General features: G+C 53.0%; 1 protein-coding gene across 1 annotated transcript; it reads left to right on the top strand.

The window, feature by feature from the left end:
* The first annotated feature begins 27,514 nt into the window (after positions 1-27,514).
* LOC139240809 (inhibin beta B chain-like) lies at positions 27,515-65,398 on the top strand. The gene is made up of 3 exons (XM_070869287.1): positions 27,515-27,550; positions 30,066-30,588; positions 64,617-65,398. Exons 1-3 carry the CDS (start codon positions 27,515-27,517, stop codon positions 65,396-65,398), a joined length of 1,341 nt encoding a protein of 446 aa, XP_070725388.1.
* Positions 65,399-144,179: the final 78,781 nt, after the last annotated feature.

The raw sequence follows: 144,179 nt of genomic DNA, 5'->3' as shown, positions 1-144,179 counted from the left end.
CACTGAGATGGTCACTTGTTATCTTCACTGAAATGGTCACTTGTTATCGTCACTGAAATGATCACTTGTTATCATCACTGAGATGGTCACTTGTTATCATCACTGAAATGATCACTTGTTATCATCACTGAAATGGTCACTTGTTATCATCACTGAGATGGTCACTTGTTATCATCACTGAAATGGTCACTTGTTATCATCACTGAAATGGTCACTTGTTATCGTCACTGAAATGATCACTTGTTATCGTCACTGAAATGATCACTTGTTATCATCACTGAGATGGTCACTTGTTATCATCACTGAGATGGTCACTTGTTATCATCACTGAGATGGTCACTTGTTATCGTCACTGAAATGATCACTTGTTATCGTCACTGAGATGGTCACTTGTTATCATCACTGAAATGGTCACTTGTTATCATCACTGAAATGGTCACTTGTTATCATCACTGAAATGATCACTTGTTATCTTCACTGCAATGGTCACTTGTTATCATCACTGAAATAGTCACTTGTTATCGTCACTGAAATGATCACTTGTTATCATCACTGAGATGGTCACTTGTTATCATCGCTGAAATGGTCACTTGTTTTCTTCACTGAAATGGTCACTTGTTATCGTCACTGAAATGATCACTTGTTATCTTCACTGAAATGGTCACTTGTTATCATCACTGAAATGATCACTTGTTATCATCACTGAAATGGTCACTTGTTATCATCACTGAAATGATCACTTGTTATCATCACTGAAATGGTCACTTGTTATCATCACTGAGATGGTCACTTGTTGTCATCACTGAGATGGTCACTTGTTATCATCACTGAAATGGTCACTTGTTATCATCACTGAGATGGTCACTTGTTATCGTCACTGAGATGGTCACTTGTTATCATCACTGAGATGGTCACTTGTTATCATCACTGAGATGGGCCTTGTTAGTGTCACTTGTTATCATCACTGAGATGGTCACTTTTATATATCACTGAGATGGTCACTTGTTATCATCACTGAGATGGTCACTTGTTATCATCACTGAAATGGTCACTTGTTATCGTCACTGAAATGATCACTTGTTATCATCACTGAGATGGTCACTTGTTATCTTCACTGAAATGGTCACTTGTTATCGTCACTGAAATGATCACTTGTTATCATCACTGAGATGGTCACTTGTTATCATCACTGAAATGATCACTTGTTATCATCACTGAGATGGTCACTTGTTATCATCACTGAGATGGTCACTTGTTATCGTCACTGAAATGATCACTTGTTATCATCACTGAAATGGTCACTTGTTATCATCACTGAGATGGTCACTTGTTATCGTCACTGAAATGATCACTTGTTATCGTCACTGAGATGATCACTTGTTATCATCACTGAGATGGTCACTTGTTATCATCACTGAGATGGTCACTTGTTATCATCACTGAGATGGGCCTTGTTAGGGTCACTTGTTATCATCACTGATATGGTCACTTTTATATATCACTGAGATGGTCACTTGTTATCATCACTGAGATGGTTACTTGTTATCATCACTGAAATGGTCACTTGTTATCATCACTGAAATGGTCACTTGTTACCATCACTGAAATGGTCACTTGTTATCATCAGTGAGATGGTCACTTGTTATCGTCACTGAAATGGTCACTTGTTATCATCACTGAAATGGTCACTTGTTAACATCACTGAAATGGTCACTTGTTATCATCACTGAAATGGTCACTTGTTATCATCACTGAAATGATCACTTGTTATCTTCACTGAAATGGTCACTTGTTATCATCACTGAGATGGTCACTTGTTATCTTCACTGCAATGGTCACTTGTTATCATCACTGAAATGGTCACTTGTTATCGTCACTGAAATGATCACTTGTTATCATCACTGAAATGGTCACTTGTTATCATCACTGAAATGATCACTTGTTATCATCACTGAAATGATCACTTGTTATCTTCACTGCAATGGTCACTTGTTATCATCACTGAAATGGTCACTTGTTATCATCACTGAAATGATCACTTGTTATCATCACTGAAATGATCACTTGTTATCTTCACTGCAATGGTCACTTGTTATCATCACTGAAATGATCACTTGTTATCATCACTGAAATGATCACTTGTTATCTTCACTGCAATGGTCACTTGTTATCATCACTGAAATAATCACTTGTTATCGTCATTGAAATGATCACTTGTTATCATCACTGAGATGGTCACTTGTTATCATCACTGAAATGATCACTTGTTATCATCACTGAAATGGTCACTTGTTATCTTCGCTGAAATGGTCACTTGTTATCGTCACTGAAATGATCACTTGTTATCATCACTGAGATGGTCACTTGTTATCTTCACTGAAATGGTCACTTGTTATCGTCACTGAAATGATCACTTGTTATCATCACTGAGATGGTCACTTGTTATCATCACTGAAATGATCACTTGTTATCATCACTGAAATGGTCACTTGTTATCATCACTGAGATGGTCACTTGTTATCATCACTGAGATGGTCACTTGTTATCGTCACTGAAATGATCACTTGTTATCATCACTGAAATGGTCACTTGTTATCATCACTGAGATGGTCACTTGTTATCGTCACTGAAATGATCACTTGTTATCGTCACTGAGATGATCACTTGTTATCATCACTGAGATGGTCACTTGTTATCATCACTGAGATGGTCACTTTTATATATCACTGAGATGGTCACTTGTTATCATCACTGAGATGGTCACTTGTTATCGTCACTGAAATGATCACTTGTTATCGTCACTGAGATGATCACTTGTTATCATCACTGAGATGGTCACTTGTTATCATCACTGAGATGGTCACTTGTTATCATCACTGAGATGGGCCTTGTTAGGGTCACTTGTTATCATCACTGAGATGGTCACTTTTATATATCACTGAGATGGTCACTTGTTATCATCACTGAAATGATCACTTGTTATCGTCACTGAAATGATCACTTGTTATCATCACTGAGATGGTCACTTGTTATCATCACTGAAATGGTCACTTGTTATCATCACTGAAATGATCACTTGTTATCTTCACTGAAATGGTCACTTGTTATCATCACTGAAATGATCACTTGTTATCATCACTGAAATGATCACTTGTTATCATCACTGAAATGGTCATTTGTTATCGTCACTGAAATGATCACTTGTTATCATCACTGAGATGGTCACTTGTTATCATCACTGAAATGATCACTTGTTATCATCACTGAAATGGTCACTTGTTATCATCACTGAAATGATCACTTGTTATCATCACTGAAATGATCACTTGTTATCTTCACTGCAATGGTCACTTGTTATCATCACTGAAATGGTCACTTGTTATCGTCACTGAAATGATCACTTGTTATCATCACTGAGATGGTCACTTGTTATCATCACTGAAATGATCACTTGTTATCATCACTGAAATGGTCACTTGTTATCTTCACTGAAATGGTCACTTGTTATCATCACTGAAATGATCACTTGTTATCATCACTGAGATGGTCACTTGTTATCTTCACTGAAATGGTCACTTGTTATCGTCACTGAAATGATCACTTGTTATCATCACTGAGATGGTCACTTGTTATCATCACTGAAATGATCACTTGTTATCATCACTGAAATGGTCACTTGTTATCATCACTGAGATGGTCACTTGTTATCATCACTGAAATGGTCACTTGTTATCATCACTGAGATGGTCACTTGTTATCGTCACTGAAATGGTCACTTGTTATCATCACTGAGATGGTCACTTGTTATCATCACTGAGATGGTCACTTGTTATCGTCACTGAAATGATCACTTGTTATCGTCACTGAGATGGTCACTTGTTATCATCACTGAAATGGTCACTTGTTATCATCACTGAGATGGTCACTTGTTATCATCACTGAGATGGTCACTTGTTATCGTCACTGAAATGATCACTTGTTATCGTCACTGAGATGGTCACTTGTTATCATCACTGAAATGGTCACTTGTTATCATCACTGAAATGGTCACTTGTTATCATCACTGAAATGATCACTTGTTATCTTCACTGCAATGGTCACTTGTTATCATCACTGAAATAGTCACTTGTTATCGTCACTGAAATGATCACTTGTTATCATCACTGAGATGGTCACTTGTTATCATCGCTGAAATGGTCACTTGTTTTCTTCACTGAAATGGTCACTTGTTATCGTCACTGAAATGATCACTTGTTATCTTCACTGAAATGGTCACTTGTTATCATCACTGAAATGATCACTTGTTATCATCACTGAAATGGTCACTTGTTATCATCACTGAAATGATCACTTGTTATCATCACTGAAATGGTCACTTGTTATCATCACTGAGATGGTCACTTGTTGTCATCACTGAGATGGTCACTTGTTATCATCACTGAAATGGTCACTTGTTATCATCACTGAGATGGTCACTTGTTATCGTCACTGAGATGGTCACTTGTTATCATCACTGAGATGGTCACTTGTTATCATCACTGAGATGGGCCTTGTTAGTGTCACTTGTTATCATCACTGAGATGGTCACTTTTATATATCACTGAGATGGTCACTTGTTATCATCACTGAGATGGTCACTTGTTATCATCACTGAAATGGTCACTTGTTATCGTCACTGAAATGATCACTTGTTATCATCACTGAGATGGTCACTTGTTATCTTCACTGAAATGGTCACTTGTTATCGTCACTGAAATGATCACTTGTTATCATCACTGAAATGGTCACTTGTTATCGTCACTGAAATGATCACTTGTTATCGTCACTGAGATGATCACTTGTTATCATCACTGAGATGGTCACTTGTTATCATCACTGAGATGGTCACTTGTTATCATCACTGAGATGGGCCTTGTTAGGGTCACTTGTTATCATCACTGATATGGTCACTTTTATATATCACTGAGATGGTCACTTGTTATCATCACTGAGATGGTTACTTGTTATCATCACTGAAATGGTCACTTGTTATCATCACTGAAATGGTCACTTGTTACCATCACTGAAATGGTCACTTGTTATCATCAGTGAGATGGTCACTTGTTATCGTCACTGAAATGATCACTTGTTATCGTCACTGAAATGGTCACTTGTTATCATCACTGAAATGGTCACTTGTTAACATCACTGAAATGGTCACTTGTTATCATCACTGAAATGGTCACTTGTTATCATCACTGAAATGATCACTTGTTATCTTCACTGAAATGGTCACTTGTTATCATCACTGAAATGGTCACTTGTTATCTTCACTGCAATGGTCACTTGTTATCATCACTGAAATGGTCACTTGTTATCGTCACTGAAATGATCACTTGTTATCATCACTGAAATGGTCACTTGTTATCATCACTGAAATGATCACTTGTTATCATCACTGAAATGATCACTTGTTATCTTCACTGCAATGGTCACTTGTTATCATCACTGAAATGGTCACTTGTTATCATCACTGAAATGATCACTTGTTATCATCACTGAAATGATCACTTGTTATCTTCACTGCAATGGTCACTTGTTATCATCACTGAAATGATCACTTGTTATCATCACTGAAATGATCACTTGTTATCTTCACTGCAATGGTCACTTGTTATCATCACTGAAATAATCACTTGTTATCGTCATTGAAATGATCACTTGTTATCATCACTGAGATGGTCACTTGTTATCATCACTGAAATGATCACTTGTTATCATCACTGAAATGGTCACTTGTTATCTTCGCTGAAATGGTCACTTGTTATCGTCACTGAAATGATCACTTGTTATCATCACTGAGATGGTCACTTGTTATCTTCACTGAAATGGTCACTTGTTATCGTCACTGAAATGATCACTTGTTATCATCACTGAGATGGTCACTTGTTATCATCACTGAAATGATCACTTGTTATCATCACTGAAATGGTCACTTGTTATCATCACTGAGATGGTCACTTGTTATCGTCACTGAAATGATCACTTGTTATCATCACTGAAATGGTCACTTGTTATCATCACTGAGATGGTCACTTGTTATCGTCACTGAAATGGTCACTTGTTATCATCACTGAGATGGTCACTTTTATATATCACTGAGATGGTCACTTGTTATCATCACTGAAATGGTCACTTGTTATCATCACTGAAATGGTCACTTGTTATCATCACTGAAATGGTCACTTGTTATCATCACTGAGATGGTCACTTGTTATCGTCACTGAAATGGTCACTTGTTATCATCACTGAGATGGTCACTTTTATATATCACTGAGATGGTCACTTGTTATCATCACTGAAATGGTCACTTGTTATCGTCACTGAAATGGTCACTTGTTATCATCACTGAGATGGTCACTTTTATATATCACTGAGATGGTCACTTGTTATCATCACTGAAATGGTCACTTGTTATCGTCACTGAGATGATCACTTGTTATCATCACTGAGATGGTCACTTGTTATCATCACTGAGATGGTCACTTTTATATATCACTGAGATGGTCACTTGTTATCATCACTGAAATGATCACTTGTTATCATCACTGAAATGGTCACTTGTTATCATCACTGAAATGGTCACTTGTTATCATCACTGAGATGGTCACTTGTTATCATCACTGAGATGATCACTTGTTATCATCACTGAAATGGTCACTTGTTATCTTCACTGAAATGGTCACTTGTTATCATCACTGAAATGGTCACTTGTTATCTTCACTGAAATGCTCACTTGTTATCGTCACTGAAATGATCACTTGTTATCATCACTGAAATGATCACTTGTTATCATCACTGATATGGTCACTTGTTATCGTCACTGAAATGGTCACTTGTTATCTTCACTGAAATGCTCACTTGTTATCGTCACTGAAATGATCACTTGTTATCATCACTGAAATGGTCACTTGTTATCATCACTGAAATTGAAATGGTCACTTGTTATCATCACTGAAATGGTCACTTGTTTTCATCACTGAAATGGTCACTTGTTATCATCACTGAAATTGAAATGGTCACTTGTTATCATCACTGAAATGATCACTTGTTATCATCACTGAAATGGTCACTTGTTATCATCACTGAGATGGTCACTTGTTATCGTCACTGAAATGGTCACTTGTTATCATCACTGAAATGATCACTTGTTATCATCACTGAGATGGTCACTTGTTATCGTCACTGAAATGGTCACTTGTTATCGTCACTGAAATGATCACTTGTTATCATCACTGAGATGGTCACTTGTTATCGTCACTGAAATGGTCACTTGTTATCATCACTGAGATGGTCACTTGTTATCATCACTGAGATGATCACTTGTTATCATCACTGAAATGGTCACTTGTTATCTTCACTGAAATGGTCACTTGTTATCATCACTGAAATGGTCACTTGTTATCTTCACTGAAATGCTCACTTGTTATCGTCACTGAAATGATCACTTGTTATCATCACTGAAATGATCACTTGTTATCATCACTGATATGGTCACTTGTTATCGTCACTGAAATGGTCACTTGTTATCATCACTGAAATGATCACTTGTTATCATCACTGAAATGGTCACTTGTTATCATCACTGAGATGGTCACTTGTTATCGTCACTGAAATGATCACTTGTTATCATCACTGAGATGGTCACTTGTTATCACCACTGAAATGATCACTTGTTATCTTCACTGAAATGCTCACTTGTTATCGTCACTGAAATGATCACTTGTTATCATCACTGAAATGATCACTTGTTATCATCACTGAAATGGTCACTTGTTATCATCACTGAAATGATCACTTGTTATCGTCACTGTGATGATCACTTGTTATCATCACTGAAATGGTCACTTGTTATCATCACTGAGATGGTCACTTGTTATCATCACTGAGATGATCACTTGTTATCTTCACTGAAATGCTCACTTGTTATCGTCACTGAAATGATCACTTGTTATCGTCACTGAGATGATCACTTGTTATCATCACTGAAATGGTCACTTGTTATCATCACTGAGATGGTCACTTGTTATCATCACTGAGATGATCACTTGTTATCATCACTGAAATGGTCACTTGTTATCTTCACTGAAATGGTCACTTGTTATCATCACTGAAATGGTCACTTGTTATCTTCACTGAAATGCTCACTTGTTATCGTCACTGAAATGATCACTTGTTATCATCACTGAAATGGTCACTTGTTATCATCACTGAAATGGTCACTTGTTATCATCACTGAGATGGTCACTTGTTATCATCACTGAGATGGTCACTTGTTATCGTCACTGAAATGATCACTTGTTATCATCACTGAAATGGTCACTTGTTATCGTCACTGAAATGGTCACTTGTTATCATCACTGAAATGGTCACTTGTTATCATCACTGAGATGGTCACTTGTTATCATCACTGAAATGGTCACTTGTTATCATCACTGAGATGGTCACTTGTTATCATCACTGAGATGGTCACTTGTTATCGTCACTGAGATGATCACTTGTTATCGTCACTGAGATGGTCACTTGTTATCATCACTGAGATGGTCACTTGTTATCATCACTGAGATGGGCCTTGTTAGGGTCACTTGTTATCATCACTGAGATGGTCACTTTTATATATCACTGAGATGGTCACTTGTTATCATCACTGAAATGGTCACTTGTTATCATCACTGAGATGGTCACTTGTTATCATCACTGAAATGGTCACTTGTTATCATCACTGAGATGGTCACTTGTTATCATCACTGAGATGGTCACTTGTTATCGTCACTGAGATGATCACTTGTTATCGTCACTGAGATGGTCACTTGTTATCATCACTGAGATGGTCACTTGTTATCATCACTGAGATGGTCACTTGTTATCATCACTGAAATGGTCACTTGTTATCATCACTGAGATGGTCACTTGTTATCATCACTGAAATGGTCACTTGTTATCATCACTGAAATGATCACTTGTTATCATCACTGAGATGGTCACTTGTTATCATCACTGAGATGGTCACTTTTATATATCACTGAGATGGTCACTTGTTATCATCACTGAGATGGTCACTTGTTATCATCACTGAAATGGTCACTTGTTATCATCACTGAGATGGTCACTTGTTATCATCACTGAAATGATCACTTGTTATCATCAGTGAGATGGTCACTTGTTATCGTCACTGAAATGATCACTTGTTATCGTCACTGAAATGATCACTTGTTATCATCACTGAAATGGTCACTTGTTATCATCACTGAAATGGTCACTTGTTATCGTCACTGAAATGGTCACTTGTTATCGTCACTGAGATGGTCACTTGTTCTTTAAAACTTAAATGTTCAATTTCTTCTTCTTCTCATGTTTTGGGGATTTTGAGAGAAGGATGGGTTGGTGCGGGGCGTGGGGGGTTGGAAGGAGGGTGTTGTTCATTAGTTCTTTAAAAAAAATTTGTTTCTTAATAAAAAAAAATGTTTCTACAACTTTTGTAAATTCTCTCTTAAGTTACATAAATTTTACAATGCACAGTTTTTCATGCATATTTGTTTGTTTATTCTTTTTCCACACGGAATTGAAACTTTTGATTAACCGTAACTGTAATTGAACGTTTGAATATCAACAATAATAGTTCATGCGAAGCGTTCATTAATGAGCTGCTGACGCAAAAGCTTAGCGGCCGTGTAACTGCCCCTGGCTAACAGTCTTCGGGAAAGGTGAGGTGGTACCGGTGCTAGATCACCATGCTAAGTAAGCTCCCCTATGTCCTCTCCCGTGTCCTCTCCCGCCTGTTCCTCCTCTTCATCTTCGCCGGCTGCCTCTTCTCTCTCATCTCCTTCTGGAGGTGGACCTGCAGCATGATCTGGCATTACTTGCCCTCTCCTTATAGCTCGGTTATGCAGCATGCAAAACACCACAATAAACTCTGCGACCTGGTCAGGGTGGTACTGTAGGCTGCCATCAGAATGGTCCAGGCATCTGAAGCGCTGCTTTAGGACTCCAATTGTCTTTTCAACGATGTTGCGAGTCGCTATGTGACTTTCATTACACCGTCTCTGTGCTTCATTGACAGGATTACGCAGAGGGGTCATGAGCCAACTGGCAAGGCCATACTCTTTATCCCCCAGCATCCAACCGTGACCTTCTGGCTGATTGACAAACAGGTCAGGGATAGCACTTTCATGTAAGATGTGCGCATCATGGATGCTGCCAGGAAATGTAGCATTTACTGTCAGAATTGTTTGATTGTGGTCGACAACAAGCTGCACATTAAGTGAGTGGAACCCCTTTCTGTTACGAAACACCTCTGCGTTCTTTAAGGGTGCTTTCAGGGCAATGTGCGCGCAGTCTATTGCTCCCTGCACCTTGGAGAAATCTGCTATTCTCGAGAAACCCAAAGCCCTCTCGGTCTGTGCCTCCCTGGGAAGCTTATGAAGTCCATCCTGCAAGCGTAAAGGGCTTCAGTCACCTGTCGAATGTAGCAGTATGTAGCGTGCTGAGAGATATGGCAGAGGTCACCAGCTGAAGCCTGAAAAGATCCCGATGCGTAGAAGGCTAGGACAGCAGTAACCTTCACCTCAACGGACAGTGCGGTTCTGATGGTGCTGGAAGGCTGCAGATCATCCTTGACGAGTTGACATATCTCATCGATGACCTCCTTCCGGAATCGCAGCCTCCTAAGACAAACATTTTCAGACAAGTTCAGCTAAGATTGCTTCTCCAAGTACCTTCGTTGGCTGTATGGTCTCCTCCTCTGTCTTCGTCTCCGTCTACGCATTTCTCTGCTTCCTCTTCGATTGATCCTTTCAGTAACCAGTCTGTGAGCAGTCGCAATTAAAGGCAGGGAAAGCATAGGCCTCATCACTATCGATAATTACTTTCACTAATTTCAATCATCTCTGTACTCTATACTCTCTAATCACTGTACTCTGCACGCTCTGTACTCTCTACGCTGTATACCAGTCAGTTTGAAAGGCCCCAACAATATCATTAAATAACTTCACTATGTAAAAGCTATTTACTAAATAATTCCAATATATGAGATCTATTTAGCATAAATAAGTTGATAGTACCTATTTATATTCCCTGTCCCAAATTACTGAGTACAATTTTCTTCAATTTTACTTTCTAAATGACTCACAACTAATTTTCCACCCTTCCTCTGAAGTTAAAAACGGTGTCCGTAGTGCCCATTTCCTTCTCTTAGGCCCTGAAAAAGCAACTATTTTTCAGCACTCTTTTGGGCCTTGCATCGGCCCAGCGAAGTGCATGCTAGGTGCTGAAACTTGGGATGTGCCTTGTGTGGGCGATCATTTGGGCAATCATCTCGGCGATCAAAGTGGAAACTTGGGGGCCTATCTTTCCGGTGATGTTTTGGGCCTAGTTTCCACTTTTTGCTCAAAATGGGCGATAGCGGTCCATTTTGGGCGATAGATGGGCCATAGATGGGTGATGTGAAGTGGAAAGTCTAGCCCTTAGAATTCAGCAGAGGAGGACAAAGGGTTTAATTAAGAGGGGGAAAATAGAGTATGAGAGGAAGCTTGCCGGGAACATAAAAACTGACTGCAAAAACTTCTATAGATATGTGTAGAGAAAAAGATTAGTGAAGACAAACGTAGGTCCCTTGCAGTCAGATTCAGGTGAATTTATAATGGCGAACAAAGAAATGGCAGACCAGTTAAACAAATACTTTGGTTCTGTCTTCACGAAGGAAGACACTAATAACCTTCCGGAAGTACGAGGGGACCGAGGTTCTAGTGAGAAGGAGGAACTGAAGGATATCCTTATTAGGTGGGAAATTGTGTTCGGGAAATTGATGGGATTGAAGGCCGATAAATCCCCGGGGCCTGATAATCTGCATCCCAGAGTACTTAAGGAAGTGACCCGAGAAATAGTGGATGCATTGGTGATCATTTTCCAACAGTCTATCGACTCGGGATCAGTTCCTATGGACTGGAGGGTAGCTAATGTAACACCACTTTTTTTTTAAAAAGGGAGTAGGAAACCGGGTAATTATAGACTGGTTAGCCTGACATCAGTAGTGGGGAAAATGTTAGAATCAATTATTAAGGATGAAATAGCAGCGCATTTGAAAAGCAGTGACAGGATCGGTCCAAGTCAGCATGGATTTATGAAGGGGAAATCATGCTTGACAAATTTTTTGAGGATGTAACTAGTAGAGTGGACAAGGGAGAACCAGTGGGTGTGGTGTATTTGGACTTTCAAAAGGCTTTTGACAAGGTCCCACACAAGAGATTGGTGTGCAAAATCAAATTGGGGGTAATATACTGACATGGATAGAGAACTGGTTGGCAGACAGGAAGCAGAGAGTCGGGATAAACGGGTCCTTTTCAGAATGGCAGGCAGTGACTAGTGGAGTGCCGCAGGGCTCAGTGCTGGGCTATTTACAATATACATCAATGATTTAGATGAAGAAATTGAGTGTAATATCTCCAAGTTAGCAGATGACACTAAACTGGGTGGTGGTGTGAACTGTGAGGGGGATGCTAAGAGGCTGCAGGGTGACTTGGACAGGTTAGGTGAGTGGGCAAATGCATGGCAGATGCAGTATAATGTGGATAAATGTGAGGTTATCCACTTTGGGGGCAAAAATGCGAAGACAGAATATTATCTGTGTAGTGTCCTTACACCTTACTATAGAATCACACGAGGCATGTACTGCAGACAAGGTCACTACGTGACCTGTACCTTTATTCCCAGGACCAACAAGTGCTGACCCTGCGTGGGACCTTTATATACCTGGATAACCAGGTGAAGAGTGTCTCCCACAAGTTCACCCCCTGTGGTCAAGTTGTGCATTACTCAGGTGTATACAATGTACAGTGTTGTTACATGAAGGTTACAGTTATGTGAAGGTTACAAACATGACATCACCTCCCCCCAACGTCTTTGGGTCAAAGATTGAGTCTTTCAGGCGGTCGACGCTCTCTCGTGGAGTGCCGCAGTTGGGGCTCTGGTTGTTGAGCCTTGGCATGCGTCTTTGTCGCCTGAGGTGATTCCGGCTCGTCCGGGCTGACCGCAGGGACTGTGCATGCTGCTGAATGTTCTTGTTGCTCGTTCACTGGCAGTGGTGTGGGTGACATCTCATGATCTTCCTCAGGTTCCTCAGTGTCCATGCTGAACCTTTTCTTTACTTGGTCCAAGTGTTTGTGGCATATCTGCCCATTGTTAAGTCTGACCACTATGACCCTATTCCCATCTTTGTCTATTACAGTACCCTCAAACCACTTGGGTCCCAAAGCATGATTGAGAACAAATACAAGGTCATCAATTTCTATACATCTCCCCTTTGAGTTACGGTCATGACACTCATTTTGGGACTGGCGCTTGCCCTCAACAATGTCTGACAGGACTGGATGAATGAGGGACAGCCGAGTTTTTAGTGTACGTTTCATGAGTAGTTCCGTGGGTGGGACTCCCGTGAGCGAATATACGGTCGGGACCTATAGGCCAGCAGGAGGCGCGATAGGTGGCATTGAAGGGAGAGTCCTTGAATCCGGAGCATGCCCTGTTTTATGATTTGGACCGTACATTCCACCTGGCCATTGGAAGCCGGCTTGAACGGTGCTGTCCTGACATGGTTAATGCCATTACCTGACATAAACTCCTGAAATTCATAGCTAGTGAAACACGGGCCATTATCACTAACCAGGATGTCCGGCAAGCCGTGGGTCGCAAAGACCGTACGCAGACTTTACACGGTGGTGGATGTCGTGCACGAATTCAATATGATGCACTCGATCCATTTCGAGTATACACCGACAACAATCAAGAACATTTTTCCCATGAACGGGCCCGCGTAGTCTACGTGAATATGTGACCATGGCCTGAGTGGGGCCTCCCTGGGGGCATTTCCCAGCTGAGAACACGTCGTGCACCTGCGAACCCAGTGTTCCAGGTCTGAGTCAATTCCCGCCCATCATACATGTGACCGGGCAATGGCCTTCATTAGCACGATGCCTGGGTGTTCGCTGTGGAGTTCCCTGATGAATGCTTCCCTTCCCTTCTGGGGCATGACTACCCGGCTGCACCATAGCAGGCAGTCGGTTTGGATGGAGAGCTCATCCATCCGTCTCTGAAATGATCTGACCTCCTCGGGGCATGCTCCCCAGTCAGGACACATTTCTTTAACAGGGATAGGAAGGGATCGCTGTTGGTCCAGATTTCGATCTGGCGGGCTGTGATGGGGGAGCCTGCGGTGTCGAAAGCCTCAACGGCCATAACCATCTCCGCGCTTTGTTCCGACGCCCCCTCAGTGGTGGCCAGTGGGAGCCTGCTGAGTGCGTCAGCGCAATCTTTAGTGCCTGGCCAGTGCCGTGTGGTGTAGTCATACGCAGCCAGCGTGAGAGCCCACCGCTGTATGTGAGCTGACGCATTGGTATTGACAGCCTTGCTATCAGACAACAGGGATGTTAACGGCTTGTGGTCCGTTTCTAACTCGAACCTTCTGCCGAAAAGGTACTGGTGCATTTTTTTCACCCCGTAGACACATGCGAGTGCTTCCTTTTCAACCATCCCATATCCCCTTTCTGCCTGGGAGAGCGACCTGGAGGCATAAACCACAGGTTGGAGTTGGCCCTCATCATTACTCTGCTGCAACACGCACCCAACCCCATAGGATGATGCATCACACGTTAAAACCAGTTTCTTACTGGGGTTGTACAAGGTCAACAGCTTGTTAGAACAAAGCAGGTTCCGCGCCCGATTGAAAGCCCGTTCTTGACAGTCCCCCCAAAACCATTCACAACCCTTACGCAGGAGCACATGTAGTGGCTCCAACAATGTGCTTAAGACCGGCAGAAAGTTCCCGAAGTAGTTCAAGAGTCCCAGAAATGAACGCAACTCCGATGTGTTGCCGGGCCTGGGCGCACGACGAATCGCCTCCGTTTTGGATTTGGTAGGCCGGATCCTGTCTGCGGCAACCCTCCTGCCCAAAAACTCGACCTCGGGAGCCAAAAACACACACTTGGACTTCTTTAGTCGCAAGCCTACCCGGTCCAGTCGGCACAGCACCTCCTCCAGGTTGTGGAGGTGTTCCTCGGTGTCTCGACCCATGATAAGGATGTCAACTTGGAATACGATTGTTCCAAGGATGGATTTAAGCAAGCTTTCCATGTTCCTCTGGAAGCTAGCGGCCGCTGAACAAATGCCAAACGGACACCTGTTGTAAACAAATAGCCCCTTGTGCGTGGTGATGGTGGTCAGTAGCTTGGATTCTTCAGCCAGTTCCTGGGTCATGTAGGCTGAAGTGAGGTCCAACTTGGTGAACAGCTTGCCACCTGCCAGCGTGGCAAAAAGATCCTCCGCTCTCGGAAGCGGGTATTGGTCTTGTAGTGACACTCGGTTGATAGTGATCTTGTAGTCGCCACAGATCCTGACTGAGCCATCCGTTTTTAGAACAGGGACGATGGGGCTTGCCCAGTCATTGAATTTAACAGGCGATATTATGCCCTCTCCTAGCAGCCTGTCCAACTCACTCTCAATTCTGTCATGCATCACATACGGCACGGCTCTGGCTTTGTGGTGTACTGGTCTGGCATCCGGGGTGATGTGTATCACAACTTTGGTGCCCTTAAAGGTCCTGACACCTGGTTGAAAAAGTGGCTCGAATTTCTGTAGGACTTGTGAGCATGAACTTCGCTCCACAGATGAAATGGCGTGCACATCCCTCCATTTCCAGTTCATCTCGGCTAGCCAGCTGCTCCCCAAGAGCGCGGGACCATTCCCTGGGACAATCCAGAGTGGCAGCCGGTTCTCCGAACCATTGTGTGTGACAACCAAGTTTGCACTGCCTAGTACTGGGATGATCTCTCTGGTGTACGTCCGTAGCTGCATGTCAATGCGTTCCAGTTTGGACCTGTTAGCTTTGAGTGGCCATAGTTTTTCAAATTGTTGGGCACTCATAAGTGACTGGCTGGCTCGTGTCCAGCACTATGCATACTGGGATGCCATTTAATAGGACTTTCATCATCATAGGTGGCATTTTGGTGTACGAGCTGTGGACGTCTGCCACATGAATCCACTGGACTTCAGCGTCCATAGCTTTGCCCCAAGCATCAACCTGCCTTGCAGACCCCTCGCCTGGTTCCTCTGCCTCGTAAACTAGCCTCGCCACGGGCTTTCTGCACATTCTGGCCAGATGTCCACTGAAGTTACAGTTTCTACAGATAAATTGTTGAAACCTACAGGTTTTCGCATATGTCTGCCACCGCACATTCAGCATGAGCTGAGATTTGTTGTGAACAAAGGAACTGTTACCAGGCATTCCTCTCCGATTGTCTCTTTGATTACACTTGAGCACTCTGTTGCTGAGTGTCAATGGTCCCATCCCGGGACGCATTGTCCCTTGTGATAGCGTGAATTGCCGATCCCCCTGCCATTGTCTCTGTTGCTGGCCCACTCTAGAGTCTATTGCTGCCTGGGCGGTGTTGAATTGCCCTTGCCTGCCTGCAGGGTTCTGTGTCTCATTTACAATGTTAACTCCCTGGTCCATCGCCATGTTGGAACCAGGGCTGTGTGCGTAAATTATCTTGGTCTCCTCTTCCCCTGCCATGAAGGTCTGAGCTATCAGCGTTTCCCTTTCCAAAGTCAAGTCCTTGGTCTCAATAAGCTTCCTGAAAATCCCGGCATGACCAATGCCCTCAATGAAGAAATCTCTTAACATCCCCCCCCTGCAGGCATCTGTGAACTTACAGAGACTGGCCAAACGCCGAAGGTCCACAATGAAGTCCGATATGCTTTGTCCCTCCCGACGCTGGTGTGTATAGAACCGGTACCGGGCCATGTGTATACTGCTCGCCGGTTTGAGGTGCTCAATGATCAGAGTGTTGAGCTCTTCAAAGGACTTGTCCGCCGACTTCTCGGGTGCGAGCAGGTCTTTCATCAGCGCATACGTCTTGGATCCATAGCTGGTCAGTAGATGCGCCCTCCGTTTGCCAGCCGCTTCCTCTCCCAGCCAGTCCTTCGTGACAAAGCTCTGCTGGAGCCTCTCAACAAAATCGTCCCAGTCCTCACCAACACAGTACCGTTCCTCTGTGCTACCGGTGGCCATCCTCGTGGGTCGTTGATTCCCGTTTCTCGTTGCCAAATGTAGTGTCCTTACACCTTACTATAGAATCACATGAGCCATGTACTGCAGACAAGGTCACTACGTGACCTGAACCTTTATTCCCAGGACCAAGAAGTGCTGACTCTGCGTGGGACCTCCCTTTATATATCTGGATGACCAGGTGAAGAGTGTCTCCCACAAGTTCACCCCCTGTGGTCAAGGTGTGCATTACTCAGGTATATACAGTGTACAGTGTTGTTACATAAAGGTTACAGTTATGTGAAGGTTACAAGCATGACAATCTGAATGGCGGAAGATTAGGAAAAGGGGAGGTGCAACGAGATCTGGGTGTCATGGTTCATCAGTCATTGAAAGTTGGCATACAGGTACAGCAGGCGGTGAAGAAGGCAAATGGTATATTGGCCTTCATAGCTAGGGGATTTGAGTATAGGAGCAGGGAGGTCTTATTGCAGTTGTACAGGGCCTTGGTGAGGCCTCACCTGAAATATTGTGTTCAGTTTTGGTCTCCTAATCTGAGGAAGGATGTTTTTGCTATTGAGGGAGTGCAGTGAAGGTTCACCAGACTGATTTCCGGGTTGGCTGGACTGACATATGAGGAGAGACTGGATCAACTGGGCCTTTATACTTGGAGTTTAGAAGGATGAGAGGGGATCGCATCGAAACATATAAGATTCTGACGGGACTGGACAGGTTAGATGCAGGAAGAATGTTCTCGATGATGGGGAAGTCCAGAACCAGGGGACACAGTCTCAGGATAAGGGGTAGGCCATTTAGGACTGAGACGAGGAGAAACTTCTTCACTCAGAGAGTTGTTAACCTGTGGAATTCCCTGCAGCAGAGAGTTGTTGATGCCAGTTCATTGGATATATTCAAGAGGGAGTTAGATGTGGCCCTTACGGCTAAAGGGATCAAGGGGTATGGAGAGAAAGCAGGAAAGGGGTACTGAGGGAATGATCATCCATGATCTTATTGAATGGTGGTGCAGGCTCGAAGGGCCGAAGGGCCCGCTCCTGCACCTATTTTGATTCTGTGGGGCCAAGTTTCGACCTGAGTTGCTCCTGTTTTTTTGGAGCAACTGGTTTAGAGTGGAATATCTTAGAAATTTGAATTCTCGGCATTTAGTTTGCTCCAGTTCTAGTCAGTTAGAACAGTTTCACTTTGGAACAGAATTTTTTTTTCAAAAGGGGGCGTGTCCGGCCACTTATGCCTGTTTTCAAAGTTTAGGCAGTGAAAACTTACTCCAAACTAACTTAGAATGGAGTAAGTGAAGATTTTTGTACGTTCGAAAAAACCTTGTCTACACTTTAGAAAATCAGGCGTAGGTTACAAATCAGGCGTAGGGAATGGGGGGGGGGGTTTAAAGGGAAGTTTACAAACATTAAGCACTTCAGTTTTACAAATAAAGAGCCATCATCAATAATAAATGATAAATACATCAATAAATCAACCAATAAATCAATTTTAAAAAATTAATAAAAAAGAAAAACATTTAAAAAAATCAATAAATAAAACATTTTCTACTTACCGACTGCAGCACCGGGAGCCCTCCAACAGCGTGCTGGGATACCCCCCCCCCCCCCCCCCCCCAGTGTGTCTGTCAGTGTCTCTATCTCTCTGTCTGTGTGTGTGTCTCTCATTCTCTGTCTGTCAGTGTCTGTGTTTCTGACAGCGAGGGGAGGGGGAGAAGCGGGGTGGAGGGGGAAGGGGGAGAAGGGGGAGAAGGGGTGTTGGGGGGAAGGGGAGAAGGGGGGTGGGGGGGAAGGGGAGAAGGGGGTGGGGAGGGGGAGGGGGGGAGAAGGGGCGTGGGGAGGTGGAGGAGAGCGGGGGTCGGGTCGGGTCCGGTCGGATGGGAGGTGAGCCTGATTCACGCAGCCCCAGTGAGGCCATTCGACAAGGGCTAGGGGCGGCGTGCTTCGGGCCCCTCCCACAGTTTTGGGCGCCTGGAGCTACTGCACATGCGCGCCCACTGTAGCGTGCATGTGCAGAGGTCCCGGCACTGTTTTCAGCGCTGGGACCTGGCTCCGCCCCCTACAGCTCGTGCGGCGCTGCGCCCAGCTCCAGAAAACCTGCTGGGAGCCGGAGAATAGGTAAGTTTTTTTTAGGCGCACTTTGTGGCGCGAAAAATGGGCGTCCAGGTCCGGGCTGTGCCGCTTTAGGCGCGGCCCGAAACTTGGGCCCATTGTTTCTATGTTTCTATGTTTTCGGCGTGGAAGCAAGTCATCCTCGTTTCGAGGGACTGCTTATGATGATGATGGCTGATCTGATCATGGACTCAGCTCCACTTCCCTGCCCGCTCCCCATAACCCTCATCGCTCAAAAATCTGTCCACCTCCGCCTTAAATATATTCAATGACCCAGCCTCCACAGCTCTCTGGGGCAGAGAATTCCATAGATTTACAACCCTCAGAGAAGAAATTCCTCCTCATCTCAGTTTTAAAAAGGCGGCCACTTATTCTAAGACTATGTCCCCTACTTTCAGTTTCCCCTATGAGTGGCTGACTAAACTCCTTAATTGTGGGAATGATATGCCAAGTGGACAGGGGGAAACTATGTGACCTGGGGTACTTAGATCTCCAAAAAGTCTTTGATAAAGCTCTTCCCAAAACATTATGATTGAAACCGGAAGTAGAGTCAATTCAAGATAAAACCTGGGTGCGGAGAAGGAACTGGCTGAAGGAAAGAATGAAATAATGATAGGGATGTTGGGTTGGTAGGGGGAAGTACTTCATGGAGTGACCCAGGAATTATAGCTGGGCTTGTACATTAACAATTTGGATTCAGAAACCCAATGAAAACTGGTCAAATACTACATCTTGATGGGTCAGGGTTGGGGGCTGGGGGTTGGTGGTGGGGAGCAGTGGAGCAAGCCTGGGACCCACAAAAGCAGGTGGGTAAAAACTGTAAATAGGCAGACAGTGACAGATGAAGCTTGCGGCAGATAAGTGTAAAGGAATTTGATACAGACTTGCTAAGCGTTCAGACAGTTGCAGCACTCAGTCAGTCATTTCCAGGTTATAATGATCAGCTCTGTGTGCAATTGTGCACTGTAACCACTGGAGGGCAGATGCAGTTCCCAAAACAGAAAAAACCCACCGAAGAGCATGGCGGGGGGGGGGGGGGCGGGCGGAGGGAGGAATTGGATAATCCCTGAAAACGGGTGTGGGAATCATGGTGTGCGATTAACCCGCACCCGTTCCTTGCGCTGCAGGCAGCACATTAAATTTGTGCTGCCTGCTCTCGTAAGTGATTTCCGCATGCAGCCAGCACTCCCCGCACTGTTCATTGGCTGGACGTATCAGCAGGGGGCCCGATATCGCGAGGGGCTAACGTTACTTAAAGGTAGCCTGCACCTCTTAAAGGGGAGGTGCATTGTAAGTGCAAAAAGTGTTTTTTTTTACAGGAATCAACGGCACAATAATAGAAATTATTGGTCTAAGGTCTGTTGTGGGGAAGTTATTCGAATCTGTTTGGGACAGAGTGACAAATATGACAAAGGTGAGCTGATCAGAGAGAGCCAGCATGGATTTGTAAAGGGCAAGTCATGTCTAACTAACCTAGTTGAATTGTTTGAGGATATAACAAACGTGGTAAATAAGGGAATGTCTATGGATGTTATTTATATGGACAACCATAAGGCATTCGAGAAGGTTCAACATAAGAGGCTGTGAACCAAAATGAAAGCACATGGAATTGGAGACAACCTGTTGATGTGGGTGGGGAATTGGTTTGGAGGTGGGAGACAGAGATGGAGGGGTAATGGTTATGTGCTCTAATTGGTAGGATGCGACCAGTGGTGCTCCACAGGTATCAGTACCGGAGACTCAACTTTTCACTGTATTTATCAATGACTTGGATAAAGGAATAGAGAGCTGTATATCTGTTAGATCTCTTAATTTCCAATGAAATACGAACTCTGGTTGTAGTTTTAATGTAATTTTATTCTGGCAGCAGCAACAAGCTCTTGGCTTTAAGCCAGGCCTTTGTCCTTCTGAGACCACATGGCCAAAATGGCTGTACTTATACCTGGTTCAATTTACAGAAAAGAACTCGCCTTCTTTGACCTTATTGGCTCAATTGATAGTCTTTTAACCTTTAATTGGCTCGCTTCCCAAGGTCCTAAAATGTCAAGTTGATTGATGACTTAATGCAATGTGGCCTGTGTTTTCTCAAAACTGCAGCCAGCTGCAGAGCTTGAATTCTCTATCAATATCCAAGTTTGTTGATGACACTGTTAGGTGGCACAGTAAGTAGTGGAAATGGGAGCTGAAAGTTGCAAAGGAACACTGATAGATTAAGTGAGTGGGCAAAGCTGTGGCAGATGGCGTTCAATATGGGAATGTGTGAGGTCCTTTAATTTGGACCGAAGAAAAATAGATCAGAGTATTTTCTAAATGGTGAGAAGCTAGGAACTGCGGAGGAGCAGAGAGATTTAGGATCCAAGGACAGAAATCACTAAAAGCTAGGGGACAGGTACAAAAAATAATTAAACAGGCTAATGAAATAGTGACCTTTATCTCAAGAGGGCTGGAATACAAAGAGATGGAAGTTATGTTACAGTTGTACAGAGCTTTGATCAGACCCCATCTGGAGTACTGGGTTCACTTCTGGGCACTGCCCCTCAGGAAGGATTGGCCTTGGTAGGGTGCAGCACAGATTCACCAGAATGATACCCGTCTAAAAGGGTTCATTTATGAGGACAGGTTGCATAGGCTAGGCTTGTAGTCCCTTGAGTGTAGAAGATTAAGGGGTGATCTAATTGATGGGAGAGAAATTCATGTGGTTTGCGCCACACGTTAATGCCAGGAGATGGTGCTAAAGTGCCGTTCACAGCTGTAACAACAGCTGAGGTCGGTTCCAGTGCCGCACGCCATATCGGTGTTGCCGGTAGCGCTGCCGGTAACCTCGATCGCCAGGGAGCTCGCCATCGTGGAGATCATGACGTCAGTGAGCGTGCAACGCTCACTGGACGCCCGATCTCCCAACTTCGTTTTAGGCAATGTACTTACCAGCTGGAGAAAGCAGCGGCAGGTTGAAGTGGCGTGCAGCAGCAGGAAGCCGGCTCCAGCAACGCTATTTAAAGGGATCATCACCAATCACTCGCACCTGACAGGGTTTTGCAGTTTGAGTAGCTGTGTGCTACTTTCTGCAACTGCAAGAGTTTTCTTTAGTCATTTCAAAGTTCTTTGGTACCAGGGAGTGTTCTGGCATGTACAAAACTGCCTCATTAGTTTTGAAAGTACAACGCTTGCTAAAACTCATGGGGACTGTACTGGCAGTCAACCTCGCCCTTCAGGATCTATGGTGGAGGGAGCGAAGGCAGCAACAAAGATGGGAACATGTGCACAGAGGGAGGCGAAGGGCCATCAGGGATCTCAACAGGAGGCCTCACCCACCTAGAGTCTTCCGACATCACTTCTCCTACATTCAATTAAGCAAGGAGCAGTGCATTGGGAGGCTTGCTTCACCAAGGAGGTGGTCACAGAACTCTGCCACCTCCGCCAACCAGACCTGCAGCCTCAGACCAGGGCGGCCACAGCTCTCCCTGGGGCAGTCAATGTCACTGTGGCCCTCGATTTCCTCACCACCGGATCCTTCCAGTCTGCATCTCACAGTCTGCCATCCATTGCTGCATCTGGGATGTCACAGAGGCTCTCTACACCAGGAGAAGGGACGACATTGGCTTCCCGATCAGCAGAACATATGGTTTTCACCACACGTTAATGCCAGGAGATGGCGCTAAAATGCCATTCACAGCTGTAATGACAGCTGATGCTGGTTCCAGCGCCGCATGCCATATCAGTGTTGCCGGTAGCGCTGCCGGTGCAGGATGAGCGTGCATGTGGCTTTGCCAGGATAACGGGCTTCCCCGTGGTGCAGGGCGCCATCGGCTGCACCCACGTGGCTTTGCGGGCGCCGCATAACAATCCTGAGATCTTCTGTAACCGCAAAGCTCCGGGCTCTCTCCCTGGGGCGGCGATCTGCCATCAGCATCTGTAAATAAGTGCACCTTCTCTTTCACCTTCCTATGGTTGTTGAGGCAGCTGCTCACCCAACAATGCTGAGAATGAGGAGCTACAGAATCAATGTACCTCCCTTTTAAGCAGTGAGAAAAGCCAGTGACAATCATTACTTGTGTTTAGAATGCCCCTGATATTGGTCCATTTTGTCAGTGTATTGCCAATGAGCTTGAGTTGTTAGACTAGAATCATGACTGCAATCATTTTACTGAGAAGTGAGGATGAATTCTGCGTGCAGTCTAGACGATTTCCACCTGGTGCTAATTCACCATTTTTAGTCTAAACACAGCCCATTCCTTGGGTATAATGAATGAGGTGTTTAAGATGATAGGGTAGATCGAGAGAAGCTATTTCCTCTGGTGGAGGGAGTCCAGTTAAAATTAGAGCCAGGCCATTCAGGGGCGATATCAGGAAACACTTCTTCACACAAAGGGCAGTGCACATCTGGAACTCTCTCCTCCAAAAAGCTATTGAGGCTGGGGGGGTCAATTGAAATTTTCAAAATTAAAATTGCTAGATTTTTGATCGGCAAGGGTATTCAGTGTTATGGAACCAAGGCGGGTCGATGGAATTAAGATACAGGCCAGCCATGATCTCATTGAATGGTGGAACAGGCTCGAGGGGCTGAATGGCCTCCTCCTGTTCCTGTGTTCCCTCCAAAAAGAAAACATAGAACAACTATCAAGCAATTTGGCCAATCATGACCTTATATAATTTGTACATATTCTACCCAACCATCCCAGTGAAACCTCCAAGACTTTAAGGTTTTCCCCTGACCCCAAAAGTAAATGAGTGGATCTGCAGGTTATCAATTCCAATGCACAGCTCACACTTTGCCCACCTCCACATTACTCATCCAATGACCCAGCAGCTTGTGAAATACTGTGTTCAGCACAATATATTTGATTATCTATGTTTATCCTCATCACTTTCAATTACATTCTTAAAATGGCAATTACCCAACTCCTTTTCAAAAAGAGTTCGTTGTCAAAGTATTGACTGCTTGTAATGTCAGGCTATTTCACATATGCACTGCATTGTGGGAAAAAGATAGCTTTGTTAATCCGGAATTAAAGTATAGATTAAAGCGGCGATTCTTTCAATAATTGCCTATCTGTGTACAAATGATTCATTTGTTCATATGATCAATGTCTTCTGTAAGAGTTAAGCATTCGTGTGTTGATATAAAAATATTCAAGGATACAGTTTAGTTTTATCTCTATCTTTAGTTTAACGCAAGTGTTATGCCATTTAAATAATCAAATCGATGCCACCATCAAAATAGCAGAGAAAGAGATCTCATACGAATTGTTATCCTGACATCACGCAGCGTGATTTTACCACAAATAGATTTTTTGTTCCACTCCACAACTGAATGCACGAGGTCATGCTGGAATATGGCGCCACAGCTCCTATGTGGCACCTTATGCCATGGCCATTCTTCATGTACATGGTGAGTGTCAGTAGGTATTTACCTAGCTTGATCCTGTGTTCACCTAATGTCCCCACATACACACTTTCCACCAGGGGTCACTGGATAACACCAAAAAAAGACTTGCAAAAGACTTGTGGTGTGATCTGTGAGGAGGACACTAAGAGGCTGCACGGTGACTTGGACAGGTTAGGCGAGTGGGCAAATACATGGCAGATGCAGTATAATGTGGATAAATGTGAGGTTATCCACTTTGGGGGCAAAAACACGAAGGCAGAATATTATCTGAAGATTAGGAAAAGGGGAGGTGCAGCGAGACCTGGGTGTCATGGTTCATCAGTCATTGAAAGTTGGCATGCAGGTACAGCAGGCGGTGAAGAAGGCAAATGGTATGTTGGCCTTCATAGCGAGGGGATTTGAGTATAGGAGCAGGGAGGTCTTACTGCAGTTGTACAGGGCCTTGGTGAGGCCCCACCTGGAATATTGTGTTCAGTTTTGGTCTCCTAATCTGAGGAAGGACGTTCTTGCTATTGAGGGACTGCAGCAAAGGTTCACCAGACTGATTCCAGGCATGGCTGTGCTGTCATATGAGGAGAGACTGGATCAACTGGGCCTTTATTCACTGGAGTTTAGAAGGATGAGAGGGGATCTCATAGAAACATATAAGATTCTGACGTGACTGGACAGGTTAGATGCGGGAAGAATGTTCCCGATGTTGGGGAAGTCCAGAACCAGGGGATATAGCCTTAGGATAAGGGGCAGACCGTTTAGGACTGAGATGAGGAGAAACTTCTTCACTCAGAGAGTTGTTAACCTATGGAATTCCCTACCGCAGAGAGTTGTTGATGCCAGTTCATTGGATATATTCAAGAGGGAGTTAGATATGGCCCTTACGGTTAAGGGGATCAAGGGGTATGGAGAGAAAGCAAGAAAGGGGTACTGAAGGAATGATCAGCCATGATCTTATTGAATGGCGGTGCAGGCTCGAAGGGCCGAATGGCCTACTCCTGTGTCCCAAGGATGTCCCAAAGTCACTTGAACAATCAAGACCTTATACAATTTGCACAATGATTGAATCTCCAGGGTACGGCCCACACTGCTGACCTCTGCCCACCTACAGTCCACATGAGTCATCCAAGGTCCAAACAGTTTATGAAACATTGTGTTCCACACAACACATTTGATCATCTATGTTTATCCTTATCACCTTCAATTATGCCAATGAAGTACTTTTAAAGTGTCGTCACTGTATTACTGCAGGAAATGCAGCATCTAATTTACGCACAGCAAGCTCCCACAAACAGCAATGAGATTACTTTTTTTTTTCGTTTTTCAGGTGAAACAGTGATTTACTTGTACATCTTTTAATTTAGCATTCTGTATTCGCTGCTCACAAAGCGGTCTCCTTTACATTGGGGGAACCAAACACAGATTGGCCAGGCCATTCTGCTCTTCTTCGAAATAGTGCCATGGGATCTTTTACAGCCACCCGAGAGAGCAGATGGAGCCTTAGTTTAATGTCACATCTGAAAGACGGCACCTCCGACAGTGCAGCACTCCCTCAACACTGCACTGGAGTGGAGTGTCAGCCCAGATTATGTGCTCTAAAGTGGGACTTGAACCCACGACCTTCTGAGTCAGAGGCGAGGGTGCTACCCACTGAGCCACGGCTAACAACTACATTTCAAGGCTTCTGTCCAAGTTTTTCTGATCATTCCTCAAAACTCAGTTGTCTAACCCAAGGTAAGCAGCCTCATGGGCCTTCTTTGCACTGCTTCAGAGTGTTTTGCTTGAACCTTGGTGACCAGAACTGCAGAAGGTGTTCAATGTGCACCATGAAGAGATCAGACTAAACTGGACTAATTTGGCTATACAGCTCAGCATTCTGTTTGATTTGTTGATTGCTCCACCTCTGCCTCAGCTCTTCTGCTGCTGAAACCCTCATCCATGCCTTTGTTACCTCTAGACTTGACTATTCCAACACACTCCTGGCTGGCCTCCCATCTTCCACCCTCCATAAACTTAAACTCATCCAAAACTCACTGACCTACATTGGCTCCCGGCTAAGCAATGACTCGATTTTAAAATGTTCATTCTTGTTTTCAAATCCCTCCATGGCCTCACCCCCCTCTATGTCTGTAACCTCCTCCAACCGCTCCCCCCGCCCGAGATGTCTGCGCTCCTCTAATTCTGCCCTCATGAGCATCCCTGATTATAATCGCTCAGCAATTGATGGCCGTGTCTTCAGCTGCCTGGGCCCCAAGCTCTGGAATTCCTTCCCTAAACCTCTCCACCTCTCTACCTCTCTTTCCTCCTTCAGGACGCTCCTTAAAACCTACCTCTTTTTGGTCACCTGCGCTAATTTCTCCTTGTGTGGCTCGGTGTCAAATTGTGTTGGATAACATTCCCGTGAAGCGCCTTGAGACGTTTTACTACGTTAAAGGCGCTATATAAATGCAGGTTGTTGTTGTTGATGCTGCACTTTAATGGTTCCCAGATCCCTTTCAGCCTCAATCCGAGCTGGTTTGACAATGGTCGTTAAGTATGTCCCTCATTTTTCTTCCAATGTGTCAGACCTCGTGCTTGCCTGTACTGAGTTTCATCTGCCATGGTTCTTCCTAGTTGCAAATATTGTCTGGATTCTTTTATAGTTTCTTGACCACTTCATTACCCTCGACTGTCCCCCTAGTTTAGTGTCATTCAGAGATTTGAACAACTTAATTTGGATTTCTGATTCCAGGTCATTTATGTGAATCAGAAACTTGAAAGGCCCCGGCATCAATCTCTAGACCACTCCACTCAGCGCACCATCCCCAACTGATGTCTCTCCCATCAGGACTGGCAAACCTGTTTGACTTCTCCTTTCCCCTAGTCCAGGGGTGCTGAGTCTAATTCGAGAACCCCTGCCAATGCAACAGCAGAGATCAATTAACCGAGCACAGATCACCGATGGACCTTGAGATCTTCCGAGACTGCACGGCCACAGTGGGTGGCGCATTTGCCCACTGAGACAGAGGAGGAGCTTCCAGATTATCAACAGAAGCACAGCATACAAAAACAAGGCAATTTATCACTGGTTAGGCCTCAGTTCAAGCCAATTCTGGGCACCACACTTTAGGAACATAAGAACATAAGAAATAGGAGCAGGAGTAGGCCACATGGCCCCTTGAGCCTGCTCCGCCATTTAATACGATCATGGCTGATCCGATCATGGACTCAGCTCCACTTCCCCGCCCGCTCCCAATAACCTCTTATCCCCTTATCGTTTAAGAAACTGTCTATCTCTGTCTTAAAGTTATTCAATGTCCCAGCTTCCACAGCTCTCTGAGCCAGCGAATTCCACAGATCCATTTGTACTCCATTGCCTTCATTGCGAGAGGGATGGAGTACATAAGCCTGATGAAATGCATTCCAGGGTATTAAAAGAGATGGCGGAAGTTATAGCAGATGCATTCGTTATAATCTACCAAAATTCTCTGGATGAGGGGTGATCTTATAGACACATTTAAAATAATGAAGGGGATAGACAAGATAGAGGCAGAGAGGTTGTTTCCACTGGTCGGGGAGACTAGAACTAGGGGGCACAGCCTCAAAATACTGGGGAGCCAATTTAAAACCGAGTTGAGAGGGAATTTCTTCTCCCAGAGGGTTGTGAATCTGTGGAATTCTCTGCCCAATGAAGCAGTTGAGGCTAGCTCATTGAATGTATTCAAGTCACAGATAGATAGATTTTTAACCAATAAGGGAATTAAGGGTTATGGGGAGCGGGCGGGTAAGTGGAGCTGAGTCCACGGCCAGATCAGCCATGATCTTGTTGAATGGCGGAGCAGGCTCGAGGGGCTAGATGGCCCACTCCTGTTCCTAATTCTTATGTTCTTATGTTCACAACCCTCTGAGAGAAGAAATTCCTCCTCATCTCAGTTTTAAATGGGCGGCCCCTTATTCTAAGATTATGCCCCCTAGGATGTCAAAGCCTCAGAGAGGGTGCAGAGGAGATGTACTAGAATGGTACCACAGACGAGGGACTTCAATTATGTGGCGAGATTAGAGAAGCTAGGATTGTTTTCCTTGGAACAGAAACGGTTAAGGGGAGATTTAATAGAGCTGTTCAAAATCATGAATGGTTTTGATAGAGTAAATAGGGAGAAGCTGTTTCCAGTGGCAGAAGGGTCGGTAACCAGAGGACACAAGTTTAAGGTGATTGGCAAAAGAACCAGAGGCGAGATGAGAAGAAAATAATGTTTTTTTTTAATGCAGCGAGTTGTGGTCTGGAACGCGCTCTGCCTGAATGGTAACTTTCAAAAGGGAATTGAATAAATACTTGGGGAAGGGGAGAAAATTGCAGGGCTATGGGACTAATTGGACAGCTCTTTGAAAGAGCTAGCACAGGCACGACGGACCATGTCATGTCGGTCGACCATGTATATATAGTCACATAAGGTGTGCCACCAGAGGGCACTGCGGTGGGAGACCTGAGGGTCACCTGCATAGGTGTGCAGGACCCAGTACAAAAGGCTGCCCACCATGCTTGTGGCTCACCCTGGAGTTACAATAAATGGGACTAAGGTCACAACAGCTCAAGTACAATACTCGTGGAGTCATTCATGAGAGTATTGCAGACAAAACAGGCTGAAAGGCCTCCTTCTGTACTGTGAGATGCTATGATCTTCAAGGAGGCTTTTGCTGCTGGAGGTGCAGCACTCGGGTTATTTTCTCATGAATTCGGTCGGGGCTGTGACGGAACCGGTGCCCAGTCCGCTGACAAACCTGGCAAAGTGCGTCGCGCTGCAGCCAACGATGTGCGTGCACGGGAAAAGAAAAATGAACCGCACTTCAAATCTTAACAACGGCAAACAATATCGTCAGGCAGGGGTCGGTGGGTGTCGAGTCCTTAACTCTTAAACATAATCTCACGAGGCATGTACTGCAGACACAGTCACTCTGTGACCTTCACCTTTATTACCGGGACCAAGGAGTGCTGGCCCTGTGAGGGACCTCCCCTTATATACCTGAGTCTCCAGGTGAGGAGTGTCTCCCACAAGTACGCCTCCCTGTGGTCAAGGTGTGCATTTCTAGTAAGTATGTACAGTATGTAGTGGTTACCTGAGGGTTACAATTGTATAAGGGTTGCAGTAGTATGTTGGTTACATACATGACAGTGGGGGGGGGGGGGGGCGGGGGGCTAGTTCTCGTTTCAAGCCCCATTTTGTCACGTGTTAACCCAGAGTGTAAATAATCAAAATCAAACTTAAATGCCAACATTTTGCAGAGCAGAGATAGCAAAGGTTGTGTCATGCCCAAGTTCCAGTAATGTTTGGCTTTTGCCCTGAATTACCACTGTCTGCTGACTCAATTAACAAACAAGATCACCATGCAATCACTCCGGCCTCCCTCTGACCCCCCAGCTCCCCCCGTGAGATGATGTAATGGTTTGGCGCACACGATATTTTGCTGATCTTCCTGCACATGTCAATCTGAAATGATCTGAGATCTGTGGCAGCCCCGGCTCCCTTTTACCTGGGCAAGGATATGTGCCAAGTGGGACCGGCGGAAGACTTGCTATAAAGGGGCCTGCGCGGATTATGTCTTAGAACCTGCAGCTGGTTTCCCCACCTGCCGGGTTCAGCAGGCGTTTCTGGAAAGTGAAGATCTCAGCAGGATGAACAACAGGGTGATTTTGAGCCTCTGCGGTTTCCTTTACTTGTGGATAAGGACTCTGACTCTGCCATTGTCGGCGGACGCAGCCTGCAGTTTCTGTGGCTCCTCCAGTTTTGAGGTAGGGACGGACGACAAAGTCCTCCAGTTGATAAAGAGCTACATCCTGAAACAAATGCACATGAAGGCAAGACCGAAAACCACCAATGCAACCCTCAGGAAAACTCAAGTGTCCGTCCTGAGAAAATTTCACACAGACAACTCGATGAAGGCCAGCGCTCCAGACAGCCCAAGAACCTTTCAGACGTTGGGGCACAGCCAGGGACTGGAAGATAAGAGCTATGAAATCATCACCTTTGCACAATCAGGTTTGTCGTAGTAAATAACGTGTTACCTATTTTGTCCCACGTTGCAACAGTGACTACATCCCAAAAGGACTTCATTGACTGTAAAAGTGCTTTGAGACATCCGGTGGTCGTGAAAGGCGCTATATAAATGCAAGTCTTTCTTTTCTTTCTTTCTAGTCAGAGGGGGCGTAAATGGCCTCCTTTGCGCCTCTCGTTAGCGCCTGCAGGGGGCGATAATGTGCCGTAAAGGGGTTACCGACCGGGCGCAGTGAAATTACCGATGCCTGCGAACTTCCCTGGCGGTTTTGCGCGGGCGCTAACACTTACCGCCTCGATCTCCTGTGCTCCGGAGATCATGACATCATCCGGTGCGCAGCGCCCCGTTACCGCCCCAGACGTGATATTCGCTCCCGCCCCCTGCAGCATCGCCGGACATCAACAACGGCAGCTGCAGGAGGCGTTGTGACCTCGGTTGGCCGCTTGGGGAGCGCTAATTAAAGGCAGTGGGGGTCAGGTAGGCCAACATTTAATAATGTTCCCAGTGTGCTGTATTTTGATTTCCCAGCCCCGTGATTGATCAGCCCTGCTCCCTCTCTGAGCGCTCGGGGCTGCTCTGCGCGTATCGCATGTCGATGACCATTCCCGGCCTTAGCCTCCAATGACCCCAGCCCTGGCCCTTCCCTTTAAATGAGGGAAGGAGCCTGTGAAACCGGCGGCACTGCACAGAACATTGGTCAGCGCTCTGCCGATACCGTCCCTCTCGCTCCCTTTAGCGCCCGAAGGGAAGTGGTAGCACCTGATTTAGTGCTCCACCTCCCTCTTGGAGCGCTAAACCGCAAGTTCCCGGCGGGATCAATTGTGTAGCACCCGGCGAGACTTTGGTGCTCCTGCAAAAGTTATCGCCCCAAACGGGGCGCCACGCAATTTCCAGTCAAAGTGTTTTACTACAAACCAGAGTGAAAATGAGGTGGGTTAGAACAGCGAGCAGATCCGTTACGTCTCCTTTGCTGCCCCTGCTGAAGCTGAATTTCACCCCCACAGTTTCTTCATGTCCCTTACAAATCTAAACAACGGATTCCGTCGCTTATCTTTGAGAGCTCCACCTTTAGTCATTCTTCATGTATCAGCACTTCTGGCCGCACTGTCTCTTCTGATCTCGAAACAAAATCTTCATGTTTCCTCCAGTAACTAAAGCTGCCTCAAAAAAACTCAGATTTCTCTTCCGTCTCAAAGACTTGTTTTGCATTTAACAACACTTCATTGAATGTAAAAGATATCATCTCACTATTCATGTGATTTATAGCCAAAGTAACAGGTACCCATGAGTGAGTTACAGGCTGGAATCTAATCGAGGGGTTCGGGGGGGTTTATATATGGAATAACAGGTACCCGGGAGTGAGTTACAGGCTGGAATCTAATCGAGGGGTTCGGGGGGGTTTATATATGGAATAACAGATACCCGGGAGTGAGTTACAGGCTGGAATCTAATCGAGGGGTTCGGGGGGTTTATATATAGAATAACAGATACCCGGGAGTGAGTTACAGGCTGGAATCTAATCGAGGGGTTCGGGGGGGTTTATATATGGAATAACAGATACCCGGGAGTGAGTTCCAGGCTGGAATCTAATCGAGGGGTTCGGGGGTTTATATATAGAATAACAGATACCCGGGAGTGAGTTACAGACTGGAATCTAATCGAGCGGTTCAGGGGGTTTATATATAGAATAACAGATACCCGGGAATGAGTTGAAGGCCGGAATCTAATCAAGGGGTTCGGGGGTTTATATATAGAATAACAGATACCCGGGAGTGAGTTCCAGGCTGGAATCTAATTGAGGGGTTTGGGTGGGTTTAGATATAGAATAACAGATACCCGGGAGTGAGTTACAGGCTGGAATCTAATCGAGGGGATCGGGGGGGGGTTTATACAGAGAATAACAGATACCCGGGAGTGAGTTACAGGCTGGAATCGAATCGAGGAGTTCGGGGGGGGGGCTTTGGATATAGAATAACAGATAGCCGGGAGTGAATTACAGGCTGAAATCTAATCGAGGGGTTCGGGGTGTTTATAAATAGAATAACAGATACCTGGGAGTGAGTTACAGGCTGGAATCTATTCAAGGGGTTCGGGGGGTTTATATATAGATAACAGATAACCGGGAGTGAGTTACAGGCTGGACTGTAATCGAGGGGTTCGGGGGGTTTATATATAGAATAACAGATACCCGGGAGTGAGTTACAGGCTGGAATCTAATCGAGGGGTTCGGGGGTTTATATATAGAATAACAGATACCCGGGAGTGAGTTACAGGCTGGAATCTAATCGAGGGATTCGGAGGGGTTTATATATAGAATAACAGATAGCCGGGAGTGAATTACAGGCTGAAATCTAATCGAGGGGTTCGGGGTGTTTATAAATAGAATAACAGATACCTGGGAGTGAGTTACAGGCTGGAATCTATTCAAGGGGTTCGGGGGGTTTATATATAGATAACAGATAACCGGGAGTGAGTTACAGGCTGGACTGTAATCGAGGGGTTCGGGGGGTTTATATATAGAATAACAGATACCCGGGAGTGAGTTACAGGCTGGAATCTAATCGAAGGGTTCGGGGGTTTATAAATAGAATAACAGATACCCGGGAGTGAGTTACATGCTGGAATCTAATCGAGCGGTTCAGGGGGTTTATATATAGAATAACAGATACCCGGGAATGAGTTAAAGGCCGGAATCTAATCAAGGAGTTCGGGGGTTTATATATAGAATAACAGATACCCAGGAGTGAGTTACAGGCTGGAATCTAATCGAGGGGATCGGGGGGGGGGTTTATATAGAGAATAACAGATACCCGGGAGTGAGTTACATGCTGGAATCTAATCGAAGGGTTCGGGGGTTTATAAATAGAATAACAGATACCCGGGAGTGAGTTACATGCTTGAATCTAATCGAGCGGTTCAGGGGGTTTATATATAGAATAACAGATACCCGGGAATGAGTTAAAGGCCGGAATCTAATCAAGGAGTTCGGGGGTTTAGATATAGAATAACAGATACCCAGGAGTGAGTTACAGGCTGGAATCTAATCGAGGGGATCGGGGGGGGGGGTTTATATAGAGAATAACAGATACCCGGGAGTGAGTTACATGCTGGAATCTAATCGAGCGGTTCAGGGGGTTTATATATAGAATAACAGATACCCGGGAATGAGTTAAAGGCCGGAATCTAATCAAGGAGTTCGGGGGTTTAGATATAGAATAACAGATACCCGGGAGTGAGTTACAGGCTGGAATCTAATCGAGAGGTTCGGAGGGGGGGTTATATATAGAATAACGGCTACCAGGGAGTGAGTTATAGGCTGGAATCTAATCGAGGGGTTCGGGGTGTTTATAAATAGAATAACAGATACCTGGGAGTGAGTTACAGGCTGGAATCTATTCAAGGGGTTCGGGGGGTTTATATATCGATAACAGATAACCGGGAGTGAGTTACAGGCTGGACTGTAATCGAGGGGTTCGGGGGGTTTATATATAGAATAACAGATACCCGGGAGTGAGTTACAGGCTGGAATCTAATTGAGGGGTTCGGGGGTTTATATATAGAATAACAGATACCCGGGATTGAATTACAGGCTGGAATCTAATTGAGGGGTTTATATATAGAATAACAGACACCAGGGAGTGAGTTACAGGCTGGAATCTAATCGAGGGGTTTGGAGGGTTTTATATCTGGAACATATACCCGGGAGTGAGTTAAAGACTGGAATCTAATTGAGGGGTTCGGGGGGTTTATATATCGATTAACAGATAACCGGGAGTGAGTTACAGGCTGGACTGTAATCGAGGGATTCGGGGGGTTTATACATAGAATAACAGATACCCAGGAGTGAGTTACAGGCTGGAATCTAATCGATGGGTTTGGGGGTTTATATATGGAATAACAGATAACCGGGAGTGAATTACAGGCTGGAATCTAATCGAGGGATTCGGGGGGGGTTTATATATAGAATAACAGATAGCCGGGAGTGAGTTACAGACTGGAATCTAATCGAGGGGTTCGGGGGTTTATATATAGAATAACAGATAGCCGGGAGTGAGTTACAGGCTGGAATCTAATCGAGGGGTTCGGGGAATTTATATATAGAATAACAGATGGCCGGGAATGATTTACAGGCTGGAATCTAATCGAGGGATTCGGGGGGTTTATATATAGAATAACAGATACCCGGGATTGAGTTACAGACTGGAATCTAATCGAGGGGTTCGGGGGTTTATATATAGAATAACAGATACCCGGGAGTGAATTACAGACTGGAATCTAATCGAGGGGTTCGGGGAGTTCATATCTGGAATAACAGATACCCAGGAGTGAGCTACAGGCTGGAATCTAATCGAGAGGTTTGGGGGGGGGGGTTATATACAGAATAACGGCTACCAGGGAGTGAGTTACAGGCTGGAATCTAATCGAGGGGTTTGGGGGGGCTTATATATAGAACAGATACCCGGGAGTGAGTTACAGGCTGGAATCTAATCGAGGGGTTCGGGGGGGGGGTTTATATACAGAATAACAGATACCCGGGAGTGAGTTACAGACTGGAATCTAATCGAGGGGTTCGGGGAGTTTATATATAGAATAACAGATAACCGGGAGTGAGTTACAGGCTGGAATCTAATCGAGGAGTTCGGGGGGTTATATAGAGAATAACAGATACCCGGGAGTGAGTTACAGGCTGGAATCGAATCGAGGGGTTCGGGGGGTTATATAGAGAATAACAGATACCCGGGAGTGAGTTACAGGCTGGAATCTAATCGAGAGGTTCGGGGGGTTTATATATAGAATAACAGATAGCCAGGAGTGAATTACAGGCTGAAATCTAATCGAGGGGTTCGGGGTGTTTATAAATAGAATAACAGATACCTGGGAATGAGTTACAGGCTGGAATCTATTCAAGGGGTTCGGGGGGTTTATATATAGATAACAGATAACCGGGAGTGAGTTACAGGCTGGACTGTAATCGAGGGGTTCGGGGGGTTTATATATAGAATAACAGATACCTGGGAGTGAGTTACAGGCTGGAATCTATTCAAGGAGTTCGGGGGGTTTATATATAGATAACAGATAACCGGGAGTGAGTTACAGGCTGGAATCTAATCGAGGGATTCGGAGGGGTTTATATATAGAATAACAGATACCCGGGAGTGAGTTACAGGCTGGAATCTAATCGAGCGGTTCGGGGGGTTTATTAATAGAATAACAGATAGCCGGGAGTGAATTTCAGGCTGGAATCTAATCGAGGGGTTCGGGGGGTTTATATATAGAATAACAAATACCCGGGAGTGAGTTACATGCTGGAATCTAATCGAGGGATTCGGGGGGTTTATATAGAGAATAACAGATACCCGGGATTGAGTTACAGACTGGAATCTAATCGAGGGGTTCGGGGGTTTATATATAGAATAACAGATACCCGGGAGTGAGTTACAGGCTGGAATCTATTCAAGGGGTTCGGGGGGTTTATATATAGATAACAGATAACCGGGAGTGAGTTACAGGCTGGACTGTAATCGAGGGGTTCGGGGGTTTATATATAGAATAACAGATAGCCGGGAGTGAGTTACAGGCTGGAATCTAATCGAGGGGTTCGGGGGGTTTATATATAGAATAACAGATACCCGGGAGTGAGTTACAGGCTGGAATCTAATCGAGGGGTTCGGGGGGGTTTATATATGGAATAACAGATACCCGGGAGTGAGTTCCAGGCTGGAATCTAATCGAGGGGTTCGGGGGTTTATATATAGAATAACAGATACCCGGGAGTGAGTTACAGACTGGAATCTAATCGAGCGGTTCAGGGGGTTTATATATAGAATAACAGATACCCGGGAATGAGTTGAAGGCCGGAATCTAATCAAGGGGTTCGGGGGTTTATATATAGAATAACAGATACCCGGGAGTGAGTTCCAGGCTGGAATCTAATTGAGGGGTTTGGGTGGGTTTAGATATAGAATAACAGATACCCGGGAGTGAGTTACATGCTGGAATCTAATCGAGGGATTCGGGGGGTTTATATAGAGAATAACAGATACCCGGGATTGAGTTACAGACTGGAATCTAATCGAGGGGTTCGGGGGTTTATATATAGAATAACAGATACCCGGGAGTGAGTTACAGGCTGGAATCTATTCAAGGGGTTCGGGGGGTTTATATATAGATAACAGATAACCGGGAGTGAGTTACAGGCTGGACTGTAATCGAGGGGTTCGGGGGTTTATATATAGAATAACAGATAGCCGGGAGTGAGTTACAGGCTGGAATCTAATCGAGGGGTTCGGGGGGTTTATATATAGAATAACAGATACCCGGGAGTGAGTTACAGGCTGGAATCTAATCGAGGGGTTCGGGGGGGTTTATATATGGAATAACAGATACCCGGGAGTGAGTTCCAGGCTGGAATCTAATCGAGGGGTTCGGGGGTTTATATATAGAATAACAGATACCCGGGAGTGAGTTACAGACTGGAATCTAATCGAGCGGTTCAGGGGGTTTATATATAGAATAACAGATACCCGGGAATGAGTTGAAGGCCGGAATCTAATCAAGGGGTTCGGGGGTTTATATATAGAATAACAGATACCCGGGAGTGAGTTCCAGGCTGGAATCTAATTGAGGGGTTTGGGTGGGTTTAGATATAGAATAACAGATACCCGGGAGTGAGTTACAGGCTGGAATCTAATCGAGGGGATCGGGGGGGGGTTTATACAGAGAATAACAGATACCCGGGAGTGAGTTACAGGCTGGAATCGAATCGAGGAGTTCGGGGGGGGGGCTTTGGATATAGAATAACAGATAGCCGGGAGTGAATTACAGGCTGAAATCTAATCGAGGGGTTCGGGGTGTTTATAAATAGAATAACAGATACCTGGGAGTGAGTTACAGGCTGGAATCTATTCAAGGGGTTCGGGGGGTTTATATATAGATAACAGATAACCGGGAGTGAGTTACAGGCTGGACTGTAATCGAGGGGTTCGGGGGGTTTATATATAGAATAACAGATACCCGGGAGTGAGTTACAGGCTGGAATCTAATCGAGGGGTTCGGGGGTTTATATATAGAATAACAGATACCCGGGAGTGAGTTACAGGCTGGAATCTAATCGAGGGATTCGGAGGGGTTTATATATAGAATAACAGATAGCCGGGAGTGAATTACAGGCTGAAATCTAATCGAGGGGTTCGGGGTGTTTATAAATAGAATAACAGATACCTGGGAGTGAGTTACAGGCTGGAATCTATTCAAGGGGTTCGGGGGGTTTATATATAGATAACAGATAACCGGGAGTGAGTTACAGGCTGGACTGTAATCGAGGGGTTCGGGGGGTTTATATATAGAATAACAGATACCCGGGAGTGAGTTACAGGCTGGAATCTAATCGAAGGGTTCGGGGGTTTATAAATAGAATAACAGATACCCGGGAGTGAGTTACATGCTGGAATCTAATCGAGCGGTTCAGGGGGTTTATATATAGAATAACAGATACCCGGGAATGAGTTAAAGGCCGGAATCTAATCAAGGAGTTCGGGGGTTTATATATAGAATAACAGATACCCAGGAGTGAGTTACAGGCTGGAATCTAATCGAGGGGATCGGGGGGGGGGTTTATATAGAGAATAACAGATACCCGGGAGTGAGTTACATGCTGGAATCTAATCGAAGGGTTCGGGGGTTTATAAATAGAATAACAGATACCCGGGAGTGAGTTACATGCTTGAATCTAATCGAGCGGTTCAGGGGGTTTATATATAGAATAACAGATACCCGGGAATGAGTTAAAGGCCGGAATCTAATCAAGGAGTTCGGGGGTTTAGATATAGAATAACAGATACCCAGGAGTGAGTTACAGGCTGGAATCTAATCGAGGGGATCGGGGGGGGGGGTTTATATAGAGAATAACAGATACCCGGGAGTGAGTTACATGCTGGAATCTAATCGAGCGGTTCAGGGGGTTTATATATAGAATAACAGATACCCGGGAATGAGTTAAAGGCCGGAATCTAATCAAGGAGTTCGGGGGTTTAGATATAGAATAACAGATACCCGGGAGTGAGTTACAGGCTGGAATCTAATCGAGAGGTTCGGAGGGGGGGTTATATATAGAATAACGGCTACCAGGGAGTGAGTTATAGGCTGGAATCTAATCGAGGGGTTCGGGGTGTTTATAAATAGAATAACAGATACCTGGGAGTGAGTTACAGGCTGGAATCTATTCAAGGGGTTCGGGGGGTTTATATATCGATAACAGATAACCGGGAGTGAGTTACAGGCTGGACTGTAATCGAGGGGTTCGGGGGGTTTATATATAGAATAACAGATACCCGGGAGTGAGTTACAGGCTGGAATCTAATTGAGGGGTTCGGGGGTTTATATATAGAATAACAGATACCCGGGATTGAATTACAGGCTGGAATCTAATTGAGGGGTTTATATATAGAATAACAGACACCAGGGAGTGAGTTACAGGCTGGAATCTAATCGAGGGGTTTGGAGGGTTTTATATCTGGAACATATACCCGGGAGTGAGTTAAAGACTGGAATCTAATTGAGGGGTTCGGGGGGTTTATATATCGATTAACAGATAACCGGGAGTGAGTTACAGGCTGGACTGTAATCGAGGGATTCGGGGGGTTTATACATAGAATAACAGATACCCAGGAGTGAGTTACAGGCTGGAATCTAATCGATGGGTTTGGGGGTTTATATATGGAATAACAGATAACCGGGAGTGAATTACAGGCTGGAATCTAATCGAGGGATTCGGGGGGGGTTTATATATAGAATAACAGATAGCCGGGAGTGAGTTACAGACTGGAATCTAATCGAGGGGTTCGGGGGTTTATATATAGAATAACAGATAGCCGGGAGTGAGTTACAGGCTGGAATCTAATCGAGGGGTTCGGGGAATTTATATATAGAATAACAGATGGCCGGGAATGATTTACAGGCTGGAATCTAATCGAGGGATTCGGGGGGTTTATATATAGAATAACAGATACCCGGGATTGAGTTACAGACTGGAATCTAATCGAGGGGTTCGGGGGTTTATATATAGAATAACAGATACCCGGGAGTGAATTACAGACTGGAATCTAATCGAGGGGTTCGGGGAGTTCATATCTGGAATAACAGATACCCAGGAGTGAGCTACAGGCTGGAATCTAATCGAGAGGTTTGGGGGGGGGGGTTATATACAGAATAACGGCTACCAGGGAGTGAGTTACAGGCTGGAATCTAATCGAGGGGTTTGGGGGGGCTTATATATAGAACAGATACCCGGGAGTGAGTTACAGGCTGGAATCTAATCGAGGGGTTCGGGGGGGGGGTTTATATACAGAATAACAGATACCCGGGAGTGAGTTACAGACTGGAATCTAATCGAGGGGTTCGGGGAGTTTATATATAGAATAACAGATAACCGGGAGTGAGTTACAGGCTGGAATCTAATCGAGGAGTTCGGGGGGTTATATAGAGAATAACAGATACCCGGGAGTGAGTTACAGGCTGGAATCGAATCGAGGGGTTCGGGGGGTTATATAGAGAATAACAGATACCCGGGAGTGAGTTACAGGCTGGAATCTAATCGAGAGGTTCGGGGGGTTTATATATAGAATAACAGATAGCCAGGAGTGAATTACAGGCTGAAATCTAATCGAGGGGTTCGGGGTGTTTATAAATAGAATAACAGATACCTGGGAATGAGTTACAGGCTGGAATCTATTCAAGGGGTTCGGGGGGTTTATATATAGATAACAGATAACCGGGAGTGAGTTACAGGCTGGACTGTAATCGAGGGGTTCGGGGGGTTTATATATAGAATAACAGATACCTGGGAGTGAGTTACAGGCTGGAATCTATTCAAGGAGTTCGGGGGGTTTATATATAGATAACAGATAACCGGGAGTGAGTTACAGGCTGGAATCTAATCGAGGGATTCGGAGGGGTTTATATATAGAATAACAGATACCCGGGAGTGAGTTACAGGCTGGAATCTAATCGAGCGGTTCGGGGGGTTTATTAATAGAATAACAGATAGCCGGGAGTGAATTTCAGGCTGGAATCTAATCGAGGGGTTCGGGGGGTTTATATATAGAATAACAAATACCCGGGAGTGAGTTACATGCTGGAATCTAATCGAGGGATTCGGGGGGTTTATATAGAGAATAACAGATACCCGGGATTGAGTTACAGACTGGAATCTAATCGAGGGGTTCGGGGGTTTATATATAGAATAACAGATACCCGGGAGTGAGTTACAGGCTGGAATCTAATCGAGAGGTTCGGAGGGGGGGTTATATATAGAATAACAGATAGCCGGGAGTGAGTTACAGACTGGAATCTAATCGAGGGGTTCGGGGGTTTATATATAGAATAACAGATAGCCGGGAGTGAGTTACAGGCTGGAATCTAATCGAGGGGTTCGGGGGATTTATATATAGAATAACAGATGGCCGGGAATGATTTACAGGCTGGAATCTAATCGAGGGATTCGGGGGGTTTATATATAGAATAACAGATACCCGGGATTGAGTTACAGACTGGAATCTAATCGAGGGGTTCGGGGGTTTATATATAGAATAACAGATACCCGGGAGTGAATTACAGACTGGAATCTAATCGAGGGGTTCGGGGAGTTCATATCTGGAATAACAGATACCCAGGAGTGAGCTACAGGCTGGAATCTAATCGAGAGGTTCGGGGGGGGGGGGTTATATACAGAATAACGGCTACCAGGGAGTGAGTTACAGGCTGGAATCTAATCGAGGGGTTTGGGGGCCTTATATATAGAACAGATACCCGGGAGTGAGTTACAGGCTGGAATCTAATCGAGGGGTTCGGGGGGGGTTTATATACAGAATAACAGATACCCGGGAGTGAGTTACAGACTGGAATCTAATCGAGGGGTTCGGGGTGTTTATAAATAGAATAACAGATACCTGGGAGTGAGTTACAGGCTGGAATCTATTCAAGGGGTTCGGGGGGTTTATATATCGATAACAGATAACCGGGAGTGAGTTACAGGCTGGACTGTAATCGAGGGGTTCGGGGGGTTTATATATAGAATAACAGATACCCGGGAGTGAGTTACAGGCTGGAATCTAATTGAGGGGTTCTGGGGTTTATATATAGAATAACAGATACCCGGGATTGAGTTACAGGCTGGAATCTAATTGAGGGGTTTATATATAGAATAACAGACACCAGGGAGTGAGTTACAGGCTGGAATCTAATCGAGGGGTTTGGGGGGTTTTATATCTGGAACATATACCCGGGAGTGAGTTAAAGACTGGAATCTAATTGAGGGGTTCGGGGGGTTTATATATCGATTAACAGATAACCGGGAGTGAGTTACAGGCTGGACTGTAATCGAGGGATTCGGGGGGTTTATATATAGAATAACAGATACCCAGGAGTGAGTTACAGGCTGGAATCTAATCGATGGGTTTGGGGGTTTATATATGGAATAACAGATAACCGGGAGTGAATTACAGGCTGGAATCTAATCGAGGGATTCGGGGGGGGTTTATATATAGAATAACAGATAGCCGGGAGTGAGTTACAGACTGGAATCTAATCGAGGGGTTCGGGGGTTTATATATAGAATAACAGATAGCCGGGAGTGAGTTACAGGCTGGAATCTAATCGAGGGGTTCGGGGGATTTATATATAGAATAACAGATGGCCGGGAATGATTTACAGGCTGGAATCTAATCGAGGGATTCGGGGGGTTTATATATAGAATAACAGATACCCGGGATTGAGTTACAGACTGGAATCTAATCGAGGGGTTCGGGGGTTTATATATAGAATAACAGATAATGGGAGTGAATTACAGACTGGAATCTAATCGAGGGGTTCGGGGAGTTCATATCTGGAATAACAGATACCCAGGAGTGAGCTACAGGCTGGAATCTAATCGAGAGGTTCGGGGGGGGGGGGGTTATATACAGAATAACGGCTACCAGGGAGTGAGTTACAGGCTGGAATCTAATCGAGGGGTTTGGGCGGGCTTATATATAGAACAGATACCCGGGAGTGAGTTACAGGCTGGAATCTAATCGAGGGGTTCGGGGGGGGGTTTATATACAGAATAACAGATACCCGGGAGTGAGTTACAGACTGGAATCTAATCGAGGGGTTCGGGGAGTTTATATATAGAATAACAGATAACCGGGAGTGAGTTACAGGCTGGAATCTAATCGAGGAGTTCGGGGGGTTATATAGAGAATAACAGATACCCGGGAGTGAGTTACAGGCTGGAATTGAATCGAGGGGTTCGGGGGGTTATATAGAGAATAACAGATACCCGGGAGTGAGTTACAGGCTGGAATCTAATCGAGAGGTTCGGGGGGTTTATATATAGAATAACAGATAGCCGGGAGTGAATTACAGGCTGAAATCTAATCGAGGGGTTCGGGGTGTTTATAAATAGAATAACAGATACCTGGGAATGAGTTACAGGCTGGAATCTATTCAAGGGGTTCGGGGGGTTTATATATAGATAACAGATAACCGGGAGTGAGTTACAGGCTGGACTGTAATCGAGGGGTTCGGGGGGTTTATATATAGAATAACAGATACCCGGGAGTGAGTTACAGGCTGGAATCTAATCGAGGGGTTCGGGGGTTTATATATAGAATAACAGATACCCGGGAGTGAGTTACAGGCTGGAATCTAATCGAGGGATTCGGAGGGGTTTATATATAGAATAACAGATAGCCGGGAGTGAATTACAGGCTGAAATCTAATCGAGGGGTTCGGGGTGTTTATAAATAGAATAACAGATACCTGGGAGTGAGTTACAGGCTGGAATCTATTCAAGGGGTTCGGGGGGTTTATATATAGATAACAGATAACCGGGAGTGAGTTACAGGCTGGACTGTAATCGAGGGGTTCGGGGGGTTTATATATAGAATAACAGATATCCGGGAGTGAGTTACAGGCTGGAATCTAATCGAGGGGTTCGGGGGTTTATATATAGAATAACAGATACCCGGGAGTGAGTTACAGGCTGGAATCTAATCGAGGGATTCGGAGGGGTTTATATATAGAATAACAGATACCCGGGAGTGAGTTACAGGCTGGAATCTAATCGAGTGGTTCGGGGGGTTTATTAATAGAATAACAGATAGCCGGGAGTGAATTTCAGGCTGGAATCTAATCGAGGGGTTCGGGGGGTTTATATATAGAATAACAAATACCCGGGAGTGAGTTACATGCTGGACTGTAATCGAGGGATTCGGGGGGTTTATACATAGAATAACAGATACCCGGGAGTGAGTTACAGGCTGGAATCTAATCGAGGGGATCGGCGGGGGGTTTATATCGAGAATAACAGATACCCCGGGAGTGAGTTACATGCTGGAATCTAATCGAGCGGTTCAGGGGTTTATATATAGAATAACAGATACCCGGGAATGAGTTACTGGCCGGAATCTAATCAAGGGGTTCGGGAGTTTATATATAGAATAACAGATACCCGGGAGTGAGTTCCAGGCTGGAATCTAATCGAGCGGTTCGGGGGGTTTATTAATAGAATAACAGATAGCCGGGAGTGAATTTCAGGCTGGAATCTAATCGAGGGGTTCGGGGGGTTTATATATAGAATAACAGATACCCGGGAGTGAGTTACAGGCTAGAATCTAATCGAGGGGTTCGGGGGATTTATATATAGAATAACAGATACCCGGGAGTGAGTTACATGCTGGAATCTAATCGAGGGGTTCGGGGGTTTATATATAGAATAACAGATACCCGGGAGTGAATTACAGACTGGAATCTAATCGAGGGGTTCGGGGAGTTTATATCTGGAATAACAGATACCCAGGAGTGAGTTACAGGCTGGAATCTAATCGAGAGGTTCGGAGGGGGGGTTATATATAGAATAACGGCTACCAGGGAGTGAGTTACAGGCTGGAATCTAATCGAGGGGTTTGGGGGGGCTTATATATAGAACAGATACCCGGGAGTTAGTTACAGGCTGGAATCTAATCGAGAGGTTCGGGGGTTTATATATAGAATAACAGATACCCGGGAGTGAATTACAGACTGGAATCTAATCGAGGGGTTCGGGGAGTTTATATCTGGAATAACAGATACCCAGGAGTGAGTTACAGGCTGGAATCTAATCGAGAGGTTCGGGGGGGGGTTTATATATAGAATAACAGATAACCGGGAGTGAGTTACAGGCTGGAATCTAATCGAGGAGTTCGGGGGTGGGGGGCTTTAGATATAGAATAACAGATAACCGGGAGTGAATTACAGGCTGAAATCTAATCGAGGGGTTCGGGGTGTTTATAAATAGAATAACAGATACCTGGGAGTGAGTTACAGGCTGGAATCTATTCAAGGAGTTCGGGGGGTTTATATATAGATAACAGATAACCGGGAGTGAGTTACAGGCTGGAATCTAATCGAGCGGTTCAGGGGGTTTATATATAGAATAACAGATACCCGGGAGTGAGTTACAGGCTGGAATCTAATCGAGCGGTTCGGGGGGTTTATTAATAGAATAACAGATAGCCGGGAGTGAATTTCAGGCTGGAATCTAATCGAGGGGTTCGGGGGGTTTATATATAGAATAACAAATACCCGGGAGTGAGTTACATGCTGGAATCTAATCGAGGGATTCGGGGGGTTTATATAGAGAATAACAGATACCCGGGATTGAGTTACAGACTGGAATCTAATCGAGGGGTTCGGGGGTTTATATATAGAATAACAGATACCCGGGAGTGAATTACAGACTGGAATCTAATCGAGGGGTTCGGGGAGTTCATATCTGGAATAACAGATACCCAGGAGTGAGCTACAGGCTGGAATCTAATCGAGAGGTTCGGGGGGGGGGGTTATATACAGAATAACGGCTACCAGGGAGTGAGTTACAGGCTGGAATCTAATCGAGGGGTTTGGGGGGGCTTATATATAGAACAGATACCCGGGAGTGAGTTACAGGCTGGAATCTAATCGAGGGGTTCGGGGGGGGGTTTATATACAGAATAACAGATACCCGGGAGTGAGTTACAGACTGGAATCTAATCGAGGGGTTCGGGGAGTTTATATATAGAATAACAGATAACCGGGAGTGAGTTACAGGCTGGAATCTAATCGAGGAGTTCGGGGGGTTATATAGAGAATAACAGATACCCGGGAGTGAGTTACAGGCTGGAATCGAATCGAGGGGTTCGGGGGGTTATATAGAGAATAACAGATACCCGGGAGTGAGTTACAGGCTGGAATCTAATCGAGAGGTTCGGGGGGTTTATATATAGAATAACAGATAGCCAGGAGTGAATTACAGGCTGAAATCTAATCGAGGGGTTCGGGGTGTTTATAAATAGAATAACAGATACCTGGGAATGAGTTACAGGCTGGAATCTATTCAAGGGGTTCGGGGGGTTTATATATAGATAACAGATAACCGGGAGTGAGTTACAGGCTGGACTGTAATCGAGGGGTTCTGGGGGTTTATATGTAGAATAACAGATACCCGGGAGTGAGTTACAGGCTGGAATCTAATCGAGGGGTTCGGGGGTTTATATATAGAATAACAGATACCCGGGAGTGAGTTACAGGCTGGAATCTAATCGAGGGATTCGGAGGGGTTTATATATAGAATAACAGATAGCCGGGAGTGAATTACAGGCTGAAATCTAATCGAGGGGTTCGGGGTGTTTATAAATAGAATAACAGATACCTGGGAGTGAGTTACAGGCTGGAATCTATTCAAGGAGTTCGGGGGGTTTATATATAGATAACAGATAACCGGGAGTGAGTTACAGGCTGGAATCTAATCGAGCGGTTCAGGGGGTTTATATATAGAATAACAGATACCCGGGAGTGAGTTACAGGCTGGAATCTAATCGAGCGGTTCGGGGGGTTTATTAATAGAATAACAGATAGCCGGGAGTGAATTTCAGGCTGGAATCTAATCGAGGGGTTCGGGGGGTTTATATATAGAATAACAAATACCCGGGAGTGAGTTACATGCTGGAATCTAATCGAGGGATTCGGGGGGTTTATATAGAGAATAACAGATACCCGGGATTGAGTTACAGACTGGAATCTAATCGAGGGGTTCGGGGGTTTATATATAGAATAACAGATACCCGGGAGTGAGTTACAGGCTGGAATCTAATCGAGAGGTTCGGAGGGGGGGTTATATATAGAATAACAGATAGCCGGGAGTGAGTTACAGACTGGAATCTAATCGAGGGGTTCGGGGGTTTATATATAGAATAACAGATAGCCGGGAGTGAGTTACAGGCTGGAATCTAATCGAGGGGTTCGGGGGTTTATATATAGAATAACAGATGGCCGGGAATGATTTACAGGCTGGAATCTAATCGAGGGATTCGGGGGGTTTATATATAGAATAACAGATACCCGGGATTGAGTTACAGACTGGAATCTAATCGAGGGGTTCGGGGGTTTATATATAGAATAACAGATACCCGGGAGTGAATTACAGACTGGAATCTAATCGAGGGGTTCGGGGAGTTCATATCTGGAATAACAGATACCCAGGAGTGAGCTACAGGCTGGAATCTAATCGAGAGGTTCGGGGGGGGGGGGGTTATATCCAGAATAACGGCTACCAGGGAGTGAGTTACAGGCTGGAATCTAATTGAGGGGTTTGGGGGGGCTTATATATAGAACAGATACCCGGGAGTGAGTTACAGGCTGGAATCTAATCGAGGGGTTCGGGGGGGGGTTTATATACAGAATAACAGATACCCGGGAGTGAGTTACAGACTGGAATCTAATCGAGGGGTTCGGGGTGTTTATAAATAGAATAACAGATACCTGGGAGTGAGTTACAGGCTGGAATCTATTCAAGGGGTTCGGGGGGTTTATATATCGATAGCAGATAACCGGGAGTGAGTTACAGGCTGGACTGTAATCGAGGGGTTCGGGGGGTTTATATATAGAATAACAGATACCCGGGAGTGAGTTACAGGCTGGAATCTAATTGAGGGGTTCGGGGGTTTATATATAGAATAACAGATACCCGGGATTGAGTTACAGGCTGGAATCTAATTGAGGGGTTTATATATAGAATAACAGACACCAGGGAGTGAGTTACAGGCTGGAATCTAATCGAGGGGTTTGGGGGGTTTTATATCTGGAACATATACCCGGGAGTGAGTTAAAAACTGGAATCTAATTGAGGGGTTCGGGGGGTTTATATATCGATTAACAGATAACCGGGAGTGAGTTACAGGCTGGACTGTAATCGAGGGATTCGGGGGGTTTATATATAGAATAACAGATACCCAGGAGTGAGTTACAGGCTGGAATCTAATCGATGGGTTTGGGGGTTTATATATGGAATAACAGATAACCGGGAGTGAATTACAGGCTGGAATCTAATCGAGGGATTCGGGGGGGGTTTATATATAGAATAACAGATAGCCGGGAGTGAGTTACAGACTGGAATCTAATCGAGGGGTTCGGGGGTTTATATATAGAATAACAGATAACCGGGAGTGAGTTACAGGCTGGAATCTAATCGAGGAGTTCGGGGGGTTATATAGAGAATAACAGATACCCGGGAGTGAGTTACAGGCTGGAATTGAATCGAGGGGTTCGGGGGGTTATATAGAGAATAACAGATACCCGGGAGTGAGTTACAGGCTGGAATCTAATCGAGAGGTTCGGGGGGTTTATATATAGAATAACAGATAGCCGGGAGTGAATTACAGGCTGAAATCTAATCGAGGGGTTCGGGGTGTTTATAAATAGAATAACAGATACCTGGGAATGAGTTACAGGCTGGAATCTATTCAAGGGGTTCGGGGGGTTTATATATAGATAACAGATAACCGGGAGTGAGTTACAGGCTGGACTGTAATCGAGGGGTTCGGGGGGTTTATATATAGAATAACAGATACCCGGGAGTGAGTTACAGGCTGGAATCTAATCGAGGGGTTCGGGGGTTTATATATAGAATAACAGATACCCGGGAGTGAGTTACAGGCTGGAATCTAATCGAGGGATTCGGAGGGGTTTATATATAGAATAACAGATAGCCGGGAGTGAATTACAGGCTGAAATCTAATCGAGGGGTTCGGGGTGTTTATAAATAGAATAACAGATACCTGGGAGTGAGTTACAGGCTGGAATCTATTCAAGGGGTTCGGGGGGTTTATATATAGATAACAGATAACCGGGAGTGAGTTACAGGCTGGACTGTAATCGAGGGGTTCGGGGGGTTTATATATAGAATAACAGATACCCGGGAGTGAGTTACAGGCTGGAATCTAATCGAGGGGTTCGGGGGTTTATATATAGAATAACAGATACCCGGGAGTGAGTTACAGGCTGGAATCTAATCGAGGGATTCGGAGGGGTTTATATATAGAATAACAGATAGCCGGGAGTGAATTACAGGCTGAAATCTAATCGAGGGGTTCGGGGTGTTTATAAATAGAATAACAGATACCTGGGAGTGAGTTACAGGCTGGAATCTATTCAAGGAGTTCGGGTGGTTTATATATAGATAACAGATAACCGGGAGTGAGTTACAGGCTGGAATCTAATCGAGCGGTTCAGGGGGTTTATATATAGAATAACAGATACCCGGGAGTGAGTTACAGGCTGGAATCTAATCGAGCGGTTCGGGGGGTTTATTAATAGAATAACAGATAGCCGGGAGTGAATTTCAGGCTGGAATCTAATCGAGGGGTTCGGGGGGTTTATATATAGAATAACAAATACCCGGGAGTGAGTTACATGCTGGACTGTAATCGAGGGATTCGGGGGGTTTATACATAGAATAACAGATACCCAGGAGTGAGTTACAGGCTGGAATCTAATCGAGGGGATCGGCGGGGGGTTTATAGCGAGAATAACAGATACCCCGGGAGTGAGTTACATGCTGGAATCTAATCGAGCGGTTCAGGGGTTTATATATAGAATAACAGATACCCGGGAATGAGTTACTGGCCGGAATCTAATCAAGGGGTTCGGGGGTTTATATATAGAATAACAGATACCCGGGAGTGAGTTCCAGGCTGGAATCTAATCGAGCGGTTCGGGGGGTTTATTAATAGAATAACAGATAGCCGGGAGTGAATTTCAGGCTGGAATCTAATCGAGGGGTTCGGGGGGTTTATATATAGAATAACAGATACCCGGGAGTGAGTTACAGGCTAGAATCTAATCGAGGGGTTCGGGGGATTTATATATAGAATAACAGATACCCGGGAGTGAGTTACATGCTGGAATCTAATCGAGGGGTTCGGGGGTTTATATATAGAATAACAGATACCCGGGAGTGAATTACAGACTGGAATCTAATCGAGGGGTTCGGGGAGTTTATATCTGGAATAACAGATACCCAGGAGTGAGTTACAGGCTGGAATCTAATCGAGAGGTTCGGAGGGGGGGTTATATATAGAATAACGGCTATCAGGGAGTGAGTTACAGGCTGGAATCTAATCGAGGGGTTTGGGGGGGCTTATATATAGAACAGATACCCGGGAGTTAGTTACAGGCTGGAATCTAATCGAGAGGTTCGGGGGGGGGTTTATATATAGAATAACAGATAACCGGGAGTGAGTTACAGGCTGGAATCTAATCGAGGAGTTCGGGGGGGGGGGGCTTTAGATATAGAATAACAGATACCCGGGAGTGAGTTACAGGCTGGAATGGAATCGAGGGGTTCGGGGGGTTATATATACAATAACAGATACCCGGGAGTGAGTTACAGGCTGGAATCTAATCGAGAGGTTCGGGGGGTTTATATATAGAATAACAGATAGCCGGGAGTGAATTACAGGCTGAAATCTAATCGAGGGGTTCGGGGTGTTTATAAATAGAATAACAGATACCTGGGAGTGAGTTACAGGCTGGAATCTATTCAAGGGGTTCGGGGGGTTTATATATAGATAACAGATAACCGGGAGTGAGTTACAGGCTGGACTGTAATCGAGGGGTTCGGGGGGTTTATATATAGAATAACAGATACCCGGGAGTGAGTTGCAGGCTGGAATCTAATTGTGGGTTCGGGGGTTTATATATAGAATAACAGATACCCGGGATTGAGTTACAGGCTGGAATCTAATTGAGGGATTTATATATAGAATAACAGATACCCGGGATTGAGTTACAGACTGGAATCTAATCGAGGGGTTCGGGGGGTTTATATATTGAATAACAGACACCAGGGAGTGAGTTACAGGCTGGAATCTAATCGAGGGGTTTGGGGGGGTTTATATGTGGAACATATACCCGGGAGTGAGTTAAAGACTGGAATCTAATAGAGGGGTTCGGGGGTTTATATATCGATTAACAGATAACCGGGAGTGAGTTACAGGCTGGACTGTAATCGAGGGATTCGGGGGGTTTATACATAGAATAACAGATACCCAGGAGTGAGTTACAGGCTGGAATCTAATCGATGGGTTTGGGGGTTTATATATGGAATAACAGATAACCGGGAGTGAATTACAGACTGGAATCTAATCGAGGGGTTCGGGGGTTTATATATAGAATAACAGATAGCCGGGAGTGAGTTACAGGCTGGAATCTAATCGAGGGGTTCGGGGGATTTATATATAGAATAACAGATGGCCGGGAATGATTTACAGGCTGGAATCTAATCGAGGGATTCGGGGGGTTTATATATAGAATAACAGATACCCGGGATTGAGTTGCAGACTGGAATCTAATCGAGGGGTTCGGGGGTTTATATATAGAATAACAGATACCCGGGAGTGAATTACAGACTGGAATCTAATCGAGGGGTTCGGGGAGTTTATATCTGGAATAACAGATACCCAGGAGTGAGCTACAGGCTGGAATCTAATCGAGAGGTTCGGGGGCGGGGGGTTATATGTAGAATAACGGCTACCAGGGAGTGAGTTACAGGCTGGAATCTAATCGAGGGGTTTGGGGGGGCTTACATATAGAACAGATACCCGTGAGTGAGTTACAGGCTGGAATCTAATCGAGGGGTTCGGGGGGGGGTTTATATACAGAATAACAGATAGCCGGGAGTGAGTTACAGACTGGAATCTAATCGAGGGGTTCGGGGAGTTTATATATAGAATAACAGATAACCGGGAGTGAGTTACAGGCTGGAATTTAATCGAGGAGTTCGGGGGGTTTATATATAGAATAACAGATACCCGGGAGTGAGTTACAGGCTGGAATCGAATCGAGGGGTTCGGGGGGGTTATATAGAGAATAACAGATACCCGGGAGTGAGTTACAGGCTGGAATCTAATCGAGAGGTTCGGGGGGTTTATATATAGAATAACAGATAGCCGGGAGTGAATTACAGGCTGAAATCTAATCGAGGGGTTCGGGGTGTTTATAAATAGAATAACAGATACCTGGGAGTGAGTTACAGGCTGGAATCTATTCAAAAGGTTCGGGGGGTTTATATATAGATAACAGATAACTGGGAGTGAGTTACAGGCTGGACTGTAATCGAGGGGTTCGGGGGGTTTATATATAGAATAACAGATACCCGGGAGTGAGTTACAGGCTGGAATCTAATCGAGGGGTTCGGGGGTTTATATATAGAATAACAGATACCCGGGAGTGAGTTACAGGCTGGAATCTAATCGAGGGATTCGGAGGGGTTTATATATAGAATAACAGATAGCCGGGAGTGAATTACAGGTTAAAATCTAATCGAGGGGTTCGGGGTGTTTATAAATAGAATAACAGATACCTGGGAGTGAGTTACAGGCTGGAATCTATTCAAGGGGTTCGGGGGGTTTATATCGAGAATAACTGATACCCGGGAGTGAGTTACAGGCTGGAATCTAATCGAAGGGTTCGGGGGTTTATATATAGAATAACAGATACCCGGGAGTGAGTTACAGGCTGGAATCTAATCGAGGGGTTTGGGGGGGTTTATATATAGAACAGATACCCGGGAGTGAGTTACAGGCTGAAATCTAATTAAGTGGTTCGGGTTGTTTATATATAGAATAACAGATACCCGGGAGTGAGTTTCAGAACGGAATCTAATCGAGGGGTTCGGGGGGTTTATATATAGAATAACAGATAACCAGGAGTGAGTTACAGGCTGGACTGTAATCGAGGGTATAGGGGGTTTATATATAGAATAACAGATACCCGGGATTGAGTTACAGGCTGGAATCTAACTGAGGGGTTTGGGGGCGTTTATATATAGAATAACAGATACCCAGGAGTGAGTTACAGGCTGGAATCTAATCGAGGGGTTCGGGGGGTTTATATACAGAATAACAGACACCAGGGAGTGAGTTACAGGCTGGAATCTAATCGAGGGGCTTGGGGGGGTTTATATATAGAATAACAGATACCCGGGAGTGAGTTAAAGACTGGAATCTAATCGAGGGTTTCGGGGGGTTTATATATCGATTAACAGATAACCGGGAGTGAGTTACAGGCTGGATTGTAATCGAGGGATTCGAGGGGTTTATATGTAGAATAACAGATACCCGGGAGTGAGTTACAGGCTGGAATCTAATCGAGGGGTTGGGGGGGGTTTGTATATAGAATAACAGATACCCAGGAGTGAGTTACAGGCTGGAATCTAATCGATGGGTTCGGGGGTTTATATGTAGAATAACAGATACCCGGGAGTGAGTTCCAGGCTTGAATCTAATTGAGGGGTTTGAGGGGGTTTATATATAGAATAACAGATACCCGGGAATGAGTTACAGGCTGGAATCTAATCGAGCGGTTCGGGGGGTTTATATATGGAAGAACAGATAACCGGGAGTGAATTACAGGCTGGAATCTAATCGAGGGATTCGGGGGGAGTTTATATATAGAATAACAGATGGCCGGGAGTGATTTACAGGCTGGAATCTAATCGAAGGGTTCGGGGGTTTATATATAGAATAACAGATACCCGGGAGTGAGTTACAGGCTGGAATCTAATCGAGGGATTCGGAGGGGTTTATATATAGAATAACAGATAGCCGGGCGTGAATTACAGGCTGAAATCTGATCGAGGCGTTCAGGGGATTTATATATCGTATAACAGATACCAGGGAGTGACTTACAGGCTGGAATCTAATCGAGGGGTTTGGGGGGGTTTATATATAGAACAGATACCCGGGAGTGAGTTACAGGCTGAAATCTAATCAAGTGGTTCGGGTTGTTTATATATAGAATAACAGATACCCGGGAGTGAGTTTCAGAACGGAATCTAATCGAGGGGTTCGGGGGGTTTATATATAGAATAACAGATAACCAGGAGTGAGTTATAGGCTGGAATCTAACTGAGGGGTTTGGGGGCGTTTATATATAGAATAACAGATACCCAGGAGTGAGTTACAGGCTGGAATCTAATCGAGGGGTTCGGGGGGTTTATATATAGAATAACAGACACCAGGGAGTGAGTTACAGGCTGGAATCTAATCAAGGGGTTCTGGGGATTTATATATAGAATAACAGATACCTGGGAGTGAGTTACAGGCTGGAATCTAATCGAGGGGTTCGGGGGGTTTATATATAGAATAACAGATAACCGGGAGTGAGTTACAGGCTGGACTGTAATCGAGGGGTTCGGGGGGTTTATATATAGAATAACAGATACCCGGGAGTGAGTTACAGGCTGGAATCTAATCGAGGGGTTCGGGGGTGTTTATATATAGAATAACAGACACCCGGGAGTGAGTTCCAGGCTGGAATCTAATTGAGGGCTTTGGGTGGTTTTATCTTTTGAATAACAGATAGCCGGGAGTGAGTTACAGGCTGGAATATAATCGAGCGGTTCGGGGGGATTTATATATAGAATAACAGATAGCCGGGAGTGATTTACAGGCTGATATCTAATCGAGGCGTTCAGGGGATTTATATATAGAATAACAGATACCTGGGAGTGAGTTACAGGCTTGTATCTAATCGAGGGGTTCGGGGGAGTTTATATATAGAATAACAGATACCCGGGAGTGAATTACAGACTGGAATCTAATCGAGGGGTTCGGGGGGTTTATATATAGAATAACAGATACCCGGGAGTGACTTACAGACTGGAATCTTATCGAGGGGTTCAGGAGATTTATATATCGAATAACAGATACCTGGGAGTGAGTTACCGGCTGGAATCTAATCGAGCGGTTCGGGGGGTTTATATATAGAATAACAGATACCCGGGAGTGAATTACAGACTGGAATCTAATCGAGGGATTCGGGGGGGGTTATATATAGAATAACAGATAGCCGGGAGTGAATTACAGGCTGAAATCTAATCGAGGCGTTCAGGGGATTTATATATAGAATAACAGATACCTGGGAGTGAGTTACAGGCTGGAATCTAATCGAGGGGTTCGGGGGTTTATATCTCGAATATCAGATACCTGGGATTGAGTTACAGACTGGAATCTAATCGAGGGGTTCGGGGGTTTATATATAGAATAACAGATACCCGGGAGTGAATTACAGACTGGAATCTAATCGAGGGGTTCGGGGAGTTTATATCTGGAATAACAGATACCCAGGAGTGAGTTACAGGCTGGAATCTAATCGAGAGGTTCGGAGGGGGGGTTATATATAGAATAACGGCTACCAGGGAGTGAGTTACAGGCTGGAATCTAATCGAGGGGTTTGGGGGGGCTTATATATAGAACAGATACCCGGGAGTTAGTTACAGGCTGGAATCTAATCGAGGGGTTCGGGGGGGGGTTTATATATAGAATAACAGATAACCGGGAGTGAGTTACAGGCTGGAATCTAATCGAGGAGTTCGGGGGGGGGGGGGGCTTTAGATATAGAATAACAGATACCCGGGAGTGAGTTACAGGCTGGAATGTAATCGAGGGGTTCGGGGGGTTATATATAGAATAACAGATACCCGGGAGTGAATTACAGGCTGGAATCTAATCGAGGGGTTCGGGGGTTTATATATAGAATAACATATACCCGGGATTGAGTTACAGGCTGGAATCTAATTGATGGGTTCGGGGGGTTTATATATTGAATAACAGACACCAGGGAGTGAGTTACAGGCTGGAATCTAATCGAGGGGTTTGGGGGGGTTTATATGTGGAACATATACCCGGGAGTGAGTTAAAGACTGGAATCTAATTGAGGGGTTCGGGGGGTTTATATATCGATTAACAGATAACCGGGAGTGAGTTACAGGCTGGACTGTAATCGAGGGATTCGGGGGGTTTATACATAGAATAACAGATACCCAGGAGTGAGTTACAGGCTGGAATCTAATCGATGGGTTTGGGTGTTTATATATGGAATAACAGATAGCCGGGAGTGAATTACAGGCTGGAATCTAATCGAGGGATTCGGGGGGGGTTTATATATAGAATAACAGATGCCTGGGAGTGAGTTACAGGCTGGAATCTAATCAAGGGGTTCGGGGGATTTATATATAGAATAACAGATACCCGGGAGTGAGTTACAGGCTGGAATCTAATCGAGCGATTTGGGGGGTTTATAAATGGAATAACAGATAGCCGGGAGTGAATTTCAGGCTGGAATCTAATCGAGGGGTTCGGGGGGTTTATATATAGAATAACAGATACCCGGGAGTGAGTTACAGGCTGGAATCTAATCGAGGGGTTCGGGGGATTTATATATAGAATAACAGATACCCGGGAGTGAGTTACATGCTGGAATCTAATCGAGGGATTCGGGGGGTTTATATATAGAATAACAGATACCCGGGATTGAGTTACAGACTGGAATCTAATCGAGGGGTTCGGGGGTTTATATATAGAATAACAGATACCCGGGAGTGAATTACAGACTGGAATCTAATCGAGGGGTTCGGGGAGTTTATATCTGGAATAACAGATACCCAGGAGTGAGCTACAGGCTGGAATCTAATCGAGAGGTTCGGAGGGGGGGTTATATATAGAATAACGGCTACCAGGGAGTGAGTTACAGGCTGGAATCTAATTGAGGGGTTTGGGGGGGCTTATATATAGAACAGATACCCGGGAGTGATTTACAGGCTGGAATCTAATCGAGGGGTTCGGGGGGGGGTTTATATATAGAATAACAGATACCCGGGAGTGAGTTACAGACTGGAATCTAATCGAGGGGTTCGGGGGTTTATATATAGAATAACAGATACCCGGGAGTGAGTTACAGGCTGGAATCTAATCGAGGGATTCGGAGGGGTTTATATATAGAATAACAGATAGCCGGCAGTGAATTACAGGCTGAAATCTAATCGAGGGGTTCGGGGTGTTTATAAATAGAATAACAGATACCTGGGAGTGAGTTACAGGCTGGAATCTATTCAAGGGGTTCGGGGGGTTTATATATAGATAACAGATAACCGGGAGTGAGTTACAGGCTGGACTGTAATCGAGGGGTTCGGGGGGTTTATATATAGAATAACAGATACCCGGGAGTGAGTTACAGGCTGGAATCTAATCGAAGGGTTCGGGGGTTTATATATAGAATAACAGATACCCGGGAGTGAGTTACAGGCTGGAATCTAATCGAGGGATTCGGAGGGGTTTATATATAGAATAACAGATAGCCGGGCGTGAATTACAGGCTGAAATCTGATCGAGGCGTTCAGGGGATTTATATATCGTATAACAGATACCAGGGAGTGACTTACAGGCTGGAATCTAATCGAGGGGTTTGGGGGGGTTTATATATAGAACAGATACCCGGGAGTGAGTTACAGGCTGGAATCTAATCAAGTGGTTCGGGTTGTTTATATATCGAATAACAGATACCCGGGAGTGAGTTACAGAACGGAATCTAATCGAGGGGTTCGGGGGGTTTATATATAGAATAACAGATAACCAGGAGTGAGTTACAGGCTGGACTGTAATCGAGGGTATAGGGGGTTTATATATAGAATAACAGACACCCGGGAGTGAGTTACAGGCTGGAATCTAATCGAGGGGTTGGGGCAGTTTATATATAGAATAACAGATACCCGGGATTGAGTTACAGGCTGGAATCTAACTGAGGGGTTTGGGGGCATTTATATATAGAATAACAGATACCCAGGAGTGAATTACAGGCTGAAATCTAATCGAGGCGTTCAGGGGATTTATATATAGAATAACAGATACCTGGGATTGAGTTACAGGCTGAAATCTAATCGAGGGGTTCGGGGGGTTTATATATAGAATAACAGACACCAGGGAGTGAGTTACAGGCTGGAATCTAATCGAGGGGCTTGGGGGGGTTTATATATAGAATAACAGATACCCGGGAGTGAGTTAAAGACTGGAATTTAATCGAGGGGTTCGGGGGGTTTATATATCGATTAACAGATAACCGGGAGTGAGTTACAGGCTGGATTGTAATCGAGGGATTCGAGGGGTTTATATGTAGAATAACAGATACCCGGGAGTGAGTTACAGGCTGGAATCGAATCGAGGGGTTGGGGGGGGGTTTATATATAGAATAACAGATACCCAGGAGTGAGTTACAGGCTGGAATCTAATCGATGGGTTCGGGGGTTTATATATAGAATAACAGATACCCGGGAGTGAGTTCCAGGCTTGAATCTAATTGAGGGGTTTGAGGGGGTTTATATATAGAATAACAGATACCCGGGAGTGAGTTACAGGCTGGAATCTAATCGAGCGGTTCGGGGGGTTTATATATGGAATAACAGATAACCGGGAGTGAATTACAGGCTGGAATCTAATCGAGGGATTCGGGGGGAGTTTATATATAGAATAACAGATGGCCGGGAGTGATTTACAGGCTGGAATCTAATCAAGGGGTTCGGGGGATTTATATATAGAATAACAGATACCTGGGAGTGAGTTACAGGCTGGAATCTAATCGAGGGGTTCGGGGGGTTTATATATAGAATAACAGATAACCGGGAGTGAGTTACAGGCTGGACTGTAATCGAGGGGTTTGGGGGGTTTATATATAGAACAACAGATACCCGGGAGTGAGTTACAGGCTGGAATCTAATCGAGAGGTTCGGGGGTGTTTATATATAGAATAACAGACACCCGGGAGTGAGTTCCAGGCTGGAATCTAATTGAGGGGTTTGGGTGGTTTTATCTTTTGAATAACAGATACCCGGGAGTGAGTTCCAGGCTGGAATCTAATTGAGGGATTCGGGGGGGGTTTATATCTAGAATAACAGATAGCCGGGAGTGATTTACAGGCTGATATCTAATCGAGGCGTTCAGGGGATTTATATATAGAATAACAGATAGCTGGGAGTGAGTTACAGGCTGGAATTTAATCAAGGGGTTCGGGTGATTTATATCTAGAATAACAGATACCTGGGAGTGAGTTACAGGCTTGTATCTAATCGAGGGGTTCGGGGGAGTTTATATATAGAATAACAGATACCCGGGAGTGAATTACAGACTGGAATCTAATCGAGGGGTTCAGGGGGTTTATATATAGAATAACAGATACCCGGGAGTGACTTGCAGACTGGAATCTTATCGAGGGGTTCAGGGGATTTATATATCGAATCACAGATACCTGGGAGTGAGTTACCGGCTGGAATCTAATCGAGCGGTTCGGGGGGTTTATATATAGAATAACAGATACCCGGGAGTGAATTACAGACTGGAATCTAATCGAGGGATTCGGGGGGGGTTATATATAGAATAACAGATAGCCGGGAGTGAATTACAGGCTGAAATCTAATCGAGGCGTTCAGGGGATTTATATATAGAATAACAGATACCTGGGAGTGAGTTACAGGCTGGAATCTAATCGAGGGGTTCGGGGGTTTATATCTCGAATATCAGATACCTGGGAGTGAGTTACAGACTGGAATCTAATCGAGGGGTTCAGGGGGTTTATATATGGAATAACAGATATCCGGGAGTGAGTTACAGGCTGGAATCTAATCGAGGGTTCTGGGGGTTTACACATAGAATAACAGATACCTGCACAGCAATTGAGATGCACACACTTGACTCATGACTGCTCTGAGAAACGCACAGTCAGCGGCCGGTCTGCAGTACCATCAGGTCCGTGCGTCATCTCGGACCCTCATTGAGCAGACATTGGGGTCCTTGAGCAACAATTCTGATGCCGGGACTTGGTCTGGTGGCTTCCTGCAATACTGCCCACAAAGCGTGCTCCATGTGATAGTGGTTTGCTCTATGCTATATTACTTTACCCTGCAATGAAAAGAAGAATGACTTGCATTTATGTAGCACCTTTCATGACCACCGGACGTCTCTCAGCGCTTGACAACCACTGAAGTAGTTTTGGAGTGAAGTCACTGTTGTGACGTGGAAAACACGGCAGCCAATCTGCGCACAGCGAGCTCGCACAAACAGCAATGCAAAAATGACCCACATCATCTGTTTTTGTTCTATTCATTGAGGGATAAATATTGGCCAGGACACCGAAATAATGCTGCGGCATTTTTTATGTCCAGCTGAGAGAGTAGACAGTGCAGCGCTCCCTCGGCACTGCACGGGGAGTGTCAGCCTAAATTTAGGTGTTAAAGTTTCTGGAGTGGGACTTGAACCCACAACCTTCTTGACCCAGAGGCAAGAGTGCTACCCACTGAGCCACAGCTGGCACTGAAGTCAATGTATTGGAAGAGGCCCTTCAGCATCATGAGGAAGAGGACACTGATGATATATAGGATGGTGAGGAAATTGAGGGGTTCCAACAGAAAGCTGTTTGGCAGCAGCTCATTGAAGAGCGCCTCGGCTGAACAATCCTTGCTCCCCTGCATTAACAGATATGTCCAACATCTCTGCCAATCCTTCTACCCTCGAATAAACTGCATGTGCTGAAAGAGCAGCACTGATATTCACGTCAGCCCATTGCAGGGTCACATGGGAACACTCTCTGCGCACAAAGCTTTCAAAAAGGTTTGGCGTTTTACTGGCTTACGGAAATAGCTACGCACTAATTATCACCCTAGTCTGAGCCCCGAGTGTCTGTCTTAAGTGTTCTCTTACTTAATCTAGCCATGGTTGCTTTCCACCTCCCATGCTGGGGAGCAGACTGATCTGATTAAGCCTTTATCCATTCTGTCTCCCAGCCTGTCCAAGGTGGAGAAAGGACCTGCAGAATTGGAGATGGCCAGACTGTCACTAGCAGCCAATTCCATTGGTGTCAGTGTCTGTGGAGTGACAGGACCTTCTCCTGTGCTGGTTGTCTCCCTTCTGCCATGTGGCCAGCTTCTCCTGCAGGAACGTGGAAGTGGGTTAATATGTGCCTCGTTCAAGGGCTTTCAACATTTACGAGGCTGCTTGGCATCGTGTGTGTAATGTATGCACCGGTGAGCATGCTCACAGGGTTGGTAGAGCTGTTGAGTTGGGAATGGCTTAACTAGTAACGTGATGTTCACCAGACTCAATAAAACCACAGCCATTTGAGGAAAACAGTTTAACGCCTGTACAAAAATAGTGCACAGGTGAGCGCGTCAACAGCTCATAAGTGAATTTTGCCAATCGGAACTTCTACTCTTATAGAAAAGAAAGACTTGGATTTATATCGCGCCTTTCACGACCTCAGAACATCCCAAAGCGCTTTACAGCCAATGAAGTACTTTTGAAGTGTAGTTCACTGTTGTAATGTGGGAAACGCGGCAGCCAATTTGCGCACAGCAAGCTTCCACAAACAGCAATGTGATAATGACCAGATAATCTGTTTTTCTGATGTTGATTGAGGGATAAATATTGGCCAGGACACCGGGGATAACTCCCCTGCTCTTCGAATAGTGCCATGGGATCTTTTCCATCCACCTGAGAGAGCAGACGGGGCCTCGGTTTAACGTCTCATCCGAAAGACGGCACCTCCGACAGTGCGGCACTCCCTCAGCGCTGCACTGGGGAGTGTCAGCCTAGATTGATGTCCCTGGAGTAGGACCTGAACCCATGACCTTCTGACCCAAAGTCACTTTTATATTCCTTTCTAAATGGCTCAGAGATTTAATCTTGACCAAAACACCGCCTTGAGCCTGTGGACTGATTTCCTTGTGTCACCGTGTGTCGTGATATTATAAACAAGAGCGAGAGCATTTATTCTGCTCATTACTTTTAGAGATATTGTGAACTCAGAAAGAAAAGAAACAAGGGGAAGTCATCCCGCATTTGTTTACAATATCATTATGGCTCCTTCATCCTATCAGTATAGATGCAGAGAGTCAGGATAAATGGGTCATTTTCGGGTTGGCAAACATGGGGTGCCACAGGGATCAGTGCTGGGGCCTCAACTATTTACAATCTATATTAATGACTTGGATGAAGGAACCGAGTGTAATGTAGCCAAGTTTGCTGATGATACAAAGATGGATGGGAAAGCAAATTGTGTGGACACAAAGAGGCTGAAATTACCCCGTTCCTTAAGGCCGATTACCACCACAAATCTGCGGCCACGCTGCGGAGTGGAGAGGCCGCTGACGTTTGGTGGAATGGCCGCTGATAGCCCAATTGCCCTCCCGAGGTTTCCTGGCGGTGCCCCGATCCTCCCCTTACCGCTCCGCTGCTGCTGATCCGTGGTAAGCGCATCATCACCGTGCACACCGCCGATCTAACCCCCGACGGTGACATTCCCCTCGGAAAATCTTTGGCGCGCCCGGCGGTGCCAAAACCTGTTTTTTCCCGGTGGTCCAGTGAGGCTGTGGCCTTCTGCAACGGCGGTGCGGCTTCCCTTAAAGGGGAGGGCGCACTGTCGCTGCCGCCATGTTTTTTTTTGTCGGCCAATTGCCATGTCGGACCGACAATTATGCCCCCGGGTTTGGCCGGACTGCCACTGGCCTGGCGAAACCCCTCCCTGGTGGCCCAGTGGGCCGAAGTTTACAAATAACGAAGTCTCTCCCCTTTAAGTGAAGGGGAGAGCCGTGGTGACGTGGCGCCGTGATGATGTCATCGCGGCGGTTACTCCGCACCGCCCCCAACTCCCGCCCCTCATTTGCTGCCACCGCCGCGTATCCGGCCCTCTCCTGTAGTCACCGCCCCCATTAAGAGCGACTTCCGGATCCAAGCGCAAAAATACCAAAGGGATGGATTTTCAGCTTTGCCGTTTTGGGGGCGAAAACGGAGAAGGGGCGGCGGGAAATTTACCGCCCGGTTAACGTTTGCGCTTTATGGAGCAACTTGTGTCATTTGGCCCTTGTGCCAGGGGGTGCAGCACAAAGGGAGGCATTGTCCGACTTTTACGGTGCAAAAACGGGATCCTCCGTAACTTTAGTGCGGGGCCGGGAGCGCTCCGAGAGAGGCCTCAGGAGGGGGAAAAAAAACTCAAAGAAAATTCACAAATACATTCAAACAACATTGCCCGCACCCTTACCTCACAAATCGCTGCAAAAGTATAAAAGAATGAACAGTGGAACTGACCTTTCTGCAGTGTATCCACCTCACTGCCGTCGGCAGGCCATGCCTGTGTTTTCCCGGGTGGTCCTCACGGGGCGCGCTTCGGGGCGCACGGGTCGGGTGATTGTCCAAACTTCTGCCGGTGTCGCAAGGCGAGCCGTCACACACCGGGGCACAGCTCTCCCTGGCGCTGCTTCTAACCCTAACCCTGAATGGTGGAGCAGGCTCGAGGGGCCAAATGGCCTACTCCTGCTCCTATTTCTTATGTTCTTATGTTCTTACACCAAGTAATGACCTACCCGATGATCGCCCCCAGGACGCAAAACAGCTCACCGCCCTATTTTTCGCCGCAGAGAGTCAAAACCCGGCGACAACCCGTTCGCAAACGACCCGAAAATCCAGCCCAAAGAGCGGAATTTCGCACAAGAGGCAACCTCAACCACCGCGGCGGTAAAACACACACAAAAAAGGGTGCACCCCGTTTCGGGCGGGGGACAATTTCGGTCCCAAAGAGTCTGCAAAGGGATATAGACAAGGGATGTGAGTGACCAAAAAATTGGCAGATGGAGTATAATGTGGGAAAGTGTAAGTTTATCCACTTTGGTAGGAAGAATAGAAAAGCAAATTATTATTTAAATGGAGAGAGACTATAGAATGCTGCAGTACGGAAGGATCTGGGTGACCTCGTACATGAAACACAAAAAGTTAGTATGCAGGTACAGCAAGTAATCAGGAAGGCCAATGGAATGTTGGCCTTTATTGCAAGGGGGGATAGAGTATAAAAGCAGGGAGGTCCTGCTACAACTGTACAGGGTATTGGTGAGGCCACACCTGGAGTACTGCGTACAGTTTTGGTCTCCGTATTTAAGGAAGGATATACTTGCATTGGAGGCTGTTTAGAAAAGGTTCACTCGGTTGATTCCGGAGATGAGGGGGTTGACTTAGAAGATAGGTTGAGTAGGTTGGGCCTATACTTATTGGAGTTCAGAAGAATGAGAGGTGATCTTATTGAAATATGTAAGATAATGAGGTGGCTCGACAAGGTAGATGCAGAGAGGATGTTTCCCCTCATGGGGGAATCTAGAACTAAGGGGCATAGTTTCAGAATAAGGGGTTGCCCATTTAAAACAGAGGTGAGGAGGAATTTCTTCTCTCAGAGAGTTGTAAATCTGTGGAATTCTCTGCCCCAAAGAGCTGTGGAGGCTGGGTCCATGAATATATTTAAGGTGGAGATCGACAGATTTTTGAACGTTAAGGGAGTCAAGGGTTATGGGGAGCGGGCAGGGAAGTGGAGCTGAGTCCATGATCAGATCAGCCATGATCTTATTGAATGGCGGATCGAGGGGCCAAATGGCCTACTCCCGCTCCTATTTCGTATGTTCTTATGCCAAGTAATGACCATCTCAAACAAGAGAAAGCAAAACCACCTGCCCTTAACCTTCAACCTCACACCATTGCCAAGTCCCCCACCATCGAAACCCTGAGGGTTGCCGCTGAGCAGCCATATTGATACCGTGGCTATAAGCGCAGGGCAGAGGCTAGGTACTCTGAGAGGAGTGACTCATCACTTGACCTCTCAAAGCCTCTCCATCATCTACAAAGCTCAAGTCAGGGCTGTGATAGGCTCGCCTAGATGGGTGGAAGTGCAAGAGCACTCGAGGAACTTCAGTGTGTTGAATTGCTTCCAACTCATTTCAATGGAAACATTAAAAAAATATACATTGTAGTTTTCGTTAGGTTGCTTTTTGCTTCTCCTTTTCCTGACCACTAAATAGATTGTCTCTTTTCTTTCATAGTCCACTCAAACTCTTCCAAAATCAGGCTAAACTTTCTCCTTTGGGATGAGCCAGCCCAGAGCACTCTTACTTTCATTCAACAAGCAAACCTGTGGCTGTACCTCAAGTTATTTCCTTCCCCCTCTAACAGGAGGAGGCAAAAGGTAACTTTGAAAATACTTCTTAAAGGTCCAGGGGGTGTCAACCACACACTGATCAGCAACCAGCAGTTCAATATTAAGCGGAGCAGCTGGCATACGTTCCCGGTGACGCATGCCATCCAGAGTTTCTCCGACCGAGAAGATAAGCAGTTTCATTTTGAGCTGGAGTGCAGTGGCTGCACTGATGCCATGGGAGAATCGATGCTTCTTGATGTCAGTAGCAAGGGCCAGAAGGCCTTTCTGGTCTCTCAGATCAGGGTCTCATCGGAAAGCCCCCACGTCCGCAAGCGGGGGATAGAATGCATGGAGAAGTTGAACTTTTGCTGCCGGAAAACGTACTTTGTGGATTTCCGTGACATTGGCTGGGACGACTGGATCATAATGCCTCATGGTTACTATGCAAACTACTGCCTGGGTAACTGTGCTCCCCACATGGCCGGAGCACCTGATTTTGCATCATCCTTTCACAGTATTGTGACCAACCTGCACAAACTGAATGGCTACCATCCCGCACTGGCCATGAACTCGTGCTGCATTCCGACCAGGAAGAGCCTGCTCTCCATGTTGTACTTTGAAGAAAAGGGTCGCATAATCAAAAAGGACATCCCAGACATGACTGTTGAGGAATGTGGCTGCACTTAGCTCAGTTCCCCCTATGCTAAAGGGTGCCGTTCCCAGCAGCCTTTTCATCTGCTTGACCATAACAGCGAAAACGATCCAATATTATTTGGAACACGCAATTCAAGGCGCAAAAACAAGGCCCATCCTGCTCATGCCCTGCTACGGATCAGTGCGACAGCCAATTGTTTCCTCCGCGGTCTGCTATGTGCATTTTTGCCTTTCAATAGACGCTAATGCTAATAAAGTAGTTTCAAATGTGTCTTTGGCTTGTTGCTGCAGTAGCATTCTTTTCAGCAGACCTCTTGCAGGGCGCAGATACGGGGGTTCGCTTGACGAGTCCGAGCTGCTGGCGGATAAGATGTTCTGGTGCACGCGATGTACAACATCGTCGGCAAAGGCTCTCGGCCAGCAGTGTGGGAATGCCGAGTTATCATGGCGGCCTTGGACTACAGAGCGTCCAGTCTATTGAAGCTGGGGGCCAGATACAGGTGTCAAAAAGCAATGGGCTGGATATTAACTCGGAGATGGGGAGGGAGTGCAGGAGCTGCTTTCAGATCGGGAAACCCGGAGATCGTAGGGTCGGGGGGAGAGATCGGAAGGGACGGGGGTCGAAGGGGGGAAATTAGAAGGGTCGGGGGAGATCGTAAGGGCCGGGAGGAGATCATAAGGGCTGGGGGGGAGGGACCGTAAGGGTTGGGGTGGGGGGGGAGATCGGAAGGATCTGGGGGAGATCGGAAGGATCAGGGGGGAGATCGGAAGGGTCGTGGGGGAGATCGGAAGGATCGGCGGGGAGATCGGGAGGGTCGGGGGGGAGATCGGAAGGGTCGGGGGGAGATCGGAAGGGTCGGGGGGAGATCGGGAGGGTCGGGGGGGAGATCGGAAGGGTCGGGGTAGATTGGAAGGGTCAGGGGGTAGATCGGAAGGGTTGGGGGAGATCGGAAGGGTCGGGCGGAGATCGGAAGGGTCTGGGGGAGATCGGAAGGGTCGGGGGGCAGATCGGAAGGGTAGGGGTGTAGATCGGAAGGGTTGGGGCAGATCGGAAGGATCGGGAGGAGATCGGAAGGGTCGGGGGTAGATCGGAAGGGTCGGGGGAGAGCGGAAGGGTCGGGGGAGATCGGAAGGGTCGGGGTAGATCGGAAGGGTCGGGGGAGATCGGAAGGGTTGGGGGGAGATCGGAAGGGTCAGGGGGAGATCGGAAGGGTCGGGGGTAGATCGGAAGGGTCGGGGGAGATCGGAAGGGTCGGGAGGAGATCGGAAGGGTCGGGGGTAGATCGGAAGGGTCGGGGGAGAGCGGAAGGGTCGGGGGAGATCGGAAGGGTCGGGGTAGATCGGAAGGGTCGGGGGAGATCGGAAGGGTTGGGGGGAGATCGGAAGGGTCAGGGGGAGATCGGAAGGGTCGGGTAGATTGGAAGGGTCGGGGGAGATCGGAAGGGTCGGGGGGAGATCGGAAGGGTCGGGGGAAGATCGGAAGGGTCGGGGGGGAGATCGGAAGGGTCGGGGTAGATCGGAAGGGTCGGGGTGTGGATCGGAATGGTCGGGGGCAGATCGGAAGGGTCGGAGTGAGATCGGAAGGGTCGGGTGGAGATCGGAAGGGTCGGGGGGGTAGATCAGAATGGTCGGGGGAGATCGGAAGGGTTGGGGGTAGATCGGAAGGGTTGGGGGGAGATCGGAAGGGTCGGGGGGGAGATCGGAAGGGTCGCGGGGGAGATCGGAAGGATCGGGGGGGAGATCGGAAGGGTCGGGGGGTAGATCGGAAGGGTAGGGGGAGATCGGAAGGATCGGGGGGGAGATCGGAAGGGTCGGGGGGTAGATCGGAAGGGTAGGGGGAGATCGGAAGGGTCGGGCGGAGATCGGAAGGGTCTGGGGGAGATCGGAAGGATCGGGGGGGAGATCAGAAGGGTCGTGGGGGAGATCGGAAGGATCGGGGGGGAGATCGGAAGGGTAGGGGGAGAGATCGGAAGGGTCGGGGGAGATCGAAAGGGTCGGGGGGAGATCGGAAGGGTCGGGGGGAGATCGGAAGGGTCGGGGGAGAGATCGGAAGGGTCGGGGGGAGATCGGAAGGGTCGGGGGGAGATCGGAAGGGTCGGGGGGAGATCAGAAGGGTCGGGGGGAGATCGGAAGGGTCGGGGGAGATCGGAAGGGTCGGGGGAGAGATCGGAAGGGTCGGGGGGAGATCGGAAGGGTCGGGGGAGAGATCGGAAGGGTCGGGGGGAGATCGGAAGGGTCGGGGAGAGCGGAAGGGTCGGGGGGAGATTGGAAGGGTCGGGGGAGAGATCGGAAGGGTCGGGGGGAGATCGGAATGGTCGGGGGAGAGATCGGAAGGGTCGGGGGGAGATCGGAAGGGTCGGGGGGAGATCGGAAGGGTCGGGGGGAGATCGGAAGGGTCGGGGGAGAGCGGAAGGGTCGGGGGGAGATCGGAAGGGTCGGGGGGAGATCGGAAGGGTCGGGGGGAGATCGGAAGGTCGGGGGAGAGCGGAAGGGTCGGGGGAGATCGGAAGGGTCGGGAGAGAGCGGAAAGGTCGGGGGAGAGCGGAAGGGTCGGGGTAGATTGGAAGGGTCGGAGTAGATCGGAAGTGTCGGGGGGGAGATCGGAAGGGTCGGGGGGAGATCGGAAGGGTCGGGGGAGAGCGGAAGGGTCGGAGTAGATCGGAAGGGTTGGGCGGAGATCGGAAGGGTCGGGGGGAGATCGGAAGGGTTGGGCGGAGATCGGAAGGGTCGGGGGAGAGCGGAAGGGTCGGAGTAGATCGGAATGGTTGGGCGGAGATCGGAAGGGTTGGGCGGAGATCGGAAGGGTCGGGGGAGATCGGAAGGGTTGGGCGGAGATCGGAAGGGTCGGAGTAGATCGGAAGGGTCGGGGGAGAGCGGAAGGGTCGGAGTAGATCGGAATGGTTGGGCGGAGATCGGAAGGGTTGGGCGGAGATCGGAAGGGTCGGGGGAGATCGGAAGGGTCGGAGTAGATCGGAAGGGTCGGGGGAGAGCGGAAGGGTTGGGCGGAGATCGGAAGGGTTGGGCGGAGATCGGAAGGGTTGGGCGGAGATCGGAAGGGTTGGGCGGAGATCGGAAGGGTCGGGGGAGATCGGAAGGGTTGGGCGGAGATCGGAAGGGTTGGGCGGAGATCGGAAGGGTCGGGGGAGATCGGAAGGGTTGGGCGGAGATCGGAAGGGTCGGGGCGTAGATCGGAATGGTCGGGGTAGATGGGAAGGTTCGGGGGGTGGATCGGAAGGGTTGGGGGGAGATCGGAAGGGTTGGGGGGAGATCGGAAGGGTCGGGGGGGTAGATCAGAATGGTCGGGGTAGATGGGAAGGGTCGGGGGGTGGATCGGAAGGGTTGGGGGGAGATCGGAAGGGTTGGCGGGAGATCGGAATGGTCGGGGGTAGATCAAAAAGGTTGGGGGTAGATCGGAAGGGTCGGGTGGAGATCGGAAGGGTTGGGGGGAGATCGGAATGGTTGGGGGGAGATCGTAAGGGTCGGAGTAGATCGGAAGGGTCGGGGGAGAGCGGAAGGGTCGGAGTAGATCGGAAGGGTCGGGGGAGAGCGGAAGGGTCGGAGGAGATCGGAAGGGTTGGGCGGAGATCGGAAGGGTCGGGGCGTAGATCGGAATGGTCGGGGTAGATGGGAAGGTTCGGGGGGTGGATCGGAAGGGTTGGGGGGAGATCGGAAGGGTCGGGGGAGATCGAAAGGGTCGGGGGGAGATCGGAAGGGTCGGGGGGAGATCGGAAGGGTCGGGGGGAGATCGGAAGGGTCGGGGGAGATCGGAAGGGTCGGGGGAGAGATCGGAAGGGTCGGGGGGAGATCGGAAGGGTCGGGGGAGAGATCGGAAGGGTCGGGGGGAGATCGGAAGGGTCGGGGAGAGCGGAAGGGTCGGGGGGAGATTGGAAGGGTCGGGGGAGAGATCGGAAGGGTCGGGGGGAGATCGGAAGGGTCGGGGGGAGATCGGAAGGGTCGGGGGGAGATCGGAAGGGTCGGGGGGAGATCGGAAGGGTCGGGGGAGAGCGGAAGGGTCGGGGGGAGATCGGAAGGGTCGGGGGGAGATCGGAAGGGTCGGGGGGAGATCGGAAGGGTCGGGGGGAGATCGGAAGGTCGGGGGAGAGCGGAAGGGTCGGGGGAGATCGGAAGGGTCGGGAGAGAGCGGAAAGGTCGGGGGAGAGCGGAAGGGTCGGGGTAGATTGGAAGGGTCGGAGTAGATCGGAAGTGTCGGGGGGGAGATCGGAAGGGTCGCGGTAGATCGGAAGGGTCGGGGGAGAGCGGAAGGGTCGGAGTAGATCGGAAGTGTCGGGGGGGAGATCGGAAGGGTCGCGGTAGATCGGAAGGGTCGGGGGAGAGCGGAAGGGTCGGAGTAGATCGGAAGGGTTGGGCGGAGATCGGAAGGGTCGGGGGGAGATCGGAAGGGTCGGGGGAGAGCGGAAGGGTCGGAGTAGATCGGAAGGGTTGGGCGGAGATCGGAAGGGTCAGGGGGAGATCGGAAGGGTTGGGCGGAGATCGGAAGGGTCGGAGTAGATCGGAAGGGTCGGGGGAGAGCGGAAGGGTCGGAGTAGATCGGAATGGTTGGGCGGAGATCGGAAGGGTTGGGCGGAGATCGGAAGGGTCGGGGGAGAGCGGAAGGGTTGGGCGGAGATCGGAAGGGTCGGGGGAGAGCGGAAGGGTTGGGCGGAGATCGGAAGGGTTGGGCGGAGATCGGAAGGGTCGGGGGAGATCGGAAGGGTTGGGCGGAGATCGGAAGGGTCGGGGCGTAGATCGAAATGGTCGGGGTAGATGGGAAGGTTCGGGGGGTGGATCGGAAGGGTTGGGGGGAGATCGGAAGGGTTGGGGGGAGATCGGAAGGGTCGGGGGGGTAGATCAGAATGGTCGGGGTAGATGGGAAGGGTCGGGGGGTGGATCGGAAGGGTTGGGGGGAGATCGGAAGGGTTGGCGGGAGATCGGAATGGTCGGGGGTAGATCAAAAAGGTTGGGGGTAGATCGGAAGGGTCGGGTGGAGATCGGAAGGGTTGGGGGGAGATCGGAATGGTTGGGGGGAGATCGTAAGGGTCGGAGTAGATCGGAAGGGTCGGGGGAGAGCGGAAGGGTCGGAGTAGATCGGAAGGGTCGGGGGAGAGCGGAAGGGTCGGAGGAGATCGGAAGGGTTGGGCGGAGATCGGAAGGGTCGGGGCGTAGATCGGAATGGTCGGGGTAGATGGGAAGGTTCGGGGGGTGGATCGGAAGGGTTGGGGGGAGATCGGAAGGGTTGGGGGGAGATCGGAAGGGTCGGTGGGGTAGATCAGAATGGTCGGGGGTAGATCAAAAAGGTTGGGGGTAGATCGGAAGGGTCGGGTGGAGATCGGAAGGGTTGGGGGGAGATCGGAATGGTTGGGGGGAGATCGTAAGGGTCGGGGGTAGATCAAAAAGGTTGGGGGTAGATCGGAAGGGGCGGGGGGTAGATCGGAAGGATCTGGGGGAGATCGGAAGGATCCGGGGGGAGATCGGAAGGGTCGGGGGAGAGATCGGAAGGATCCGGGGGAGATCGGAAGGATCCGGGGGGAGATCGGAAGGGTCGGGGGGGAGATCGGAAGGGTAGGGGGGTAGATCGGAAGGGTAGGGGGGTAGATCGGAAGGGTTGGGGGGAGATCGGAAGGGTCGGGGGAGATCGGAAGGGTCGGGGGGGAGATCGGAAGGGTCGGGGGTAGATCGGAAGGGTAGGGGGGTAGATCGGAAGGGTTGGGGGGAGATCGGAAGGGTCGGGGGAGATCGGAAGGGTCGGGGGGGAGATTGGAAAGGTTGGGTTAGAGCGGAAGGGTCGGGGGAGATCGGAAGGGTCGGGGGAGATCGGAAGGGTCGGGGGTAGATCGGAAGGGTCGGGGGGGAGATTGGAAGGGTCGGGGGGGAAGATCGGAAAGGTTGGGTTGGAGCGGAAGGGTCGGGGGAGATCGGAAGGGTCGGGGGAGATCGGACGTGTCGGGGGAGATCGGAAGGGTCGGGGGAGATCGGAAGGGTCGGGGGAGATCGGAAGGGTCGGGGGAGATCGGAAGGGTCGGGGGGGAGATCGGAAGGGTCGGGGGGGAGATCGGAAGGGTCGGGGTAGATCGGAAAGGTTGGGTTAGAGCGGAAGGGTCGGGGGTAGATCGGAAGGGTTGGGGGAGATCGGAAGGGTCGGGGGTAGATCGGAAGGGTCGGGGGGGAGATCGGAAGGGTCGGGGGAGATCGGAAGGGTCGGGGGAGATCGGAAGGGTCGGGGGAGATCGGAAGGGTCGGGGGGAGATCGGAAGGGTCGGGGGAGATCGGAAGGGTCGGGGGAGTGCGGAAGGGTCGGGGATAGATCGGAAGGGTCGGGGGAGATCGGAAGGGTCGGGGCGGAGATCGGAAGGGTCAGGGGAGATCGGAAAGGTCGGGGCGGAGATCGGAAGGGTCGGGGTAGATCGTAAGGGTCGGAGGAGATCGGAAGGGTCGGTGGGGAGATCGGAAGGGTCGGGAGAGAGCGGAAAGGTCGGGGGAGAGCGGAAGGGTCGGGGGAGAGCGGAAGGGTCGGGGGTAGATCGGAAGGGTTGGGGGTAGATCGGAAGGGTCGGGGGTAGATCGGAAGGGTCGGGGGTAGATCGGAAGGGTCGGGGGAGATCGGAAGGGTTGGGGGGAGATCGGAAGGGTCGGGGGGAGATCGGAAGGGTCGGGGTAGATCGGAAGGGTCGGGGGAGATCGGAAGGGTCGGAGTAGATCGGAAGGGTTGGGCGGAGATCGGAAGGGTCGGGGGGTAGATCGGAAGGGTCGGGGTAGATCGGAACGGTCGGGTGGTGGATCGGAATGGTCGGGGGGAGATCAGAAGGATTGGGGGGAGATCGGAAGGGGCGGGGGGGAGATCGGAAGGGTTGGGGGGAGATCGGAAGGGTTGGGGGGAGATCGGAAGGGTCGGGGGTAGATCCAAAGGGTTGGGGGTAGATCGGAAGGGGCGGGGGGGAGATCGGAAGGATCGAGGGGGAGATCGGAAGGGTCGGGCGGAGATCGGAAGGGTCGGGGGGTAGATCGGAAGGGTTGGGGGAGATCGGAAGGGTTGTGGGGGAGATCGGAAGGATCGAGGGGGAGATCGGAAGGATCGGGGGGGAGATCGGAAGGGTCGGGGGGGAGATCGGAAGGGTCGGGGGGAGATCGGAAGGGTCGGGGGAGATCGGAAGGGTCGGGGGAGATCAGAAGGGTCGGGCGGAGATCGGAAGGGTCGGGGGGTAGATCGGAAGGGTTGGGGGAGATCGGAAGGGTCGGGGGGGAGATCGGAAGGATCGGGGGGGAGATCGGAAGGGTCGGGGGGGAGATCGGAAGGGTCGGGGGAGATCGGAAGGGTCTGGGGGGGATCGGAAGGGTCAGGGGGGAGATCGGAAGGGTCGGGGGAAGATCGGAAGGGTCGGGAGGAGATCGGAAGGGTCTGGGGGGGATCGGAAGGGTCAGGGGGGAGATCGGAAGGGTCGGGGACGAGCGGAAAGGTCGGGGGGAGATCGGATGGGTCGGGGGTAGATCGGAAGGGGCGGGGGGGGAGATCGGAAGGGTCGGGGGAAGATCGGAAGGGTCGGGAGGAGATCGGAAGGGTCGGGGGAGATCGGAAGGGTCGGGGGGTAGATCGGAAGGGTCTGAGGGAGATCAGAAGGATCGGGGGGGAGATCGGAATGGTCGGGGGGCAGATCGGAAGGGTCGGGGGGAGATCGGAAGGGTCGGGCGGAGATCGGAAGGGTCTGAGGGAGATCAGAAGGATCGGGGGGGAGATCGGAATGGTCGGGGGGCAGATCGGAAGGGTCGGGGGGAGATCGGAAGGGTCGGGGGGTAGATCGGAAGGGTTGGGGGAGATCGGAAGGGTCGGGCGGAGATCGGAAGGGTCTGAGGGAGATCAGAAGGATCGGGGGGGAGATCGGAATGGTCGGGCGGAGATCGGAAGGGTCGGGGGAGATCGGAAGCGTCGGGGAAGATCGGAAGGGTCGGGGGAGATCGGAAGGGTCGGGGGAGAGCGGAAGGGTCGGGGGAGATCGGAAGGGTCGGGGGAGATCGGAAGGGTCGGGGGAGATCGGAAGCGTCGGGGAAGATCGGAAGGGTCGGGGGAGATCGGAAGGGTCGGGGGAGATCGGAAGGGTCAGAGGGGGATCGGAAGGGTCAGGTGGGAGATCGGAAGGGTCGGGGGTAGATCGGAAGGGTCGGGGGAGATCGGAAGGGTCGGGGGGAGATCGGAAGGGTCGGGGGGAGATCGGAAGGGTCGGGGGAGATCGGAAGGGTCGTGGTGGAGATCGGAAGGATCGGGGGGGAGATCGGAAGGGTCGGGGGAAGATCGGAAGGGTCGGGGGAGATCGGAAGGGTCGGGAGGAGATCGGAAGGGTCGGGGGGAGATCGGAAGGGTCGGGGGGAGATCGGAAGGGTCGTGGTGGAGATCGGAAGGGTCGGGGGGAGATCGGAAGGGTCGGGGGAGATCGGAAGGGTCGTGGTGGAGATCGGAAGGGTCGGGGGGAGATCGGAAGGGTCGGGGGGAGATCGGAAGGGTCGGGGGAGATCGGAAGGGTCGGGGGAGATCGGAAGGGTAGTGGGGCAGATCGGAAGGGTCCGGCGGAGATCGGAAGGGTCGGGGGAGATCGGAAGGGTCGGGGGAGATCGGAAGGGTCGGGCGGAGATCGGAAGGGTCGGGCGGAGATCGGAAGGGTCGGGGGGGAGATCGGAAGGGTCGGGCGGAGATCGGAAGGGTCGGGCGGAGATCGGAAGGGTCGGGGGAGATCGGAAGGGTCGGGGGAGATCGGAAGGGTCGGGCGGAGATCGGAAGGGTCGGGGGGGAGATCGGAAGGGTCGGGGGAGATCGGAAGGGTCGGGCGGAGATCGGAAGGGTCGGGGGAGATCGGAAGGGTCAGGGGAGATCGGAAGGGTCGGGCGGAGATCGGAAGGGTCGGGGGAGATCGGAAGGGTCGGGCGGAGATCGGAAGGGTCGGGGGAGATCGGAAGGGTCGGGCGGAGATCGGAAGGGTCGGGGGAGATCGGAAGGGTCAGGGGAAGATCGGAAGGGTCGGGGGAGATCGGAAGGGTCAGGGGAGATCGGAAGGGTCGGGCGGAGATCGGAAGGGTCGGGGGAGATCGGAAGGGTCGGGCGGAGATCGGAAGGGTCGGGGGAGATCGGAAGGGTCGGGCGGAGATCGGAAGGGTCGGGGGAGATCGGAAGGGTCAGGGGAAGATCGGAAGGGTCGGGGGAGATCGGAAGGGTCGGGGGAGGGGGTGAGATCGGAAGCGTCGGTTGGGGGGGGTGGAGATCGGAAGGGTCGGGGGTAGATCGGAAGGATCGGGGGGGAGATCGGAAGGGTTGGGGCAGATCGGAAGGGTCGGGGGACAGATCGGAAGGGTTGGGGCAGATCGGAACGGTCGGGGGACAGATCGGAAGGGTTGGGGCAGATCGGAAGGGTCGGGGGAGATCGGAAGAGTCGGGGTAGATCGGAAGGGTCGGGGGACAGATCGGAAGGGTTGGGGCAGATCGGAAGGGTCGGGGGAGATCGGAAGGGTCGGGGGAGATCGGAAGGGTCGGGGGAGATCGGAAGGGTCGGGGGAGATCGAAAGGGTCGGGGGGGAGATCGGAAGGGTCGGGGGGGAGATCGGAAGGGTCGGGGGGGAGATCGGAAGGGTCGGGGCGGTGATCGGAAGGGTCGGGAGAGAGCGGAAAGGTCGGGGGAGAGTGGAAGGGTCGGGGTAGATCGGAAGGGTCGGGGGAGATCGGAAGGGTCGGGGGGAGATCGGAAGGGTCGGGGGGAGATCGGAAGGGTCGGGGGACAGATCGGAAGGGTTGGGGGGAGATCGGAAGGGTCGGGGGAGATCGGAAGGGTCGGGGTAGATCGGAAGGGTCGGGGGAGATCGGAAGGGTCGGGGGGAGATCGGAAGGGTCGGGGGGGATCGGAAGGGTCGGGGGGAGATCGGAAGCGTCGGGGACGAGCGGAAAGGTCGGGGGAGAGATCGGAAGGGTCGGGGGAGATCGGAAGGGTCGGGGGAGATCGGAAGGGTCGGGGGAAGATCGGAAGGGTCGGGGGAGATCGGAAGGGTCTGGGGGGGATCGGAAGGGTCTGGGGGGGATCGGAAGGGTCGGGAGGAGATCGGAAGGGTCGGGGGAGATCGGAAGGGTCGTGGTGGAGATCGGAAGGGTCGGGGGAGATCGGAAGGGTTGGGCGGAGATCGGAAGGGTCGGGGGAGATCGGAAGGGTCTGGGGGGGATCGGAAGGGTCGGGGGTAGATCGGAAGGGTCGGGGGAGATCGGAAGGGTCGGGAGGAGATCGGAAGGGTCGGGGGGAGATCGGAAGGGTCGTGGTGGAGATCGGAAGGATCGGGGGGGAGATCGGAAGGATCGGGGGGGAGATCGGAAGGGTCGGGGGAGATCGGAAGGGTCGGGGGAGATCGGAAGGGTTGGGGGAGATCGGAAGCGTCGGGGAAGATCGGAAGGGTTGGGCGGAGATCGGAAGGGTCGGGGGGAGATCGGAAGGGTCGGGGGAGATCGGAAGGGTCGGGGGAGAGCGGAAGGGTCGGGGGTAGATCGGAAGGGTCGGGGGAGATCGGAAGGGTCGGGAGGAGATCGGAAGGGTCAGGTGGGAGATCGGAAGGGTCGGGGGTAGATCGGAAGGGTCGGGGGGAGATCGGAAGGGTCGGGGGGAGATCGGAAGGGTCGGGGGAGATCGGAAGGGTCGGGGGGAGATCGGAAGGGTCCGGCGGAGATCGGAAGGGTCGGGGGGAGATCGGAAGGGTCGGGGGGAGATCGGAAGGGTCGGGGGAGATCGGAAGGGTAGTGGGGCAGATCGGAAGGGTCGGGGGGAGATCGGAAGGGTCGGGGGAGATCGGAAGGGTCGGGGGGAGATCGGAAGGGTCCGGCGGAGATCGGAAGGGTCGGGGGGAGATCGGAAGGGTCGGGGGGAGATCGGAAGGGTCGGGGGAGATCGGAAGGGTAGTGGGGCAGATCGGAAGGGTCGGGGGGAGATCGGAAGGGTCGGGGGAGATCGGAAGGGTCGGGGGGAGATCGGAAGGGTCCGGCGGAGATCGGAAGGGTCGGGGGGAGATCGGAAGGGTCGGGGGAGATCGGAAGGGTCGGGGGGAGATCGGAAGGGTCGGGGGGGAGATCGGAAGGGTCGGGGGGAGATCGGAAGGGTCGGGGGAGATCGGAAGGGTCGGGGGAGATCGGAAGGGTCGGGGGGAGATCGGAAGGGTCGGGGGGGAGATCGGAAGGGTCGGGGGGAGATCGGAAGGGTCGGGGGGAGATCGGAATGGTCGGGGGGAGATCGGAAGGGTCGGGTTAGATCGGAAGGATCGGGCGGAGATCGGAAGGGTCGGGGGAGATCGGAAGCGTCGGGGACGAGCGGAAAGGTCGGGGGGAGATCGGAAGGGGCGGGGGGGAGATCGGAAGGGGCGGGGACGAGCGGAAAGGTCGGGGGAAGATCGGAAGGGTCGAGCGGAGATCGGAAGGGTCTGGGGGGGATCGGAAGGGTCTGGGGGGGATCGGAAGGGTCGGGGACGAGCGGAAAGGTCGGGGGAGAGATCGGAAGGGTCGGGAGGAGATCGGAAGGGTCGGGGGAGATCGGAAGGGTCGGGGGAGATCGGAAGGGTCGGGGGAGATCGGAAGGGTCGGGAGGAGATCGGAAGGGTCGGGGGAGATCGGAAGGGTCGGGAGGAGATCGGAAGGGTCGGGGGAGATCGGAAGGGTCGGGGGGAGATCGGAAGGGTCGGGGGGAGATCGGAAGGGTCGGGGGAGATCGGAAGGGTCGGGGGTAGATCGGAAGGGTCAGGTGGGAGATCGGAAGGGTCGGGGGTAGATCGGAAGGGTCGGGGGTAGATCGGAAGGGTCGGGGGAGAGTGGAAGGGTCGGGGGAAGATCGGAAGGGTCGGGGGAGATCGGAAGGGTCGGGAGGAGATCGGAAGGGTCGGGGGGAGATCGGAAGGGTCGGGGGGAGATCGGAAGGGTCGGGAGGAGATCGGAAGGGTCGGGGGGAGATCGGAAGGGTCGTGGTGGAGATCGGAAGGATCGGGGGGGAGATCGGAAGGGTCGGGGGAGATCGGAAGGGTTGGGGGAGATCGGAAGGGTCGGGGGAGATCGGAAGGGTCGGGGGGAGATCGGAAGGGTCGGGGGAGATCGGAAGGGTCGGGGGAGAGCGGAAGGGTCGGGGGTAGATCGGAAGGGTCGGGGGAGATCGGAAGGGTCGGGAGGAGATCGGAAGGGTCGGGGGGAGATCGGAAGGGTCGGGGGGAGATCGGAAGGGTCGGGGGGAGATCGGAAGGGTCGGGGGAGATCGGAAGGGTCGGGGGAGAGCGGAAGGGTCGGGGGTAGATCGGAAGGGTCGGGGGAGATCGGAAGGGTCGGGAGGAGATCGGAAGGGTCGGGGGGAGATCGGAAGGGTCGTGGTGGAGATCGGAAGGATCGGGGGGGAGATCGGAAGGGTCGGGGGAGATCGGAAGGGTCGGGAGGAGATCGGAAGGGTCGGGGGGAGATCGGAAGGGTCGGGGGGAGATCGGAAGGGTCGGGGGGAGATCGGAAGGGTCGGGGGGAGATCGGAAGGGTCGGGGGAGATCGGAAGGGTCGGGGGAGATCGGAAGGGTCGGGGGGAGATCGGAAGGGTCGGGGGAGATCGGAAGGGTCGGGGGAGATCGGAAGGGTCGGGGGGAGATCGGAAGGGTCGGGGGGAGATCGGAAGGGTCGGGGGGAGATCGGAAGGGTCGGGGGAGATCGGAAGGGTCGGGGGAGATCGGAAGGGTCGGGGGAGATCGGAATGGTCGGGGGGAGATCGGAAGGGTCGGGGGGAGATCGGAAGGGTCGGGGGAGATCGGAAGGGTCGGGGGAGATCGGAAGGGTAGTGGGGCAGATCGGAAGGGTCCGGCGGAGATCGGAAGGGTCGGGGGGAGATCGGAAGGGTCGGGGGGAGATCGGAAGGGTCGGGGGGAGATCGGAAGGGTCGGGGGAGATCGGAAGGGTCGGGGGAGATCGGAAGGGTAGTGGGGCAGATCGGAAGGGTCCGGCGGAGATCGGAAGGGTCGGGGGAGATCGGAAGGGTCGGGGGAGATCGGAAGGGTCGGGGGAGATCGGAAGGGTCGGGGGAGATCGGAAGGGTCGGGGGGAGATCGGAAGGGTAGTGGGGCAGATCGGAAGGGTCCGGCGGAGATCGGAAGGGTCGGGGGGCAGATCGGAAGGGTCGGGGGGAGATCGGAAGGGTCGTGGTGGAGATCGGAAGGATCGGGGGGGAGATCGGAAGGGTCGGTGGAGATCGGAAGGATCGAGGGGGAGATCGGAAGGGTCGGGGAAGATCGGAAGGGTCGGGGGAGATCGGAAGGGTCGGGCGGAGATCGGAAGGGTCGGGGGAGATCGGAAGGGTCGGGGGAGATCGGAAGGGTCGGGCGGAGATCGGAAGGGTCGGGGGAGATCGGAAGCGTCGGGGAAGATCGGAAGGGTCGGGCGGAGATCGGAAGGGTCGGGCGGAGATCGGAAGGGTCGGGGGAGATCGGAAGGGTCGTGGTGGAGATCGGAAGGATCGGGGGGGAGATCGGAAGGGTCGGGGGAGATCGGAAGGGTCGGGGGAGATCGGAAGGGTCGGGGGAGAGCGGAAGGGTCGGGGGTAGATCAAAAGGGTTGGGGGAGATCGGAAGGGTCGGGGGAAGATCGGAAGGGTCGGGGGAGATCGGAAGGGTCGGGGGGAGATCGGAAGGGTCGTGGTGGAGATCGGAAGGATCGGGGGGGAGATCGGAAGGGTCGGGGGGAGATCGGAAGGGTCGGGGGAGATCGGAAGGGTCGGGGGGAGATCGGAAGGGTCGGGGGGAGATCGGAAGGGTCGGGGGGAGATCGGAAGGGTCGGGGGGAGATCGGAAGGGTCGGGGGAGATCGGAAGGGTCGGGAGGAGATCGGAAGGGTCGGGGGGAGATCGGAAGTGTCGGGGGGAGATCGGAAGGGTCGGGGGGAGATCGGAAGGGTCGGGGGAGATCGGAAGGGTCGGGAGGAGATCGGAAGGGTCGGGGGGAGATCGGAAGGGTCGGGGGGAGATCGGAAGGGTCGGGGGGAGATCGGAAGGGTCGGGGGAGATCGGAAGGGTCGGGGGAGATCGGAAGGGTCGGGGGAGATCGGAAGGGTCGGGGGGAGATCGGAAGGGTCGGGGGAGATCGGAAGGGTCGGGCGGAGATCGGAAGGGTCGGGGGAGATCGGAAGGGTCGGGGGGAGATCGGAAGGGTCGTGGTGGAGATCGGAAGGATCGGGGGGGAGATCGGAAGGGTCGGGGGAAGATCGGAAGGGTCGGGGGAGATCGGAAGGGTCGGGAGGAGATCGGAAGGGTCGGGGGAGATCGGAAGGGTCGGGGGGAGATCGGAAGGGTCGGGGGAGATCGGAAGGGTCGGGGGAGATCGGAAGGGTCGGGGGGAGATCGGAAGGGTCGGGGGGAGATCGGAAGGGTCGGGGGGAGATCGGAAGGGTAGTGGGGCAGATCGGAAGGGTCCGGCGGAGATCGGAAGGGTCGGGGGAGATCGGAAGGGTCGGGAGGAGATCGGAAGGGTCGGGGGGGAGATCGGAAGGGTCGGGGGAGATCGGAAGGGTCGGGCGGAGATCGGAAGGGTCGGGGGAGATCGGAAGGGTCGGGGGGAGATCGGAAGGGTCGGGGGAGATCGGAAGGGTCGGGGGGAGATCGGAAGGGTCGGGGGAGATCGGAAGGGTCGGGGGAGATCGGAAGGGTCAGGGGAGATCGGAAGGGTCGGGGGAGATCGGAAGGGTCGGGGGAGATCGGAAGGGTCGGGCGGAGATCGGAAGGGTCGGGCGGAGATCGGAAGGGTCGGGGCGGAGATCGGAAGGGTCGGGGGGGAGATCGGAAGGGTCGGGGGAGGGGGTGAGATCGGAAGCGTCGGTTGGGGGGGGTGGAGATCGGAAGGGTCGGGGGAGGGGGAGATCGGAAGGGTCGGGGGTAGATCGGAAGGGTCGGGGGGAGATCGGAAGGGTCGGGGGAGATCGGAAGGGTCGGGGGAGATCGGAAGGGTCGGGGGAGATCGGAAGGGTCGGGGGAGATCGGAAGGGTCGGGCGGAGATCGGAAGGGTCGGGGGGGAGATCGGAAGGGTTGGGGGAGGGGGAGATCGGAAGTGTCGGGCGGAGATCGGAAGGGTCGGGGGTAGATCGGAAGGATCGGGGGGGAGATCGGAACGGTCGGGGGACAGATCGGAAGGGTTGGGGGGAGATCGGAAGGGTCGGGGGAGATCGGAAGCGTCGGGGAAGATCGGAAGGGTCGGGGGAGATCGGAAGAGTCGGGGGAGATCGGAAGGGTCGGGGGGGAAATTGGAACGGTCGGGGGGGAGATCGGAAGGGTCGGGGGGAGATCGGAAGGGTCGGGGCGGTGATCGGAAGGGTTGGGGGGGAGATCGGAAGGGTCGGGGGAGATCAGAAGATTCGGGGTAGATCGGAAGGGTCGGGGGAGATCGGAAGGGTCGGGGGAGATCGGAAGGGTCGGGGGGGTGATCGGAAGGGTCGGGGGGGAGATCGGAAGGGTCGGGGGAGATCGGAAGGGTCGTGGGGCAGATCGGAAGGGTCCGGCGGAGATCGGAAGGGTCGGGGGAGATCGGAAGGGTCGGGGGAGATCGGAAGGGTCGGGGGGGAGATCGGAAGGGTCGGGGCGGTGATCGGAAGGGTCGGGGGAGATCGGAAGAGTCGGGGTAGATCGGAAGGGTCGGGGGAGATCGAAAGGGTCGGGGGGGAGATCGGAAGGGTCGGGGGAGATCGAAAGGGTCGGGGGGGAGATCGGAAGGGTCGGGGCGGTGATCGGAAGGGTCGGGGGGGAGATCGGAAGGGTCGGGGGGGAGATCGGAAGGGTCGGGGCGGTGATCGGAAGGGTCGGGGTAGATCGTAAGGGTCGGGGGAGATCAGAAGGGTCGGTGGGGAGATCGGAATGGTCGGGGGGAGATCGGAAGGGTAGGGAGAGAGCGGAAAGGTCGGGGGAGAGTGGAAGGGTCGGGGGAGATCGGAAGGGTCGGGGGAGATCGGAAGGGTCAGGTGGGAGATCGGAAGGGTCGGGGGGAGATCGGAAGGGTCGGGGGAGATCGGAAGGGTCGGGCGGAGATCGGAAGGGTCGGGCGGAGATCGGAAGGGTCGGGCGGAGATCGGAAGGGTCGGGGGGAGATCGGAAGGGTCGGGGGAGATCGGAAGGGTCAGGGGGAGATCGGAAGGGTCGGGGGAGATCGGAAGGGTCGGGCGGAGATCGGAAGGGTCGGGGGAGATCGGAAGGGTCGGGGACGAGCGGAAAGGTCGGGGGGAGATCGGAAGGGGCGGGGGGGAGATCGGAAGGGTCGGGGGAAGATCGGAAGGGTCAGGGGAAGATCGGAAGGGTCGGGGGAGATCGGAAGGGTCGGGGGAGGGGGTGAGATCGGAAGCGTCGGTTGGGGGGCGTGGAGATCGGAAGGGTTGGGGGAGGGGGAGATCGGAAGTGTCGGGCGGAGATCGGAAGGGTCGGGGGTAGATCGGAAGGGTCGGGGGACAGATCGGAAGGGTTGGGGGGAGATCGGAAGGGTCGGGGGAGATCGGAAGGGTCGGGGGAGATCGGAAGGGTCGGGGGGGAAATTGGAACGGTCGGGGGGGAGATCGGAAGGGTCGGGGGACAGATCGGAAGGGTTGGGGGGAGATCGGAAGGGTCGGGGGAGATCGGAAGCGTCGGGGGAGATCGGAAGGGTCGGGGGAGATCGGAAGGGTCGGGGGAGATCGGAAGGGTCGGGGGGGAGATCGGAAGGGTCGGGGGAGATCGGAAGGGTCGGGGGGGAGATCGGAAGGGTCGGGGGGGAGATCGGAAGGGTCGGGGCGGTGATCGGAAGGGTCGGGGGGAGATCGGAAGGGTCGGGGGAGATCGGAAGGGTCGTGGGGCAGATCGGAAGGGTCCGGCGGAGATCGGAAGGGTCGGGGGAGATCGGAAGGGTCGGGGGAGATAGGAAGGGTCGGGGGGAGATCGGAAGGGTCGGGGGAGATCGGAAGGGTCGGGGACGAGCGGAAAGGTCGGGGGGGAGATCGGATGGGTCGGGGGTAGATCGGAAGGGTCGGGGGAGATCGGAAGGGTCGGGGGAGATCGGAAGGGTAGTGGGGCAGATCGGAAGGGTCGGGGGGGAGATCGGAAGGGTCGGGCGGAGATCGGAAGGGTCGGGGGGGAGATCGGAAGGGTCGGGCGGAGATCGGAAGGGTCGGGGGGGAGATCGGAAGGGTCGGGCGGAGATCGGAAGGGTCGGGGGGGAGATCGGAAGGGTCGGGGGAGGGGGTGAGATCGGAAGCGTCGGGGGAGGGGGTGGAGATCGGAAGGGTCGGGCGGAGATCGGAAGGGTCGGGGGGAGATCGGAAGGGTCGGGGGAGATCGGAAGGGTCGGGGGGGAGATCGGAAGGGTCGGGGGAGATCGGAAGGGTCGGGGGGAGATCGGAAGGGTCGGGGGAGATCGGAAGGGTCGGGGGGGAAATTGGAACGGTCGGGGGGGAGATCGGAAGGGTCGGGCGGAGATCGGAAGGGTCGGGGGGTAGATCGGAAGGATCGGGGGGGAGATCGGAAGGGTCGGGGGAGGGGGTGAGATCGGAAGGGTCGGGGGGTAGATCGGAAGGATCGGGGGGGAGATCGGAACGGTCGGGGGACAGATCGGAAGGGTTGGGGGGAGATCGGAAGGGTCGGGGGAGATCGGAAGATTCGGGGTAGATCGGAAGGGTCGGGGGAGATCGGAAGGGTCGGGGGGGAGATCGGAAGGGTCGGGGGGGAGATCGGAAGGGTCGGGGCGGTGATCGGAAGGATCGGGGGGGAGATCGGAAGGGTCGGGGGGAGATCGGAAGGGTCGGGGGGGAGATCGGAAGGGTCGGGGGGGAGATCGGAAGGGTCGGGGGGGAGATCGGAAGGGTCGGGGGGGAAATTGGAACGGTCGGGGGGGAGATCGGAAGGGTCGGGGGAGATCAGAAGATTCGGGGTAGATCGCAAGGGTCGGGGGGGAGATCGGAAGGGTCGGGGGAGATCGGAAGGGTCGGGGGGAGATCGGAAGGGTCGGGGGTGAGATCGGAAGGGTCGGGGGGAGATCGGAAGGGTCGGGGGAGATCGGAAGGGTCGGGGGGGAGATCGGAAGGGTCGGGGGAGATCGGAAGGGTCGGGGGGAGATCGGAAGGGTCGGGGGAGATCGGAAGGGTCAGGGGAGATCGGAAGGGTCGGGGGAGATCGGAAGGGTCAGGGGAGATCGGAAGGGTCGGGGGAGATCGGAAGGGTCAGGGGAGATCGGAAGGGTCGGGGGAGATCGGAAGGGTCAGGGGAGATCGGAAGGGTCGGGGGAGATCGGAAGGGTCGGGCGGAGATCGGAAGGGTCGGGGCGGAGATCGGAAGGGTCGGGGGGGAGATCGGAAGGGTCGGGGGAGGGGGTGAGATCGGAAGCGTCGGTTGGGGGGGGTGGAGATCGGAAGGGTCGGGGGAGGGGGAGATCGGAAGGGTCGGGGGTAGATCGGAAGGGTCGGGGGGAGATCGGAAGGGTCGGGGGAGATCGGAAGGGTCGGGGGAGATCGGAAGGGTCGGGGGAGATCGGAAGGGTCGGGGGAGATCGGAAGGGTCGGGCGGAGATCGGAAGGGTCGGGGGAGATCGGAAGGGTCGGACGGAGATCGGAAGGGTCGGGCGGAGATCGGAAGGGTCGGGGGAGATCGGAAGGGTCGGGCGGAGATCGGAAGGGTCGGGGGGGAGATCGGAAGGGTCGGGGGAGGGGGTGAGATCGGAAGCGTCGGTTGGGGGGCGTGGAGATCGGAAGGGTTGGGGGAGGGGGAGATCGGAAGTGTCGGGCGGAGATCGGAAGGGTCGGGGGTAGATCGGAAGGATCGGGGGGGAGATCGGAACGGTCGGGGGACAGATCGGAAGGGTTGGGGGGAGATCGGAAGGGTCGGGGGAGATCGGAAGCGTCGGGGAAGATCGGAAGGGTCGGGGGAGATCGGAAGAGTCGGGGGAGATCGGAAGGGTCGGGGGAGATCGGAAGGGTCGGGGGAGATCGGAAGGGTCGGGGGAGATCGGAAGGGTCGGGGGAGATCGGAAGGGTCGGGGGGGAGATCGGAAGGGTCGGGGGGGAAATTGGAACGGTCGGGGGGGAGATCGGAAGGGTCGGGGGAGATCAGAAGATTCGGGGTAGATCGGAAGGGTCGGGGGAGATCGGAAGGGTCGGGGGAGAGCGGAAGGGTCGGAGTAGATCGGAAGGGTTGGGCGGAGATCGGAAGGGTCGGGGGGAGATCGGAAGGGTTGGGCGGAGATCGGAAGGGTCGGAGTAGATCGGAAGGGTCGGGGGAGAGCGGAAGGGTCGGAGTAGATCGGAATGGTTGGGCGGAGATCGGAAGGGTTGGGCGGAGATCGGAAGGGTTGGGCGGAGATCGGAAGGGTCGGGGGAGAGCGGAAGGGTTGGGCGGAGATCGGAAGGGTCGGGGGAGAGCGGAAGGGTTGGGCGGAGATCGGAAGGGTTGGGCGGAGATCGGAAGGGTCGGGGGAGATCGGAAGGGTTGGGCGGAGATCGGAAGGGTCGGGGCGTAGATCGAAATGGTCGGGGTAGATGGGAAGGTTCGGGGGGTGGATCGGAAGGGTTGGGGGGAGATCGGAAGGGTTGGGGGGAGATCGGAAGGGTCGGGGGGGTAGATCAGAATGGTCGGGGTAGATGGGAAGGGTCGGGGGGTGGATCGGAAGGGTTGGGGGGAGATCGGAAGGGTTGGCGGGAGATCGGAATGGTCGGGGGTAGATCAAAAAGGTTGGGGGTAGATCGGAAGGGGCGGGTGGAGATCGGAAGGGTTGGGGGGAGATCGGAATGGTTGGGGGGAGATCGTAAGGGTCGGAGTAGATCGGAAGGGTCGGGGGAGAGCGGAAGGGTCGGAGTAGATCGGAAGGGTCGGGGGAGAGCGGAAGGGTCGGAGGAGATCGGAAGGGTTGGGCGGAGATCGGAAGGGTCGGGGCGTAGATCGGAATGGTCGGGGTAGATGGGAAGGTTCGGGGGGTGGATCGGAAGGGTTGGGGGGAGATCGGAAGGGTTGGGGGGAGATCGGAAGGGTCGGTGGGGTAGATCAGAATGGTCCGGGGTAGATCAAAAAGGTTGGGGGTAGATCGGAAGGGTCGGGTGGAGATCGGAAGGGTTGGGGGGAGATCGGAATGGTTGGGGGGAGATCGTAAGGGTCGGGGGTAGATCAAAAAGGTTGGGGGTAGATCGGAAGGGGCGGGGGGTAGATCGGAAGGATCTGGGGGAGATCGGAAGGATCCGGGGGGAGATCGGAAGGGTCGGGGGAGAGATCGGAAGGATCCGGGGGAGATCGGAAGGATCCGGGGGGAGATCGGAAGGGTCGGGGGGAGATCGGAAGGGTAGGGGGGTAGATCGGAAGGGTAGGGGGGTAGATCGGAAGGGTTGGGGGGAGATCGGAAGGGTCGGGGGAGATCGGAAGGGTCGGGGGGGAGATCGGAAGGGTCGGGGGTAGATCGGAAGGGTAGGGGGGTAGATCGGAAGGGTTGGGGGGAGATCGGAAGGGTCGGGGGAGATCGGAAGGGTCGGGGGGGAGATTGGAAAGGTTGGGTTAGAGCGGAAGGGTCGGGGGAGATCGGAAGGGTCGGGGGAGATCGGAAGGGTCGGGGGTAGATCGGAAGGGTCGGGGGGGAGATTGGAAGGGTCGGGGGGGAAGATCGGAAAGGTTGGGTTAGAGCGGAAGGGTCGGGGGAGATCGGAAGGGTCGGGGGAGATCGGAAGGGTCGGGGGAGATCGGAAGGGTCGGGGGAGATCGGAAGGGTCGGGGGAGATCGGAAGGGTCGGGGGGGAGATCGGAAGGGTCGGGGGGGAGATCGGAAGGGTCGGGGTAGATCGGAAAGGTTGGGTTAGAGCGGAAGGGTCGGGGGTAGATCGGAAGGGTTGGGGGAGATCGGAAGGGTCGGGGGTAGATCGGAAGGGTCGGGGGGGAGATCGGAAGGGTCGGGGGAGATCGGAAGGGTCGGGGGAGATCGGAAGGGTCGGGGGAGATCGGAAGGGTCGGGGGGAGATCGGAAGGGTCGGGGGAGATCGGAAGGGTCGGGGGAGTGCGGAAGGGTCGGGGATAGATCGGAAGGGTCGGGGGAGATCGGAAGGGTCGGGGCGGAGATCGGAAGGGTCAGGGGAGATCGGAAAGGTCGGGGCGGAGATCGGAAGGGTCGGGGTAGATCGTAAGGGTCGGAGGAGATCGGAAGGGTCGGTGGGGAGATCGGAAGGGTCGGGAGAGAGCGGAAAGGTCGGGGGAGAGCGGAAGGGTCGGGGGAGAGCGGAAGGGTCGGGGGTAGATCGGAAGGGTTGGGGGTAGATCGGAAGGGTCGGGGGTAGATCGGAAGGGTCGGGGGTAGATCGGAAGGGTTGGGGGGGTAGATCGGAAGGGTCGGGGGTAGATCGGAAGGGTCGGGGGAGATCGGAAGGGTTGGGTGGAGATCGGAAGGGTCGGGGGGAGATCGGAACGGTCGGGGTAGATCGGAAGGGTCGGGGGAGATCGGAAGGGTCGGAGTAGATCGGAAGGGTTGGGCGGAGATCGGAAGGGTCGGGGGGTAGATCGGAAGGGTCGGGGTAGATCGGAACGGTCGGGTGGTGGATCGGAATGGTCGGGGGGAGATCAGAAGGATTGGGGGGAGATCGGAAGGGGCGGGGGGAGATCGGAAGGGTTGGGGGGAGATCGGAAGGGTTGGGGGGAGATCGGAAGGGTCGGGGGTAGATCCAAAGGGTTGGGGGTAGATCGGAAGGGGCGGGGGGGAGATCGGAAGGATCGAGGGGGAGATCGGAAGGGTCGGGCGGAGATCGGAAGGGTCGGGGGGTAGATCGGAAGGGTTGGGGGAGATCGGAAGGGTTGTGGGGGAGATCGGAAGGATCGAGGGGGAGATCGGAAGGATCGGGGGGGAGATCGGAAGGGTCGGGGGGGAGATCGGAAGGGTCGGGGGGAGATCGGAAGGGTCGGGGGAGATCGGAAGGGTCGGGGAGATCAGAAGGGTCGGGCGGAGATCGGAAGGGTCGGGGGGTAGATCGGAAGGGTTGGGGGAGATCGGAAGGGTCGGGGGGGAGATCGGAAGGATCGGGGGGGAGATCGGAAGGGTCGGGGGGGAGATCGGAAGGGTCGGGGGAGATCGGAAGGGTCTGGGGGGGATCGGAAGGGTCAGGGGGGAGATCGGAAGGGTCGGGGGAAGATCGGAAGGGTCGGGAGGAGATCGGAAGGGTCTGGGGGGGATCGGAAGGGTCAGGGGGGAGATCGGAAGGGTCGGGGACGAGCGGAAAGGTCGGGGGGAGATCGGATGGGTCGGGGGTAGATCGGAAGGGGCGGGGGGGGAGATCGGAAGGGTCGGGGGAAGATCGGAAGGGTCGGGAGGAGATCGGAAGGGTCGGGGGAGATCGGAAGGGTCTGAGGGAGATCAGAAGGATCGGGGGGGAGATCGGAATGGTCGGGGGGCAGATCGGAAGGGTCGGGGGGAGATCGGAAGGGTCGGGCGGAGATAGGAAGGGTCTGAGGGAGATCAGAAGGATCGGGGGGAGATCGGAATGGTCGGGGGGCAGATCGGAAGGGTCGGGGGGAGATCGGAAGGGTCGGGGGGTAGATCGGAAGGGTTGGGGGAGATCGGAAGGGTCGGGCGGAGATCGGAAGGGTCTGAGGGAGATCAGAAGGATCGGGGGGGAGATCGGAATGGTCGGGGGGCAGATCGGAAGGGTCGGGGGGAGATCGGAAGGGTCGGGGGGTAGATCGGAAGGGTTGGGGGAGATCGGAAGGGTCGGGCGGAGATCGGAAGGGTCTGAGGGAGATCAGAAGGATCGGGGGGGAGATCGGAATGGTCGGGCGGAGATCGGAAGGGTCGGGGGAGATCGGAAGCGTCGGGGAAGATCGGAAGGGTCGGGGGAGATCGGAAGGGTCGGGGGAGAGCGGAAGGGTCGGGGGAGATCGGAAGGGTCGGGGGAGATCGGAAGGGTCGGGGGAGATCGGAAGGGTCGGGGAAGATCGGAAGGGTCGGGGGGAGATCGGAAGGGTCGGGGGAGATCGGAAGCGTCGGGGAAGATCGGAAGGGTCGGGGGAGATCGGAAGGGTCGGGGAAGATCGGAAGGGTCGGGGGAGATCGGAAGGGTCAGAGGGGGATCGGAAGGGTCAGGTGGGAGATCGGAAGGTTCGGGGGTAGATCGGAAGGGTCGGGGGTAGATCGGAAGGGTCGGGGGAGAGCGGAAGGGTCGGGGGGAGATCGGAAGGGTCGGGGGGAGATCGGAAGGGTCGGGGGAGATCGGAAGGGTCGGGAGGAGATCGGAAGGGTCGGGGGGAGATCGGAAGGGTCGGGGGGAGATCGGAAGGGTCGGGGGAGATCGGAAGGGTCGGGGGAGATCGGAAGGGTCGGGAGGAGATCGGATGGGTCGGGGGGAGATCGGAAGGGTCGGGGGGAGATCGGAAGGGTCGGGGGGAGATCGGAAGGGTCGGGGGGAGATCGGAAGGGTCGGGGGAGATCGGAAGGGTCGTGGTGGAGATCGGAAGGATCGGGGGGGAGATCGGAAGGGTCGGGGGAAGATCGGAAGGGTCGGGGGAGATCGGAAGGGTCGGGAGGAGATCGGAAGGGTCGGGGGGAGATCGGAAGGGTCGTGGTGGAGATCGGAAGGGTCGGGGGGAGATCGGAAGGGTCGGGGGAGATCGGAAGGGTCGTGGTGGAGATCGGAAGGGTCGGGGGGAGATCGGAAGGGTCGGGGGGAGATCGGAAGGGTCGGGGGAGATCGGAAGGGTCGGGGGAGATCGGAAGGGTAGTGGGGCAGATCGGAAGGGTCCGGCGGAGATCGGAAGGGTCGGGGGAGATCGGAAGGGTCGGGGGAGATCGGAAGGGTCGGGCGGAGATCGGAAGGGTCGGGCGGAGATCGGAAGGGTCGGGGGGGAGATCGGAACGGTCGGGGGAGACCGGAAGGGTCGGGCGGAGATCGGAAGGGTCGGGGGAGATCGGAAGGGTCGGGCGGAGATCGGAAGGGTCGGGGGGGAGATCGGAAGGGTCGGGGGAGATCGGAAGGGTCGGGCGGAGATCGGAAGGGTCGGGGGAGATCGGAAGGGTCAGGGGAGATCGGAAGGGTCGGGCGGAGATCGGAAGGGTCGGGGGAGATCGGAAGGGTCGGGCGGAGATCGGAAGGGTCGGGCGGAGATCGGAAGGGTCGGGGGAGATCGGAAGGGTCGGGCGGAGATCGGAAGGGTCGGGGGAGATCGGAAGGGTCAGGGGAAGATCGGAAGGGTCGGGGGAGATCGGAAGGGTCAGGGGAGATCGGAAGGGTCGGGCGGAGATCGGAAGGGTCGGGGGAGATCGGAAGGGTCGGGCGGAGATCGGAAGGGTCGGGGGAGATCGGAAGGGTCGGGCGGAGATCGGAAGGGTCGGGGGAGATCGGAAGGGTCAGGGGAAGATCGGAAGGGTCGGGGGAGATCGGAAGGGTCGGGGGAGGGGGTGAGATCGGAAGCGTCGGTTGGGGGGGGTGGAGATCGGAAGGGTCGGGGGTCGATCGGAAGGATCGGGGGGGAGATCGGAAGGGTTGGGGCAGATCGGAAGGGTCGGGGGACAGATCGGAAGGGTTGGGGCAGATCGGAACGGTCGGGGGACAGATCGGAAGGGTTGGGGCAGATCGGAAGGGTCGGGGGAGATCGGAAGAGTCGGGGTAGATCGGAAGGGTCGGGGGACAGATCGGAAGGGTTGGGGCAGATCGGAAGGGTCGGGGGAGATCGGAAGGGTCGGGGGAGATCGGAAGGGTCGGGGGAGATCGGAAGGGTCGGGGGAGATCGAAAGGGTCGGGGGGGAGATCGGAAGGGTCGGGGGGGAGATCGGAAGGGTCGGGGGGGAGATCGGAAGGGTCGGGGCGGTGATCGGAAGGGTCGGGAGAGAGCGGAAAGGTCGGGGGAGAGTGGAAGGGTCGGGGTAGATCGGAAGGGTCGGGGGAGATCGGAAGGGTCGGGGGGAGATCGGAAGGGTCGGGGGGAGATCGGAAGGGTCGGGGGACAGATCGGAAGGGTTGGGGGGAGATCGGAAGGGTCGGGGGAGATCGGAAGGGTCGGGGTAGATCGGAAGGGTCGGGGGAGATCGGAAGGGTCGGGGGGAGATCGGAAGGGTCGGGGGGGATCGGAAGGGTCGGGGGGAGATCGGAAGCGTCGGGGGAGATCGGAAGGGTCGGGGGAGATCGGAAGGGTCGGGGGAAGATCGGAAGGGTCGGGGGAGATCGGAAGGGTCTGGGGGGGATCGGAAGGGTCTGGGGGGGATCGGAAGGGTCGGGGACGAGCGGAAAGGTCGGGGGAGAGATCGGAAGGGTCGGGAGGAGATCGGAAGGGTCGGGGGAGATCGGAAGGGTTGGGCGGAGATCGGAAGGGTCGGGGGAGATCGGAAGGGTCTGGGGGGGATCGGAAGGGTCAGGTGGGAGATCGGAAGGGTCGGGGGTAGATCGGAAGGGTCGGGGGAGATCGGAAGGGTCGGGAGGAGATCGGAAGGGTCGGGGGGAGATCGGAAGGGTCGTGGTGGAGATCGGAAGGATCGGGGGGGAGATCGGAAGGATCGGGGGGGAGATCGGAAGGGTCGGGGGAGATCGGAAGCGTCGGGGAAGATCGGAAGGGTTGGGCGGAGATCGGAAGGGTCGGGGGGAGATCGGAAGGGTCGGGGGGAGATCGGAAGGGTCGGGGGGAGATCGGAAGGGTCGGGGGGAGATCGGAAGGGTCGGGGGAGATCGGAAGGGTCGGGGGAGAGCGGAAGGGTCGGGGGTAGATCGGAAGGGTCGGGGGAGATCGGAAGGGTCGGGAGGAGATCGGAAGGGTCAGGTGGGAGATCGGAAGGGTCGGGGGTAGATCGGAAGGGTCGGGGGAGATCGGAAGGGTCGGGAGGAGATCGGAAGGGTCGGGGGAGATCGGAAGGGTCGGGGGGAGATCGGAAGGGTCGGGGGGAGATCGGAAGGGTCGGGGGGAGATCGGAAGGGTCCGGCGGAGATCGGAAGGGTCGGGGGGAGATCGGAAGGGTCGGGGGAGATCGGAAGGGTAGTGGGGCAGATCGGAAGGGTCGGGGGGAGATCGGAAGGGTCGGGGGAGATCGGAAGGGTCGGGGGAGATCGGAAGGGTCGGGGGGAGATCGGAAGGGTCGGGGGAGATCGGAAGGGTCGGGGGGAGATCGGAAGGGTCGGGGGAGATCGGAAGGGTCGGGGGAGATCGGAAGGGTCGGGGGGAGATCGGAAGGGTCGGGGGGGAGATCGGAAGGGTCGGGGGGAGATCGGAAGGGTCGGGGGAGATCGGAAGGGTCGGGGGGAGATCGGAAGGGTCGGGGGGGAGATCGGAAGGGTCGGGGGGAGATCGGAAGGGTCGGGGGGAGATCGGAATGGTCGGGGGGAGATCGGAAGGGTCGGGTTAGATCGGAAGGATCGGGCGGAGATCGGAAGGGTCGGGGGAGATCGGAAGCGTCGGGGACGAGCGGAAAGGTCGGGGGGAGATCGGAAGGGGCGGGGGGGAGATCGGAAGGGGCGGGGACGAGCGGAAAGGTCGGGGGAAGATCGGAAGGGTCGAGCGGAGATCGGAAGGGTCTGGGGGGGATCGGAAGGGTCTGGGGGGGATCGGAAGGGTCGGGGACGAGCGGAAAGGTCGGGGGAGAGATCGGAAGGGTCGGGAGGAGATCGGAAGGGTCGGGGGAGATCGGAAGGGTCGGGGGGAGATCGGAAGGGTCGGGGGGAGATCGGAAGGGTCGGGGGAGATCGGAAGGGTCGGGGGTAGATCGGAAGGGTCAGGTGGGAGATCGGAAGGGTCGGGGGAGATCGGAAGGGTCGGGAGGAGATCGGAAGGGTCGGGGGAGATCGGAAGGGTCGGGAGGAGATCGGAAGGGTCGGGGGGAGATCGGAAGCGTCGGGGGAGATCGGAAGGGTCGGGAGGAGATCGGAAGGGTCGGGGGGAGATCGGAAGCGTCGGGGGGAGATCGGAAGCGTCGGGGACGAGCGGAAAGGTCGGGGGAGAGATCGGAAGGGTCGGGGGAGATCGGAAGGGTCTGGGGGGGATCGGAAGGGTCTGGGGGGGATCGGAAGGGTCGGGGACGAGCGGAAAGGTCGGGGGAGAGATCGGAAGGGTCGGGAGGAGATCGGAAGGGTCGGGGGAGATCGGAAGGGTTGGGCGGAGATCGGAAGGGTCGGGGGAGATCGGAAGGGTCTGGGGGGGATCGGAAGGGTCAGGTGGGAGATCGGAAGGGTCGGGAGGAGATCGGAAGGGTCGGGGGTAGATCGGAAGGGTCGGGGGAGATCGGAAGGGCCGGGGGAGATCGGAAGGGTCGGGGGTAGATCGGAAGGGTCGGGGGAGATCGGAAGGGTCGGGAGGAGATCGGAAGGGTCGGGGGGAGATCGGAAGGGTCGTGGTGGAGATCGGAAGGATCGGGGGGGAGATCGGAAGGATCGGGGGGGAGATCGGAAGGGTCGGGGGAGATCGGAAGGGTCGGGGGAGATCGGAAGGGTCGGGGGGAGATCGGAAGGGTCGGGGGGAGATCGGAAGGGTCGGGGGAGATCGGAAGGGTCGGGGGAGAGCGGAAGGGTCGGGGGAGATCGGAAGGGTCGGGGGAGATCGGAAGGGTCGGGAGGAGATCGGAAGGGTCGGGGGGAGATCGGAAGGGTCGGGGGAGATCGGAAGGGTCAGGTGGGAGATCGGAAGGGTCGGGGGTAGATCGGAAGGGTCGGGGGAGATCGGAAGGGTCGGGAGGAGATCGGAAGGGTCGGGGGGAGATCGGAAGGGTCGGGGGAGATCGGAAGGGTCGGGGGGAGATCGGAAGGGTCGGGGGAGATCGGAAGGGTCGGGGGGAGATCGGAAGGGTCGGGGGGAGATCGGAAGGGTCCGGCGGAGATCGGAAGGGTCGGGGGGAGATCGGAAGGGTCGGGGGAGATCGGAAGGGTAGTGGGGCAGATCGGAAGGGTCCGGCGGAGATCGGAAGGGTCGGGGGGAGATCGGAAGGGTCGTGGTGGAGATCGGAAGGGTCGGGGGGAGATCGGAAGGGTCGGGGGGAGATCGGAATGGTCGGGGGGAGATCGGAAGGGTCGGGTTAGATCGGAAGGATCGGGCGGAGATCGGAAGGGTCGGGGACGAGCGGAAAGGTCGGGGGAAGATCGGAAGGGTCGAGCGGAGATCGGAAGGGTCTGGGGGGGATCGGAAGGGTCTGGGGGGGATCGGAAGGGTCGGGGACGAGCGGAAAGGTCGGGGGAGAGATCGGAAGGGTCGGGAGGAGATCGGAAGGGTCGGGGGAGATCGGAAGGGTCGGGGGGAGATCGGAAGGGTCGGGGGGAGATCGGAAGGGTCGGGGGAGATCGGAAGGGTCGGGGGTAGATCGGAAGGGTCAGGTGGGAGATCGGAAGGGTCGGGGGTAGATCGGAAGGGTCGGGGGTAGATCGGAAGGGTCGGGGGAGAGTGGAAGGGTCGGGGGAAGATCGGAAGTGTCGGGGGAGATCGGAAGGGTCGGGAGGAGATCGGAAGGGTCGGGGGGAGATCGGAAGGGTCGGGGGGAGATCGGAAGGGTCGGGAGGAGATCGGAAGGGTCGGGGGGAGATCGGAAGGGTCGTGGTGGAGATCGGAAGGATCGGGGGGGAGATCGGAAGGGTCGGGGGAGATCGGAAGGGTTGGGGGAGATCGGAAGGGTCGGGGGGAGATCGGAAGGGTCGGGGGAGATCGGAAGGGTCGGGGGAGAGCGGAAGGGTCGGGGGTAGATCGGAAGGGTCGGGGGAGATCGGAAGGGTCGGGAGGAGATCGGAAGGGTCGGGGGGAGATCGGAAGGGTCGGGGGGAGATCGGAAGGGTCGGGGGGAGATCGGAAGGGTCGGGGGAGATCGGAAGGGTCGGGGGAGAGCGGAAGGGTCGGGGGTAGATCGGAAGGGTCGGGGGAGATCGGAAGGGTCGGGAGGAGATCGGAAGGGTCGGGGGGAGATCGGAAGGGTCGTGGTGGAGATCGGAAGGATCGGGGGGGAGATCGGAAGGGTCGGGGGAGATCGGAAGGGTCGGGAGGAGATCGGAAGGGTCGGGGGAGATCGGAAGGGTCGGGGGAGAGCGGAAGGGTCGGGGGAGAGCGGAAGGGTCGGGGGTAGATCGGAAGGGTCGGGGGAGATCGGAAGGGTCGGGAGGAGATCGGAAGGGTCGGGGGGAGATCGGAAGGGTCGGGGGGAGATCGGAAGGGTAGTGGGGCAGATCGGAAGGGTCCGGCGGAGATCGGAAGGGTCGGGGGGAGATCGGAAGGGTCGGGGGAGATCGGAAGGGTCGGGGGAGATCGGAAGGGTAGTGGGGCAGATCGGAAGGGTCCGGCGGAGATCGGAAGGGTCGGGGGGAGATCGGAAGGGTCGGGGGGAGATCGGAAGGGTCGGGGGGAGATCGGAAGGGTCGGGGGAGATCGGAAGGGTCGGGGGAGATCGGAAGGGTAGTGGGGCAGATCGGAAGGGTCCGGCGGAGATCGGAAGGGTCGGGGGAGATCGGAAGGGTCGGGGGAGATCGGAAGGGTAGTGGGGCAGATCGGAAGGGTCCGGCGGAGATCGGAAGGGTCGGGGGGCAGATCGGAAGGGTCGGGGGGAGATCGGAAGGGTCGGGGGGAGATCGGAAGGGTCGGTGGAGATCGGAAGGGTCGGGGGAGATCGGAAGCGTCGGGGAAGATCGGAAGGGTCGGGGGAGATCGGAAGGGTCGGGGGAGATCGGAAGGGTCAGGGGGGGATCGGAAGGGTCAGGGGGGGATCGGAAGGGTCAGGTGGGAGATCGGAAGGGTCGGGGGTAGATCGGAAGGGTCGTGGTGGAGATCGGAAGGATCGGGGGGGAGATCGGAAGGGTCGGGGGAGATAGGAAGGGTCGGGGGGAGATCGGAAGGGTCGGGGGGAGATCGGAAGGGTCGGGGGGAGATCGGAAGGGTCGTGGTGGAGATCGGAAGGATCGGGGGGGAGATCGGAAGGATCGGGGGGGAGATCGGAAGGGTCGGGGGGAGATCGGAAGGGTCGGGGGGAGATCGGAAGGGTCTGGGGGGAGATCAAAAGGGTTGGGGGAGATCGGAAGGGTCGGGGGAAGATCGGAAGGGTCGGGGGAGATCGGAAGGGTCGGGGGGAGATCGGAAGGGTCGTGGTGGAGATCGGAAGGATCGGGGGGGAGATCGGAAGGGTCGGGGGGAGATCGGAAGGGTCGGGGGGAGATCGGAAGGGTCCGGCGGAGATCGGAAGGGTCGGGGGAGATCGGAAGGGTCGGGGGGAGATCGGAAGGGTCGGGGGGAGATCGGAAGGGTCGGGGGAGATCGGAAGGGTCGGGGGGAGATCGGAAGGGTCGGGGGAGATCAGAAGGGTCGGGGGAGATCGGAAGGGTCGGGGGGAGATCGGAAGGGTCGGGGGGAGATCGGAAGGGTAGTGGGGCAGATCGGAAGGGTCCGGCGGAGATCGGAAGGGTCGGGGGAGATCGGAAGGGTCGGGGGAGATCGGAAGGGTCGGGGGGAGATCGGAAGGGTCGGGGGAGATCGGAAGGGTCGGGCGGAGATCGGAAGGGTCGGGGGAGATCGGAAGGGTCGGGGGGAGATCGGAAGGGTCGGGGGAAGATCGGAAGGGTCGGGGGAGATCGGAAGGGTCGGGAGGAGATCGGAAGGGTCGGGGGGAGATCGGAAGGGTCGGGGGGAGATCGGAAGGGTCGGGGGGAGATCGGAAGGGTCGGGGGAGATCGGAAGGGTCGGGGGAGATCGGAAGGGTCGGGGGAGATCGGAAGGGTCGGGGGGAGATCGGAAGGGTCGGGGGAGATCGGAAGGGTCGGGGGAGATCGGAAGGGTCGGGGGGAGATCGGAAGGGTCGGGGGGAGATCGGAAGGGTCGGGGGGAGATCGGAAGGGTCGGGGGAGATCGGAAGGGTCGGGGGAGATCGGAAGGGTCGGGGGAGATCGGAAGGGTCGGGCGGAGATCGGAAGGGTCGGGGCGGAGATCGGAAGGGTTGGGGGAGGGGGAGATCGGAAGTGTCGGGGGGGAGATCGGAAGGGTCGGGGGAGGGGGTGAGATCGGAAGCGTCGGTTGGGGGGGGTGGAGATCGGAAGGGTCGGGGGAGGGGGAGATCGGAAGGGTCGGGGGTAGATCGGAAGGGTCGGGGGGAGATCGGAAGGGTCGGGGGAGATCGGAAGGGTCGGGGGAGATCGGAAGGGTCGGGGGAGATCGGAAGGGTCGGACGGAGATCGGAAGGGTCGGGCGGAGATCGGAAGGGTCGGGGGAGATCGGAAGGGTCGGGCGGAGATCGGAAGGGTCGGGGGGGAGATCGGAAGGGTTGGGGGAGGGGGAGATCGGAAGTGTCGGGCGGAGATCGGAAGGGTCGGGGGTAGATCGGAAGGATCGGGGGGGAGATCGGAACGGTCGGGGGACAGATCGGAAGGGTTGGGGGGAGATCGGAAGGGTCGGGGGAGATCGGAAGCGTCGGGGAAGATCGGAAGGGTCGGGGGAGATCGGAAGAGTCGGGGGAGATCGGAAGGGTCGGGGGGGAAATTGGAACGGTCGGGGGGAGATCGGAAGGGTCGGGGGAGATCGGAAGGGTCGGGGCGGTGATCGGAAGGGTCGGGGGGGAGATCGGAAGGGTCGGGGGAGATCAGAAGATTCGGGGGAGATCGGAAGGGTCGGGGGAGATCGGAAGGGTCGGGGGGGTGATCGGAAGGGTCGGGGGGGAGATCGGAAGGGTCGGGGGGAGATCGGAAGGGTCGGGGGAGATCGGAAGGGTCGGGGCGGTGATCGGAAGGGTCGGGGGGGAGATCGGAAGGGTCGGGGGAGATCGGAAGGGTCGGGGGGGAGATCGGAAGGGTCGGGGCGGTGATCGGAAGGGTCGGGGGAGATCGGAAGAGTCGGGGTAGATCGGAAGGGTCGGGGGAGATCGAAAGGGTCGGGGGGGAGATCGGAAGGGTCGGGGGAGATCGAAAGGGTCGGGGGGGAGATCGGAAGGGTCGGGGCGGTGATCGGAAGGGTCGGGGGGGAGATCGGAAGGGTCGGGGGGGAGATCGGAAGGGTCGGGGCGGTGATCGGAAGGGTCGGGGTAGATCGTAAGGGTCGGGGGAGATCGGAAGGGTCGGTGGGGAGATCGGAATGGTCGGGGGGAGATCGGAAGGGTAGGGAGAGAGCGGAAAGGTCGGGGGAGAGTGGAAGGGTCGGGGGAGATCGGAAGGGTCGGGGGAGATCGGAAGGGTCAGGTGGGAGATCGGAAGGGTCGGGGGGAGATCGGAAGGGTCGGGGGAGATCGGAAGGGTCGGGCGGAGATCGGAAGGGTCGGGCGGAGATCGGAAGGGTCGGGCGGAGATCGGAAGGGTCGGGGGGAGATCGGAAGGGTCGGGGGAGATCGGAAGCGTCGGGGGAGATCGGAAGGGTCGGGGGAGATCGGAAGGGTCGGGGACGAGCGGAAAGGTCGGGGGAGATCGGAAGGGTCGGGGGAGATCGGAAGGGTCAGGGGGAGATCGGAAGGGTCGGGGGAGATCGGAAGGGTCGGGGGAGATCGGAAGGGTCGGGCGGAGATCGGAAGGGTCGGGGGAGATCGGAAGGGTCGGGGACGAGCGGAAAGGTCGGGGGGAGATCGGAAGGGGCGGGGGGGAGATCGGAAGGGTCGGGGGAAGATCGGAAGGGTCTGGGGAAGATCGGAAGGGTCGGGGGAGATCGGAAGGGTCGGGGGAGGGGGTGAGATCGGAAGCGTCGGTTGGGGGGCGTGGAGATCGGAAGGGTTGGGGGAGGGGGAGATCGGAAGTGTCGGGCGGAGATCGGAAGGGTCGGGGGTAGATCGGAAGGATCGGGGGGAGATCGGAAGGGTTGGGGGGAGATCGGAAGGGTCGGGGGACAGATCGGAAGGGTTGGGGGGAGATCGGAAGGGTCGGGGGAGATCGGAAGGGTCGGGGGAGATCGGAAGGGTCGGGGGAGATCGGAAGGGTCGGGGGAGATCGGAAGGGTCGGGGGAGATCGGAAGGGTCGGGGGACAGATCGGAAGGGTTGGGGGGAGATCGGAAGGGTCGGGGGAGATCGGAAGGGTCGGGGGAGATCGGAAGGGTCGGGGGGGAAATTGGAACGGTCGGGGGGGAGATCGGAAGGGTCGGGGGACAGATCGGAAGGGTTGGGGGGAGATCGGAAGCGTCGGGGGAGATCGGAAGGGTCGGGGGAGATCGGAAGGGTCGGGGGGGAGATCGGAAGGGTCGGGGGAGATCGGAAGGGTCGGGGGGGAGATCGGAAGGGTCGGGGGAGATCGGAAGGGTCGGGGGAGATCGGAAGCGTCGGGGGAGATCGGAAGGGTCGGGGGAGATCGGAAGGGTCGGGGGGGAGATCGGAAGGGTCGGGGGAGATCGGAAGGGTCGGGGGGGAGATCGGAAGGGTCGGGGGGGAGATCGGAAGGGTCGGGGCGGTGATCGGAAGGGTCGGGGGGAGATCGGAAGGGTCGGGGGAGATCGGAAGGGTCGGGGGAGATAGGAAGGGTCGGGGGAGATCGGAAGGGTCGGGGACGAGCGGAAAGGTCGGGGGGGAGATCGGATGGGTCGGGGGTAGATCGGAAGGGTCGGGGGGGAGATCGGAAGGGTCGGGGGAGATCGGAAGGGTCGGGGGGGAGATCGGAAGGGTCGGGCGGAGATCGGAAGGGTCGGGGGGGAGATCGGAAGGGTCGGGGGAGGGGGTGAGATCGGAAGCGTCGGGGGAGGGGGTGGAGATCGGAAGGGTCGGGCGGAGATCGGAAGGGTCGGGGGTAGATCGGAAGGATCGGGGGGGAGATCGGAACGGTCGGGGGACAGATCGGAAGGGTTGGGGGGAGATCGGAAGGGTCGGGGGAGATCGGAAGGGTCGGGGGGAGATCGGAAGGGTCGGGCGGAGATCGGAAGGGTCGGGGGGAGATCGGAAGGGTCGGGGGAGATCGGAAGGGTCGGGGGGGAGATCGGAAGGGTCGGGGGAGATCGGAAGGGTCGGGGGGAGATCGGAAGGGTCGGGGGAGATCGGAAGGGTCGGGGAAGATCGGAAGGGTCGGGGGAGATCGGAAGAGTCGGGGGAGATCGGAAGGGTCGGGGGGGAAATTGGAACGGTCGGGGGGGAGATCGTAAGGGTCGGGCGGAGATCGGAAGGGTCGGGGGGGAGATCGGAAGGGTCGGGGGAGGGGGTGAGATCGGAAGGGTCGGGGGGTAGATCGGAAGGATCGGGGGGGAGATCGGAAGGGTCGGGGGGGAGATCGGAAGGGTCCGGGGGGAGATCGGAAGGGTCGGGGCGGTGATCGGAAGGGTCGGGGGGGAGATCGGAAGGGTCGGGGGAGATCAGAAGATTCGGGGGGGAGATCGGAAGGGTCGGGGGGAGATAGGAAGGGTCGGGGGGGAGATCGGAAGGGTCGGGGGGGAGATCGGAAGGGTCGGGGGGGAGATCGGAAGGGTCGGGGGGGAAATTGGAACGGTCGGGGGGGAGATCGGAAGGGTCGGGGGAGATCAGAAGATTCGGGGTAGATCGGAAGGGTCGGGGGGGAGATCGGAAGGGTCGGGGGAGATCGGAAGGGTCGGGGGGAGATCGGAAGTGTCGGGGGTGAGATCGGAAGGGTCGGGGGGGAGATCGGAAGGGTCGGGGGGGAGATCGGAAGGGTCGGGGGAGATCGGAAGGGTCGGGGGGAGATCGGAAGGGTAGTGGGGCAGATCGGAAGGGTCCGGCGGAGATCGGAAGGGTCGGGGGAGATCGGAAGGGTCGGGGGAGATTGGAAGGGTCGGGGGAGATCGGAAGGGTCAGGGGAGATCGGAAGGGTCGGGGGAGATCGGAAGGGTCAGGGGAGATCGGAAGGGTCGGGGGAGATCGGAAGGGTCGGGCGGAGATCGGAAGGGTCGGGGCGGAGATCGGAAGGGTCGGGGGGGAGATCGGAAGGGTCGGGGGAGGGGGTGAGATCGGAAGCGTCGGTTGGGGGGGGTGGAGATCGGAAGGGTCGGGGGAGGGGGAGATCGGAAGGGTCGGGGGTAGATCGGAAGGGTCGGGGGGAGATCGGAAGGGTCGGGGGAGATCGGAAGGGTCGGGGGAGATCGGAAGGGTCGGGGGAGATCGGAAGGGTCGGGCGGAGATCGGAAGGGTCGGGGGAGATCGGAAGGGTCGGACGGAGATCGGAAGGGTCGGGCGGAGATCGGAAGGGTCGGGGGAGATCGGAAGGGTCGGGCGGAGATCGGAAGGGTCGGGGGGGAGATCGGAAGGGTCGGGGGAGGGGGTGAGATCGGAAGCGTCGGTTGGGGGGCGTGGAGATCGGAAGGGTTGGGGGAGGGGGAGATCGGAAGTGTCGGGCGGAGATCGGAAGGGTCGGGGGTAGATCGGAAGGATCGGGGGGGAGATCGGAACGGTCGGGGGACAGATCGGAAGGGTTGGGGGGAGATCGGAAGGGTCGGGGGAGATCGGAAGCGTCGGGGAAGATCGGAAGGGTCGGGGGAGATCGGAAGGGTCGGGGGGGAAATTGGAACGGTCGGGGGGGAGATCGGAAGGGTCGGGGGGGAGATCGGAAGGGTCGGGGGAGATCGGAAGGGTCGTGGGGCAGATCGGAAGGGTCCGGCGGAGATCGGAAGGGTCGGGGGAGATCGGAAGGGTCGGGGGGGAGATCGGAAGGGTCGGGGGGGAGATCGGAAGGGTCGGGGGGAGATCGGAAGGGTCGGGGGAGATCGGAAGGGTCGTGGGGCAGATCGGAAGGGTCCGGCGGAGATCGGAAGGGTCGGGGGAGATCGGAAGGGTCGGGGGAGATCGGAAGGGTCGGGGGGGAGATCGGAAGGGTCGGGGCGGTGATCGGAAGGGTCGGGGGAGATCGGAAGAGTCGGGGTAGATCGGAAGGGTCGGGGGAGATCGAAAGGGTCGGGGGGGAGATCGGAAGGGTTGGGGGGGAGATCGGAAGGGTCGGGGCGGTGATCGGAAGGGTCGGGGGGGAGATCGGAAGGGTCGGGGGGGAGATCGGAAGGGTCGGGGGGGAGATCGGAAGGGTCGGGGGGGAGATCGGAAGGGTCGGGGCGGTGATCGGAAGGGTCGGGGGGGAGATCGGAAGGGTCGGGGGGGAGATCGGAAGGGTCGGGGCGGTGATCGGAAGGGTCGGGGGGGAGATCGGAAGGGTCGGGGGGGAGATCGGAAGGGTCGGGGCGGTGATCGGAAGGGTCGGGGGGGAGATCGGAAGGGTCGGTGGGGAGATCGGAATGGTCGGGGGGAGATCGGAAGGGTAGGGAGAGAGCGGAAAGGTCGGGGGAGAGTGGAAGGGTCGGGGGAGATCGGAAGGGTCGGGGGAGATCGGAAGGGTCGGGGGAGATCGGAAGGGTCGGGGTTAGATCGGAAGGATCGGGCGGAGATCGGAAGGGTCGGGGGAGATCGGAAGGGTCGGGCGGAGATCGGAAGGGTCGGGGGAGATCGGAAGGGTCGGGGTTAGATCGGAAGGATCGGGCGGAGATCGGAAGGGTCGGGGGAGATCGGAAGGGTCGGGGGAGATCGGAAGGGTCGGGCGGAGATCGGAAGGGTCGGGCGGAGATCGGAAGGGTCGGGGGGAGATCGGAAGGGTCGGGGGAGATCGGAAGCGTCGGGGGAGATCGGAAGGGTCGGGGGAGATCGGAAGGGTCGGGGACGAGCGGAACGGTCGGGGGAGATCGGAAGCGTCGGGGGAGATCGGAAGGGTCGGGGGAGATCGGAAGGGTCGGGGGGGAGATCGGAAGGGTCGGGGGAGATCGGAAGGGTCAGGGGGAGATCGGAAGGGTCGGGGGAGATCGGAAGGGTCAGGGGGAGATCGGAAGGGTCGGGGGAGATCGGAAGGGTCGGGCGGAGATCGGAAGGGTCGGGGGAGATCGGAAGGGTCGGGGACGAGCGGAAAGGTCGGGGGGAGATCGGATGGGTCGGGGGTAGATCGGAAGGGGCGGGGGGGAGATCGGAAGGGTCGGGGGAAGATCGGAAGGGTCAGGGGAAGATCGGAAGGGTCGGGGGAGATCGGAAGGGTCGGACGGAGATCGGAAGGGTCGGGCGGAGATCGGAAGGGTCGGGGGAGATCGGAAGGGTCGGGCGGAGATCGGAAGGGTCGGGGGAGGGGGTGAGATCGGAAGCGTCGGTTGGGGGGCGTGGAGATCGGAAGGGTTGGGGGAGGGGGAGATCGGAAGTGTCGGGCGGAGATCGGAAGGGTCGGGGGAGATCGGAAGGATCGGGGGGGAGATCGGAACGGTCGGGGGACAGATCGGAAGGGTTGGGGGGAGATCGGAAGCGTCGGGGAAGATCGGAAGGGTCGAGGGAGATCGGAAGAGTCGGGGGAGATCGGAAGGGTCGGGGGAGATCGGAAGGGTCGGGGGGAGATCGGAAGGGTCGGGGGAGATCGGAAGGGTCGGGGGAGATCGGAAGGGTCGAGGGAGATCGGAAGAGTCGGGGGAGATCGGAAGGGTCGGGGGAGATCAGAAGATTCGGGGTAGATCGGAAGGGTCGGGGGAGATCGGAAGGGTCGGGGGGGAGATCGGAAGGGTCGGGGGGGAGATCGGAAGGGTCGGGGGAGATCAGAAGATTCGGGGTAGATCGGAAGGGTCGGGGGAGATCGGAAGGGTCGGGGGAGATAGGAAGGGTCGGGGGGAGATCGGAAGGGTCGGGGGAGATCGGAAGGGTCGGGCGGAGATCGGAAGGGTCGGGGGAGATCGGAAGGGTCGGGGGAGATAGGAAGGGTCGGGGGGAGATCGGAAGGGTCGTGGGGCAGATCGGAAGGGTCCGGCGGAGATCGGAAGGGTCGGGGGAGATCGGAAGGGTCGGGGGAGATAGGAAGGGTCGGGGGGAGATCGGAAGGGTTGGGGGAGATCGGAAGGGTCGGGGACGAGCGGAAAGGTCGGGGGGGAGATCGGAAGGGTCGGGGGAGATCGGAAGGGTCGGGGGAGATCGGAAGGGTCGGGCGGAGATCGGAAGGGTCGGGGGAGATCGGAAGGGTCGGGCGGAGATCGGAAGGGTCGGTGGAGATCGGAAGGGTCGGGCGGAGATCGGAAGGGTCGGGGGGGAGATCGGAAGGGTCGGGGGAGGGGGTGAGATCGGAAGGGTCGGGGGAGATCGGAAGGGTCGGGCGGAGATCGGAAGGGTCGGGGGGGAGATCGGAAGGGTCGGGGGAGGGGGTGAGATCGGAAGCGTCGGTTGGGGGGGGTGGAGATCGGAAGGGTTGGGGGAGGGGGAGATCGGAAGGGTCGGGGGAGATCGGAAGGGTCGGGGGACAGATCGGAAGGGTTGGGGGGAGATCGGAAGGGTCGGGGGAGATCGGAAGGGTAGGGGGGCAGATCGGAAGGGTCGGGCGGAGATCGGAAGGGTCGGGGGGAGATCGGAAGGGTCGGGGGGGAGATCGGAAGGGTCGGGGGAGGGGGTGAGATCGGAAGCGTCGGTTGGGGGGCGTGGAGATCGGAAGTGTCGGGCGGAGATCGGAACGGTCGGGGGACAGATCGGAAGGGTTGGGGGGAGATCGGAAGGATCGGGGGGGAGATCGGAAGGATCGGGGGGTAGATCGGAAGGATCGGGGGGGAGATCGGAACGGTCGGGGGACAGATCGGAAGGGTTGGGGGGAGATCGGAAGGGTCGGGGGAGATCGGAAGCGTCGGGGAAGATCGGAAGGGTCGGGGGAGATCGGAAGAGTCGGGGGAGATCGGAAGGGTCGGGGGGGAGATCGGAAGGGTCGGGGGAGATCAGAAGATTCGGGGTAGATCGGAAGGGTCGGGGGGGAGATCGGAAGGGTCGGGGGGGAGATCGGAAGGGTCGGGGGGGAGATCGGAAGGGTCGGGGCGGTGATCGGAAGGGTCGGGGGGAGATCGGAAGGGTCGGGGGAGATCGGAAGGGTCGTGGGGCAGATCGGAAGGGTCGGGGCGGTGATCGGAAGGGTCGGGGGAGATCGGAAGGGTCGGGGGAGATCGGAAGGGTCGGGGGGGAGATCGGAAGGGTCGGGGCGGTGATCGGAAGGGTCGGGGGAGATCGGAAGAGTCGGGGTAGATCGGAAGGGTCGGGGGAGATCGAAAGGGTCGGGGCGGTGATCGGAAGGGTCGGGGGGGAGATCGGAAGGGTCGGGGGGGAGATCGGAAGGGTCGGGGGAGATCGGAAGGGTCGGGGGGGAGATCGGAAGGGTCGGGGGAGATCGGAAGTGTCGGGGGAGATCGGAAGCGTCGGGGGAGATCGGAAGGGTCGGGGGAGATCGGAAGGGTCGGGGGGAGATCGGAAGGGTCGGGGACGAGCGGAAAGGTCGGGGGAGATCGGAAGGGTCGGGGGGAGATCGGAAGGGTCGGGGGAGATCGGAAGGGTCGGGGGGAGATCGGAAGGGTCGGGGGAGATCGGAAGGGTCGGGGGGAGATCGGAAGGGTCGGGGGAGATCGGAAGGGTCGGGGGGAGATCGGAAGGGTCGGGGGAGATCGGAAGGGTCGGGGACGAGCGGAAAGGTCGGGGGAGATCGGAAGGGTCGGGGGGAGATCGGAAGGGTCGGGGGAGATCGGAAGGGTCGGGGGGAGATCGGAAGGGTCGGGGGAGATCGGAAGGGTCGGGGGGAGATCGGAAGGGTCGGGGGAGATCGGAAGGGTCGGGGGGAGATCGGAAGGGTCGGGGGGAGATCGGAAGGGTCGGGGGAGATCGGAAAGGTCGGGGGAGAGCGGAAAGGTCGGGGGAGATCGGAAGGGTCGGGGGGAGATCGGAAGGGTCGGGGGAGATCGGAATGGTCGGGGGAGATCGGAAGGGTCGGGGGGAGATCGGAAGGGTCGGGGGAGATCGGAAGGGTCGGGGGAGATCGGAAGGGTCGGGGGAGATCGGAAGGGTCGGGCGGAGATCGGAAGGGTCGGGGGAGATCGGAAGGGTCGGGGGGAGATCGGAAGGGTCGGGGGAGATCGGAAGGGTCGGGGGAGATCGGAAGGGTCGGGGGAGATCGGAAGGGTCGGGCGGAGATCGGAAGGGTCGGGGGAGATCGGAAGGGTCGGGGACGAGCGGAAAGGTTGGGGGGAGATCGGATGGGTCGGGGGTAGATCGGAAGGGTCAGGGGAAGATCGGAAGGGTCGAGCGGAGATCGGAAGGGTCGGGGGAGATCGGAAGGGTCTGGGGGGGATCGGAAGGGTCGGGGACGAGCGGAAAGGTCGGGGGGAGATCGGAAGGGGCGGGGGGGAGATCGGAAGGGTCGGGGGAGATCGGAAGGGTCGGGGGGGATCGGAAGGGTCAGGGGGGAGATCGGAAGGGTCGGGCGGAGATCGGAAGGGTCGGGGGAGATAGGAAGTGTCTGGGGGGGATCGGAAGGGTCGAGGGAGATCGGAAGTGTCTGGGGGGGATCGGAAGGGTCAGGGGGGAGATCGGAAGGGTCTGGGGGGGATCGGAAGGGTCAGGGGGGAGATCGGAAGGGTCGGGGGAAGATCGGAAGGGTCGGGAGGAGATCGGAAGGGTCTGGGGGGGATCGGAAGGGTCGGGGGAAGATCGGAAGGGTCGGGGGAGATCGGAAGGGTCGGGAGGAGATCGGAAGGGTCTGGGGGGGATCGGAAGGGTCGTGGTGGGAGATCGGAAGGGTCGGGGGTAGATCGGAAGGGTCGGGGGTAGATCGGAAGGGTCAGGTGGGAGATCGGAAGGGTCGGGGGTAGATCGGAAGGGTCGGGGGTAGATCGGAAGGGTCGGGGGAGATCGGAAGGGTCGGGGGGAGATCGGAACGGTCGGGGGACAGATCGGAAGGGTTGGGGGGAGATCGGAACGGTCGGGGGACAGATCGGAAGGGTTGGGGGGAGATCGGAAGGGTCGGGGGAGATCGGAAGAGTCGGGGGAGATCGGAAGGGTCGGGGGGGAGATCGGAAGGGTCGGGGGAGATCAGAAGATTCGGGGTAGATCGGAAGGGTCGGGGGGGAGATCGGAAGGGTCGGGGGGGAGATCGGAAGGGTCGGGGGGGAGATCGGAAGGGTCGGGGCGGTGATCGGAAGGGTCGGGGGGAGATCGGAAGGGTCGGGGGAGATCGGAAGGGTCGTGGGGCAGATCGGAAGGGTCGGGGCGGTGATCGGAAGGGTCGGGGGAGATCGGAAGGGTCGGGGGAGATCGGAAGGGTCGGGGGGGAGATCGGAAGGGTCGGGGCGGTGATCGGAAGGGTCGGGGGAGATCGGAAGAGTCGGGGTAGATCGGAAGGGTCGGGGGAGATCGAAAGGGTCGGGGCGGTGATCGGAAGGGTCGGGGGGGAGATCGGAAGGGTCGGGGGGGAGATCGGAAGGGTCGGGGGAGATCGGAAGGGTCGGGGGGGAGATCGGAAGGGTCGGGGGAGATCGGAAGTGTCGGGGGAGATCGGAAGCGTCGGGGGGAGATCGGAAGGGTCGGGGGAGATCGGAAGGGTCGGGGGGAGATCGGAAGGGTCGGGGACGAGCGGAAAGGTCGGGGGAGATCGGAAGGGTCGGGGGGAGATCGGAAGGGTCGGGGGAGATCGGAAGGGTCGGGGGGAGATCGGAAGGGTCGGGGGAGATCGGAAGGGTCGGGGGGAGATCGGAAGGGTCGGGGGAGATCGGAAGGGTCGGGGGGAGATCGGAAGGGTCGGGGGAGATCGGAAGGGTCGGGGACGAGCGGAAAGGTCGGGGGAGATCGGAAGGGTCGGGGGGAGATCGGAAGGGTCGGGGGAGATCGGAAGGGTCGGGGGGAGATCGGAAGGGTCGGGGGAGATCGGAAGGGTCGGGGGGAGATCGGAAGGGTCGGGGGAGATCGGAAGGGTCGGGGGGAGATCGGAAGGGTCGGGGGGAGATCGGAAGGGTCGGGGGAGATCGGAAAGGTCGGGGGAGAGCGGAAAGGTCGGGGGAGATCGGAAGGGTCGGGGGGAGATCGGAAGGGTCGGGGGAGATCGGAATGGTCGGGGGAGATCGGAAGGGTCGGGGGGAGATCGGAAGGGTCGGGGGAGATCGGAAGGGTCGGGGGAGATCGGAAGGGTCGGGGGAGATCGGAAGGGTCGGGCGGAGATCGGAAGGGTCGGGGGAGATCGGAAGGGTCGGGGGGAGATCGGAAGGGTCGGGGGAGATCGGAAGGGTCGGGGGAGATCGGAAGGGTCGGGGGAGATCGGAAGGGTCGGGCGGAGATCGGAAGGGTCGGGGGAGATCGGAAGGGTCGGGGACGAGCGGAAAGGTTGGGGGGAGATCGGATGGGTCGGGGGTAGATCGGAAGGGTCAGGGGAAGATCGGAAGGGTCGAGCGGAGATCGGAAGGGTCGGGGGAGATCGGAAGGGTCTGGGGGGGATCGGAAGGGTCGGGGACGAGCGGAAAGGTCGGGGGGAGATCGGAAGGGGCGGGGGGGAGATCGGAAGGGTCGGGGGAGATCGGAAGGGTCGGGGGGGATCGGAAGGGTCAGGGGGGAGATCGGAAGGGTCGGGCGGAGATCGGAAGGGTCGGGGGAGATAGGAAGTGTCTGGGGGGGATCGGAAGGGTCGAGGGAGATCGGAAGTGTCTGGGGGGGATCGGAAGGGTCAGGGGGGAGATCGGAAGGGTCTGGGGGGGATCGGAAGGGTCAGGGGGGAGATCGGAAGGGTCGGGGGAAGATCGGAAGGGTCGGGAGGAGATCGGAAGGGTCTGGGGGGGATCGGAAGGGTCGGGGGAAGATCGGAAGGGTCGGGGGAGATCGGAAGGGTCGGGAGGAGATCGGAAGGGTCTGGGGGGGATCGGAAGGGTCGTGGTGGGAGATCGGAAGGGTCGGGGGTAGATCGGAAGGGTCGGGGGTAGATCGGAAGGGTCAGGTGGGAGATCGGAAGGGTCGGGGGTAGATCGGAAGGGTCGGGGGTAGATCGGAAGGGTCGGGGGAGATCGGAAGGGTCGGGGGGAGATCGGAAGGGTCGGGGGGAGATCGGAAGGGTCGTGGTGGAGATCGGAAGGGTCGGGGGGAGATCGGAAGGGTCGGGGGGAGATCGGAAGGGTCGGGGTAGAGCGGAAGGGTCGGGGGTAGATCGGAAGGGTCGGGGGAGAGCGGAAGGGTCGGGGGAAGATCGGAAGGGTCGGGGGAGAGCGGAAGGGTCGGGGGAAGATCGGAAGGGTCGGGGGAGATCGGAAGGGTCGGGGGTAGATCGGAAGGGTCGGGGGAGAGCGGAAGGGTCGGGGGAAGATCGGAAGGGTCGGGGGAGATCGGAAGGGTCGGGGGGAGATCGGAAGGGTCGGGGGGAGATCGGAAGGGTCGTGGTGGAGATCGGAAGGATCGGGGGGGAGATCGGAAGGGTCGGGGGAGATCGGAAGGGTCGGGGGAGATCGGAAGGGTCGGGAGGAGATCGGAAGGGTCGGGGGGAGATCGGAAGGGTCGTGGTGGAGATCGGAAGGATCGGGGGGGAGATCGGAAGGGTCGGGGGAGATCGGAAGGGTCGGGGGGAGATCGGAAGGGTCGGGGGGAGATCGGAAGGGTCGGGGGGAGATCGGAAGGGTCGGGGGAGATCGGAAGGGTCCGGCGGAGATCGGAAGGGTCGGGGGAGATCGGAAGGGTCGGGAGGACATCGGAAGGGTCGGGGGGAGATCGGAAGGGTCGGGGGGAGATCGGAAGGGTCGGGGGGAGATCGGAAGGGTCGGGGGGTAGATCGGAAGGGTTGGGGGAGATCGGAAGGGTCGGGCGGAGATCGGAAGGGTCTGAGGGAGATCAGAAGGATCGGGGGGGAGATCGGAATGGTCGGGGGGCAGATCGGAAGGGTCGGGGGGAGATCGGAAGCGTCGGGGAAGATCGGAAGGGTCGGTGGAGATCGGAAGGGTCGGGGGAGATCGGAAGGGTCGGGGGAAGATCGGAAGTGTCGGGGGAGATCGGAAGGGTCGGGGGAGATCGGAAGGGTCGGGCGGAGATCGGAAGGGTCGGGGGGGAGATCGGAAGGGTCGGGGGGAGATCGGAAGGGTCGGGGGAGATCGGAAGGGTCGGGCGGAGATCGGAAGGGTCGGGCGGAGATCGGAAGGGTCGGGGGAAGATCGGAAGGGTCGGGGGAGATCGGAAGGGTCGGGGGAGATCGGAAGGGTCGGGCGGAGATCGGAAGGGTCGGGGGGGAGATCGGAAGGGTCGGGGGGGAGATCGGAAGGGTCGGGGGGAGATCGGAAGGGTCGGGGGAGATCGGAAGGGTCGGGGGAGATCGGAAGGGTCGGGCGGAGATCGGAAGGGTCGGGGGGGAGATCGGAAGGGTCGGGGGGGAGATCGGAAGGGTCGGGGCGGTGATCGGAAGGGTCGGGGGGGAGATCGGAAGGGTCGGGGGGAGATCGAAAGGGTCGGGGGGAGATCGGAAGGGTCGGGGGGAGATCGGAAGGGTAGTGGGGCAGATCGGAAGGGTCCGGCGGAGATCGGAAGGGTCGGGGGAGATCGGAAGGGTCGGGGGAGATAGGAAGGGTCGGGGGGAGATCGGAAGGGTCGCGGGAGATCGGAAGGTTCGGGGGAGATCGGAAGGGTCGGGGGAAATCGGAAGGGTCGGGGACGAGCGGAAAGGTCGGGGGGAGATCGGAAGGGTAGTGGGGCAGATCGGAAGGGTCGGGCGGAGATCGGAAGGGTCGGGGAAGATTGGAAGGGTCGGGGGGAGATCGGAAGGGTCGGGGGAGATCGGAAGGGTCGGGGGAGATCGGAAGGGTCGGGGGTAGATCGGAAGGGTCGGGGGAGATCGGAAGGGTCGGGGAAGATTGGAAGGGTCGGGGGGAGATCGGAAGGGTCGGGGGAGATCGGAAGGGTCGGGGGAGATCGGAAGGGTCGGGGGAGATCGGAAGGGTCGGGGGAGATCGGAAGGGTCGGGCGGAGATCGGAAGGGTCGGGGGAGATAGGAAGGGTCGGGCGGAGATCGGAAGGGTCGGGGGAGATCGGAAGGGTCGGGCGGAGATCGGAAGGGTCGGGGGAGATCGGAAGGGTCGGGCGGAGATCGGAAGGGTCGGGGAAGGGGGAGATCGGAAGTGTCGGGCGGAGATCGGAAGGGTCGGGCGTAGATCGGAAGGATCGGGGGGGAGATCGGAACGGCCGGGGGACAGATCGGAAGGGTTGGGGGGAGATCGGAAGGGTCGGGGGAGATCGGAAGGGTAGGGGGGCAGATCGGAAGGGTCGGGCGGAGATCGGAAGGGTCGGGGGGAGATCGGAAGGGTCGGGGGAGATCGGAAGGGTCGGGGGGGAGATCGGAAGGGTCGGGGGAGATCGGAAGGGTCGGGGGGAGATCGGAAGGGTCGGGGGAGATCGGAAGGGTCGGGGAAGATCGGAAGGGTCGGGGGAGATCGGAAGAGTCGGGGGAGATCGGAAGGGTCGGGGGGGAAATTGGAACGGTCGGGGGGGAGATCGGAAGGGTCGGGGGAGATCGGAAGATTCGGGGTAGATCGGAAGGGTCGGGGGAGATCGGAAGGGTCGGGGGGGAGATTGGAAGGGTCGGGGGGGAGATCGGAAGGGTCGGGGGAGATCGGAAGGGTCGGGGGAGATAGGAAGGGTCGGGGGAGATCGGAAGGGTCAGGGGGAGATCGGAAGGGTCGGGGGAGATCGGAAGGGTCGGGGGAGATCGGAAGGGTCGGGGGAGATCGGAAGGGTCAGGGGGAGATCGGAAGGGTCAGGGGGAGATCGGAAGGGTCGGGGGAGATCGGAAGGGTCGGGGGAGATCGGAAGGGTCGGGGGAGATCGGAAGGGTCAGGGGGAGATCGGAAGGGTCGGGGGAGATCGGAAGGGTCGGGGGAGATCGGAAGGGTCGGGGGAGATCGGAAGGGTCGGGGTAGGTCGGAAGGGTCGGGAGGAGATCGGAAGGGTCGGGGGGAGATCGGAAGGGTCGGGGGGAGATCGGAAGGGTCGGGGGAGATCGGAAGGGTCGGGAGGAGATCGGAAGGGTCGGGGGGAGATCGGAAGGGTCGGGGGAGATCGGAAGGGTCGGGCGGAGATCGGAAGGGTCGGGGGGAGATCGGAAGGGTCGGGGGAGATCGGAAGGGTCGGGGGGAGATCGGAAGGGTCGGGGTAGGTCGGAAGGGTCGGGAGGAGATCGGAAGGGTCGGGGGAGATCGGAAGGGTCGGGGGAGATCGGAAGGGTCGGGCGGAGATCGGAAGGGTCGGGGGAGATCGGAAGGGTCGGGGGAGATCGGAAGGGTCGGGCGGAGATCGGAAGGGTCGGGGGAGATCGGAAGGGTCGGGCGGAGATCGGAAGGGTCGGGGGGGAGATCGGAAGGGTCGGGGGAGATCAGACGTGTCGGGGGTAGGTCGGAAGGGTCGGGAGGAGATCGGAAGTGGCGGGGGGGAGATCGGAAGGGTCGGGGGAGATCGGAAGGGTCGGGGGGAGATCGGAAGGGTCGGGGGAGATCGGAAGGGTCGGGGGGAGATCGGAAGGGTCGGGGGAGATCGGAAGGGTCGGGCGGAGATCGGAAGGGTCGGGGGAGATCGGAAGGTTCGGGGGGAGATCGGAAGGGTCGGGAGGAGATCGGAAGGGTCGAGGGAGATCGGAAGGGTCGGGGGAGATCGGAAGGGTCGGGCGGAGATCGGAAGGGTCGGGGGAGATCGGAAGGGTCGGGAGGAGATCGGAATGGTCGGGGGGAGATCGGAAGGGTCGGGGGAGATCGGAAGGGTCGGGGGAGATCGGAATGGTCGGGGGGAGATCGGAAGGGTCGGGGGAGATCGGAAGGGTCGGGGGAGATCGGATGTGTCGGGGGAGATCGGAAGGGTCGGGGGAGATCGGAAGGGTCGGGGGGGATCGGAAGGGTCGGGGGAGATCGGAAGGGTCGGGGGAGATCGGAAGGGTCGGGGGAGATCGGATGTGTCGGGGGAGATCGGAAGGGTCGGGAGGAGATCGGACGTGTCGGTGGTAGATCGGAAGGGTCGGGGGAGATCGGAAGGGTCGGGGTAGATCGGATGTGTCGGGGGAGATCGGAAGGGTCGGGGGAGATCGGAAGGGTCGGGGGGGATCGGATGTGTCGGGGGAGATCGGAAGGGTCGGGAGGAGATCGGAAGGGTCGGGGGTAGGTCGGAAGGGTCGGGGGAGATCGGATGTGTCGGGGGAGATCGGAAGGGTCGGGGGAGATCGGATGTGTCGGGGGAGATCGGAAGGGTCGGGAGGAGATCGGACGTGTCGGTGGTAGATCGGAAGGGTCGGGGGAGATCGGAAGGGTCGGGGGTAGGTCGGAAGGGTCGGGAGGAGATCGGAAGGGTCGGGGGTAGGTCGGAAGGGTCGGGGGTAGGTCGGAAGGGTCGGGAGGAGATCGGAAGGGTCGGGGGGAGATCGGAAGGGTCGGGGGGAGATCGGAAGGGTCGGTTTGAGATCGGAAGGGTCGGGGTAGATCGGAAGGGTCGGGGGAGATCGGACGTGTCGGGGGTAGGTCGGAAGGGTCGGGAGGAGATCGGAAGGGTCGGGGGGAGATCGGAAGGGTCGGGGGTAGGTCGGAAAGGTCGGGAGGAGATCGGAAGGGTCGGGCGGAGATCGGAAGGGTCGGGGGTAGATCGGAAGGGTCGGGGGGAGATCGGAAGGGTCGGGGGTAGATCGGAAGGGTCGGGGGGAGATCGGAAGGGTCGGGGGGAGATCGGAAGGGTCGGGGGTAGGTCGGAAGGGTCGGGAGGAGATCGGAAGGGTCGGGAGGAGATCGGACGTGTCGGGGGTAGATCGGAAGGGTCGGGGGAGAGCGGAAGGGTCAGGAGTCGCGCAACTGAGCTCCCGCCCGCCGAGCTGTGATATTGATGCAGGCGGGAGGCGGCGGCAGCACGGGGGTGGGCCGCTGGCTGGAGGCTGGTCTGTTCCCGACGGTAAGTGGGAAGATGGTGAAAACTTGGGCGGCAAGTGCCTCTGCCGCCGAGAATGAGACCTCCCCCCTGCTGCCCACCCAGATTGGCGGCGTACGTCATCCATTTGCTGCCCGCCGACCTTCGAGGGACCTCGGCGATGAAAATCCCGCCGAAAGTACCGCCAAGTACCTCGGCGGCCATCGGCGGCACTTTGGGCGGCACTTGGATGGGCGGGGGCCTTTATCAAATTCGGGCCCATAATATTTAAATGACCACCCCTCCTACCCGCCCCCCCCTACCCCCCCCCGCCACCCCTCCCCCGTCCGACCGCCCGCCTCTGTTAAAATCGGAAGTGGCCAGCTTGGGGTTGGGATTCAGATTTTTAACATTTTAACACCCCAACTGACCCTAACCCACTCGTTTTTGGGGGTTAAAATTCCCGCCATTAGGTTGCGTGTGATTACGCGATAATGAACACTCCATGCACAAACACAATACTCAGCAATACTCAGAGCTTGAACACGAAGCCGGGAGACAGAACTGGGGGAACGCAAACGGAGTGCGCCGCTGGCAGTGTGAGGAATTTTGGGAGCGCTGGAATTCGGTGGAGAGGAGAAAAGCGGTGGCAACGTTTGACTGCAAAGGAGGAGTGGAGCCACAGAACCCAAGGTCCGTAAGTTACTAAACCTGCGGGGCAGCGAGAGGAGCGGCCGCAGATAAAGGTAGGCCCAAGAGCCCGGAGGGACCGCGAGTGTCAGGGAGTGAGGTAAATGATGTCAGTGCAAGGGAAGGAGCTGATTGGTGAATAGTTGGAGGTTGTTTTTTTTTTCAGTCAATTGTTTATTTCTGTTAAGTTACTTAATAGTCTATTAAGTCGAGGCATGGCAGGCCACCTCGGCCACGTGAACCATGTGGGAAATCCAGAATGCTTCCCATGTCCTGGACAAACACATGTGCAGAATGTGTCGTCAGCTGGAGGAGCTCGAGCTCCGGGTTTCGGAGCTTGAGCAGCAGCTGGTGTCATTGCGGTGCATCCATGAGGCCGAGAGCTATGTGGATAGCACATTTCAAGACGTGGTCACCCTGTAGCATAAGAATGTACAGACAGAGAGGGAATGGGTGACCGTCAGACAGACAAGATGGACCAGGCAGGTAGTGCATGAGTTCCCTGAGTGCATCTCGCTCTCCAACCAGTATTCAATACTGATACTGGTGGGGGCAATGGTTCCTCTGGGGAGTGCAGCCAGAGCCAAGTCCATGGCACCACGGGTGGCTCGGCTGTACAGGTGGGGAGGAAGGAGGAAGATCGGGAAAGCAATAGGGGATTCGGTAGTGAGGATAACAGACAGGCGTTTCTGTGGCCGCAGATGTGATTCCAGGATGCTATGTTGCCTCCTTGGTGCCAGGATCAAGGATGTCACTGAGCGAGGTCGTGGTCCATATCGATACCAATCAAAAAGGTAAAAAGATGGATGAGGTCCTGCAGGCAGATCATAGGTAGCTAGGAAAGAGATTAAAAGAGCAGGACCTCAAAGGTAGTAATCTCCGGATTACTCCTGGTGTCACGAGTTAGTGAGGTTAGAGCAGATGAACGCTTGGCTGGAGAGATGGTGCAGGAGGGAGGGCTTTAGATTCCTGAGACATTGGGGCTGGTTCTGAGGGACATGGGATGGGTTTCACCTCAACAGAGCCAGCACCAATATCCTCGTGTGGAGGTTTGCTAGTGCTGTTGGGGAGGGTTTAAACTAAGTTGGCAGGGGATGGGCACCCGGATGTAGTATTAGAATGGAGAAACAAGGTGCACAAAGGATTAGGAGAGACTGATAGCATTAGTGTAAGAAATAATACGGTATTAGGTGGGGTCAGACGAAGAGAGAATACAAGAAGAACATAAGAACATAAGAATTAGGAGCAAGAGGAGGCCATTCGGCCCCTTGAGCCTGCTCCGCCATTCAATAAGATCATGGCTGATCTTCTACCTCAACTCCACTTTCCTGCAGTAACCCCATATCCCTTGATTCCCTTAATATCCAAAAATCTATCGATCTCAGCCTTGAATATACTCAACGACTGAGCCTCCACAGCTCTCTGGGGTAGAGAATTCCAAAGATTCACCAGCCTCTGAGTGAAGAAATTTCTCCTCATCTCAGTACTAAATGGCCGACCCCTTATTCTGAGACTGTGACCCCTGGTTCTAGACTCCCCAGCCAGGGGGAAACATCCTCTGTATCTACCCTGTCAAGCCCTGTAAGAATTTTGTATGTTTCAATCAGATCACGTCTCATTCTTCTAAACTCTAGAGAATATATTCCTAGTCTACTCAATCTCTCCTCATAGGACAATCCCCCCATCCCAGAATTCAGTCTGGTGGACCTTCATCGCACTCCCTCAATGGCAAGTAGATCCTTCCTTAAGTAATTAGACCAAAACTGTACACAATATTCCAGGTGTGGTCTCACCAGGGCCCTTTACTCTTATACACAAATCCTCTTGTAATAAAGGCCAACGTACCATTTCCTCTCTTAATTGCTTGCTGTACCTGCATGTTAACTTTCAGTGATTGGTGTACAAGGACACCCAGGTCCCTCTGAACACCAACATTTCCCAATATCTCATCATTTAAAAATACTCTGTTTTTCTATTTTTCCTACCAAAGTGGATAACTTCACACTTCTCCACATTATATTCCATTTGCCATGCTCCTGCCCACTCACTGAGCCTGTCTATATCCCCTTGAGGCCTCTTTGCATCCTCCTCACAACTTACATTCCCATCAGCAAACTTAGATGTATTACATTTGGTCCCCTCATGCAAATCATTGATATAGATAGTGAATAGCTGAGGCCCAAGCACTGATCCTTGCGGTACCCCACTAGTTACAGCCTGCTGTGGCAGCACAAGCCGCATTTCTGAAACTCTTTGCTTCAGCGCAGTCTGGAGAAATCAAAAGGGTTAAAAGTTGAAGATTACCGTTTGGATTAAAACAGGCTGCTCGACGATATGGAGCCAGTCTATCCGATCACCTTTGTGTTTACTGTACTTCATGGTGGGAGTCGATTTATGGCAGCGAGACTTGACTTCAGGATAATGGCCCCAAGTTTCGTGCCGCGGTGAAAACGGCGCACCTCCGAGCTGGGCGCCTGTTTTTCGCGCCGAAAACTGCGCCTAAAAAAAACTCCGATATTCAGGAGCTCGATGTCTGCTTGGCGCGGCGCGCTCTTCGCAGCAGGGGGCGGAGCCTAACACTCGCGCCGATTTTCTAAGCAGCAGGGGGCGGGTACAATTTAAATTAGCCTTCGTGGTGCTGGCAACCCTGCGCGTGCGCGTTGGAGCGTGCGCGCAGTCTCACACAAACATTGGCACTCGGCCATTTTTAAAAATACTGCAGAAAAAGTAAAGATTTGTTTCTTGGACCCCTGCAAAGGCTTGTAATTTAATTTTTTTTGATATTTCTGTGTGAGGGAGTGCTTTTAGCAGCACTGCTGAATAAATCACCTGCTGAAATCAGTGAGTGCAGCTTTTCACTGCTAAACTTGCAGAACCGGTGCTGCATTGGTGCATGCAAATTAAGGACTGTGTGTTTGGAGAAATAAGAGTGCCAATTCAACTTTGCAATGGATCAACGTCCACCAAGAACAAAACATTTCTTGCATGAGGAAGTGGAGATATTAGTCAATGTAATTGAGCAGAGATGGCAGGAGCTGGATACCAGCAACAGAGGTCGCATAAAAGTGCCACCTAAAGAAATGAAGAAACGCTGGAACCAAGTTGCAGAAGATTACTGCGCAGTGGTGCATACCAGGAGATCTGGAAGTCAGTGTAAAAAGAAATGGCACGACCTTGGTCAAGTAGTTAGTGTAAGTAATATTTCCCATTTTTAGTTTAATCGTAATTGTAACCTGGCTATCTGTATGTCCCACCTTGCAGACTGACACACTCTGTAAAAAGTTATATTTTACTCTTTGCAGAAGAAATTGGCCCACAACAAAAGGGAGGCAACTCGGACAGGACGAGGCGTGCCCAATCTGCATCCACTGACACCCTTGGAACAAAGGGTAGCTGCTATGATGAGTCGGACATGGAGAAAAGCAATCGGTACAGCACAAGCTGGGCCCGCACGCGAGGAAGAGGGTAAGTCCTGAAAATGCATCATGGCCCTTTAAATCAACCTGCTGCCTGGCCTGCTATGTGTGAGAGTACTCATGCCACCCATCCGGCCCCCTCCCTTGCTGTTAAACATTTGGCTGTTCTGATGTATTTTGCAGAACATGATGATGATGATGATGATGATGATGATGATGATGATGATGATGATGATGATGACTATGCTGCTGCTGCCAACCCTGAGGATCCTGAGGGTACAGAACAAGGACCAGTACAACCAGCTGCGGACGATCCAGACTGGATGATGGCAGCGATAACTGAAATGTCTGCAGGGGAGAGCTTCCAATTTAATGTTTATGAGCCCCCATCAAGGGGCATCAGAGTTTCAACCCCTTGCATAGGTCTTGGTCCCACCATCCATGGTTTCGCTTCCGATGTTGCGGGTCCCAGTGGTGCTGCTGGTATAATGCAGCATTCTACAGTCAGTGCACTACCGTCCCAGCCTGCGCCTCCCTATCGCATAGGTTCTGGTTCCACCTACTATGGTTTCGATTCCGACGCTTCGGGTCCCAGTGTTGCTGCTGATATCATGGAGCAGTTTACACCCATTCGTCCAACATCCCAGCCCACGGCTCACCCTCGAGTGCTGTCGTCTGGAACACCGAGTGTCCTACCGTTCCAGCCCGAGCCTCTCCCTCTAGTTCTGCCGTCTGCAACACAGAGCATCCCACCATTCCAGCCCGAGCCTCTCCCTCCAGTTCAGCCGTCTGGAACACAGAGCGTCCCACAGTCCCAGCCTGCGCCTCCCTGTGTAGTGGTGCCGCTTGCAACACCGAGCATCCCACCGTCCGTGCCCGCGCCTCCCAGTGTAGTGGTGCCACGAGGCAGACCCAGGCAGAGGAGAAGGAGATTGGAGACATGCTCTCCTGAGATGCAGCGTGCAACAGATGCGGCTCAGGTTGTGGCATTGGCTATGGAGACCAATGAGCTTACCCGATCACTCCTCGGTGGCGTCAATGCAGTGGGTGAAGAGTTGACGGTCCTGACGGGAGAAATAGCAGTAATGACACAGGAACTTAGGGAGGGAATGTCCGAGGGAGTGCAAGTGACGGCACAGGCCGTCAGGGAGAGCCTGGTTGAGGTAGCTGCTGCAATAAGGGCACACAGCCCAGCCAATCAAATGACACCCCATGAGGAAGTGAACATTCACTGAGATATGGATGAGAGATTGTTGCAGCCTTTCTTTGCTGCTTTTGTTCTTGTTCTTGATGTTGCTGTAGTAGCGTTTTTCAAATTGAAATTGTTTTGTAAGTTTTGTAACTTTACAACTTATAAGGAATCTTATGGTTTTTAAGTGATCTTATAGTGTAAATGCTCTCACATTTTTTTGTATCTTATTTAATTTTGCACCTAAAAAGTGATCCTGAAGTTTAAGTGTTCTTCAGAGTGTAAGATTTTTCACAATGAAACTGTTTTGTAAGTTTTGTAACTTTACAACATATAAGTGATCTCAGGGTTTTCAAGTGATCTTATAGTGTAAATGCTCTCACATTCTGTAAATTATTAAATTTTGCATCTAAAAAGTGATCTTGAAGTGTAAGTGATCTTAGAGTGTAAAATTTTTCACATAGAAAGTGTTTTGTAACTTTTGTAACTTTACAAGTTTATAAGTGATCTTAAAGTTTTTAAGTGATCTTCAAGAGTCATATTAAAAAGTATAGTTTGATACAACAAATATTTTATTAGAGTGACATTAACTTTTCAATAAAATATTTTTTCATTAAAACTGTTTCATGTTCCATTAACACAACACAACGTAGGAACAACTGCAAAGAATAAACATGTCCATGCGCAACAGTGGTCACAGAGCCCTCAGGCATCAGTAGTTGAAGCGTTCACGGATGAGCTGCTGGCGCAAGTCTCGAGCAATCGTTAAAGGGGCACGATGGATGGCCCTCCTCCGACCTCGTGCTCCGGCATCATGCACTTGCATACTTTCCTGATTGTCATTATCATCCACATCCTGGTCTTCCGTAATACTATCATCATGCACTGGACCCTCACGTCGGTCTTCGGGTTCCACTACCAGCTCCTGCTGCCTCATGATGGCTAAGTTATGAAGCATGCAGCACACAACAGTGAAGTGACCGACAATTTGAGGAGAGTATTGCAACTATCCTCCGGAATGGTCCAGCATCGGAATCGCTGTTTCAATATGCCAATGGTCCTCTCAATGATGCTACGCGTCGCAATGTGCGCCATGTTATAATGACAGTCAGCTTCTGTCCGTGTCACGCGTATGGGCGTCATGAGCCAGGTGGTCAGGCCGTACCCTTTGTCTCCCAGTAGCCAGCTCTGCCCTTCTGGCTGCTGCTCAAACATGTCAGATATAACGCTGTTGCGCAGGATGAACGCATCGTGGGTGCTGCCAGGGTATCTCGCATCGACTGACATGATGCGCTGCTTGTCGTCACACACGAGCTGCACATTGAGAGAGTGGACACCTTTCCTATTTCGGTACTGCTCAGAATCCTCCACAGGTGCTCGCAAGGCTAAGTGGGTACAATCAATGCAGCCCTGTACCTTTGGGAAGCCGGCAATCCTGAAGAAGCCCACAGCCCTCTCATGGATCGCTTGTGCAGTCATTGGGAAATTGATGGTCATTCCTTCGCGCATAAAGTGCAGCCGTGACCTGGTAAACGCAGGCATGTATTGCACGTTGAGAGATGGCACACACATCTCCAGTTGTAGCCCGAAACGATCCCGAGGCATAGAAAGAAAGTGCAGCTGTTACCTTCACTTCAACAGACAAGGCAGTTGTCCTTCTGCTTCTGGGCTGCAAATCTGCTCTCACCATATCACAGATCTCAGTGACAACTTCTCTGCGAAAACGCAGCCTTTTCACACAATCAGCCTCGCTCATGTCCAGGTACGAGCGCCTGGTTCGATATTGTCGACGTGGGTAAGGTCTCCTGCCCATCAACCTATGGGCTACGACGTTCCTGGTGCGGTGAGCTCTAATCAATTCTCTCCTATGCAGTGAATTGATGGCAAACCATTGCATAATATGTGGTGTTGACAATGCAGCACACATTCTGCAAATTTAAATATAAAACTGTCGATGTGGCTGCCTCTCCCTGTCCAAATGGCCTCAGTCCCCCTCACAGCTCGAAGGCTGCTGCTGTATCTTTGGCTGCCGGCCAGCCACTGACGCCGCTGATATCTCATGGCCGAATGGCCTCGGGTCCGTCCGGTGCTGCATCTTCGCGGCCAGCCATGAAGAGAATGAAGGCCTGCCTCAAGCACTGCAGCTCAGCTCGAAGCTTGCTGCCGCTGCCGTCGAGACACTGACGCCACACCGCTGCCTGAAAGGCCTGCCTGAAGCACTTTCACACAGGTAGGAACATGGTTTATTTAATCTTTTCTTTGCTTATAAATTTTTATTCAGGTTGGATTTATTTGTATAATATTTGTATAAGTATAACTAAGGATTGATTGTAGAATTTAATGACTTCCCTTCCTCCCCCCCCACCTCGTTCCCGACGCCTAATTTGTAACCTGCGCCTGATTTTTTAAAGTTTTTTCAAGCGTACAAAAATCTTCACTTACTCCATTTTAAGTTAGTTTGGAGTACGTTTTCACTCACGAAACTTTGAAATCAGGCGTCAGTGGCCGGACATGCCCCCTTTTGAAAAAAACATTCTGTTCCAAAGTGAAACTGCTCTGCCTGACTGGAACTGGAGGAAACTAAATGTGGAGAATTCCGATTTCTAAGATACTCCGTTCTACACCAGTTGCTCCTAAAAATCAGGAGCAAATCATGTGGAAACTTGGGGCCAATGAGTGGCTGGTCATTTATCTGTATGTTGAGTGTTTGAGTGTAACTTGTTACTATGCGAATAATAATCTGAGTTGTGTATAGTAATTCATGACATTGTCTGTATTTGAGTGTCCCTTGTTACTGTGTGAAAAATAATTTGATGACATCGTCTGTGTGTTAAACGATCTGGTTTGTGTATAGTAATTCAGAAAGCAGTTAGCTGTGATTTCAGGACAATGCCATTTTGATTCTACATCGTATGCACTATACAAAGAAATAAGAGTTCAAAGACTTTTTTGGTATAAAGATGAGAGTTTGACGCACACACGTTGGACACTAGACACTGGACATTTGAAAGTTTGTGCCTCACAAGCAGCCACTGGAATCGGTGCAAGCAGAAAGTCAGCTTGTGAAGTGTTTGTGTCTTCAGTAGTATTTATACTGGGTTTGTTTAGTATGAATGTTTAAATAAAAGACCTGATCCTGCCTTTACTCCAACTGAGTGTGTGGGTAATTCGATGTTTAAAGCAACACAGCGAAAAGAGCAAGACAGCCGTACAACATATTGGTGACCCAGCGCTGTGATCCAGAGATAGCGCCTCTGTTTGAGGGCCCAGGAACCCTGTGGGGTAAGAAAACACAGGTCATGCATGATATGGTTATGGTAGAAGTAGAGGAGGGTCAATGGATGTGGTTGGTTCTTGAACCTATTAGGAGACTTCTCATGTCATGGATACATGGCTCACTAGTTGGGGGGCACCCGAAAGTAGAGGAGGCAGTTTTACGGTTAATGAAATTGGCCTGGTGGCCAGAATTAAAATGCAATATAGCTTTGTTTAACTTGTGCATAGCAAGATCCCGCATGTTACAAATCAAGGGGGGTGCTATTGCGGCAAGCTCGCAGGGGCCCTTGGGAACGGATTCAGATCGATTTTGTCGGATCTCTCCCTGAAGTCCAAAAGAAAAGGTTTCTGTTGGCTGTGGTCGACGCATTCACTCGGCGGGTGCAGACATTTCCTACGGCCAACCAGACTAGTGCCACAACTGCTCAGGTATTAGCGCAGGAAATCTTTGCGGCTTGGGAATTGCCACAGGTGATTGACTCGGACAATGGCCCAGCCTTTGTTGGGGAAGTGTTCAACGAGTTAAACGAATTCCTGGGAATCCCACAGCAATTTCATATTCCATATCATCCCCAGACCGGTGGAACGCATGAATCGCACACTTAAAGTGGAGTTATCCAAAGTGTGTGATCGTGCTGGAGGAGATTGGGTTAATCTTTTGCCATTCGTACTCATGCGAGTGAGGTCCCGGGTGAATCGAATGATTGGGTTATCACCATACAAGGCCTTGTTTGGCCGACCCATGCCAATGTGGGAGAACCTGTTTGTACCCATGGACCCGAGCCTGACATCCACCCTCGCGATGGAGGAGTGGGTCACCTCGCTCCAGAGGCATTTACATTTGGTTAATGGCTCGGTGGGCACATTGATGCTTAGCAAGCAGTTCGCATGGACAAGGAATTTGATCAAAAGGCTGACCTTCATGCCTATCAGGTCAGTGATCAGATTATGGTGATGGAGGCTAAAATTCCCCAAGTGAGATTGGGATGGGCCCTACAGAGTAATCGATAAATTGAGTTCCTCGATGTATCTGATCCAGATGGGAACTGCATTTGTTTGGAAACATGCGATGCAACTCAAGCTTTTTGGGAAAACACGGAGCGTGCGCGGATTAATGTTGCGAATGAAGCGGGGAGGCGGATAATGTTGGGTTATGCGTTTTTGCTGTTACGTGTTTACCCTTTCAGGATCAAGAAGTATGATACGGTGTGAATTGGTGGTTAGGGCTGTGGGCGATGTCTGGACTTGTGTTACAAGTGCACTATCCCTCCGGACGGATGCAATGTCTCGGCGAGCAACCTGACACTTAGTGCCTTCCTGGGACGTCCCATAAATGTGACATGGAGCTGGTTTGAGAGTGTGCGCTTGGTCTAGCTGGAACTCAGAATGGGACAGATTGGACATTGCACCATGGTCAATTGTATTGTGTATAATCCGATTCTCGGTTTAGCGCGGGCAGCACGAGGCCTTTCGGGAAAAGGGGCGGGTGTATGTGAGCACGACGTCCAACACAATCACGGTATCAATTGCAAGCAGCACACGATCCTGGTTGGGCATCGGCCAAGTGCCATTGAGTACATCCCCACAATGTATCGGATGGATTGGGCGAATAATAATCTTCGGGGTGAGTGATCAGGCTGTGTGGCAGCCAGCTGGTCCTCTGCAGGTACAGCTTAATCACCCAATCCGTGTTATTCTACATGCTCAGTTAAGAATGACCACTTTTAAATTTCTCCCCAATTCTACCACGGTTGCTCAGTCGTACCCAGAGTGCTCGGGTTATGTTAAAAATGAGGTGTCTTTTTGGTTCACCTCGTGGCACCGACAAAAAAGGAAATTGTCTGACACTATCTTGGGATCCATAGGGGTCGGGACAGGGTGATTAAATTCAATGGATGTCGAGGTCCTTAGGAATAAACTGCTGGCAATGACCCAAATGAAACAAAGGGATGGGCACACAAGATTCTGATGACAGAGGACTGGAAGGTCCTAACTAATGCCTCAATTAATTTTAACCGGAATACCCACTCAGCCCTGATGGCATTGGGGAATTTAACACTGCAGGGATTAAATGAGGCAGCGTGGGCTAGCCTTTGCCAAAATGTGCAATTGAGTCTGAATGAATTAGTAAGGAATATCGTGCGAGCTTTATTCCATCGGAATTGGCCACTAGATCTGGCTCAAACAGCCCTAGGACCATTTGGGCCTGAATGGGTTAAGGCTCACTTGGGAGATTGTTAGTTTGATGGCTGTTTATTTGTGGCCTTGTGCCCACGTAATGGCACCCAGCAAGTTGCATTTCCCCTCATAAATGTTGGTTATCTGAGTGACAATGTCACAATGAGAGCTACCAAGAGCCCGATGTATGCTCGAGATAACGAAGCCAGTCAGATCTACTCTGAAATTGATTTGAGATTTTGTCGAAGGTTTGACGACAAGGACGAGTGCGATAATACCCATCAGGGCAATAGTAATTTAACATCTTGTATGGCACGATCTCGCTCATGCAATGTCGAGGTTCGGCGGTTAAACAAGTCTATAATTGTAGATATGGGGTTTGGCCGAATATGTGTACATAATGTGCGTCCTTGTAACGGTTTTGTTGTTACTAATGGCCAGCTACAAATATGTATGCGTCTGGAGATTGGATCTTATTGCTCTAATCGATCTCTCCTAATTGTGGAGTGTGGTCATTTACAATTTTATCGATACAAGGTGATCGCAGATCAACAGACTTGAAAATGGCATCCTGAGAATCGGGACCTACAACAACCCTACTTTGACCCTAAGCGTGCTGCTATTTGGAAGAAGGCAATGCGGAAATGGAATACAAAATTTCAACAGCTACAGAGTTTGAATCAAGCAATCGTTGTGGACATTAACCATCACACAGCGGAAATCGAGAACGTTCGCACAACTTTGGAGCAGATTGGACATGTAAACTGGTGGGAGTTATTGTTGGGATGGAGCCCGACGGCAACAGGCGTGATGATCACAATGATACACCCTGTCCTTATGCTGGTGCTGGTTCAGTTGACTGTGCTGGTCATTTTGATTTACTACGGATGGTGTGTTCGAAAACAAGGACTACAATTGGAAAATGCTGTTGAACGAGCTCAAATGGCCATACAAATGTTACCCAGATAAGGCCTGCAGAGAGACAAAGAGAAGTGGGGGAGTGTGGCAGCACAAGCCCGCATTTCTGAAACTCTTTGCTTCGGCGCAGTCTGGTGAAATCAAAAGGGTTAAAAGTTGAAGATTACCGTTTGGATTAAAACAGAATGTTTGGATCAAAACAGGCTGCTAGATGATATGGAGCCAGTTAGCCATTCAAATGTGTCTATCTGATCAGCTCTGTGTTTACAGTACTTCATGGTGGAAGTCGATTTATGGCAGTGAGACTTGCCTTCAGGATAATGAGTGGCTGGTCATTTATCTGTATGTTGAGTGTTTGAGTGTAACTTGTTACTATGTGAATAATAATCTGAGTTGTGTATAGTAATTCATGACATTGTCTGTATTTGAGTGTACCTTGTTACTATGTGAATAATAATTTGATGACATCGTCTGTATGTTAAACAATCTGATTTGTGTATAGTAATTCAGAAAGCAGTTAGCCGTGATTTCAGGACGATGACATTTTGATTCTACATCGTCTGCATGTTCATTGTCTAAATGTACTATGCAAAGAAATAAGAGTTCAAAGGCTTTTATGGCATAAAGATGAGAGTTTGACGCACACACGTTGGACACTAGACACTGGACATTTGGAAGGTGTGTGCCTCATAAGCAGCCACTGGAATCAAAGCTGCCTCATTTAATCCCTGCAGTGTTAAATTCTCCAATGCCATCAGAGCTGAGTGGGTATTCCGGTTAAAATTAACCTTCCAGTCCTCTGTCTTCAGAATCTCATGTGCCCATCCCTTTGTTTCAGCCTGGGTCATTGCCAGCAGTTTATTCCTAAGGACCTCGACATCCACTGAATTTAATAACCCCGTCCCAACCCCTATGGATCCCAAGATTGTATCAAGCAGAAAGTTGGTTTGTGAAGTGTTTGTGTCTCAGTAGCATTTATACTGGGTTTGTTTAGTATGAATGTTTAAATAAAAGACCTGATCCTGCCTTTACTCCAACTGAGTGTGTGTGTAATTCGACGTTTAAAGCAACAAAGTGAAAAGAGCAAGAAAGCTGTACAACACCTGCCAACCCGAAAATGACCCGTTTATTCCTGATCTCCGTTTTCTGTCCATTAAATAATCCTCAATCCAGGCTAGTATATTACCCCCAATCCCATGAGCCCGAATTTTGTTCAATAACCTCTTGTGTGGCACCTTATCGAATGCCTTCTGAAAATCCAAATACACCACATCCACTGGTTCCCCCTTATCTATTCTGCTAGTTACAACCTCCAAAAACTATTGAATTTTGGAAGATGAGAACACGTGCATCCACTATCTCTATAGCCACCTCTTTCAAAACCCAAGGATTTAGGCCATCAGGTCCAGGGGATTTATAAGAACATAAGAACATAAGAATTAGGAGCAGGAGTAGGCCATACGGCCCCTCGAGCCTGCTCCGCCATTTCAATATGATCATGGCTGATCCGATCATGGACTCAGCTCCACTTCCCCGCCCGATCCCTATAACCCCTTATTCCCTTATTCCCTTAAGAAACTGTCTATCTCTGTCTTAAATTTATTCAATGTCCCAGCCTCCACAGCTCTCTGAGGCAGTGAATTCCACAGATTTACAACCCTCTGAGAGAAGGAATTTCTCCTCATCTCAGTTTTAAATGGGTGGCCCCTTATTCTAAGATTATACCCTCTAGTTCTAGTCTCCCCCATCAGTGGAAACATCCTCTCTGCATCCACCTTGTCAAGCCCCCTCATAATCTTATACGTTTCGATAAAATCACCTCTCAATCTTCTGAATTCCAATGAGTAGAGGACCAACCTACACAACCTTTCCTCATAAGTCAACTCCCTCATCTCCGGAATCAACCTAGTGAACCTTCTCTGAACTGCCTCCAAAGAAAGTATATCCGTTCTTAAATATGGAAACCAAAGCTGTACACAGTATTCCAGTACACACCAATACCTTATATAGCTGTAGCAAGACTTCCCTGCTTTTATACTCCATCCCCTTTGCAATATCAGCTTTCAGTCCTATTAATTTCCCCAGTACGATTTTTTTTACTAATACTAATTTCTTTCAGTTCCTCATTCTCACTAGACCCTTGGTTCTCCACTATTTCCGGGAGATTTTTTGTGTCTTCTTCCGTGTAGACAGACACAAAGTATTTGTTTAATTTCTCTGCCATTTCCTTATTCCCCATTATAATTTCTCCTGTCTCAGCCTGTAAGGGACCCACATTTACTTTCACTAATCTTTTCCTTTTTACATACTTATAGAAGCTGTTACAGTCTGTTTTTATATCTCTCGCTGGTTTACTCTCGTATTCTATTTTCCCTTTTCTTTATCAATTTCTTGGTCCTCCTTTGCTGAATTCTAAAATCCTCCCAATCCTCAGGCTTACTGCCTTTTTGGCAACATTATAAGCCTCTTCCTTTGATCTAATACTATCTTTAACTTCTCTTGTTAGCCACGGTTGGATCACTTTCCTGTGGGTTTTTTGTGCCTTCAAGGAATGTGTTGTGTATAGAAGAACTCCACGAGGCTGAGTACTGTGAGCTAAACTTAGTGTGATCTTAGTCTTCTTTATTGCAACTCCAGAGTGCCTAAACAACATGGCAGCCAACCTTTTATACTGGCCCTGCACGTGTGTGTGCAGGTGACCATTAGGACTCCAACAGTCGCGCCCTCTGGTGGCAAGTATGACATAGTTGCATACATAACAGAATGTATGTTTGTTGTAAATTATGTATTAATTCTTTAAATGCTAGCCTTTGCTTGTCTACCATCATACCTTTTAATGTAGTTTCTCAATCGACCTTAGCCAACTCTCTCCTCATACCTACGTAGTTTCCTTTGTTTAGATTTAAGACCCTCGTTTCGGATTTAACTAAATCACGTTCAAACTTAATGTTAAATTCTACCATATTATAGTCGCTCTTCCCCGAAGGCCCCTTTACTACAAGGTTATTAATTAACCCTTTCTCATGGCACAATATTAGATCTAAAATAGATTGGCAGTCAAAACTGTAATCGAACAATGGGCTGCCTTTAAAGAGGAGATGATTTGGGTACAGTCGAGGTAAATCCCATGAGAGGGAAAGGTAAGGCAACCAAAGCCGGAGCTCCTTGGATGACAAATGAGATCGAGAGTAAGATGAAGCAGAAAAAGGGGGCATATGACAGATGTCAATGCAAAGAGAATATGAGAATAGATTGGCAGCTAACATAAAAAGGAATCCAAAAGCCTTCTATAGGCATATAGGGCCAGACTTTCCATAAAGGCCCTCAACACCCACTGAGAAGGATTGCTAACGCTCAGTGAAAAAAATGAGAATTTTCATTTTGAGGGTAAAGATGTGTGGAATTGATCGCCCGCTGAAGAAACTCGGCATTGTACACTCATTCTCGGCGGTCTCTCGGCGGGTAAGTGGAAAGTTAGCCAAATGGCCAGTTGTTACCGGAATGGACGGTAAGTAGAAAAATTTAGGCCGAGGCTACGGTTGGGCCTACGGAGGGGGGAAAACTTAAAGAAAAAAATTATCATTCTAAAAAAAAACACACACAAAGCATTCCCCAGACAGTTTTAAGCCTAATCGCAGTGGTAAAATTTTAAATAAATAATTACAGAACCTTTAACTGACTTTTCTTTGCAGGGCCCCCCCTTACCGCGCCGTTTAAGCAGCGTTTACCGGGGGGGTCTCTCACTGATCTGGACGTTGGCGGTTGTGCCCAAACTTACACCCTGGCGGTTGTACTCGGCGTTGCACGTAGGCGGTCTGGTCCCGGCGGGCGACTTCAGATGTGGGCGATACCAAGGCAACAACTTGCGTGCAAACTGTCGCCGGGCGAAAAACCAGCTGTAACACCGAGAAAATCGCCGACAATGAAGCCGAAAGTCTGGCCCATAAACAGTAAACGGACAGTAAGAGCAGGGGTGGGGCCGATTAGGGACCAAAATGGAGACCTATTCATGGAGCCAGAGGGTATGGCTGAGGTACGAATTGAGTACGTTGCATCTGTATTTACAAAGGTAGAAGGTGCTGCCAAAGTGATACTGTGAAAGAGGAGATATTGGATGGGATAAAAATTGTTAAGGAGGCAGCACTAGAAAGGCTGGCTGTAATTAAAGTAGATAAGTCACCAGGACTGGATTGGATGCATCCTAGGACGCTGAGGTAAGTAATGGTGGAAATTGCAGAGGTACTGGCCATAATCTTCCAATCCTCCTTGGATATGGAAGTGGTGCCACAGGACTGAAGAATTACACCTGATACGTCCTTACTACACAGTATAAATGCACACGAGGCCCATGCTTGAGAGAAGGTCAGTCTGTGACCTGTCCTTTATTCCTGAGCACTCAAGTGATGAAGGTGGGTGGAGCTTCCCCTTTTATACCTGAAGGTCCAGGTTAGGAGTGTCTCCCACCTAGTGGTCAGTGTTCTCACGGTGTACAACTTAGGTCAGTTTATACATGGGTTACAATGCTGGTTGACTACATGACATCACCTCCCCCACAAAGTCTTATTGGGATCACAGGTTGAGTCTCTCTGGTGGTTTACGCTCCCTTGTAGAGCGCCTGAGTTGGGGCTCCGGTTGTTGGGCGCTGGCCTGAGTGCCTGCTGTTTGCAGTGCCTCAGGCCTGTCCGGACTGCCCACAGTGACTGGGCTCTCCTCCCTTTGGTTCCGGTGTTCGGTCACCTGTGGTGGAGTGAACTCTATATCGTGTTCTTCCTCTGCTTCTTCTATGGGGTTGCTGAACCTCCTTTTTGTTTGATCCACATGTTTGCGGCAGATTTGTCCATTGGTAAGTTTAACTACCAGAATCCTATTTCCCTCTTTGGCAACCACAGTGCCTGCGAGCCATTTGGGCCCTGCAGCGTAGCTGAGGACAAAAACAGGATAATTTACATCAATACATCGCGCCCTCGCATTCCTGTCATGGTAGTGATATTGTGACTGGCGCCTGCTCTCGACAATTTCTTTCATGGTGGGGTGTATAAGGGATAATCGGGTTTTGAGCGTCCTTTTCATTAGTAGCTCTGTGGGTGGAACCCCTGTGAGCGAGTGTGGTCGGGATCTACAGGCCAACAGGAGGCGTGATAAGCGGGTTTGTAGGGAACCCCCTTGGATTCTGAGCATCCCCTGTTTGATTATCTGCACTGCTCGTTCTGCCTGGCCGTTTGAGGCCGGCTTGAACAGTGCCGTTCTAACATGGTTAATTCCATTGCCTGCCATGAAGTCCTGGAATTCAGTGCTTGTGAAGCACGGGCCATTGTCGCTGACCAAGGTGTCCGGTAGACTGTGGGCGGCGAACATTGCCCTTAGATTTTCTACCGCGACAGAGGATGTGCTTGAATTTAAAATGTCACACTCGATCCATTTGGAGTAGGCGTCTACCACAACCAAAAACATTTTCCCCATGAAAGGGCCTGCGTAGTCCACATGGATGCGTGACCAAGGCTTGGCGGGCCATGGTCAGGGGCTAAGGGGGGCTTCCCTGAGCGCATGGCCCAGCTGGGCACACGTGTTGCACCTGCGAACACAAAGTTCCAGATCTGCGTCTATCCCTGGCCACCAAACGTGTGACCTGGCAATTGCTTTCATCGTGACAATGCCCGGGTGCCCATTATGGAGTTCTCTGATGAACACCTCTCTGCCCATCTGGGGCATGACTATGCGGTTTCCCCACAGTAGGCAATCGGCCTGAATCGAGAGTTCATCCTTGCGCCTGTGAAATGGTTTAAATTTCTCAGGGCATGCCCTGTACGTGGCTGCCCAGTCCCCATTCAGGACACATTTCTTGACTAGAGACAATAGCGGGTCTCTATTTGTCCAGACTTTAATCTGACGGGCTGTCACGGGTGAGCCTTCGCTTCCGAAAGCTTCAACAGCCATGACCATCTCAGCACCATGCTCGGTAGCCCCCTCAGTGGTGGCTAGTGGGAGCCTGCTGAGTGCATCGGCGCAGTTTTCGGTGCCCGGTCTGTGCCGAATTGTGTAGTGATAGGCAGCTAACGTGAGTGCCCACCTCTGTATGCGGGCCGATGCGTTTGCATTTATGGCCTTGTTGTCGGCCAAAAGGGACGTTAGGGGTTTGTGATCTGTCTCCAGCTCAAATTTCCTGCCAAACAGGTACTGGTGCATTTTCTTTACCGCATATACACATGCGAGCGCCTCCTTTTCTACCATCCCGTAGCCCCTTTCTGCCTGGGACAGACTCCTGGAGGCATTAGCTACTGGCTGTAACTGACCCTTGGCATTGACATGCTGCAACACACACCCGACACCATAGGACGACGCATCGCACGTTAACACAAGTTTCTTACATGGGTCATATAGCGTTAACAGATTGTTGGAACATAACAAATTGCGTGCTCTATTAAATGGGTCTGGCTGTCCCCCCAGACCCATTCGCGACCTTTGCGTAGGAGCACGTGTAGTGGCTCTAGCAGCGTGCTCAATTTGGAAAGAAAGTTACCAAAATAGTTCAGGAGCCCCAGGAACGAACGCAGCTCCGTCGTGTTACGGGGTCTGGGTGCTCTCTGGATCGTTTCCGTCTTGGATGCAGTAGGGCTGATCCCGTCTGCTGCTACCCTCATCCCCAGGAATTCTACCTCTGGAGCTAAGAAGATGCACTTCGCCTTTTTCAGTCGCAGACCTACCCGGTCCAGTCTGCGTAGCACCTCCTCCAGGTTGTGGAGGTGTTCTTCAGTATCGTAACCTGTAATGATGATGTCGTCCTGAAAAACCACCGTCCCTGGAATCGACTTGAGGAGGCTTTCCATATTTCGTTGGAAGATCGTGGCGGCCGAGCGAACGTACATCTGTTGTACTCAAACAACCCCTTGTGTGTCGTGATGGTGGTCAGCTTCTTCGACTCACTCGCCAGCTCCTGGGTCATGTAAGCTGAGGTCAGATCCAATTTTGAAAAAAGTTTGCCACCGGATAGCGTCGCAAAGAGGTCCCCTGCTCTCGGTAGCGAGTACTGGTCTTGGAGTGACACCCGATTGATGGTGGCCTTGTAATCGCCACATATCCTGACCGACCCATCCGCCTTGAGCACCGGCACGATCGGGCTCGCCCAGTCACTGAATTCGACTGGCGAGATGATGCCTTCCCTCAACAGGCGGTCCAATTCGCCTTCTATCTTTTCCCACATCACGTACGGCACTGCTCTGGCCTTGTGGTGTACTGGTCTGGCGTCCGGGTTTATGTGAATCACTACCTTGGCCCTCATGAAAGTGCCGATGCCGGGTTGAAATAATGAGTCAAATTTGTCCAGCACCTGTTAGTATGATACTCGCTCCACAGAGGAAATTGCATTGACATCGCCCCATTTCCAGTTCATGACAGCAAGCCAACTGCTCCCCAGTAGTGCGGGACCGTCCCCTGGGACAATCCAGAGTGGCAACCTGTTCTCCGAATCTTTGTGGGTCACGACTACCGTGGCGCTGCCTAGCACCGGAATGATCTCCTTCGTGTAAGTCCGTAGCTGTGCGTCAATCGGCGATAATTTTGGCCTCCTGGCCTTGGATGCCCACAACTTTTCGAACTGTTTGATACCCATCAGGGACTGGCTGGCCCCCATGTCTAACTCCATTGATACTGGGATGCCATTGAGGAGCACTTTCATCATTATCGGTGGCGTCCTGGTGTATGAACTGTATACGTGCTCCACATGAACTCGCTGAACTTCAGCTTCCAGCGATTTCCCCCAGTGTCCATTTCTGCAATTTCTGCAGGTATTTTGCTCATCTCTGCAAACTCCGGCTGAATGTATGCCTCCACGCCTCCAGCATGAGTTGCGGTTTGAAACAAAAGGTCCCTTGCCAGTCGATCGTCCCTGACTGCCCCTGTTATTGTCCTTGAGTGCACCATTAACAGGTGTTGATGGCCCCATTACTGGCTGCACTGTCCCTTGCAATGGCGTGAATCGTTGTTCAGCTTGCCATTGTCTCTGTCGAGCTCCCCCTCTGGGTTCGACTACATGTTGGGGCATGTCTGACTGCCCTTGTCTGCCTGGAGAACTGTGTGCTGCTTTAACAATGTTGAATCTCTGTCCCAACCATTCCTTAACACAGTACCTCTCGTCTGATCTGCTAGTGGCCATGCTTGCGTGGTTTAAATCCCAGTTTCTTGTCGCCATTGATACGTCCTTACTACACAGTATAAATGCACACGAGGCCCATGCTTGAGAGAAGGTAAGTCTATGACCTGTCCTTTATTTCTTAGCACTCAAGAGATGAAGGTGGGTGGAGCTTCCCCTTTTATACCTGAAGGTCCAGGTTAGGAGTGTCTCCCACCTAGTGGTCAGTGTTCTCACGGTGTACAACTTAGGTCAGTTTATACATGGGTTACAATGCTGGTTGAATACATGACAACACCCTTGTTCAAAAAATGGTGTAATGATAAACCCAGCAACTACAGGCCAGTCAGTTTAACCTCGGTACTGGGGAAGCTTTTATGAAATGATAATCAGGGACAAAAGGAACAGTCACTTGGACAAGTGTGGATTAATTAAGAATAGCCAGCACGGCTTTGGCAAAGGCAAATCGTGTTTAACTAACTTGGTTGAGTTTTTTGATGAGGTAATACAGAGAGTTGATGAGGGCAATGCGGTTGATGTGGTGTTCATGGATTTTCAAAAGGTGTTTGATAAAGTGCCACATAATAGGCTTGCCAGCAAAGTTGAAGCCCATGGAATAAAAGGGACAGCGGCAGCATGGACACGGAATTGGCTCAGTGACAGGATACAATGAGTAGTGGTACAGGGCACAATTTCAAAATTTGCAGATGACACAAAACTTGGAAGTATAGCGAACAGTGAGGAGGATAGTGATAGACTTCAAGAGGACATAGACAGATTGGTGGGATGGGTGGACACGTGGCAGATGAAATTTAACGCAGAAAAATGTGAAGTGATACATTTTGGCAGGAAGAACAAGGAGAGGAAATATAAACTAAAGGGTACAACCCGAAAGGGGGTGCATGAACAGAGAGACCTGGGGGTATATGTGCACAAATCGTTGAAGGTGGCAGGGCAGGTTGAGAAAGCGGTTAAAAAGCTTACAGGATCCCGGGCTTCATGAATAGAGGCATAGAGTACAAAAGTGTGGTAATTATGACGAGCCTTTAGAAAACACTGGTTGGGCCTCAACTGGAGCATTGTGTCCAATTCTGGGCACCACACTTTAGGAAGGATGTGAAAGCCTTAGAGAGGGTGCAGAAAAGATTTACGAGAATGGTTCTAGGGATGAGGGACATCAGTTACGTGGATAGACTGGAGAAGCTGGGGTTGTTCTCCTTAGAGCAGAGAAGGTTGAGAGGAGATTTGATTGCGGTGTCAAAAATCATGAGGGGTCTGGACAGAGTAGATAGAGAGAAACCGTTCCCATTGGGGGAAGGGTCGAGAACCAGAGGACACAGATTTAAGGTGATTGACAAAAGAACCAAAAGCGACATGAGGATAAACCTTTTTATGCAGCGAGTGGTTAGGATCTGGAATGCACGGCCTGAGAGGGTGGTGGAGGCAGACTCAATCGTGGCTTTCAAAAGGGAGTTGGATAAGTACCTGAAGGATAGAAAATTGCAGGGCTACGGGGAAAGGGCGGGGGAGTGGGACTGGCTGAGGTGATCTTGCAGAGAGCCGGCACGGGCTCGACGGGCCCAATGGCCTCCTTCTGTGCAGTATTCTACGGCCGGAATTTTACCGGCGCTCAGATGGCGGGTTTGGAGGCGGGTCCATTGTCAAAATCTAAAAGAGTGACAGCGGGGCGGCATCTTGCTCTGAATCCACCTCCTTGTAATTTTCCCAGCGGGTCAGGCAATTGAAATAGTTAAGAAGCTGTTTAAAGGTAGTTGAACAGCATTTTAGCACCGACTAACCATTGTTCTAACTTTTTCACGAGGTTCCCATCGCTCGGGGATCACGTCAAGCAAGTATTCCGGGTTTTCAACAACTCTCCATTGCATTGACTAGGTGACAGCTGCAAAACTGGTGTAAAAAAGCTACCATTTCACAGCTGTTCACTTTCCAACGTTAGAAGGTGGCGCCTTCGGTATTTGGTGGAGACCAGCTTTATGCAGTTTGGAAGTGTCTGGAGTAAACTCTCTAGTCATGTCACCTCCTTGGAACAACTTCTCTCACCATTGACAGATCGCTTCTATCATCTATTCCATTAGCATCGGTGCCCTTGAAAAAAATCTCACCTTGGTCATCAGAAGCCCACCACGATCAGCCCCAACACCAAAATCACCAGGTACACCAGCAGCACCACCAACAGCAACACCAACCTTCTCCGCAATCACCTGATGCTGCACAGGACACAGAGCATCAGCACCCGACCACACTGCTGCCCGGGAGGCCAGGGATGGCCTCACCATGGCCACATTTACTTCACTTCATGCTGTACACTCTGGCTGCCACATGATGCACCAGGTTGGCACCACCCTGCACCAACACCATAAAGCATCCCTACAATGCCCAAGCCATTCCTTTCACACTCATCGTCATTGCAGGGGGTACCGTTATGTCTCACCATTCACTATAACTCATTAAACCACTTCCAAAGGTGCACACAGATCTGTCCAAGAAGGCAAAGTGTTGGAAATAAAGATTTAAATGTTTGACAACACATTAACAGAAGCTTGACATGAACATTGGCTAAAAGACCCAAATGCCTACCCTTGTGTGTTGTTAGTTGGTATGATTGGACAAGGAGGAGAGTGAGTGTAAGGGCTGGCTGGTGAGATGGGGATGTGATAATGTAAATAGAGGGGGATGGGTGGAGGTTCAAGGTAAGTTGGTGTGAGTCAGGATGTGTAGGAGTAGGGTAGGGAAGGCAGAGTGATGGGGATGTGATGAGTGGCACAGCAGGATGAGGTTGAGTGTGGCTTTGCAGTAACGTTTTGTGATCTACTGAGATCATTGAAAGGTTTGCACCACTGCAGCCTGGCCCTCCTGATGACATACCTGCTTGTGCCCTCCTGTGCAATGTGCACCCAGGCTGCGTTGGTCTTCTGGGGAGGTCTCTTCTGCCCATGGGAAGGGAAGAGGACCTCCCTGCATGGTGTGACTCCTTCTATAAACATCTGGAGGGAGTCATGGGAGAGCCTGGGTGCAGCTGTGCATCTCTGTGCTGATTGTCAGTGTTTGCAGCACCTCAATGCTGCAGAACACTGACAGCACAACTGTCAAAATGTATGTGTGCGCGGGCTCTTTAACAAAACCTTCTCTCTCTCTCAATCTCCTCCACACTCTCTCTCCTCTCTCCCCTCTCTCTCCCCCATTCTCTCTCTCTCTCTCTCTCCCATCTCTCTCCCAGTCTCTCTCTCCCACCTCCCTCCACCCTCTCTCCCACTCTCTCTCCCATCTCTCTCCACCCTCTCACCCACTCGCTCTCTCCAGCTCTCTCTCTCACTTTCTCTCCCTTTCCCAATCTCTCCCTCGCCCACTCTCTCTCCCACTTGCTCTCTCTCCATTTAGCCCAATTCACTTCCTAATTGCAGACATCAGAACCAACTCTATCACGGTGACATTTAATGTGCATTAATCGTGGCTCAGTGGGTAACATTCTTGCCTTTGACTCAGAAGGTCATGTGTTCAAATCCCACTCCAGAGACTTGAGCACAAATTCTAGGCTAACGCTCCAGTGCAGTACTGAGGGAGTGTTGGAGTTGCTGTTTTTTGTCTGCCCTCTCAGGTGGACGTAAATGATCCCAGGGCACTATTTCGAAGAGCAGGGGAGTTCTCCCCAGTGTCCTGGCCAATATTTATCCCTCAATCAACATCACTAAAACAGATTATCTGGTAATTATCACATTGCTGTTTGTGGGAGCTTGCTGTGCGCAAATTGGCAGCTATGTTTCCTACTTTACAACAGTGCTCACACTTCAAAAATAGTTCATGGCTGTAAAGCGCTACACGGGTTGTGAAAGGCGCTATAGAAATACGAGTTCTTTCTTTCTTATGTATGATCCAGAGGATCCATTGCAGCAATTCACCAATATTACTTCGGCAGTACCTGCCAGCCCCGTGACCTCTAGCACTATCACCTCCAAGGTCCCCTCCCAATCATACCCCAACCTTAATTTGGACAAATTCATCACTCCTTCATCATCGTTGGGTCAACATCCTAGAATTCCTAACTCCATCATGCGACAGTAGTGATTCAAGAATAACGCTAACCATCATCTCCTCAGGGCAACTAGGTATGGCCAGTGTCACCCACATCCCGAGAATACGTGAGAAAAAAAATCTGAAAATCAGGTGTCTGTAAAACACTGGCTACATACAAGTGTTTCACCATAAAGCACGAAGCAGAGGGTTTCAACCATGAAACATTAACCACATCGCTTGGGGAGAAATTTGGGTAGTTTGCGCCTCCCGTTAGCGCCCCCCCCCCCGGAGGGCAGTAACAGGGCGCAAACGACTTTTTGCCCGGGCGTGAACCCAGACGTGGGCCCGACGCCACTGACAACTCCCGCTAATTTCCGTGGGAGTTTAACGGCGGCGGTAACTGGTCGCGCCCCGCTCCACTGTACCGGCGGGGACAACGCCATCACCGTGCGCTGCGACCCCTCTTCACCCCGGAGCGAAAATTCAGAAGCGCCCCCTGAAGCTGCGCCGGGCGATAGTTAAAGGGGAGGTGGCGCTTGCACAAAAATAAAATCGGGCCAATGAATCGTGCAAAGCGAGGTCTGTGCCACGATCTGGCAGCACGGCACCCCGCTCCCCGGTGGGCCAGGCAGGGACCTGCAGAGTTGGCAGCTTGGCCCTCCCCTTTAATGACGTGGAGGTGCCCTTCTACACGGCAGCGCTACGCGTGCCAGCGTGTGGTGCTGCACCCCTCTCCGTGTGCTTCCGGCTCACTCGTGCCCCACTGAGCAAATGGAGCATGTTATTTTGCGCTCCACTTGCTCGCAGGGACGGTAACCCCAATATCGCGAGCGGGACGGGACTCCCCGCGCCTGCCGCAGGAACTCCCGCTTCGCGGCTGTTACCGCCCCCAGACGGGGCGCCGTGCAATTCCTGCCCCCCCACCCCCCCATCCCCCCCACCAATAATAACTCTCGCAACACTCAGAATGGAACATTATGTCGGCAACAGCAACTTGCATTGATATCACTCCTCCTCCTTATAATGTAAAGAACATCCCAAGATATAAGAGAGGAAAATGCACACTGACCCAAGAATGGGAAAAGTTGGAAGGGGTGACCTATCATTAGTAGGATGTGTAATCAAGTGTCTAGCAGCCCCACCTCTCCCATCATAGTTTTAGTTTTAGCAGAAACACGGGCCTAGAAATTCGATCGCACTAAACCCGTTTAGCATATGATATAGCGGGCATGAAGCGCAACCTCACTGCGAGCCGAGTGTACGATGGCCGCCATGTTGGATCAGGCTTCTCCGTGGGTGTCTATAATGTACGCACCTGTGGATAAGCTCACAGGTTGGTACAGCTGTTGAGTTGGGAGGGGCTTATCCAGTCACGTGATGGTCACAAGACTTAATAAACCCCCAGCCAGTTGGGTTCGGGGGATCCGGGATGAGACAGGTGGTTGTGAGCCTGGTGGATGAACTGGTCATGTGTCGTGTGATTGTTAAACTTTTGCCTGTGGTGTGGAGGGAGAGCAGAGAGATGAGTGAGTGGGGACAGTAGCTGCAGTTTGTCCTACAGTGTGTGTGGGCTGAGAGAGACAGAAGGGACGAAGAGGATGAGGCGTGAAGAAACCCTGTGCGACGTCTCCTCCAGCATTGATGCTCACCATGGCCCTTGCCCATGATGTCCAGCATGCTCTCCTTGAGGGAGGTTGCCATTCGCAACTCCTCACATAATGAAACAGTCCATGCCCACATGCAGCAAGACCTGGACAACATTCAGGCTTGTGCTGATAAGTGGCAAGTAACATTCGTGCCACACAAGTACCAGGCAATGACCATCTCCAACAAGCGCGAGGTTAACCACTGCCCCTTGACATTCAACGACATTACCATCGCCGAATCCCCCAACATCACATCCTGGGGGTCACCATTGCCCAGAAACTTAACTGGACCAGCCACATAAATATTGTGGCAACAAGAGCAGGTCAGAGGCTGGGTATTCTGTGGCAAGTGTCTCATCTCCTGACTCCCCAAAGCCTATCCACCATTTACAAGGCACAAGTCAGGAGTGTGATGGAATACTCTCCACTTGCCTGGATGAGTGCAGCTCCAACAACACTCGAAGCTCGACACCATCCAGGACAAAGCAGCCCGCTTGATCGGCACCCCATCCACCACTTTCAACATTCACTCCCTCCACCACCGGCGCACCGTGACTGCAGTGTGTACCATCTACAAGATGCACTGCAGCAACTCACCAAGGCTTCTTCAGCAGCATCTCCCAAACCCACGACCTCTACTGCCTAGAAGGACAAGGGCAGCAGGCGCATGGGAACACCATCACCTCCACGTTCCCCTCCCAGTCACACACCATCCTGACTTGGAAATATATCGGCCATTCCTTCATCGTCACTGGGTCAAAATCCTGGAACTCCCTCCCTAACAGCACTGTGGGAGCACCTTCACCACACGGACTGCAGCGGTTCAAGAAGGGGTACACCACCACCTTCTCAAGGGGCAATTAGGGATGGGCAATAAATGCTGGCCTGGTCAGCAACGCCCACCCCACACCTATCCCCTCTCCTCCCCGCCCTCCCCTCTATCTTTCACTATTCCCTTGCACTCCATCCCCTCCACCACCCAGCCCACAAACCAATATTCTGTCTGATGTTTTCTCCCATTTGTCTCGTTATTACCTCCAACATGGCCACTTTACTATCATATTAAGTTAGACTCATGTCAGATCAAACATCAGGTAATTGAACGAGACTACTACTTCAGCAAATCCGATGGACCTGACATAATAATCCAATCTTTCCGCAGCCACTTTAGATAAGGGAGTGGATGTCACCTTAACCAGTACTATCGATTGTTTATCCAGTCGAAACTAACAATTTAATGACTGGAGCCCTTATTTAGGTGCCTGATACTGAGGTCTCTCCTTCCAAGTTCACTCAAAGAACAAAACATAAATACAACATAGCAGCTTTAGGTAGCCATGCAGGATAAGCATTCCAGGGTTCAAATGTCAGCAGTGATGTAAATGAGCCAAATTTACACCCCCATTGCTGGCCACGTCAATTTGATATAGTCCTGAATTGCAGCACTACACTGAAATCGAGCAGAAAGGACTACTTGCAATGTAAAGGCCTTCATTTTAAGATAAAGAAACACTTGTAAATAATGCTTCTCCCAGGAAGTGGGAGGGTGAGGAAGTTTAATGTTTAAGAGAGGACCATCTGAAGACCCCCGGCTATGTATGGACCTGGTTTTAGAGATGAGAGAGAGAATTATTTCTTTAAGATTCATTCCGGAATGTGGGCGTCGCTGGCAAGGCCGGCATTTATTGCCCGTCCCCTAATTGCCCCTTGAGAAGGTGGTAGTGAGCCGCCTTCTTGAACCGCTGCAGTCCGTGTGGTGAAGGTGCTCCCACAGTGCTGTTAGGGAGGGAGTTCCAGGATTTTTACCCAGTGACGATGAAGGAACGGCCGATATATTTCCAAGTCAGGATGGTGTGTGACTGGGAGGGGAACGTGGAGGTGGTGGTGTTCCCATGCGCCTGCTGCCCTCGTCCTTCTAGGTGGTAGAGGTCACGGGTTTGGGAGGTGATCATTCTTACCATAGCAGCGCTCAGACCCCAGAAACATTATTTCCCCAATATTTCAATGTTTAAGTGGTGGCACCAAATGATGTGGCTGCTACTGAGTCCACTCGGCCCAGTATCATCCACAGGGCATACCCCAGGAGATCCAGGGGCAGTGAAATGGGGGTACATACCTGACATAATGGGTCTCCGTCCCTATTTCCTCTTCACTGCTCCTGGGAACTGATTATTTCCTATAGGCAACAGAGCTGAAAATCTTCACTGATTCTTTCTACCCCCTAATGCATGATGTTTAATACAGGACTTTCATCATCCAGCTTACATATTTCTCATTGCACTAAGTGAAAAATACTTACTCAAGACACCAATTGAGCCCATTATGAAGGTACATTCTAATTAAGGAAGGTGCTATTTTTTAAAGTTACACTTGGATCAAGCGGCTGGACTAAATCTTGTTGGTCTGACAGTTCCTATTAATATTTAATTGTTACCTCACCCCATAGGTGGAGCAGGGCAAGTAACACAGCAACAATGTTGGTCTCCTTACCTAAGAAAGGATATACTTGCCATAAAAGGAGTGCAGCGAAGGTTCACCAGACTGATTCCTGGGATGGCAGGACTGTCGTATGAGGAGAGATTGGATCGACTAGGCCTGTATTCACTAGAGTTTAGAAGAATGAGAGGGGATCTCATTGAAACGTATAAAATTCTGACGGGGTTGGACAGACTGGATGCGGGGAGGATATTTTCCCCGGGCTGGGAAGTCTAGAACAAGGGGTCACAGTCTCAGGATACGGGATAGGAAATTTAGGACTGAGATGAGGAGAAATTTTTTCACTCAGAGGGTGGTGAACCTGTGGAATTCTCTACCACAGAAGGCTGTGGAGGCCAAGTCACTAAATATATTTAAGAGGGCGATAGATTTCGAGACACAAAAGACATCCTAAAAACATAGAAACATAGAAACATAGAAAATACGTGCAGGAGTAGGCCATTCGGCCCTTCGAGCCTGCACCAGCACTCAATATGATCATGGCTGATCATGCAACTTCAGTACCCCATTCCTGCTTTCTCTCCATACCCCTTGACCCTTTAGCCGTAAGGGCCACATCTAACTCCCTTTTTGAATATATCCAACGAACTGGCCCCAACAACTTTCTGTGGTAGAGAATTCCACAGGTTAACAACTCTGAGTGAAGAGGATTCTCCTCATCTTGGTCCTAAATGGCTTACCCCTTATTCTTAGACTGTGTCCCCTGGTTCTGGACTTCCCCAACATCGAGAACATCAAGGGGTATGGGGAGAAAGCGAAAATATGGTGTTGAGATAGAGGATCAGCCATGATCATACTGAATGGCGGTGCAGACTCGAAGGGCCGAATGGCCTACTACTGCTCCTATTTTCTATGTTTCTATGTTTCCATGAGAGGAAGGAGCAGGACATCCACAGTCACCCTTCAATTATCTCGGCACGTCACGGGAGCTGTGGCTTCTTCGCGGGTTCGGGACAGTCGAAAGCTAATAACCAAGCTATGTCACATGGCAATACTGCACTGGAAAGCGAGGGACCATCAGGCCAATTTTGCTCCGAAATTGACAGCAGCCGTTCATTACTTGAACACGGGGTCGCAAATACGAGAAGATGGATTTCGCTGGTATAAGCCAGGCTATAATGCAGCTTCTCCCATTTGTCTCGTTATTACCTCCAACATGGCCACTTTACTATCATATTAAGTTGGACTCAGGTCAGGTCAAACATCAGGTAATTTAACGAGACTACTACTTCAGCAAATCCGATGGACCTGACATAATAGTCCAATCTTTCCGCAGCCACTTTAGATAAGGGAGTGGATGTCACCTTAACCAGTACTATCGATTGTTTATCCAGTCGAAACTAACAATTTAATGACTGGAGCCCTTATTTAGGTGCCTGATACTGAGGTTGCTCCTTCCAAGTTCACTCAAAGAACAAAACATTAATACAACATAGCAGCTTTAGGTAGCCATGCAGGATAAGCATTCCAGGGTTCAAATGTCAGCAGTGATGTAAATGAGCCAAATTTACACCCCCATTGCTGGCCATGTCAACTTGATATAGTCCTGAATTGCAGCACTACACCGAAATGGAGCAGAAAGGACTACTTGTAATGTAAAGGCCTTCATTTTAAGATAAAGAAACACTTGGAAATAATGCTTCTCCCAGGAATTGGGAGGGTGAGGAAGTTTAATGTTTTAGAGAGGACCATCTGAAGACCCCCGGCTATGTATGGACCTGGTTTTAGAGATGAGAGAGAGAAATATTTTCTTAAAATTCATTCCGGGATGTGGGCGTCGCTGGCAAGGCCGGCATTTATTGCCCATCCCTAATTGCCCCTCGAGAAGGTGGTGGTGAGCCGCCTTCTTGAACCGCTGCAGTCCGTGTGGTGAAGGTGCTCCCACAGTGCTGTTAGGGAGGGAGTTCCAGGATTTTGACCCAGTAACGATGAAGGAACGGCCGATATATTTCCAAGTCAGGATGGTGTGTGACTGGGAGGGGAACGTGGAGGTGGTGGTGTTCCCATGCGCCTGCTGCCCTCGTCCTTCTAGGTGGTAGAGGTCGCGGGTTTGGGAGGTGATCATTCTTACCATAGCAGCGCTCAGACCCCAGAAACATTATTTCCCCAAGATTTCAATGTTTAAGTGGTGGCACCAAATGATGTGGCTGCTACTGAGTCCACTCGGCCCAGTATCATCCACAGGAATAATGCAGCACAGAAGGAGGCCATTCGGCCCATCGTGCCCATTCCGGCTCTTTGAAAGAGCTATCGGATTAGTCCCACTCCCCCTGCTCTTTCCCCATTTCCTCAACAGGTTGACTATCTAATGTGGGGGTGATATAAGATGGGGAGGGGTCATGTTACCAACTGAAACCATGACTTGTGACACCTGTAGCAAACTCCCAAATGACAATTGAACATTGGCGTGACCACTGTAATGTATGCACCAGTGAGCATGCTCACAGGTTGGTTGAGCTGGGAGTGGCTTAGCCAGTCACATGATGTTCACAAGGCTCAATAAAACCCCAGCCAGTTGGGTTCGGGGGATCCACGATGAGGTATGCAGTTGTGAGCCTGGTGGATGAACTGGTAATGTGTAGTGTGATTGCTAAGCCTTTTGCTGATAAACCAACTAGTTCTAAATAGCAATGGGTTGCTTATGAATTCATAAGCAAAGAACCCATGAGACAAATACATTTCAAACACAGACGTAAATCCATTTGTTTCAACCACAGTTTTACTCAGGCAGAGGTTTAAATGCCAGGATTGCTCTGGGGAAAACTATGGCATGAGCTGCCCACAGACTGTACATTCTATGTTATTTATGAGGGTTTTCCATTTAGCCATCACAGAAGAACACATCCACGTCCTGACAATAAAGAAGGCGGTATTCTATGAGCCGATGCCATGGATGATGGGTTCACATTGGCATGAGTAGTAAGAGGTAACCTCACCGAACAATTCAATTGTTTCCAATACAATCCCCAAATGGCCCAGAATTTGCTGGAGTGGGGCCTCTTGCGACTTTTTACCGCACCCTGCTTGCCCTGTAAGTTGCTGGAAGTGCGAGCTGATAACAGCGCGGCAAGGACAACGAGGGCATCTGGGAGCTTGGTGAACGACAGGACCAACAGTCCATCTCCTTAACCAATGAGATTAAAGGATTGAGAAATAAACAGCGGCAGGAGGCACCAGCGGGGAAGCTTTCAGAAACAGCAATAATGGAGAAGTGTGGATTAATTAAGGAAAGCCAGCACGGATTTGTTAAAGGCAAATCACGTTTAAACAACTTGATCGAGTTTTTTGATGAGGTAACAGAGGGTTGATAAGGGCATCATCATCATAGGCAGTCCCGCAGAGTCGAGGAAGACTTGCTTCCACTCTAAAAGTGAGTTCTCAGGTGGCTGAACAG

The sequence above is a fragment of the Pristiophorus japonicus genome, chromosome X (assembly GCF_044704955.1).
Source record: "Pristiophorus japonicus isolate sPriJap1 chromosome X, sPriJap1.hap1, whole genome shotgun sequence".
Lineage (NCBI taxonomy): Eukaryota > Metazoa > Chordata > Chondrichthyes > Pristiophoridae > Pristiophorus > Pristiophorus japonicus.
Note: the sequence above shows the minus strand (reverse complement) of the source record. Positions and strands in the feature narration are given on the sequence as shown.

Bases quoted from the DNA above. Each gene is read 5' to 3' on its own strand.
- LOC139240809 (XM_070869287.1), top strand. From the start codon at position 27,515: ATGGACCTTGAGATCTTCCGAGACTGCACGGCCACA. The intron at 27,551-30,065 runs GTGGGTGGCGCA...GATCTGTGGCAG, and splicing joins TCCGAGACTGCACGGCCACA to CCCCGGCTCCCTTTTACCTG. The intron at 30,589-64,616 runs GTTTGTCGTAGT...TTTCTTTCATAG, and splicing joins CATCACCTTTGCACAATCAG to TCCACTCAAACTCTTCCAAA.